We start from the raw sequence: 144,179 nt of genomic DNA on the forward strand, positions 1-144,179 counted from the left end.
TAACACTCCCCAGGGCCCTGCCATTCTCTCAGTATGTCCTGGTGTGGTTTAACTTCCCAAAGTGCATCACTTCATACTTGTCTGAGTTAAATTCTGTCAGCCATTCCCTTGCCTATTTTCACAGTTGATCTAGATCCTGTTGTAACCTTAGGCGACCTTCTTCACTGTCCACTATATCACCAATTTTGGTGTCATCTGCAAACCTACTATCAATGTCACATACATTCTCTTCCAAGTCATTTATATGATGAACAACAAAGGACCCAGCACCAATCCCTGGGGTACACCACAAGTTACAGGTCTCCAATCCGGAAAACAACCCTCCCTGTGCCCCCCCCCCCCCCCCCCGTACCATCCTCTGCCTTGTACTATCGTCCATTTTGTATCCAATTGCTATTGCACCCTGGATCCCATGTATTCTAATCTTCTGAACCAGCCTACCATGAAGGACCTTGTCAAGAGTCCATGCAGACAACGTCCACCTCCCTACCCCTGTCAATCCTCATGGTCACCTCCTCAAAAAATTCAATCAATCTTGTGAAACGTGATCTCCCACACACAAAGTCACGCTGACCATCCCGATTCAGTCCCTGTCTTTCCAAATGCAACTAAGTCCTGTCCCACAGCACCCCTTTCAGGAACTTTCCCTCCACTGATCTAACGCTCACTGACCTGTAGTTCCCTGACTTATCATTGCAGCCCTTCTTAAATAAAGACACAACATTAGCCACCCTCCATTCTTCTGGTACCTCACTTGTGGCTAATGAAGGTGCAAAAATCTCTGCCAGGGCCCCAGCAAATGCCTCCCATGCTTCCCACAACGTCTTAGGATACAACAGAAGTCCCAGGGATTTATCCACCTCTCTGCATTTCAAAGCAACCAACACCTCCTCTTCGTAATGTCGATGTGCTTTAGGATATCACTTTTCTCTTTCCTGAGCTCATTAGCTTCCATGTCCTTCTTCAAAGCAAATACAGACGAGATGCATTCATATTGGACTCCTGTAGCTTCATGGATAGATTACCACACTAATCTTTATGGGGACCTACTCTTTCCCTAGTTACCTTTTTGGTCTTAATACACTTACAGAATCTTCTAGGATTCTCCTTTATCTTATCTGTCAGCGATATCTCATATCCCCTTTTTGCCCTCCTAATGTTCTTCTTAAGTTTACTCCAGCATCCCCTATTCTCCTCCAGGGATTCACTTGATCCCATCTGCCTAATCCTGACATCTGCCTCCTTCTTTTTCCTGACCAGTGACTCAATATCCCCCGTCAACCAGGGTTCCCTAATCCTGCCAGTCTTGCTTTTCACTGCAACAGGAACATGCTGGCCCTGAATTCTTCTTATCTCACTCTTAAAAGCCTCCCTTTGGCCAGACATCTCTTTACCTACCATCAGCCTCTCCCAATCAATCTTTGCACATTCCTGTCCAATTTCGGACTTTAGCTTGTGGACCAGAATCTTAAAACTAATAGAACTATGGTCACTGGTCCCAAAGTTCTCCCTCACTAACACATCATCCCAGCCTCATTCCCTTAGGAGATCAAATGTAGTCCCTTCTCTTTCATGGTCATCTACACTTTGCATTAGAAAACTTTCCTGGACACACTTAACAAATTCTGCCCTATCTTATCCCTTAGCCAATGGCAGTCCCAGTTAATATTAGGGACATTAAAATCACCTATTATTAACAACCCTATTATTTCTACACCTATCTGTGATTTCCAAACATATTTGCTCCCCTAATTCCCACTTACTATTGGGGAACCTAAAGTACAATTCCATCAAAGTGATACTATTTTTTAAAATTTCTAATTTCTACCCATATAGCCTCACTGGACGTCTCCCCGAGATATCGTCTCTAAGTACTGCTCTGATGTTTTCCCTAATCAGTAGTGCAAGTCCCCCTCCTCTCTTACCCTCCACCTCTATCATGCTGGAAGCATCTGTACCCGAATATTGAGCTACCAGTTCTGTCCATCCCTCAATCACATTTCCATAATAGCTATAATACCATAATCAGATGTGTAGATGGGTGGTTTTCAAATTCTCACAATTAAGGTTCCAACACACCATGAATGAAACAGCAATAAATTCCTTGCATTAGTTTTGCAGTCCTTTGCTACATGAGGTTTGTGATTGACAAACATTGGTGGGTTGTGAACCCATTCAATGGCAGAAAAATGGATGATACAATGTCCGACACATATTGCATTATTATTGCATCTTGACTTCTTTAAGCCATATCTGCATCAAGTTTACTTAATGTTGTTCTCATTTGAATCATGGGTTAATAGATGGGAGGTGGATGTGTATCTTGAAATCTAATAGTAAGTATCTTCTTGCTTCTTTACATCAGTGATATGACAATTACCTATCTGAGCTTCTTGTTGTGCCTCCTTTCTTTCTCACTTTTCTTGTGTTGGTTCAATTCTCTTTTTCCCCAGCTCTGTTTATATCAATTAACTAATGATGCTGAAATATCCAGCCATGTTTATCGTTTCCTCAAACTGACTATTCACATGCTTTCCTTGCTATTTGAGATTACCCAAAACTCTGCTGCCCTCATCCCAAAGCACACCAATCCCCATTCACTATCTCCTCAGTGGCTCCTAATCTAGCAGTGTTTACAGTATATTATTGGCATTTTTGTTTTTAAATCCCACATGGCCTTGGGTCTCTCTGTAATCTACTCCAGTTCTACAGCTCTCTGAGGTCTGTGGGACTTCTCCAGTTATGGTTTTTTGCACATCTCTTTATTTTATGCACAGGTACTTTAATGTAATCTCATTATGTTTAGATTTGTTTGAGAAGCCAGGTGTTACAGCAGACAAAGACAGTCCTTGTGCTTTCAACAATTAATGTGTATTGTTAAGAATCTACATTTCCAACTATAGCGTCCTTGTTTTTTTATAATCATGTTAGCATTAGTGTACACATTTAAATTGAGGTTTGATAATTTATGTTGCACATCTATTGTTTTTACATTATATATATGTACAAAGCAAGTAGAAAAACTAAACAAAAGTTGAAGATTTCTTTTATCTCTGGTCTTCACTATTGTAAAGCACTCTAGATCTAACCAGTCTTCCATCTCTATTAGCTCAAGCTCATCCAACATTCTTCCCTCTGCTTCCTTACAGTGTACTCTCAGGCTGTAATCCCTGTGCTCACTGTTCTAAATTGGCTCCCAATCCATCAAAGCCTGAATTTTAAAATTCTCAGTTTTGTTTTCAAATTCCTTCTTGGCTTCATCCTTCACTTTCTCAGTATACACCCGCAAATCTATTACTTTCCAGCTTTGGCCACTGCTGCATTCCCTATTCTCTCCATCCCTCCGTGTCTTCAACTGTCTAAGCCCTGGAATTCCCTCTTTAAGCCTCTCTATATCCCCTGTTAAGATGCTCCTTGAAATCTACCCCTTCAGTGAGGCTCCTGTGAAATGGAAGTATTACCATGCCACATAAATGCAAATTATTTTAACTGTTACAAGGGATGTCATTATCCCAGGGATAGTTGAAGCAGTTTTTCGAAAATATACCGTTAATTTCACATTTTATATCTTTCTTTAGTTATAATTTACTGTTTACAGATGGGAAATAATAGTGTAATAAATTAGGTGACATTATTTTGCATGCATTTTGAATAAGCAACATATAAATTGCTTTACTGTTTTCTCACCTGCCCATCAACATGAACGATAATAAAACATTTTCTACAATATTATTTTGAGACGCGGCTATTATAAAAATGACCTTAATTTTGTTAAAATACGTACGTCTACCTGCAACAAATATAAATTGCACAGGGAACCGAATAAATATGGTCGCCGCATTTTGTGTATTTTTAAAGAGCCACAGAGAATTAACACTTTCTGTTGTTTTGACGCCCACTGCCTTTGAGTCTTAGTCTTTTCAGTAAATTATCACCCACTGCAGTACGCCTCCAATTTTCGTTGATAAAGGGGAAAAAAAAGCATTTTCTCCTTTGACTTAGGCGACTGAACCATTAAATAAAGGGGTATGAATCGGTGCGCAAATTCAACTTATTAAATTCTTTGGGGTTCGGTGGGAGAATAGTGTTGGGCAGGTAGTGAATGCAGTTGCAAAGCCAGTAATTTAGAAGTGAACTATTTGTTTTTTTTAATCCGCCAGGCGGGGCTGGAGGTGCTGAGAGGCGTGTTCCTCCCTGTGCTGGTTTTGCGGGTTGTGAGTGAGTGTGTTGTGTGTGGAGCAGCAGCTCACAGTCTCCCTCAGTGTCGCTGCTGTGCCGGAATACATCGCTGCGATACATTGTCTCCGGCTCACCCCGATCCGGGCCACGTTCCATTCTCCCCGCGCCACACGGCAGCCGGCTCCGGGGCGCAGCCTTCCTTCCTCCCGGTAAGTAGTCTTTTCCTTTCAAAAAAAATAATTGTAACCGAGCAATATCGCTGTTTCAGCTTAACTGGATGTCTGAAGCCCTGGTCCTGGAGCTCAGCTGTGGCTCGGCTTCCTCAGTGCACACGCTGTGTGGGGGAAACGGAGAGATAGCGAAGCGAACCTGAAGTACTTTCTGTCATTTATTTTTTTTTAAATTGCTTCTCTCTTTCCCCACCCCCCTCCAAGTTCATAAAGGCTGGAAAAGCCGTTCGCTATGCACGATATCGCCTGTCGCTCTTTTGTGTGAATGAAGTGGAAAGGTCATGAGTGGAGTAAGGGGGAAAAAAGGAAGTTGTGAATCATGTCTGGGAAGGTCATGAGTGGAGTAAGGGGGGAAAAAGGGAAGTTGTGAATCATGTCCACCCGGCATTTGTTTGTGAAAACGTTTAACTCATAAGCGCTGCTGCGAAGTGTTGTAAAAGGTGAGCGAGCAGCACTCTCGGTTCGGCATTGTTCGTTGGGAAAGCCAGGCTGCTGGTTTCACACTGGGCTAAAAACAAGGGTAACTGTTCAAAAAAAAAACCGCGTAGAGAAGGTCGGTTTGAGGAGAGGCGGGGGCATCGAGCAGGGTGTCTGCTTTCTTCAAATTCAAATGAATGTAACTGACCGTGTGTGTGTGCAATATTTGAATCCACCTCAACTTGGGTAGTTGGATGTGGCTGAGCAGGAACATTTTGCACCTAAAACAGTGCAAGATTTCGTGGCAATATATTTTTAACAAACATTGGTTCTGTTACGTAGCTTCACAAATTAAACACTTGAGAAATGGAAGGGGAGCCTTGGTGGGTTTTTAGAGACGAGAATCCTTGCTGCTCAGCTCCTTGATCATTTCTGACGATTCTTGATTACATGAAGGCCAATAAGCATCCTGTAGAGGAAAATTATTTTATATTGGTCATTTTGAAATCGACCTAGATATAGTAGAAGGCTTTCTTATACCTTTCAGGGCAAGTAACCCATGTAGTTTCCTGGAGCTTTGGGCCATGATGTTGGGATGATAGCATTAGGAAATTAGGTCAGTTCTAAAGAATAGTGGAAAAATATAAATGTAATCCAATAAATCACTTAAGGTGATGTTTATGACATCTTATTTTCACAAAGTGACAGGAGGGGCCCACACGTGTAAGCTTGCACTGGTGGACCTGAATGATTTAATGGAGGAGCACTGGAAATGGGTGGATACCGTTGCTGTGGGAGTAATGGAAAGAGTAACAAAAACGTGCAACATCTTGAAGCATTTTGGACAAGTTACATTCCTGAAGCAATAAGAAATCTGTGGTACATATGGAAAGGCCATCTGTACTTGGCATAGGATTCTTGAATTATAACAGAACCAAGAAAAACTTAATTCATTGTTAAATTATCTCTAACCTTGATAAGAGAGTCTTAGTCAATGTACTTTGTCAGTAATAATGTATGTTTATAAATTATGATGTACCCAGTTAGCTCAACTGCAATTTACAGTTAGGGATTTCCTGTGCACTGCAGTGAGAATTCAGAATAAGATGATATTGAGTTGATGGCATTTTTTTTAATGCCAATTAGATATTGTTGAGTAGATCTTTCATATTTTATATTGTTGCTTATTAAAGTTGTAGCAACTGGTATTTCTATTTGCAGCGTGCATATTGGAGTAGTTGAATGCAGTGGATGCAGCAAAGTCACATGGGCACTGACACATCTCAACTGTAGCTCTGAAAATCTCTACGACACAACTAACTGCACACCTACCAAGCTATTCAATACAGCTTAAAAAATGTATCCAACAGTGTGGAAGTTTGCTGAGGTGTATCCCAGTCACATCTAACCCACCTGATTGACACCCAAACAACCTTCTTCTAAGTATTAGTAAAACAATAGATGCAGTAGCAGTTCTATTGACTAGCTCCATAACCGTATCAATTTGGGTTCAAATACAGCCATTGGTTTTCTGTCATTATTATTTTGATTCAGACTTGGATGCAAGAGTTAAATGGTAGAGGGAAGATGACAGTAGCTGCCTTAGCTTCAAAGCTATATGTGGGGGAAAATGGCGTCAAGAAGTCTTTATAAAACTGCGGTCATGTGGAACAGGTCAAAGGTGAATTGCTGGAGAGCCACATATGATGCACAGGAAATGGCTATGATCATCCAGAAAACTGGAGATAACCCAATGATGTAGGTAGGGAATTAGTCAAGAGGTAAGAGATTCAACAAAAAATGGAGGTATTTACGCTAGTAAGCAAGTTAGTTGCATCCCGCAGATATCAGGCCTTGTGCTATGGCTTTCAGGGATAGTGAACCATATTGTTGACATCAGTTAAGGTGATATTATAAATAGTGTGGATATAATTGCAAAGATGCATTGATGGTTTTGGTGAGTGGGCAGTATTGGTGAATGGAGATTAATATAGGGAAATGAAAGGATTCAAAAGGTGAACCAGTTTTTCTAAATGGCAAGAAGTCAGTAGATTAACAAAGATTTAGGCATTCAGTGTGTTTAAAAAAAAGATAGAGTTGAGTAGAATGTTATCCTTTATCTCAAAGAATACAAAGGTGTGAAATTATCTTAATTATATAAAGTTGTGGTAGGTCTTGTTTAAAGTACTGCATTATCTCTGGGTAGAGCTCCCGAGGAGATATTGACCTTGGAGTGGGTGCAGCACAGGTTCACCAGAATGGCAACTGAAGCTAAATTGAAGATGGATTGCATGGACTAGGTTTCTATTCTCTTCAATGTAGAAGATTACCATAAACAGCTTTATTACATTAATTAAATGATTCAGTGGAGTAAGAAGAGATGAACTGTTTCCTGATGGTTCAAAACAAGGGGGCTTATCATTAGAATTACAACTAGGCGATTACAGGTGATGGCAGAGAGCATTTTGACATTGTAAGGGTTAATGGAAATTGGAAATTCTGACCCCTCCCCACCCCCCCCCCAACACCACCACCCCAAAAAGTGTTGACCAGCTCCATTGAAAATTCAAATATTATTCATGTGATAAGTGTGGAATTTTGTGTGTACATGTGTAGATGGAATTAGTACTTTTTAAGAAAATGTATTAATAATCGAATGAATGAATTGCTAAAGGGATTGAGTGATCTTCCTGCTCTTGAGGCCTGTCATTAAGTCAACATTTTTAATGGAAGTTTCCTTTAACCAAGCCACTTTCCCCAGCTTCATCAATGTCAGTTTCTTCCAAATAAGGACAGGAATAAAGCTGTTCACTGATTCTTGTGGTGTTCAACTTCATTCATCTGCACCATCTAATTGCCAGAAAATCACCCCTTTGAACGAGGGAAAACCCACCCCTCTCATCACCTTCAATGGCTTCTTCCTTGTTTAGTTCCCCAACATTAGAACCTTGTGAATCTCGAGTGACCAGAAGCTGAATTAGATTGTCGTATCAACACTGTGCTGCAAGTGAAGGGTAAAAGCTGTGTTAAGTGGCTCTTCCTTCTCCACGTCCCCTGCCTCATTTCCCCATAAAATGACAATCATTTGCCATAAATGTGATGGAAAACTTGCCAGATGCCTGAAAGCTTCACAAACCCAACAGCGTGAAGCACAGAGTGGTTTACCATCTCCAATTTGAAAACTGTCGTAGCTTGAAAATATATGTTGCTGTTATTTCAGAGTTAAGGGGTCAGTACATATTGTGGAATTTCCTGCCCTGCATCAGTGTAGGATCCCTATCACTACAAGGGCTGCAGTATTTTGAGAAGACCCATCTGACTTTCTCGGCTCTACCAGTGAACAAATTAAAGCAAGTATGTAACCAGATGCCTTTGAACATAGAACAGTACAGCACAGGAACAGGCCTCTTGGCCCATGATGTTGTGCTGATCATATTAAGGTAATGATGCCTAATTAAACTAATCCCTTCTGCCTGCACATGGTCCATATCCCTCCATTCTCTGCATATTCATGTGCCTATCTAAGAGCCTCTACCACGACCTTTGGCATTGCAGTCCAGGCACCCACCATTCTCTGTTGGGGGGGGGGGGGGGGAGGGAGAGGGAGGAGGAGGAACTTGCCCCACACATCTCCTTTGAACTTTCCCCCCACATCTCCTTTGAACTTTCCCCCCTCACCTTAAATGCATACCCTCTAGTATTAGACATTTCAACCCTGGGGAGAAAGATACTGACTGTCTACTCTATCTATGCCTCTCATAATTTTATAAACTTATCAGAATCATGTTTATTATCACCGACATATGTTGTGAAATTTGTTGTTTTGTGGCAGCAGTACAGTGCAAGACATAAAAATTACTGCAAGTTACCAAAAAAAATGAAATAGTGCAAAAGAGGAATAATGAGGTAGTGTTCATTGGATAATTGACCATTCAGAAATCTTATGGTGGAGGGGAAGAAGCTGTTCCTAAAACATTGAGTGTGGGTCATCAGGCTCCTGTACCTCCACGCTAATGATAGTAATGAGAAGAGGGCATGTCCCGGATGGTGAGGGTCCTTAATGATGGATGCTGCCGCCTTGAGGAACCGCCTCGTGAAGACGTCCTTGATGGTGGGGATGGTTGTGCCCATGATGGAGCTGGCTGAGTCTACAACACTCTGCAGCCTCTTTTGATCCTGCACATTGGAGCCTCCATACCATGCTGTGATGCAACCAGTCAGAATGCTGTCCACCATACAACTATAGAAATTTGCAAGAATCTTTGGTGACATACCAAATCTGCTCAAACTCCAAATGAAGTAGAGCCGCTGGTGTGTCTTCTTCATGACTGCATCAATATGTTGGGTCCAGGATATTCTATCAGGTCTCCCCTCAGCCTCTGGTTTTGGTTTAAGGATAGGAAGGAAAGGTGCTATTTTTTAAAAAAATACTTGGGTGAATAGTTAACAGGGCATAAATTTGGTGAGTACTAGTACTTTGATAATTAAAGAATGCCTCATTGGTTTATTTTTGCTAGTATTCATTAACTCAATTACATTATTATAGAAAAGATTGTCGTTTGCTCCTTAGGTTTCATGCTAGTATATTAATGCCATTGTAGTTAAAAGATTACATTCAGTGGTAAAACATGTTTTGGGTTTAGAGCCACAGATTGCTAAACCTTTTCCCCTGAAATATAGTAATACCCCTGTGAAACGTAAAGATTATTGCATGATGTGGAAATGATGATTTTATAACTGGATAGCTATGGATTTGACCAATGGTGAAGTGTATACTTGATGCAATGTGCAAGTCTCAGCAGGCATCACTGAAGGTGGGGGAGGAGCATTGGCATTGAGTATCAACAGGCTAACGACCTACACTGCATCATATTTTCCAACCTGCAAGGTGAGATCACAATCAGTAACAAAATTTGACTTCTGGTTATTTAGATAGTCATCTCTATTAAATTTGCATGACTTCTGGCTGGACTGCTTGGTCATCTGATATGTTTCTAAGGAGGGAGGGTGGTAGGAAAGTCATTCACTGAAATTAGTAAACTTGTACCGTCCATGGATTTGGTAGTTTTGTTTTAAAACTTGAATTTTCTAATCTTCTGAATCAGAAACTGATCCAGGTGTGAAAAGAAAAAAAATTGGTAAAAGCTGTAAATGAATTTTGATTCTGCTTGTGTGGTTTGGCTGGTGTTGGGTACATCTGTATATGTCATAATCATAGCGAGATGTGGCATGGAAATGAGCCCTTTGGCCCATCGAGTTTCTGCTGACCATCAACCACTTATTTTACACTAATCCTACATTAATCCCAGTCTTAAATTCTCCCCACATTCTCATCAACTACCCTGCCTCCACCCCACTGATTCAACCACTCACCTACACACTAGGGGCAATTTACAGTGGCCAGTTAAGCTACCAACCCGTACATTTGTGGGATGTGGGAGGAAACCTGAGTACCCAAAGGAAACCCACACAGTTACAGGGAGAACATGCAAAGTCTGTACAGACAGTACCTGAGGTCAGGATTGAACCCAACTCTCTAGCATTGTGAGGTACCAGCTCTATTAGCTACACCACAGTGCCTATCCCACTGTCTTGTGATTTACTGCTGAGGTGTATTGCAGATTCAGATCTGCCATGGTACATAAATGTTGGAATATGCAGTATCATAAATTGAGTACTGTCACTTTTCTATCTTGTTTTTAATTATGTGCAAGTATTATGCTGCCAATTGTGAGATTCTAACACTCAATTGCCTACAAGAAGGCTAATAGTAAATTTTAATGTTCTGACATTTACTTATTTTCTATTATTTTGGAGCAGGTATGAATACATAATGATGCTATTTTATTAACCCCTCTGTAAAGCAAATCAGACCATTTTCTGCTTTTAAAGATTTTCTTTTATTAGAATGGACACTTATTTCTTTGTGAGAATGAGTGGAAAATGATTGCCCTAGCTGATCAGTCAAGCTGTAGATGATGATAAGCATTTCGGGCCAGCCATGTACAAACTAACTATTAAAGGTTGAAGTGACAAGTTTCACTCTAAACGTCACGTTCTGGACTATTTGGTAACCTTGATGATCTGCACCCAAACATCCACTGACCCTGAACAGCAGATGGGCCAAGTACAGATGCCTCACTTGCCTTGATGGCGGCATGGTAGTGTAGCAGTTAGCGTAACGCTGTTACAGCGCCAGCGACCTGTGTTCAATTCCCCCTGCTGTCTGTAAGGAGTTTGTACATTCTCCCTGTGTGTCTGCGTTGGTTTCCTCCCGGTGCTCTGGTTTCCTCCCACATTTCAAAGACGTACAGGTTAGGTGTTGTGGACATTGCTACGTTGGCAATGGAAGAGTGGCGACACTTGCGGGCTGCCCCCCCCCCCCCCCCAGGCACATTCTCAGTAACGCTAAAAAGAAGCATTTCACTCTGTTTTGATGTACATGTGACTAATAAATAAACATCTTACCTTTTTGGATTTCTAATCTGATACTGTGCTCAATTCGACTTTTATTTTGAGTATAGGTTGCAAGCCACACATTGCAGTTACATTCTGTTTAACTTGATTTGATAGAAATAATGAACATAAACTACATTGAAATAGTTAAGGCCCAAGTTTCTTGAAAGCTATTAGTTAAAATCCGTATATTTTTGCGGATGGTTATTGAGCAGTCAGTCAGCTGGAAATGTTTCTGGATTTGTTTCCATTTTGAAGATGTTGAATTGTAAAACTGTTTTGGTATTGGGCAATCCTGTCCATTCTTCAAAAATGGGCTCACCTTCAGAAACACTTTTCTGTTTTGTACAAGTAGAATTTTTTGATTTGCTTTATTGCTTGATCATGTAATAGTAAAAAAAATTCAAATGCAAGAATATCTCTTAACAGTCATAAAAAGAAGCTAAGTAAATCAGATTACACCTTGGCCTTGCACAAATTTGAATAGAGCTGAGCAGCTTGAAATTTAATCAATCAAATTCCATCAGAATGCAGTGGCTGAGCAGTGGGAGAACAGATCTGAAGGGGAATCGGCCACTGAACTGTTGAGTCTTTAGTCTACAATTTCCAGACCAACTTGTGACCAGTTATGTTCCAGTGCTTTGATACCAGTTGCTGATAAGAAATGGTTCTGTGCAGTGTACACTATTCGAGTTGGTAGTATTTAACTTTGCAAAATCTCATCAGTAAATTTTCAAAACATTGCTGGTGCTTCATCAGCATTAATAGAACACTACTTTTCTGATGAGTGGACATTGTAAATATCATAAATATGAACATCCCATTTTTGATCCTTCATGCAATGATATGCTTATCACTAATCTTTGGTTAAAATATTGCTGCTATAGGCCTTAAGTATGCAATAATGTATTCCAGTATTTATTTCTGAGTCAGCCAAAGAATATTCAGTGTTCAATTCTCACTAAAAGGGAGGAAAAAAGAGATTGTATGGTAATCATTTGCACAAGCTTTTAGAGTGAAATTGAATCTGAAATCCTCTCTACATCACAGGAAAGAAGGATGCATATCTGGAATGTCTAATAGGATTACTATGGTGCAAATGTTAGGAAATAAGTTGTTTAATTTACTTCTGCTGTTTGAGTTCCCTTGGTATTCTCTCCACTGTTTGAAAAGAGCAAAATTTCTGTTTGGCTATCTGCCACCTGCAGCCACCAGGTCCTTGTCACTTCAAGTGGGTTCCACAACAAAAATGCTTGCTCCAAACTGATTAGCAAGGATAGAACATTACAGCACAGTACAGGCCCTTTGGCCCACGATGTTGTGCCAACATTTTATCCTGCTCTAATATCTATCTAACCTTTCCCACCCACATAGCCTTCCATTTCTCTATCATTCATGTGGCTGTCTAAGAGTCTCTTAAACATCCTTAATGTATCTGCCCCCACAACCTCTGCTGACAGTGCGTTCCATGCACCCACCACTCTCTGTGTTGAAAAAAACTTACCTCTGATGTCCCTCTTGTACCTTCCTCCAATCACCTTAAAATTATGTCCCTTTGTGTTAGCCATTTTCATCCTGGGAACAAGGTCTCTGACTGGATGTGAGCTTCAAAGAAATACGTTCCATAAAACATTTTAAAATAAATAGGAGCAGGAGTAAGTCATTCAGCCCTTTGAGCTGCTCTGCCATTCAATATGGTTCATGGCTGATTCCAAATGATCATTCTCTCCCCTTATCACTCGATGCCTTGTTTATACAGAAATTTGTCTATCTCCTTCCAGGACTTGGCCTCCACAGCCCTTTTTGTTGTAGATACTTCCACAGGTTCACCAGCCTCTAAGTAAAGAAATTTCTCATCTCAATTCTACATCTCTGCTCTGTAACCTGAGACCATGACCCCTTCTTCTAGATCCAGAGCAAACATCTTCCCAGGCCCAGTGTGTTTAGCCTTGTCAATTCAGTAGTGAATACAAAGTTAGTTAATTTAATCTTTTCTCACAGTGCAGTCTCACCATCCCAGGAATTATTTTGGTGAATGCTTAATGCACTCCCTAAATGGTAGGTATATCTTTTGGCTAAGGAGGCCAAAACTGTATGCAGTATTCCAGATGTGATCTTACCAAGGTCCTGTATAATTGTAAGGCATCCTTGTTCCTGTGCTCAAATCCTCTTGCTGTGCAGGCCAGCATACCATTTGTTTTCAGTGACTGATGTGCCAGAACACCCAAGTGTCTTTATATATCAACAATTGCCAATCTAATATTTACATAAAAGACCATCCTTCTGTTTTTCCTACCAAAGTGGAAAATTTCACATTTTACCACATAATCCTGAAACTTTATCAAAGGCCTTCTAAAAGCCATATAGAAAATATCCACTTTTTCTTCCTTATCCAGTCACCAATTACATCCTTAAAAAAAACTCCAATAGCTTTGTCGCAGCATTTCCCTCCCAGAAACCCATGTTGACTTTGTCCAATCCCGTCGATATTTTCCAAGTGCCCTGTAATCCCATACTTTATAATTGGCTCTTGCGGTTTCCCAACTATTGATACAAACCAGTCTGCAGTTTCTTGTTTTCTCTCTTCCTTTTTTAAATTGTATAGTCCTGTGTGCCATTCTCCTGTTTTCAGGATCTATTCCATAATCCATGGAATTCTGGAAAACGTTGACCAGTGCTTCCACTATTTCCGGGCCTTTGACAGCTGGTGAAACCAACTCAACCTGATGTCAAAGAGTTTGAATGTCACAAACCTTCAAAAACTTGCAAAGAAAATGTAGGAATATTTACAAATGCTATTTATAATTTTTTTAAAGATATATTTTAAAGGAGAGGAAGGGATTCTGCCAGAGTTCCAAGCTAAAAGAGGTCATTTCTGTGCACATTTGCTGTTTTTTTTAAAAGCAGTTGTTTCAAACCAATCAGTATCCATTGTTATTTTAAGTGGAGAGTCTCTAAAATGGTCGTCTCGGTCAGAGAGCTGATGGAATAACTGGCTGCCTGATTTTTCCACAAAATCATTTGGAATTGTATTGTGTGGATTTCTTCAGAAATTGTATTGAGGACTTGGCAAGGAAGATCTGTCCTTTAGGCTCTTTTGTATGCAGTTTTATTTATACAGTTGATTTTTACTTGGGTAAAAGATGCCCACAATATCATTAACATTCTCTTTCACAATTTTTCTCAGTGAATGTCTTTTCTGCATGTCTCTCTTGCTTGCAATTTGATACAAAGCTAAAAATCAGAGATACTGAAAGTTGTACTATGTTTCAAGATAACTGCAAGATCTTCGTCTTTTAAAAAGCAAATGTACTGGTTGGTTCAGTCTTGACTTATAAGATGACACTGAAGGTTTGAACTACGTCACACTTTTGTTTCTTTGTCCCAACAAAGGCCTTCTTACAACCCAGTAAGCTCCTTATGGTTTCTTTCTAGTTTATGTGCCCTCTTACTGTATGCAGTGGGGTTCTTGAATACATGTGCATCTACAGACATACATCTATATGCATGTGGATGTTGACTCCCAAGTCTGCAGGTGTTGTCAAGGGACAATGTGTGCATGAGAAGGAGATATTGAAGGTTTGACTTTAGATTTCCAGGGGTTTCCATATTTGGATGATTAAAAGACTATCCACCGTTCTGGGGTATTAACAGAGCTGTTGGAAGGGATGGTGTGGTCAACCATGTCAGAAGCTACTGAGAGGTTGAGGAGAGGTTTTAGCCTAAGCTGTATCACACAGTATGGTTAGTACACGTACATGTTGTCTATGTGCTAAATACAGTCAGCTGTGAGGGCTATAAGCTCTAGAATTCCCTCCTAACCTTGCTGCTTTTTAACCTAATCCTTTTAAGTCGCAAGTATTAAATATAGTCTTAACTAGTCATCTGATTCAATATCCTTGAATCACGTGTAGTTCCTGTGAAGCACCTTGAGATGTTACATTATGATAAAGATGCTAAGTAAATACTGATTCAAAAACTAAATGACAATTAACAAATGCATGCATTCATTCCCACACACCTCTCGATGATATGATCAATTTAAGATCAATTCTATAATGTTTTTAAAATGCTTCTTCTTAATGGTATGTTCGGTGGAGCTATATCCATACAGCTATGTACTGAAAAGAGCAAAGTATTACAACTGTTTTAAGATACCAGAAGGAGTTTGATAAGTATCCACAGAAGAAGTTTGTGTGCAGAATGAAAACAAATGGGATTAGAGGTAATACACTGGCATGGATTGAGAATTGGTTGAAGGACAGGAAAAGATAGGAAAAATGGATCTTTTTCCATGTAATAGGCAATTATTATTGGGGTGCCACAGGGAATAGTGCACCCCGAGTATTCACTGCATATATCAATGATTTATTTGGCCCAACTCATCCATGCCAACCATGGTGCCCACTTAAGCTAGTCCCATTTATCCATATTTGACCCATATCCCTCTAAACCTTTCCTATCCATGTACATATCCAAATATAATTTAAATGTCATTGTGCCTGCCTCAACTAATTTCTCTGGCAGCTTGTTCCCTATATGCACCACCCTCTGTGTGAAGAAGTTGCCCCTCGGGTCCCTTTTAAATCTTTCCCCTCTCACCTTAAACTTCTATATGAGGGAACTAAATGTAACTTCTCCAAGTTTGCAGAAAGTTCAGAACAGCAGAGGAGTGGCGTGTGAGCTGTGAGGAAGATGTAAAGAAACTCCAGTGTAATTTTAAGCAAGTTAGGTGAGTAGGCAAATGTATGGCGGATGCAGATTAATGTAAGGTTTATAGAACAATGAGAGTTATACAGCGGGAAACGGATCTTTCAGTCCAGGTCGTCCATGCCGACCAAGTTATTGACCTGAACTAGTCCCATTTGCCTGCATTTGGCCCATATCCCTCTCGGTCTGTCTTATCCATGTACCTGTCCAAATGTCTTTTAAATGCTGTAATTGCCTGTACCGTTTCCTCTGGCAGCTTGTTCCATATACCCATTACACTCTATGTGGAAAAACTTGCCCCTTAGCTCCCCTTTAAATCTTTCCTCTCTTGCCTTAAACCAATGAACTCTAGTTTTAGACTCTCCTACTCTTGGGGGGGAGGGGGGAGAAAGACTGTGACCATTCATCTTATCTATGCCCCTCATAATTTTATAAACCTCAATGAGATCAGTTCTTAGCCTCCTGTGCTCCAGAGAAGATGGCCCCAGCCTATCCAGGCTCTTGTAGTTCAAGCCCTCCAGTCCTGGTAACATCCTTGGTGAATTTTTTCTGCACGCTTTGCAATTTAATGACATCCTTGGTGCTCATCAGTGCAGTATCACCCTCCCATGCAGCCATCAAAGCAGCTCTTCCAAATTTCCTCTGCTATGCCGTATCAGTGGCTTCCAACATGCGTCGAATTTGCATCATTATTTGCTTGATTCTAAAAATAGGAAGACTTTATCTAAATGGTGATAGAATTGGAAAAGAGAAGGTGCAATTAGACCTGGATATCCTTGTACACCAGTGACTGAAAGTAAGCATTCGGGTGTAGCAAGCAATTAGAAAGGCAAATGGTATGTTGGCTTTAGTGCAAGAGGATTTGAGTACAGAAGCAAGGATTTATTGCTGTGGTTGTATAGAGCATTGGTGAGATCCCATCTGTAGTTTTGTGTGCAGTTTTGGTCCACTTAACTGAGAAGGATGCTCTTGTCATGGAGGGAATGCAGAGAAGGTTTAGTGGATTGATTCCTGGTGTGGCAGGTCTGGTATTTGAGGAGGGTTTATGTTGGTTAGGCTTGTTTCTACTAGAGTGTAGAAGAATTGGAGGGATCTCACAGAAATGTATAAAATTATAACAGGACTAGATACGGGAAGGGGGATCCTAATAGCTGGAAAGCCCAAAGTCAGGTGTCACAGCCTCTGGTTATAGCAATTACCATTTAGAACTGAGATCAGGAGAAGTCTCTTCTGTTAGAAGGTGGTGAACCTGTTGAATTTTCTACAATAGAGGGAATGGAGACCAAATTAGTAAAAAAATATTAAAGGAGGAGGATGTATTTCTTAGTGCTAAATGGTTCAAGGGCTATGGGGGAAAGGTGGGAATAATCAGCCATGATTGCGTAGAATAATCGACCAGGTTTGATTGGCCTTATCCTATCCCTATTTTATATGTTTTAAGCAAAACTGGGATCAAAAAGGCTAAAATTCTTACTGCTCTGAACTTTCCACTCGGCTGTTTGGTTCACCAGTAGCCTCCCACTAAACTCCTACCTGGAGTGGTTCCCCAGTGTAAACTTCCTGATTTTTAAACCACCTCTGAACTGATTTGCAAGGCCCTGCAGCAAATGGCAATACCACTGAAAGGCTTCTGGTTAAACTGCAGCTCCAGAATGAACCATAAAGAGCTTGAATGTAAATAGATTCAAGAACTACTAGAAATTCAAAACAAAAATGTACTATTATTTTTAAAAAATTAAATCACTAAAGCACCAGAAAACACTCTGTGCATTAAAGTCATCAAATTAGTAGTAGTAAATTATCTTGTGCTACTTTCTTGTAGTTACTTCAGCTGGCGCAGAAATAGCAGGCAGATTCCCCAATGTAAAATCTGCTGAAGTTTGCATTCTGCTGCTGGATTCCAATGTAGAAAGCAGATTTCAACTGAGTGTACATTGGGGACTTTGGGGTCTGTGTGTTGCTTGTGCTGTAGTCCTAAACCTCCTCACCAATATGGACAGAAGTCAGTTCTTCTTCGTGAATTACATCTTTTTTAGCATAAATTTTGAAGACCATCATTTTTAAAAGAAACGTATATTCTTGCTTTGTTACAATCTGTTCAGGAAATGAAAAGTAAAAGGCTCTGTCTGCTTTGTGTTTTTCTAACTCCTTGAATCATGCGATTGAAAATGAACTGTTTTCCAGAACTGTGGAGTAATATCTTTTCAGTCAAGTGATCAGGATGATTAAGTTTCTAAGACATGCACGTCATTCCACTAATTATAAATGTGGTCTTATCAGAATTTTAACAAATTAATTTTGTTGGGAAACCATTGCCGATCAAGGACTTTTAATTTAAATATAAATGAAAAAGAATCACTCTGATAAGTGCATTTTAATTGTAGCTGGAGGTGGTGGGGGAGGGGAGTGTAAGAGAGTATAGAGGTGGGCCATTCAGCCCCTGTGCCTGGTCTACCATTCAACTAGATCATGTTTTACTTCTGTCACTTTTGCATTTAAATAATGATCCTTTTCAAAATACTTTTTTGGATGAGGAATCTGTTATTTCAATAATCTAATCAAGAGTTTATGGTTATGCTGTAGATGTAAATATTATGCATAATTTATTATTTTCAAATATTGGACAAACTAATTTGGACTTCTTACCCAGAAAACCATCTTTCCTCCAAGCTGGCTTTGACTTAACCCAAGATAGCACAATTATACTAAAAGCCATTTTAAAAACTACGGTTTACTTGTATTTTTAAGGGATGAGGTCTTTTTGCCATTCCAGAGCTTTGAGAGAAAGTTTGATCCTGCTCAGCATCTTAAGTACTGCCGAAATTTTGTGTGTGGGAATTTTAGAGCTGGAATTTGTTTCCAGTGAGTGAATGATGTTCCAACTGGGGATAAATATACTTTTAACATGAGGTATGCAATGAACTATATGCATGCTTCCTCCCTAAAACTGGTCAAATCCAATTATAACTAAACTCTGTCAATGTAATCCACTTCCATGTGCACAGACCCTTGATCACTTTCTAACCAAATAGCAATCTCACAGAGGCCACAGACCAGCTGCTGTTGGGAAATAATAAGTGCACCTGGGTTGTACACTTGTAGGTTTGGGGGCAGTGGAGGTTTGATGCTGTACATCTTAACCAGCAAGATTTCACTTCCCAGCACTGATACCCTCTCAAAACCACAAAAGTTGAAAATATTTTTTCTTTTAATATTGCCAGAAATAATTCTTCAAGATAAAAATCATTAAAATGTTTTTTTAAAAAATGTTCAGGTCAAGCAGTGGTATTGGGGAAAGAAACCAGGTTGTCTTTTTTTTGATAATTAGCTTTTCATAAGATTGTTAATACCCTTTTGTTTTATAAAAGGTGGCATTTCCTGCATACCCAGTTTTTTCCAGGATTCCTGCAGATAACACCATGAGGCTCTTGAATTTAGTCAGACTGCAGTATCCAAGTCTTAAATATATTTGTCATCATCCTCATGTAAACCTTTGATTCTTAAAGGTTTATTAATATTCATGATTTCATTGAATGAGGTATTGTTCTGAATTCCCCAGCAATGTTTGAATTGATCGATTATTCCTCTTAGACTTTGAGTCTGTAATTTCCACAAATTTCTCACCACTGGGAATTTCCTCACCTTGTGCCTGGGTCTGTGGCCAGGCAATTGGTAGTGATTCATTGCAATGGTTAGTTTGTAAATCCAATGTGCTTTGTATTGTTCTACTCCCAGGATGGCAGAAGGTGAAAGAGGGCAAAGACCTTGTTTATGTGCTGCAGTTCCTTTGTTTTCCTATGACTTAGCAGTTACATTTTGTCACTTTAATGATGCAGTTTTATTGTTAGTTCAGGTTGACCTGAAGCAGTTTGGGTGGTTATTCACAGAAAACAGAATGCATTAAAGTTGACTGATGTAAAACTCCTGGAAAGGTCACTGTTTGCGGTTTATGCCAACTATAGCAAAACTTTCACTTGGAAGGATACTGCTCATCTATACTTCTGGGATGATTAAGATTAAATAATATTTTTGTTGCCACTTCCGAACATTATGGCTTTTTGTATAGGGGAATTCTGCTCATGTTAAGACATGCATACACAGAACTTCATTGTCACTGGACTTCACTATGGGTCAGACTAAAGTCAATCTAACATAATTCCAGCCTGTCAACTGCTCATTGTAACTGGCAAGTACCATTCTTTGGTTGTTCATTACAATGTAACTGCAACTCAATAGTGAAGCCATCGAAATTAATTTGATATTGGCTCCCAAATTGCTGAGAGTGATTTCGGCATCTGAAACTTTTTGAGGGAACAATGTTGGAAAAGCTTCAGTAAACATACTGTGCCTGGTTTTGGTCTCTGTACTGTAAAATATAATGAAACTGAACATTTTGCTATGACAGATGTCATTTATAAAATTGTTTGATTTTGGAACTGAAATGATCTTCACTCTCCAGACCATAATATCATAATTGTTGGTACCTTTTAGCTTGGTATATAGTTCTCAGAAAGCATATTGTACTTTTTTTTTTGCTTCCCAGGACCTTCAAATACAAATGTGCATATGTAAAAAAAAATGCCAAGTGTGAGGCTGTTGTATATTTAATTTTAATTAATCATTGCCTATATTTGGAATGTTAGTTTTTTTTGTCTATAATTGCACATCATGTTTTGGCTTTCCCTCTTCTTGATGTAGTCGGCTGCTACTAAAATATTACACAAAAATAGGTGCGATAGGCATTTAAAGATACTATTTAGATGCCTGTCAGAATATCATTTTGCTTGAATGAAGTGAAGCTTTTAATAATTATTTTTCTTAAATAACATTTTGCAAGCATGTGCAGTCAACCCACAACTATGCTGATATGACCCATTGTAGTCAGATTTGAACATAACGTTATTTAGATCATGTCTGCAGCATTTCCAGTAAGCTTTGTAGTTAAATGCTTGTAAGACAGACTGGTATATGTCACAAGACTGTATTGTTCATACACTTCCATGTTTGAGAATCTGGGAAGCAAAAGAGGTCCAATTACAGACTGTTTTCCCAGAATGGCATGTACAGAGCAAAGGAACAGATTAGATGATAATGATGCTGTAGGGGACTTATAACCAGAAGTTTGCCTGCTTCAGCCTTGGTGGTCTGTTCATTTTCTTGCCATGATTGGACCAGCCATTAAGCTTTGTGAAAGATGGAGAAAAGGTTGATGTAATCTGCTGAATGTTATTTTTCATGTGGAATATTACAAATAGGAAACAGCTAAAATCATATTTGTTCAGTTACTGGGGTATAGCAGCAAAGTGGTTATGTCACTGTATTAAATTATATGTATATTTTTAGTTAAGTAAGGTCAGAATGTTATTGAGGTAAGTAGAACTATTTTGTGGCAACAAGAGCAGGCTTTAATGGTGCTATGCAAATACAGATTAGAGAGCAACTTCCAGCAGGTGTATGCACACTGAAGTCAGGAGGTTGCTGTCCAAGTTGCCCCCTCCAGAAGATTGGGTAGTCCTTCTATTCCAGACTTAGGGGTCCTGAAATGACTGAGGCTAATGTGGGAACCACAGATAGGGCAGGAGGTGCCTGATGGTTTATGTGGGTGGGGAGTTCATGAGGGCTTCTTTGTGTTCCCAGTGCGGGGCCTGAGGTTCTCAAATGCCACCTTCATTTCTAGTGATCATGGATTCCCAGTAGTCAGTGGGGTGTTACATTTTTTTTTCCCCAAAGTGCCTTTGTGCACATCCTTGAATCTTTTCTGTGTCCACACGGAAATCTTTCCATGACAGAACTTGGAATAGAGCATCTATTTCAGAATTCTAGGATCAAGCAATATGGCTGTCCCAGGGTAGCCATCAGAATGTAACTAGGGCCTCCATGCTGGGGATGTTGGCCTGGGAAAGGACACTGACATTGATTTGGTTATCTTTCTAGTAAGTCTGGATTTTATAGAGACGGTTTTGACTGTATCTTTCAAGTACCCTGAGGTAGCTGCTGTAAATGGTCCAGGTCTCATCAGCATCTAGGAGGACAGGAATCATTGCTGGCTGACAAACCGTGAGTTTTGTGCCGGGTCTGTGGTCTTGGTCTTCAAATACCCTTTTCCTCAACATACCAAAGGCTGTACTAACACAGTGATGAAATTCATTACCATCCTTATTGATGCCTACCTTTGCTGAGAGATGGCTCCTGAGAGCTGGAAATGGTTCTTGTTTTCTAAAGTCTTGCCCATTAATCTTTATCGTCAGAAGGTAGTGTGGAGCAGCAGCGGCAGAATTTTGGAGGACCTTCTGCCTCACAGATGTTGACTGTAAGACCTGTAATTTCATTTTTCAGTGAGCGAGGTGACAATGGCTTGGAGCTTGTGTCCAAGTGTGTGTAAACAGATGTGGCCTGCATACTGCCACTCAACCACTGAGGTGGGGGTGAGGCGGGTTCTGGAGTGCATTTGCTGTAGTTTGAGCAGTTTCCTAGTGGTTCTGAGGATTAGCTCCACTTGCACAGGAAATTTGTTGGAGGCCAGTTACAACATGGTGGTGAGAAATATCTAAGTAAGGTTTTGGGCAATGATGTAGCCTTGTTTCATTGAGATTTGCTCAGTTGTAGACCCATTTGTTAGGATCTGGGCTTGCATGCTTTGTGAAGGAAGTGCGTGATGGAGGCAATATTTATTGGGCAGCCGAATTTGAAGAGAATGCTCCACAGTCCCTTTTGCTGCACTTGACCAGTGATTGTCCTGTGGCTATCTTCTCTACACCAATGTCAACCAAGTCTTGAGGATTGGCTGCATTCTCAATGTGGTCAAGCCGTCTTCCTCCTACCACCAGGGCAAGCCGATGGACTGTAGGTAGGGGTTCAGACAATGATGGTTCCTATTTGAGAGTTGGCTTTAGCTTCTATTGAAGTGACGAAGTTTTTCTGAAAGCTGGATTGGTTTAAATAAGAATTTTAAATTCTCCAGTGCTGTACTTAATGCTATTTATTAGTGATATTTGAAATTTGGTCCATAGCATGTGGGCAGTGTAAAATTCCTAAGCACTTACCAGTGACAGGCACATTGAGGAGAGGGGAAGGATTAGAAGAGCTTACAATGGATAAGAGAATCCACAAAGACGGGCAAATTAAAACACTTAGTTTCTTGTGGCAGGTACCCCTGAGTATGATTACACTGCAGACACAGTAACATTCAAGTAAAACATTCCTGTCATGTGTGGAATATGCAGGCATCCATGTGGTCCCTCCCTTGGACGATGATGTAATCCAGCAGATACCAGTGCTTGGATCAAGAGGTGTTACCATAATGGCTTGGGGTTGTCCCTCTAAAATGGGGTGTTTGTTACAATAAGACTGTGTTCCAGGCATTCTCTCAAGAGAAGGCACCCTGCTGGAGTTGGCTTTCCCACTCCACTTTCCTTGTCTGTCACATCTTGCCAGAGCCTGCATTTTTCCCATATTAGCATTGAAGTCGCCCAAAAAGATCAGTTTTTCGTCCTAGAGGATGAGTAGAAAGAGGTTGGAGTAGAAGATCTCCTCCTTGACCATAGCTGAGGCATGTAGCATTGTTTCCTTGTTGGAATGAGCCAAAGAATCAAAAGGCATTCGTTGATTCCACAGGAATTGCAGCTGAGACATCACACTAGCTTGTTCTTGATGGTGAAGTTCACTCTGAAGACTGTTTATCCGGTTTGCTCCTCCAGAAGGTGGTCACATTGCCTTGTTCTTTAAACTGACCTTCAGGCTATTGTGTCTTACTTGGTGTAGCAAGGTTGATGCCAAAGCTTCTGATTTTCTGAGCTATGATATCAGGGCAACATTCAGATCAGTTGCTGTTGGGATTGTTCATGAAAAGTCCTGCTGTTTCAGGTCATAAACTTCATCTTGTGGAGTGGAAATTGTCTGCATGTACAACCAATACCCTGCTGTTGAACTGCCTGGAATGACACGATGTTCTGATGCTAGTCTGATGTACACTAAATTTGCTGCTGCAAAATGGAAATGCTCTGCAGTCAGACAGCATATGTACGGAGAGAAATGCAATCAACATGTCGTATCAAGGATCTTTCATTGAATGTAATGAAGGGTTCTGGACCCAAAAGGTCTTTGTTTTGCTCCCTCCACTGATGTTGCTTAGTGCTTTGGGTTTGTTTTGGATTTTGGCATCTGCAGTTTTCTGCTTCAATTGCTAGAAAATAGTTTTATATTGATGTCATATTAATTACTTAATACATCTGTAGGCATTGAAAATTATTTCTTTACATGTGGGTGTCTTTCATTTCAATTATAAATGACTTTTTATTTAAATTTGTTTTTCTTTCTCTCAATCTGTTTGTTTCTCACTTTTTTTTGTACATGACTTGGCATTGAATGATCTAGTCTACGTGACATTTCCTGGTTCAAACTTTGTAGGTCCAATCTTTGATTTAATTTGTTGAAGTTCTTGCCCTGCACACACTTTCCCCAATTGCCTGTACAGGGTGGTGTGCTGAAATGGCTTTCTGATCGCTGAAGCCTCCGACTGGAGAATTCCACACTAAGTCTGTAGGCCAATGCAAGTGCAATGAATGACTAATACTATTCGTTTGCTGCTTGACCAGATTTTTCATTGTTGATCTTGCATTGCTTTTTTTTGGGTTCTCGCGTTAAAATGTAAAAACAAGTGACACTGGTACAGGCTCGATTCAGCAAATGAGAGATGGTGATTCTGAATATTATTATTTTTCTACCTGTAATTGGCATGAAACTTAGGCTTACAGAAAGCAGAGTAACTGACAAGTGAGCAGTGTTTTGTGCACGTTTGCATCTCCATGGAGCTCACACTAACACAACAGTGAAGGCAGCCATTCAGCCCATTACGCCTGTACTGGCTCTTTGATCAAGATATCATTTAGTCCCTTAACAACACAGAAAGAAAGCTGACATTTAGCCCTGCGACTTTTTTTTTCTTTTTCAGCTATACATCCGCTTTTATTCCAGATAACTGCAGACTGAAGTATTTTTTTCTCCTCCTCTTACCACCTCATTGTTTTGCCTCCTATCTTTTAAACTTTCTCTGGATACGGAACCGCTCGCGAGTGCAAACAGTTTCTCCTCATAATTTTGAAGAAATCAGCTAAATGTGGTCATCACCACAGCATCTATTGTTCAAGTCTCCCCTCCCCCTTTCCTTTGTGCTCTATGGGAAAGCATTTCACTTCTGCTTAGCAACAATTGCTAACAGCCGAGCTGTGACAAGACCTATGATTGGAAGAATAACAAGCATGAAAGAGCATCGTGATGATCAGTGGCTTCGTGTATGTTGTTGCTGCTGACTGGTAGCTTCCCTTAAATTGTTTATTTAACAGGAGGCCAAATATAATCATATAAATGTGTGAATTTGAGCACATAAGAAATGTAATTTGTGTTATAGGACAAAGAAGATTCCAGCCACTGTAATATTGGTGTATATACAATACTCAAATTCAACTCTACTAAATTGGCTTTGATGTGATTTGATATAAATGTCAGTTGTTGATTGTCAGCCAAATTCCTAAAGTAGATTTCGAGGAAGGTATCAACGCTCAAACGCACATTGCAACAGGAGTTTTCAGGCAAATCAGTAACTTCGTCAATGGTTAAGTAGATTTTGGAAAGGGAATGTCTATTTGCTGTTATGCCATTGTACTGTGTCACCCATGTATGCCTTGAAGGTACAGTACTTTTGTGGGCAGTTTGCTCACATTTGTCTAATTTTAATCTGATTGTCAATGAATTGTGAAGGTTTTGTGACATTAATATTTAAGCCATTTGTATTCTAGTGGTTGATGCAGAATCACATAACTCACTCACAGACAGGCACTGCAGTTTTTTGCATCTGTTCCTTGGCACTAGTTCTTCAGCTTGAGCTATCAAATCCTATGTCATGATATTCTGTTATTTTCTTCTCTAAATACTTAGCCAATACTTATCATTTATATAAATAATGAATTTGAATGTGAATGCAGAAGGCTTGATCAGTAAGTTTGTGAATGACGTGAAATTAAGAGGTGATGTTGATAGTGAAGTAGATGACAGAGGGATCTTGATCAGTTAGGGAAGTGGGTCGAGGAGTGATAAATGGATTTCAATACAGATAAGTGTGAAGTGATGCATTTTGGAAAGTCAAACCAGCGTAGGACTTGTACTCCGAATGGTAGGGTACAATGGAGTGTAATGGAACAGATGGACCTAGGAGGACAAGTGCAGAGTTCGTTGAAAGTGGCATAACAGGTAGACGGTGGTGAAAAAGGCATTTAACACACTGGCCTTCAGCAGTCATGGCATCGAGTATGGGAGCTGGGACATTATGTTGCAGTTGCACAAGTTGTTAGTGAGGTGGTACAGCTTTGGTCGCCCTATTATAGAAGAGATGTGCTTAAACTGGAAAGAGTGCAGAGATTTACAAGGATGTTGCCAGGACTAGAAGGCCTTAATTATAGGGAGAGGTTGGCCAGGCTAGATCTTTATTTCTTGGAACATAGGAGAATGAGGGGCGATCTTATAGAAATGTTTACAATTATGAGAGGCATGGATGGAAACCAGTTTTTTCCCCAGGGTAGGGGAGTCTAAAACTAGGGGTCATAGATTTAAGGTGAAAGGGGAAAGATTTAAAAGGGACCTGAGGGGCAACTTTTTCCACACAGAGGGTGGTAATTTAAATGAAATGAGCAGCCAGAGGAAGTGGCTGAGGAAAATACGATAGTATTATTTAAGAAGCACGTGGATAAGTAGGTGGAGGGTCGGGGTTTGGAGGAATATGGGCCAAACGCAGGAAATTGGGTGGGACTAACTGGGTGGGCACAGTGGTCAGCATGGACTCTTTGGGCCAAAGGGCCTGTATCTGTGCTGTATTGCTCTGACTCAAATGCCCTTTTAAGTAACCTTGAATAGCTTGTTATGGTGGAGCATTTAATGATCTAATAACTCCATGAAAATGCCTGAATTTTCCCCTTCATTTTTTGTGATAATCCTGAAAGTAAATTTGTTATTAATTCAGCAACTGTTAAACATTCTATAACACTTCATTCAACCTGTTATCCCTGTTACCATTTTTGTGGTGTGCGTGCCATGCCATTTTTGTTCTTTTCTGACAATAATTGCCCAGAATGTACTGTACAGGCGACTCAGTGTTGTGACGGTTTGGGTAATGGAAATTTGCCCTTGCAGAATTCCCAAACAGCTGCCCAAAAAATTTTGAATCGCGGAATGAAATTCGCTCTTGCAAAATTTATGTGGGGAGATAAGAATGTAACTGGACTATTTTCTTAACTCTTGTTTCTTGATGCATGCACAGAAGACGCAGCTTCGCATTACGGAAAATTGCTATACTGACCCCCCCCCCGTAACACGGGAGTCGCTTGTAACTGAAATGACCAATGCATCTTCTTTTATTAATTCCTCTGTAGCTACATCCCTAATTCTCTTTTCCATTAATCTTGTAAGGGTCTTACTGTTCAGCAATTGCTTTTTCCCTTTTGCCCCAGATGACTGGCCTATGTCTTCCTATCATCTGTTACCTGTCTCCCTTTCCAGCAATCTTTCCAAACTCCTGTGTTCTTTGCCATGGTTTCTACACCTCATAATTTGATGTCTTTAGCAAACTTTTGATATTGGTACTCCTTTATCTGCAAATCAATAACATGAATAGAAAGCATTCAAAAACTCAATCCTTGGACACACGGCTACCAATCTGTTGCATATTGATTTACTTTGTCTCCAGTGGGCTTTTCCATCTCTATGGACACATGCTCTTCAATATTGGAGCCATGGTATTTAAAAACAAATATTACATAGTAGTTTCTGAAAATGCTAGTTTTATAACATCTACTAAATTCATCTTTTGTATGTAGCATATGATATCCTAACAGCTGAAGCACATTAGGCAAAAGAACTTGTTCTTTAACAAATCTCTACTGAATGCACTCTTGTTACTGTGGTTCTGTAGGGGACACTTGTTTCTGGGTCGGATGCATTCAGGTTCAAATTTTATGTGAGTGATTTTTGAGGGTGGCAACCCGAGGATGTACTAAGGAAATGTTGCGCTGTCAGATATCCCATTTTGCAGTTTGGATGTTAAAGTAAGGCTTTGTTCTTTTCAATGGCGATTAAAAAGCCTATGGCGCTGTTTAAAAGCAGTCTGAGGGTGTTATACCTAATATCCAGGCCAATATTTATCTCTCAACCAGCATCACTGAAAGAGATTACCTGGTCATTATAGAGTCATAGAGCATGGATGCAGGCCCTTCGGCCCAACCAGTCCATGCTGACCACTGTGCCCAACCAGCTAGTCCCAATTTCCTGCATTCGTCCCATATCCCTCCAAGCCCCGTCCCTCCACGTACCTATCCAAGTGCTTCTTAAATGATACTATTGTACTTGTCTCAACCCTTTCCTCTGGCTGCTCGTTCTCACCATCCTCTGTGTGGAAAAAGTTGCCCCTAGGGTCCCTTTTAAGTCTTTCCCCCCTCACCCTAAATCTACACCACCTAGTTTGGGACTCCCCTACCCTGGGGAAAACACTGTTATCATCCTCTCATAATTTTAAATATTTCTATAAGGTTGGCCCTCATTCTCCTATCTTCCAAGGAATAAAGACCTAGCATGGCCAACCTTTCCCTGTAACTCAGGTCCTCCAGTCCTAGCAACATCCTTTTAATCTTTTCTGCACTCTTTCCAGTTTAATCACGTCTTTGTTACAGTATGGTGACCAAAACTGTATACGGTACTCCAAGTGTGGCCTCACTAACGACTTGTACAACTGCAACATAATGTCCCAACTCCCATATTCGATGCCCTGACTGATGAAGGCCAGTTTGCTAAATGGCTTTTTCACCACTGTCTACCGTGATGCCATTTTCAATGAACTCGGCACTTGGACTTGTAGGTCCCTCTGTTCCATTACACTCCATTGTGCCCTACCATTTATAGTACAAGTCCTACGCTGGTTTGAGTTTCCAAAATGCATCACCTCATACTCATCTGTATTGAAATTCATTTACCACTCCTCAGCCCACTTCCCTAACTGATCAAGATCCCCCTGTAATCTACAATAATCTTCTTCACTATCAACAACACCTCCTAATTTCACGTCATCCATAAATTTACTGATCAAGCCTTGTGCATTCACATCCAAATCATTTGTACAAATAACAAGGGTCCCAACACTGACCCCTGTGGCACACCACTAGTCACCGGCCTCCATTCCAAGAAACAACCTTCAACCACCACCCTCTGCTTCCTACCTACGAGCCAATTTTGAATCCACCTAACTAGCTCTCCCTGGATTCCATGGGACCTAACCTTCCAGACCAGCCTACCATGCGGGACCTTGTCGAAGGCCTTTAGTGAGTCCAAATAGACAACATCCACTGTCCTACCCTCATCTACCTTTCTGGATACCTCGTTTCTAAAAAAAAACTCTTAAAAGGTTCATCAAGCACAACTTTCCATGCACAAAGCCATACTGACTCCTCCTAATCAGACTCTGTCTATCCAAATGCTGGTAGATCCTGTCCCTCAGAATTCTCTCCAGTAACTTCCCCACTACTGATGTCAGGCTGACCAGCCTGTGATTCCCTGGCTTGTCCTTGCTACCCTTCTTAAACAATGGAACAACATGAGCCACCTTCCAGACTTCAGGAACTTCACCAGTGGCGAATGATGAAGAAAATATCTCTGCAAGGGTCTCTGTAATTTTTTCTCCAGCCTCCCACAAAGTCCGAGGATGCACTTGGTCAGGCCCTGGGCATTTATCCACCTTTAGTGTGCCGTAAGGCTGCAAATACTTCCTCCCTGGTAAAATGAATTTCCTGCAATACATCTGTACTAGTTTCCCTTATCTCTTGAGCTCTCATCAATTGTTAATGGGAGTTTGCATGTCAGTAGCTGCCACATTTTTGACATACTTGCATGCAAAGAATTTCATTAAAGCATACCCCCACATTATGGAGGGATTGCATTCCTAGAAAACCATCTGTATTGTGATTTTGCCATAATGCAAACCCTTGACAGACATTGACAAAATTTGTTGTGTCTTTCAATTTTGGTGTTTATTTAGTTTTTTTTTGTCATATAAATTCCTTGAGAGCTAATTTTTAATCCGAATCTCAAATATTTTGGTAGTGATTTGTGAATTCCTTAAGGGTAAATTTCCATTACGTGAACTGCTGTAACACAAGGGTGCACTGTATCTGTAAGAGTTTTGGGTATTCAGAGGTAGTTGTGGTTGCAAACCTAAAGACTGAAGATGCTGGAAACCTAAAATAAGAACAAAAAATGCTGGAGATACTCAGCACATCAGGCAGCAGCTATGGAGAGAAACCAAGTGAATGTTTCAGTTTAATAATCAGAAAAATTCGCACTATATAATACAAGCCCCTCATTTCTTTATAAAAACCATAATTTCTAAATGTCCTGTCATTTCTTCCTATGTTTTGAACACATGCAGTTTACTTATTACAATAGAGGAGGCTATTCAGCCTGTCATTTCCATGCTGGCCCTCAACAGTGCAACCTCAAGTTCCATTCTTCTCCTTATTTTCCTGTAGTTCTTCATTTACTTTTTTTCTCACACTCTCATAAATTCCCCTTTGATTCTTTTGCCATTTATTTATACTAGGGGTAATTTTCAGTAGCCAATTTATCTACCTAAAATGTAATCTAGGCAAGTGTAACTGGCCAGTGATTCTCTCCATCATCATGCCACAAATCCCAACTGCCCTCTACACCAATATATAATAGATGGTAATTATATTTTAGTTAATATTATTAATATTACCACTTATCTCCTCCAGTCCTTAGTGTGAAGTGTATATCCCATTTACATATACTTCCAACATCATCCAATAAACCATTGAATGTGTTACGTTAGTATTGTCTTTTACTGCATCTCTGGGAACTACTACTTTCCTATTGTTATATAATTTATATTGACACTGAATTGCAAGAAATCCTACTTCTTTTGACCAGACTTTTGTTTTAAAAACTCTTGCTATGTCTCTATTTGTTGACTGGTAATGAGAGTTTTTTTTTCATTTTTGCTTAACTACATATGTTTTTGTCTCATAATCTAATTTCTTTGTGATTTTTGGGTGATCATTAACCTAAAAGCAACTTCAAAAATTTTTTTTTACTTCTAGTCAAAATGCCCACTGTCTTAAAACGTTAGCCCATCTTAGCCTGCTATTTAAATTGATTTGTTTTCTAATCAATTCATATAATTAGATCCACTATCATCTGTATGAAAATAAGTTTTCTATCCCAATACTTTGAAATTGACCACCTTTTCTACCTTTTCAATCTGAATTTGTATTTGTTTTACCAAAATGTTCTACTTATTTCTCTTTTTTTTGTTGGACATGCAAGAAATTTGTTAAGAACATTTGGGGGTGCATTTTAAGGACTTGTGTCTCTCAGCCCATTTTGAATACTGCAAACCTCTTTAATTCCTTTCCTGTCTTTGGTTGATTTTGCAGAATTTATGAGTATTTATAGGCTCATTGCATTTCATGGCACAGAACCAACCCATTTGGCCCATGGTGCTGATATTAGCTCACAAAGGAATGTCAATTTTCCCCTGTTCCTCCTGCATAGCTCTTTGAAAAATAAATGTTATACACTTTAAAATCAGGTAAAAGTCTGCATCCACTGTTGCTGCTGGTGCTATATTATTCTCCACCAGCTCATTTGTCGATAAAACTTACCTAAACTTTCCTTTTGTTGTGACATTTTTAAACATTTCCTCTTTTATGACCAACCATTTGAATCTCCCCAGCTTACTTCCTCACGGTGATGTTTTGATTCTTCTTTAGGCAGTTCCTCAGAAAAGGGCAAACTACTTCCACCTGAGCAGAAAAACTGCTGGAGGAACGCAGCAGGTCAGGCAGCATCTGTGGAGGGAAATAGGCAGTCAACGTTTCAGATCATGCCCCTTTATTTGGACTGTCCGTTTTCCTCCACAGATCCTGTCTGACTTGCTGAGTTCCTCCAGCAGCTCATCTAGATTCCAGCAACAACAGTCTCTTGCCTCTCTATTTCCACTTGATTTTTTTTTTGGTTTCTGAGGTGGTGAATGTGGGAAGTGTTGACCGGGCAGGTGGTGGTGAATGCTCCTTTTCCACTTTGGGTAGCCATCAGCCAGAAATTCCCAGCAGTTGGTGAGGATATTCTGTTTCTTCAAAGAGGCTTTGAGAATATCCTTGAGTCTTTTCCTTTGTCCCCTGACAGCTCAGAATACCGGGCTTGTTGAAAGAGTCTGGTGTTGGGCCTGTGAATGATATGGCCTGCCCAGTGTAGTTGAATAAGGGCATCTAGGGCCTCAATTCTGGGATCTGGACCTCGTAGAAGATGCCTTCATTGGTTCACTATATCCTTCCAGTAAATTTGGAGGCTTCTGCAGAGATGGTATTGGTGATATTTTTCGAGTACCTTGAGGTGCCTGCTGTAGGTAGTTCATATCTTGAAAATGTATAGGTGGGTAGGGATCACTGCTTCCCAGTAGATCATGAATGCTTTGCCAGGTGTGGTTTCTTGATCTTAAAATGCACTATTCCTCAGTCAGCCAACGACAATGCTGACAGATTGATGGAATTCGCCATCACCTTCATCAGTGTCCTGCTTTGCTGAGAGGTGGTTCCCATGTCAGGTGGCAGTGCGGTGCAGTAGGACGAATTGATAGAAGACTTTATCTTGGCTTGCTAAAGCCTTTGATATCACCAATCGGGGGGACTGGACATCCTCTTCAAATTCGGCTGTCCACAGGAACTTGTTTCCTCCTTGCACTTGCTCCATTCCATGATATTAACCAACTGGTCTATCACTGAACCATTTTCAGTGAATACCAGTGTCAAGCAAAGCTGCATTTATTGCCTCAATCAACACTTAGTCATAAAGCATGGAAACAGGTCCTTAGGCCCAACTGGTCCATGCCAACCAAGATTCCTACTAACCTCGTCCCATTTGCCCACATTTGGCCCATATCCCTCTAAACCTTTCCTATCCCTGTACTTCTAGCACCTTTTAAATGTTGTTAAGTGTGTCTGCCTCAAGCACTTCCTCTGGCAGCTGATTCCATATACTGACCACCCTCTGCATGGAAAAAGTTGCCCCTCAAGTTCCTATTAAATCTCTCTCTCATCTTAAACCTCTGTCCTCTGGTTCTTGATTTCCCCAACCCTGGGAAAGAGACTGCACATTGACCCTATCTATGCCCCCCTTCATGATTTTATACACCTCTAAGATCACTGCTCTTTCTCCTACACTCCACTGGGGGGGGGGGGAGGGGGGAGTCCCAACCTGCTCAACCTCTCTCCATAATTCAGTCCTTCAAGTCCCGGCAAAATCCTCGTAAATTTCCTCTGTACTCTTTCCGGCTTAATGGTATCTTTCCTAAAGCATACTTTTCAATCTTTCTTGCTACAATGTTGCATCTTGCCTCCAACAAACTTCCTGTGGGAGCTAACTTTCAGAACTAATGGGAAGCTGTCCAACCAACAGTGACTACATTCCAGAACTAAGGTTACACAAATCTCAGTTGTAGAGCTCAAGAATGCAGCATACATGGAGGTCTAGTTCAGGTCATTGTCAATACTTTCACTTATTGTATATGAGAATTTGGGCCATACACTCAATGTCCACAAGATATTTTGATATCATCTAAAGGAGAAATACAAAATTTGGAAGAAGTTTTCATGAAGTCCATGATATGCATAATTCTATCTTGGCACATTAAGGTGGGAAAACTACAATTGACCTTTAGAACAGCAAGATTAAGATACCTAATGAAAAGGACCTTTTTCTCCAATTAAATCTTTCAGATCTTCCATCATCATGAGTCACCCTGCATCATCTTCCTACAGTTAGAAGCACAAAACTGGATATATCTATAGCTGAACCAAAGATTTGTATTAATTTGTATTAGGTCCCATGTGCTTTTTTTTCCTGTCACTTTTTAATATTTGTCTATTGTAAGGCGCACTGCTCTGCTGCTCCTATTAAAGTTTTTAGTTAATGTTCTGTGGTAAATATTCTGTATTGTTGCCCTCCACTCTATAAGCAGCTTTCATGTTCTCTTCCCCTGCCCCCCCCCCCCCCCCCCTTATGTGCAAAGCTTACAAGTAAATGCTCAGTTCCAATGGGAAAACAAGATCATTAGGAGGGAACAGGATAACTCTTAGCGACCAACTTTCCGACAGAACTACAGTGTTGGGACATCTATCTGTGCCAAATTAAGAATGTGTTCAAAAGACAAAAGGTTGGTGTTTGCTTTGGGAAATTATTTTTGGCATTCCTTCAATTTATAATTTCTTAATACTTGAGATAAAATTAGCTCTGAACCTCACTTTACCTAGTGAAACCCATTGCATGCAGAACACAGTAATCATTTGTAGTTCAAAAATATGGTGTGCAGAATGTTTTCTTCTCAATAATGTGAATGTCGGCTTATTTTAATTGCGGTTTTCTCATTATACAAATCAGTCAAAATTCGATGTATTTTTTTTGTCAAATATCAGTATGCCTCAACAATATCATGAAACTAGCTACTAGCACACGGGAAGCAGCAATTAGAGTGACTCCTCTTTCTGGGAGCTCCTCATTGTACCTCTGGGTACAATTAGGCAGAACATGAGATCCAAATGACCACAAACTCTGCTAGGAGCTGCTGTGTTTTATTCCAGATGTCAGAAATGTTGTTTCATATCTTATCATATTTTATCAAACTTTGGTTGGAGTTGTTATTATTTGATCAGGGCTACGTGTTTGAGAAGCAAAGGATATCTCTGGCCTTCCTGGGTCATTACTTGTTCAAATAGTTATCAGTAGTTACAAAGTGAAAATTCATGGTGCTGAAATTGACCTCTGCTGGAAAAGGCATGCTAAACTCATGATGTATTACAGATCAACGTGTGTTTTGTGTGCAGTCTCCCCACTGGAACATTTTGTGTGCAAAGAAAAATGATTATGCACAATTGAATGGGTCTTGCACACTTTGTGCACAGGAAGACCCTCTTCCCCACTGTAGAATGAGGGGAGGACCTCTGTGGGTTGGTGTGTTGTGTGGCCTGCGAGATTATGGATTTGGAGTTACAGGATCAGTGATGGGAAGGAAATTAGGACCATGGGTCAGGGCTTGCAGGGTGATGGAAGGATAATTAGGGATTAGGTGCAGGGGGTGTGCAATCAAAATAGTGAAGGGTGCAGTGCTGGGGTACTCAAAGGGCATCTACAATGGTCAATAAGTACATAACAGGAACTTAACTGTAGATAATTCCAAGCATTGGGTTCATGTCATTGGACCTGATCAGCTGGGTAATCTTGAAGTTTTGCTAATAACCCTTAACTTCATTGTGAAGACTTGTTTCCAGAAGAGTGGATCATGATGTGCAGACCGATTTTGCAGAAATAATATTCAAACATATTTTTGTCTGGGGTGTCTCCCTGTGTAAGTGCACCATATGCAAAGAGAATCTGGAAGCAATTTGATGACCTTTGTACAACATTGCTTTCTGAGAATTCTGTTATGTAGCACACATGAATGTTACATTATGCAATAAATTTTAGGCCCATATCTGTTGCTGGAGGCAATTACTGTCAACTGTTTTATTCTGAAACCACCAAGACATTAATTGAAATGAATTTTTTCTTGATTAGTATATGCCAGAGGATTGGTTATTGTCCAGATGGCAACATAAATGCCATCAGTTTACATCATGAATTTTTAAGAACACTGCTTGATGAGGGGATTTCTAGCAGCTGCCATTTTTTTTATTTTAATGTGAAGGAAATCTTGGGCTCACTCCAATTTATTTTCTCTTTGGAAAGTATGACTTTGGTGAGAACATGACTGCAAAGTCTGCTTAAAACATATTGGTGTACAAATGATTAAACAAACTGGCAAGTATCACTGGTTTGGGCTGGAAAAATGTTGGTGCACCCATTCAGTGCAGATTTATCAACAATGCTCGATGTCTTCCGAAGGCTGGGTGGCAGTTGATGGCACAAATTAATGGGGGCCTCTGTACTGAATTGTAGATTGGAAAGGCAGGTCCTTTCTAAGGTAAACAAATAATGGTGTTGGGGTGAATAGTTGTTCCTGGATTATTTGTGTGTGGATAACGAGTACATGTTGGGACTGCTCAACTACCTTTCCTTCCACTGTTTTACCTGCATATCCAGGTGTTCAGCTATTTGAGATCTACAATGAAGCAGCAAAGGCAATTGGCTCCTAGTTTTAAACTTATGTGTGGATGATGGGGAAAAGTTGTCTTCCCTGAGCTGGCCAGCTAACCCCCATTTTAAATGGCTAGCTGGAACATATGGAAGTCTTGGGGCTGCCTAAAATAAAAGCAACGCAGGGTCTCTGTTGCCATTTTAAGTCAGTTGTGCTTTCAGTAAAGGACCCTTGGTTCAAAAGTAATATTTGAAAGTGCACTTGCCTGCAGACTTATTGCTGGGATTTGTGAGCTGTTGTTATTAGTGGATTTCCAAGGCTGGTATACCTTGGAAATTGCTTCTTATTTTCATTTGGACATCAATCATCTCATCATTTGTTTTAAAGAAACTTCCCAGAGGTTTTAAGTTTTCAGTCTTGAAATCCCATTAAATATCTAGAATTTTCAAATCATATAAGAGAAAAAAAAATCAAGGCAGGGCTCTTCTAATTTTGTTCTGGTCCCCAAAAGTTTAATCACCTTTTGTTTTTTGCTTTAGTAGCTTTTACGACATACACCACTCAGAACATGCAGAGAAATAACAGAGCTTTGATGATAAATCCAGTAAAATGTCTTCATAACAGGAAACCTGGACTTTTCCGGTACATGACCCTGCCTTTTATCAAGTTGTTTTTAGAATGATAGAAATGGGTTTTGACTTGCTCTTGCTGTTCATATCAAAATTGTTTACACCAGACCTCATTGTAAAAGTATAGACATTTGTAATTAAAGCTGTTCTAGTTTCCTGGGTTGATAGTTATCATGAAGTCCTGTCTTTGTTGATGTTAGAGCTATTTAGACTCTTGTAAATTTGAAGAATTATTGAGAAACATCTTAATCTTCAGGCAAGTTATCCCTATAGGCACCAATCACACCATCTGGAAATATCATCCTGATACAAAAGTTTTATGGTTCATCAATTATGTAGCAATCTTATAACTTTGAAGTCTGTTACTTTATCAGCAGTATTGTATGAACAAGGTCTGTTTATTTTCATTTACTCTCTAACTAAACTAAAGAATAAAAAGACGTTCAGTATATTTCACTGCTCAACAGAAAGAGGAACTGTATACGCCATAACGCCAATTGACATTTTGTGATTACAAATAAATTTGGGAAATTATTTTAAAATGACCTTTATTCTTGCTATATGAACAAAACAATTGGAGGCCTTTCCAGAAGATTCAATCAACCATACTAAAATAGTCCTGGGGCTTTCCTGTGGAGTCTGTACCTCTCTCACTCCAAAAGAAAGTGCTGCACTTCTCAGCCTTTTGGGAAAGGAGATGAGGAACAGGGAAAGTTGTGGTGCTTTTGTATTTAGAGGTCTTTGTGACTCAGTGTTGATCTCGTAGCTTACTTTTATGTTCAAGTTCTGATTCTAAATGATAGTGCTGTTTGTAAAGTTGCGTCTCCAGGAAGGTATTGAAAGAAGTAATCATTGTCACTAATGCTTCAAGTTTATCATGAAGATTAGAAGTTGATTATACAATATTGAATACTTTTATAATGAGGTCTAGTGTAAACAGTTTTGATATGAACAGCAAGAGCAAGTCAAAAACCTGTGTGCCGGGTTATATGTTTTAAGGGAGCTTGATAACTAATAATTAGAGCTACAAGTGGGGGAAAAAAAAGTGAGGTATAATCAATTATCTTGGTTAGATTGATGATTAAAAAAAAAACAACAAATGATCAAAACCTGAATCAAAAACACAAAATGCTGGAAACACTCATCAGGTCAGGCAGTCTCTACAGAAGAAGAAACAGTTAACATTTCAGCTACAAAACCCTTTGTAAGAACAGGGGAAAGACAAATTAATTTTAAGTTGCAAAGTGGACAGGGGAGTAGAAGATAGATTGTCTCAGCTGCTGACAACGATCAAATATGATTGAGAAAATGTAAAATGTTAACGGAATAAATAATAGAAAAGAACAGCTATAAAATCCTTTAATTTTTTTTGCCCTCAAAGCTGGTAATTCCAACCAGTCACACTGTTCAATTTGTTGACATTTGAACTGTGTGCAAATACTAGCTTTGTCTTTTCCAAAGTAAAATTGTATTTCATGCACAACTAGATGAGGCTCTTCTCACCAACTTTCCCAGTTCTTGCATTTACATATATGTGTTATCCAGGGTGCTGTCACTCACATCCTCGACGGTACCAAGGCCTGCCCACCCTTATTTTTCCTTATTAAGCAGTACATGTTTATTTAATGGCATGTGGATGCCCCTGGCAAGGCCAGAATCTAGTATCCATGTGAAATGGCTCGCATCACTACTTTTGGTAGTAGCTATTAGTACTCGTGAGTTTAAGGTGGCGGCTGAGTGAGATGTTCCCACAAGATGAATTCATTTTCATCCTGGAAAACTTACTGGGACTCATCAACCCACTGGGAGACTATGATCCACTGACATTGAGCAGCACCAGGTGGACTGCTGAAGGTTGTCCCAAAGTTTTTCTGGGAGAGGTTTTTTGTTTTGGCAGGGGAGGTGGTGAATCTGGGTAGGCTGCAATTTGATTGGTCAGATACTGAAGAATTGGGGTTAGAAAGCCAGGGACTGGAAGGTGAAAAGATCTAAGAAGGCAATGGGTGAGTGATGGGGAATGGAACCAAGAGAGGTGTGGGTGCTTCTCTTCCCCCAAGCAGGTTGGAAGCAGTAGTGGGCTTGCCATTCCTGTGTCTATCTTGCTTCCCCTACCTTGCTGCCCACAGCGGTGCTCCTGGGGTCCATCACAGTACTTGCCTGCTGACCCAAGGCTGCCTTCCTGCATCCTAGCCCAAGCTAACCTGTTGCTAAGGGGACACTGCTCAGTGATTTATAGCATGGGGTTCATCGGGGGAGAGGACAGGCATGGTGGAGGAAAGGCTACTGTCTTCCCAGTGCAAGGAAAGAGGAAGAGGCGGGGTGGCAGGTTGCCAGTGGGGAGATTGGTGGTTTGGAGGTGAGGTTGGATGGAGTGGAATTGTGGGAGGCTGGGTGGAGTTCAGGGAGCGACGAGTGACTCTGAAGGAGAAGAGATTCAGGGATGGAAAGGATTGAAGGCTAGAAGGGCAGAGGGAAAGGTGGGGAGGCATCAGATCAGCAGCAGTGTGCGATGGCATCTGTGCCTGGGCCCATGTGTGTGTGCTCCAATGCATGTATCCACTTGTAAATTGATGTCCATATAATGTAGTGTGGTCTCCAGTCATCCTAGACCTCTTTGCCACTGGATTAAGACCCTGCTTTGTCAAGGCTATGTGGTAAGAGGTGTGCAGTGGCTATCCTGTGTTAAAAGAAGTTATGCATGGGCAACTTCCACTCATTGTGCAGTCCAAACACCTGAGTGCCTACCCACTGAGCCAAGAACAGAGTGGGTCTTCACCCATTAGAACATACTTGGACTTCTCAATTGTAACACAGTCCTTAACTCCATCCCACAGCACATTATCCCTGGTCCAGCTTTGCCACTGCTCCTGACTTCAAGGAAGTCAAAAGGACCCAATGCCAATTGAAAAACATGGCCTCGGGAGCAGGCGAGAACCCTGCTGAAGTTCTAAAAGTTGGCCGAGAGGAACTTTGATCACAAACCTATCACCTCATCTCCCACATCTGGGAAGAGAAGGACATGCCATAATCATGACCATCTTTGTGAAAGGAGATAAATCCAACTGTAGTAACTATAGAGGGGTCTCCTTGCTGTCTACCATTGGGAAAGTTGTCATCATTACTGCCTCTTCAGTGGAAAGAACTTTTCCCCAAATTGAAGTATGGATTCTGACCATCAGACAATAGACATGATCTTCAGTGTGACAGATTACTTCTTAGTATGACAGAGGGAAGCCATTCAGCCCATCAAGTCTATGCCAGCTCTCAGCAGAGCATCCCATCAATCGCATTCTACCTCTTTTTTTTAATCCCCTGCACAACTGCTCAACTAGTTCTCTCCCACATTCCCATGATTTTCTCTTTGATTCTTTTGCCACTTACCACTAAGAATAATTTAACCGTCCAGCATGACCTTAATGTGGGAGGAAATCAGAGCACCTTGAGGTCACGGAGAATGTAAAAACTCCTCCCAAAAAGTATCCAAGGTCAGAATGGAACCCAGGCTCTTGGACCTTGGAGGCACCCGTGCTAACTGCTGTGCTACCATGCTGCCAAGGAACACACAGGGAACTGCATTGTACGTGGCCTATTTTGACCTCGTATAAGCTTTCTACTTCATCAATCAAGAAGAATTGTGGAGTAAGTATTCTTAAGTTTGGCTGCCAACAGAAATTTGTCTCAATGTTATACCTGTTACATCTAATCAATCATTCCTTTGTTACCTCTATGATTCTGCTGCATGTATGTTGCTGCTGTATCTGGTTAAACAATATTTGTGGTTGCACATTGTGTGTAAAACCATTGCATTGTGAATAAGGTGCCTTGTAAATGCACGTTCTTTCACTCCGAGTTTCTTTCCCTCCATAGTGTTGCATTTCCCTACCTCTGGGAACTCTTCCAACTCCACATCCCTCTGTGCAAGTCTTCTGTTTCCCCAGCACTAGCCTTTATCTTTTACTTGCTCTTTAGCCAATTTCCTCCAGCATTCTTTCTCACACTGTGATACCTGGGTCGCATCTTCAAAATGCTCTGCATCCATTCATTCTTCTCGTGCCTTTGTCTCCTGTTGACCTTTCACCCTTTCACTAGCTAATATTTTCTCGCTGTCCCTAGCCATGTAAGGTGCATGAACACTTCTTTTGTGAATACTGTAGGAAAATGTTGAAACATGGCTAGAAATACAGTTAACATACAATAGTGTTTTAGAAAGGGAAACCATTAACAATAGTATTGTAGGCTTACGACAGAGTTAGAGACCCAAGGTTTGAGACCGTCTGGTGAAAATGCTAGATGGAAAAATTTGATTGTGCAAGAGGATGCATCGAAGGATTTCTTCCCTTTCTTGGAAACCACAGTGCACAGAGTAGACTATGACTACATTGGTATTGGTTTATTATTGTCACTTGTACCAAGGTACAGTGAAAAACTTGTCTTGCATACTGTTCGTACAGATCAATTCATTACATGTGCATTGGGGTAGTACGGGGTAAAACAACAACAGAATACAGAGTAAATTGTCACAGCTACAGGGGAGTGCAGTGCAGGTAGACAGTAAGGCGCAAGGCCATAACAAGGTAGATTGTGAGGTCAAGAGTCCATTTCATCGTATAAGGGAACCGTTCGATAGTCTTATCATCGTGGGATGGAAGCTGTCCTTGAGCCTGGTGGTATGTGCCCTCGGGCTCCTGTGTCTTCTGCCTGATGGGAGAGGGGAGAAGAGAGAATAACCCAGGTGGGTGGGGTCTTTGATTATGCTGGCTGATTCACCAAGGCAGCGAGAGATAAAGACAGAGTCCATGGAGGGGAGGCTGGTTTCCGTGATGCGCTGGGCTGCGTCCACAACTCTCTACAGTTTCTTGCAGTCTCAGGCAGAGCACTTACCATACCAAGCCATGATGCATCCAGATAGGATGCTTTCTATGATGCATCGATAAAAGTTGTTGAGTGTCAAAGGGGACATGCCAAATTTCTTTAGCCTCCTGAGGAAGTAGAGGCGCTGTTGAGCTTTCTTGGCCGTGGTGTCTACGTGGTTGGACCAGGACAGGCTATTGGTGATGTTCACTCCTAGGAACTTGAAGTTCTCAACCCTCTTGATCTCAGCACCATTGATGTAGACAGGTGTATGTTTGCTGCCCCCTTTCCTGAAGTCAATGACCAGCTTTTTTGTTTTGCTGACATTGCGGGAAAGGTTGTTGTCATGACACCATGTCACTAAGCTCTCTATCTCCTTCCTGTACTCCGACTCATTGTTATTTGATATACAGCCTATTACAGTGGTATCATCTACAAACTTGTAGACTACATGTCATCTTACAGCCTGTTAGAAAAGTACTGGGAAGATCCACTTTTGTAAAGAAATGATGCATGCATTTGAGAATTTGTGTTTTATTCAGGTGCGCAGTGTCTGTGATTCAGAATGAACGTGTAAGTATAGCAAAGAAGGAGTGAGTGAGTAGGAAAACTAAGCTCATCTCGTCTATCATTTTAAAGAGTTTAGTGATTAAAATTCTTGGCTATGATGTATGAACTTATTTTGCATTTGCTGAACGAGGATTTGTGTTCCAGTGAAGAGCAGAGAACGATTCTGACGGCGCATGGCTTCTTCTACAAGTCTGGTCTGTGGTGAATGACCAGTTGGTCACTGAAGCACTGATAGTTAGAGCACCTCCCAGGGTGGTTATGCATCACCATCAGCAAGTTCAGCAAGGATTAAAAATCCACAGGGGATGAAACTGGAAGAGGAATTAGGTTTTGGATAGAGTTATGTGAATAACTGAAGAGCAGGGATTGGGGAAAGAAAAATAAATCAATAAGGAAAGAACTTGCATCTTTAGAAGAGCTGAGAAATTTGCAGTAGGAGCTGGATCAAAAAATGATTTTGTTGTACACCATCTCATCATTCCAGTTATTTAAGATGACAGTTACAAGTTTGATGTAATAAAAGGTAAAAAGTGTATAGAATATATGCAATGTCAATGTAAAGTATTAAGTGGCATCATTTTGATTAGCAGGATGGTTCTCCCTAGACAGTTTGTCATATTATACTTCAGCCAATGTCTGAATGCAAACTTTATCGCTGAATTCTTTATGGGATGTTGCTCTGTGTAAGTTGGCTTCTGGTTTTCCTGCAGTGGAACAGTAACATTCAAAAGTAAAATATTTTGAGGTGCTGTAAAATGCTATTTTATTGGTACTGTAGTGACTTATGACATTATATTGAAATGTTTATTTTCATTTAGTATTTTTAAAAATGATATTCTCACTGAAGAGAGGACTCTGAGGATCAAAAGTGAAAGAACATCGAAACCCATCTTTGTATATTTTTCATCCTGCATGTGGTTGAATGGACAAGAAGTAGAATAACATGTGGCTGGACAAATGGTGCAATAGTGCAGAGGAAGGACCTTGGATTCCTGAAATACTGGGACCAGTACTGGAACAGGAGACATCTTTAAAAAATGGACAGGCTGGGCCTTTTAATAGACTTGCTGCCAATGCCATGGTAGTACGGTTAACTATTGTTGTTGGAGAAGGTTTAACACCTTTTGTTAGGAGCACGGTCACCAGGATGAATTGTTGAACAGACGTTATGTGCACAGGGGATTGGGAGATGGGACCAGAGTAAAGACAAGAACAAGAGGTTAAGAGACAAATACCACATAAGCCTCTCATGGTTAGGAGTGCCTACAGAAATTCTTTCATTGTGGTAAATAGCACTTGAGCTACAGGCACAAATAACAAAATTATATAGTGGCAAGAAGAGGCTATTCCATTAATCTCACTCCTGTGTTTTTGCATCTTAAACTCATATTTTATTTCAATTATTAATCCAATTATTTTTCTGAAAGTTAGCATTGAATCAATTTCCTTTGCCCTCTCAGAAAGTACACCACAGATCGCAATTCATTGAATAAAGAAATGTCTGTATTACCTCAGATTCATTTGCCAATTGGCTTAAATCCATTCCCTGGCTGCTGTCAGTTTCTGCCAAAGAAAATAGATTCTTCTTATCTATCTAAAATCTTAATGAATTTTGAACGCCATTATTAAATTATCCCTGATACCATTATGATGCACCACCTCTACCCTGAATGCTAAGACACGTCACACCAGGAAAAGGGAAGGAAAATGAGTAAGGTCAGGAAGGTTGTTTTCCGTTGAATGGATCTACAATTATTAAGTTCTCTATTTTCATTTGTTCATTGTACAGTAAGTAGATTTACAGAAAATGGTAGAGCTTCTCTGGGAACTGACATCTTCAAGGACATTTCAGAGCACAATGATCTCAAGTAACCTTCCTGTCTAGCTTGGGAATTATGACAGCAAACTCATTTACAAGGTGTGCAAATTTGTCTTTTAATGATCAGGGAGCTAACTAAATTCCTGAAGCCAGAGATGTTGAACGCGCTTTAATGTAATTTAGCATTATGCAAGTATCAAGCTGTATTGATTGACCATCAGCCTGGATCTAATCTGAGTTTATTTCCATGTATCAGCCCACCAACAATTGGTAATTCCATCATCTTTTTTTGGTTGAAGGTTAACAGTACAGTATCCTCAGATTTCTCTTAGAATCCAACGTTTTGAAAATGACGTAGCAATTATTGTGCTCTATATCAGCGGGTTATTCAATAATGTTCAGACAACTGTTTGGAGCTCTCATTGGGAATCTGCTGAATATTCTGAATGCACGCTTGATCAGTTGGGATTTTTGTCTTGTGTTTCATGGCACACAGTTTTGAAAGTTTTGTTGCTCTAGAGATTTGCGGTGCTTACCCCAGAGACTTAGCTGTCCATTTTATTCATTCTGTTGCTGCTGAGGCTTTTATTCATTTGATCATGTCCATACGGTATACTGGACAACTGCACACACTTTAAATTGGGAGAATACCTTGAACAAATATTTTCACAGCAAGGTGAAGGTAGGGCTTACTTCCTCTCTGAAATGTTTTGACTTTGTTGTGACTGCCTTGATGCACAAGGTATACCTGAACGGCAAATAAATTAAGATTAGTAGCCTATGGCACTTGTCCAATTCATCAGTGGTATTTTTTCCCTTCTCAACATGTTGGGGTTACTGTTGTTTTATGAGAAGGGAGCTTTGAATTGACCCAATTATAAGAGGGTATAGGTTGGAATGAGTGCAAGTCTGGCACTCTTTATAATTCTGGAGCAAGTAGGAGTGGTAGGTGGAGCTTGTTAGGCACATGACCACAATGATATCCAACCAAGGAGATGCATTTCCACTAAACCAGCCAGGACTGAGACAGTTTCTAAAAGATAGGAAGCTATAATTTGAAGAAATACAAAGACCTTACTAAGTAGGTAACAAAGATTACCCTCCTCTGCAGACAGATTTTCCTGCCAACTGTCTTGTTGATTGTTCTGTAATTGTCATAAACCTTTCCAAATTAATGACTTTTTATAGAAAATAGCATGTTATGACATAATCTACATCTCAATATGAGAAGTTATGTACAGTGGGTGGTACTTTGTATGTGCTTAAAAGAAAAACAATACTGTCCCTCTTGTATTTTCCCATAAAGAAAAGCCAGACTTGTTGCGTGTTTCCTTACCGTAAAGCTGAACAAATAATTCTGTGGTGGAAGTAACTACTCCATTGAAAATGTTGATGGTTTCTATCAGTTTCCACTACATGTTATAAAGGATGCTGAAGTCAGTTTGTTAATTCGCATATTGAAAAATATTTATCTTGGGTTTTCATAATAAAACTGGTGAGCGTAAAAATGTTGAACGTAACTTAATTTGCTTTTTTATTGGAAGTAGAAAATGGAGTGCCAGTGTGTGTGGAAATGGAAATTATTTTGCTGGATTTTTGACTGATAAATTGTACATAACCTGCCAGGAGTAAAGAAATCTGAAATTTGAAAGGGATAAACTTTACAACTATAGGTCAGTTCCCTGAATATCTGTGTAAATGATAGTCTGGCACAAAGCTAATTAATATTTGAAAATAATGAGGTGGTAAATGAGAGTTCCTGTCAGTTTATTAGTGTTTGTTGAAGAAACTGAGAGGATTGTTGAGGGTGGTGGATTTGACGTTCCAAATATGGACTTGCACAAGGTGATTTTTTTTTCAAAGTTTTAATTGCAAATTTTGAAGCCTATAGGTTGAAAACAATAAAGGCTGCATGGATATAAAATTAGCTAAAGGACAGTAGGTGGAGAGAGTAGTGAATGGTTATTTTTAAAAGAAAATTCATGTGTAGTGGTATTTCTCAAGGGCTCTTTTTGATGTGTATCGATGACCTTTATTGGGGCATAATTTCAAAGCAAATGACATGAAACGTGGAAAATGATAAGGCTAGTTGCAAACTGATAAAGTGCAAAGGCATGTGAGGTATGAAATTTAATGCAGAAAATTATGAAGTGACGTTTCTTGTCAGGAAGGACAAGGAAAGACGATGTGGTACAATTTTAAACTGTTTTCAGAAGAGTGAGACCTGCATGGGGGAGAGGAGATTTCTGGTGATAGAATTTCATGGAAGGTGAAAAGCACCTTAACAAGCTTTCCCTTTGTGCTGCACACTGCACCCCCCCACCCCCACTTCCCTGCAAATTAAATTGTGTTTTCTCTCTTTTGCAGCTTTGACAAAGGCCATTGCCTTAAAGCATTAGCAATGCTTGTGCTCCAACTGCAGTATTCTGTTTGATTCTGCGCACATTTCAGGAAGAATGTATAGGCCTGGGAGATTTACAGAATGATGTTAGGAAAAAATTTATTTTGACTTTATGCAGAAACTTGGATTGTTCTGCTTGCAGCAGAGAAGAGGAAATGTGATTGTGTCCAAAATCACTAAACCTTACTGATAATAGTAAGTAAGGAATACTATTTCCAGAGGTAGCATGGTCAATAACAAAGGTGATTGACAAGAGAACCAACAATAATTTGAATATCTGTTTAATACAGCACATTATGACCTGAAAGAGTGGTGGAACCAAATAAAATGGTAACATTCAAGAGGGAATAGGATAAGTATTTGAAGTGAAGGATTATATGACTTTGCAGAAATGGAGGGTGAGTGTGATTAATCGGCTGGCTTACCCTACAAATGGTGGAGCCACAGTCGATCAAATGCTATCCTTTTGTGCGACATTGTTCTATGGTTCTAAGTACTAATTAGCAACAGGGAAGTTGGGTGTTTAGATCTCATTAAGGTAACTTGTAAAATTGAGTGTTAGAAATTTGACTATAACAGCTGCCAAATTGATTTTAAAACCCAACTGATTTTTAATTTCCTTCAAGTATATCCAGTCTAGACTTTGCTGTCCAGTCTTGACCCCTCTGGTTGACCTCTAGTTCCTGAAGGGGAGTCAGGATACTGACTAATGCTGATTGCCAGTGTTGCCCACATTCCAAGTATAGATAAATTGCTAGGACAGCTTAATCAATATTTGAAGAGAAAAACACTAATTTAAATTTTGAATAGAAATCCCCTCTTGGATTTTAGATTAGTGTTTCTCTTGTTTTGACTTGTCTAAATAAAGGCTGTTTTAATCATTGAAAATCCAATTTAACCTTCCATTTCCAACGTCTCTTGTGTCTCTAATATTTCAAAGTTTTCCAATGACGCAAAACTGGTAAGATTATGAGGGATATGCAAAGAGGCTTCAAGGTGACCTAGGCAGATTCAGCAAGTGGGCAAAAACATGACATGCAGTATAGCATGGATACATGTGACGTTATGGACTTTGCTAGACAAAACAGAAAGGCAGAGGAGTATTTAAATAGTGTTAGATGGGAAGTATTGATACACAAAGAGAATTGAGTGGTCTTGTACACTAGTTACTGAAAGCAAGCATAAAATGTAGCAAGCAGTTAAGGAGGCAAATAGTACATTGGCCTTCATGGCAAGGGGATTTGAGTACAAGAGCAAGGATGTCTTCCTACAGAACTTTGTTTGGTATTAGAGAATTATAAAGTGATATAGCACAGAAACTGGCCGTTAGGTCGACCGTCCACATCAACCATTGGCCACCTATTTACACTAATCTCATTTTATTCTCCCCACGTTCCCATCAACACTGCCCAGATTCTACCACTCGTATACACATTATGGGCAATTTACAGTGGCCAACTAACCTACCAACCCACATGTCTTTGGGATGTTGAAGGAAACTGGAGTGCCCAGAGGAATCCACGTGGTCGAGGGGAGAACTTGCAAACCACACACCACATACAGTGCCCTATGTGCAGTTTTGGTCTCTGTATCAGAGAAAAGTTTTTCTTCCCATAGAAGGAGCACAAAGGTTCACCAGACTGGTGAAATGCTGTATGAGGAGAGATTGGGTCAACTAGGTTTGTATTTATTTGGATTTAGAAGAATGAGAGAGAATCTACTTGGAAATGACATGGGTATACAAACTCTGTGGAGATGAGGTTCCCCTAGGAGCAAGGCCTCTTTAAAAAGAGGACGCCACTGTCTTAGACTACAGGGTAAAATGTTTGGGACTGTGATGAGGAGAAATCTGTTTGGAGCTGGTGGATCTGTGGAATTCACTGCTGCAGAGTTGTAAAGACCAAGTTGCTGAATATATTTCAGAAAGTGATAAATCTGTAGACTTAAAATGCACCAAGAAGTATGAAGGAGTTGAGATAGATGAGTCTTGATCATATTGAATGACTGAACAGATTCAAAAGGCTGACAGTCCTACTCCTACTTGTTATGTTGTTCCTGAATTGTTTACATGTACCTCATTAATTCTAAATCCTATTACATGTGATGGGCTTTGATTGGAGCCAATTAATTGGCTTGAGGTGGCTGTTTATTCACATGTTGCAGTTCACCTTGGCAGTTGAATCATCCTCATGGCAAATGTGTATTCATAAATCTGAGATCTTCCTGATCTGCAGCTTTTCTATTACCTTGGGTAAATTTAAGTGATAAATGAGAGAAGTCATTTCATCATTCAAATTGAGTTTAAGGCATGTGCATGCAATTTATTTTTATCACTTTTGATATTGGCTTAATTGAGCTACCACTTTGGTAATTGGTACTAATTTGTGATTCCATTCTTAAGCCAATTATGCACATTTGTCCATATATTTTCCTCGTATTAATGAAAAGATTTTATTCCTTAAATATTATTTCATAAAGTTTTCATATGTGCATAATATTGCTTACATTTTTCACCCTCTGCAAATTGCAGAGATGCTATTTAAGTATTTGTTCAATTTTATTCATTTCAAACCTAAAGTATTTTGAACTTATAATTGGCTTTTAAAATATTAATGGTAATTATTTAATCTGCAGTATGGGTACAGTATAGAAGGAGGCCATCTATACTGTAAGAACAGTGCACTCGGTCGCACTTCGCTGCTGGCTACCAACAGCCCTGTCATTTTTTTTTGTTCTTTCAGATAATTATCCATATTTGAATCTACCTCTGCCACAATCTCTTACAGTGGGTTACAGAGTCTACCATTCAGTTTTTTTTAAATTCCTCTTACCATGGTACCCTGCTCAGTGCCAGCTGGCAGACTGCATATTCATTATTGCACTCTTGGTTCTCCAGTCTGAACACTCAATATGTACCCCCTATACTCTAGCCCAAGCTGTGCACTATTGTGTCAGGAACCTGGTATAAATTGAGCTCAGTGTGGAGATGCTCCTTATGAGGGTTGGTGTTGGATCGGCAGGGCTGAGTGATGAGGTAACTCGGTGTTGAGATGTGGAATTCTGGGTGGCTTGAGGACAACATTGGAGCAGCGTATTGACAGGTTACTCAGATCCTATAGTGATTCCCATCATGGCAACGGGGAGGGCAGGAGTTTGTTCCAGATTCCCAGCACAGTCAGTAATGCATCTCTCTATTTCATACTGTAAGGACCCCTTTTGGCACCAATTCCATTAGTGATCTCTTTCTGGGTAAAATTTCCTGAGCACTAAGTGAGGTACCAGTGTGTGAGTTTTGTTTCTTCTACAGCGATCTTCTTGTGTCCCTAATTTGTGGCTCCCTACACCAGTGGGAGCAATTTACTTCAATCTGTTTATACCCTTCCTGAGTTTAAATACCTCTGTCAGATCCCCTCACAACCTTCTCTCTTCCAAGGAGAACAACCCCAGCTCCACCAGTTCAAATAATGTGTTTCTGCTATGCCCATTCTGTGTACAACCCAGAGACATGAGACTCCAGATGCTGCAATCTGGAGCAAAATAACAAACTGCTGGAGGAACTCAATCAGATTTATTATCACTGACTTGTATGATGTGAAATTTGTTGTTTTGCGGCACCAGTACAGTGCAAAGGCATAAAATTCCTATAAATTAAAAGAAAATAGTGCAAAAAAAAGGAATAACGAGGTAGTGTTCATGACCATTCAGAAATCTGATGGTGGAAGGGAGGAAGCTGTTTCTGAGTCAGAGTGTGGGTCCTCAGGTTCCTGTACCTCCTCTCCGATGGTAGATACAAGAAGCAGGCACATCCCGGATAGTGAGGGTCCTTGGTAATGGATGCTGCCTTCTTGAGGCATTGCCTCTTGAAGGTGTGCTTGATGGTGGGGAGGGTTGTGCCTGCGATGTAGCTGGCTGTCTATAACCCTCTTTCGATCCTGTACATTGGAGGCTTCATACCAGGCTGTGCTGCAACCAGTCAGAATGTTCTCCACCATACATCGGTAGAAATTTGTAAGAGTCTTTGACATACTGAATCTCCTCAAACTCCTAACAAAGTATAACTGCTGGTGTGCCTTCATCATGATTACATCAATATGTTGGGCCCAGGATAGATTGTCTAAGATGTTGATGCCTGGGAACTTGAAGCTGCTCACCTTTTCCACCACTGACCCCTCAATGAAGACCGGTGTGTGTTCTCCTGACTTCCCCCTCCTGAAGTCCACAATCAATTCCTTGGTCTTGCTGACGTTGAGTGCCAGGTTGTTGTGACACCACTCAACCAACCGATCTATCTCACTTCTGTACACCTCTTGTCGCCATCTGAGATTCTATCAACAACAGTGGTGTCATCGGTGAACTTGTAGATGGCCTTTGAGCTGTGCTTAGCCACATGATCATAAGTGTAGAGAGAATAGAGCAGTGGGCTAAGCTCACATCCTTGAACTGTGCCTGTGTTGATTGTCATTGAGGAAGTCGGTTATTACCAATCTGCACTGACTGTGGTCTCCCAATAAGGAAGTCAAGGATCCAGTTGCAGAGAGAGGTACAGAGGCACAGGTTTTGCAGCAGGTCGGGCAGCAACTGTGGAGGGAAATGGACAGCTGACACTGTGGGTCAAGATCAGGCCCAGTCCAGATGAAGGTTGTTGACCCAAGGGTTCTTGACCCGAGGAACAGCCTATGTTACCTGGTTTAACAGGTAGTGTATATGCTGAAGTCATCAAATTTTCAAGCATAATTGAGCATTTGCTGCAAACAAGTTGGGCATGTAGACGAATGAAGTGCTTGGTTCATTGTCTTGTCCACCTGCAGAAAAATGAAAGCCTAGCATTTTACAGTGGAGTCTGTGTGTGTGTGTGTGTGTGTGTGTGTGAAAGAGAGAGAAAATTGCAATAATATCACCTGCTTTTATCTTTGATTCACATTAACTTGTAGATTAGATTAGTAGTGTAATTAGATTAGTCCATTTAAAATGAGTCTTTGGTTTCAGCATGGTAGAGAGTATATGCAAGCTATTGTGCACTTCTTTCTTCCACAAGTGGCTGATGTCAGCTTTGGGCAGAATGAGAGCTTTGCATAACAATTACAGTCGCTGCATGGACAGAATAGTCAGAGTTGCACTTGTAGTCGATATGGCAACACATGCATGGGATCAAAGCACGTTAAGCAGTGTACTCCAAAATTGTTAAATTAGAATGAGGTTAATCCATAGACTAGCAACTGCACTGTTTTGTGCATGTTTCAGTGAACATATTTGTACATAAAAATGTATAGTGTTAATCATGGCAGCTATTTAATTTAATATTGCAGGGTGTAATATAATTTGCACTCCAGAGGGACATAGCAGCAGATGTGACCTATTATTATTATGGCAGGAATTAGTTTAAAGTAGGCTTATTCTGATGACTAGAACACAAAAATGTATTGGTGTGCTTGCTGCTTATACTTCAATGTGCAAACAATGCTTCTGAATGCCTTTGTTTTATTTGCGTCACACATGTAAACATGTCAATGATTGGCTGTCTCTCTCCTTGCATTTTGCAAAGAGATTCTAGGATTGTTTAACTACAAGGTCTCAATGTGGTGGTAGATCTAAGTACATAACAAATGGAAGCAGGAGTAGGCCATTCAGTCCCTTGCGTCTGCTTTACCATTCAGTAAGCGCATTGTTAATCTTTTATCTCCAAGCCCCTATCCTAGCACTAGCTGCAAATATCTTTTTTGCTTTAATATCTAAAAATGTATTGATCTCTCTGAAGATGCTCAGAGACTGAACCTCCAGAACTCTCTTGGGTAGAGACTTCCAGAGATACACTTGGAAAATTAAGTTCACATTATGAGAGATGGTCTTTGACACCCTGCCTGCTACGCCACCACCTGTTTATTTTTATCTATGTCACCAGATGACTATTTTCATTTGAGTTCTGAGTCACTTCCATTTATATATTCAGCTTCTATCTGGTAACGTTTTGTTTCTTTACACATTGTACTTTGCCATCATTCATTTAAAATGCATATTTGGTGTTATGAATTTGTGTTGATAAATTTCTCCTCCTCCCTGACCTGAAAAGCACATTTTATTTGAGACTGTGATGCTGGTTATAGACACCCCAGCCAGGGAGACATTAGTTCTGCATCTGCCCTGTCAAACCTCTTATGTATTGTTTGTAGTATTGTTAGTCCTGTAGAAAATGCAAGTTATTCGGAGTAAAAACATTGTTAAATGTTGATATTTGAACAATTTTGTAACTTGTATTCAGCAAATTACATGGGACCCTTTCAAAGGCACTGGTTTAAGAGCTCTGCATTTAGAAGTAGCAATAAAAACTTAGCATTTCATTGGTGTTGAAAGCATTGATTGGCATGCTAGATAGTATTTACATTTTAATAGAAAAACAGTAGACAAAGTGTATATTTTTAACTTTTTCACAATTTGTTTTTTTTAAATAGTGTAGGTACACTTTTTCTTGTAAGTGTCTTTGAGACTCCATCTTAAGTGGTCTGAAAGCCACATAACAAATTTATTACAGTGACATCACGTTGTGTATTTGGTAAATTTTTATTCATTTGTTTATAAACTTGATCAAAGGAATGAAGTGAGTGCTGCAGTAGTTTGGATAAATAACATAGGATCTGGTTTCAAATGGAAACCAGAGCATGCGGAAGGGTCCTGTGTGAAACAGGTTGGAACAGTTGTAATGGTATTCCCATTGGTCTTCACAGTACAATAGTTCCTGCAAATCAGCACTTGGTTCCCAGCTTTACTAAAGTATCATCAAATCACTGATGTAAGAAATAAGAAAATGTTACAATAATGCAGCAAGGAAATTTTTCTTGAGGCAGGAGACTGGTTGAGGAAGTTCTATCTCTGTCTGCCATGGTTGACGTAAGAATACTTGATGTTGATACTGGCCACAAGGTACTGACAGAATAAAGCTTCCAGTTAAATTTTTAAAAAAGCTATCAGGATTCCTTTACTTCAGTATTCTTAATTATAAACCGATTAAAATTGCCAACTACCCCCCCCCCCAGGTTAAAATGTACTGTACCAAATTCAGTACAATTGCTCTATGATACTGCTGATTATTGATGGGATTTTTACATTAACATTGTAATTTTTTTAAATTTAGTTTTATACAGTGGTACAAGAGAATTATCTATAAAATATGGGGCTTTGACAAGCTGAAGTATTACTTATGGTATCACTAGAAAAGACTTGTGAAGAAAGTTTTACTGATGTGAACTTCTGATAAGAAGCTACTCTGTAAAACTCTGTAAACAGGTAAAACTCTGATAATCTGATGTCTGATTATTTGGAAATCCCAATGGTTCAGCGTCTGGCTCACCAGCTAATATTTGCCATCACATTGATTTAAGCAAATTCCTGTTCCCTGATTCCCTCGTTCCCTCCCGACTCACCAGGGCTCCGGTTCCTATGCACTTTTTCCACTGACCAGGCCCTGGTTCCCTCATTCCACTTCTGCTCTTTGGGGCCCCAGTTCCTACACTCTTCTGACTCATCAGGTCTTAACCTGGCTTACTAGAAAATTTATTATGATTCTTTGTAACATATTTTATTAGAAAGATGTGAATTAAATGTGTGTTAAGAGAGATAACATCCAATAGTCCAGAAAGTCTGCTAGTCCGGCACCACCAAAGTCCCAGGTGTCAGATAATCAGTTTTACTGTACTTAATAACTAATTTAAAAATAGCTGAAAAGGTGATGTATTTCCAACTCATGATGTACGTTTTAATCCCCATTGATTTGAACACATTGACTTTTTGTCACTGGTCTAAATGGGATGCATTCAAATAATCAGCAGATATGTGTATATGTTTTCCATAAAGCAGCATGTCAATATGTGCTACATTTGAGTATTGCGGTGAAGAGTCTGTGGCTGCCACGTTGCCTCCTCCGTCACCTCAGAATCCACAGAGCTAGAATGGAAACAAATTATCCTCAATCCAGAGGGTCTGCCCAAGAAGAAGCAGCAGCAGTAGTTTTAATCAAATTGCCCGTACAGCTTTACTCACTGGGATATGCTGCTTTAACATCCTTGGCACTTGGCAAACTGATAAGTTTTATGTGACATGAGATGATCATTAATCTCTTGTTTTTAATTTATCTCACCAAATATATAAATGAATGCATCTAGCTGTATATTGTCAATTGTTCCTGTTCCTTCCATCTGTGTATTCAGCCTCTATCTTGGACTTCTTGTTTTAATATTGATATTTTTCTGCCATCTTCATTTTAAAATGTATACTTTGTTTGGGATTTATGTTCATTTCATAAATTGCTGGTTAATTTCCCATAGCACTGCACATGAACAGATGGAGGTAACTATTGTTTTCAGGTGTGGCAGGGAAAAAGAGCGTTTAGTCAGCGAGGCAAAATCACTTAAGGCAGCAAAGCCTGCAGGGAAGTTACTGAGACCCACATCAACATTTTGAAGAAGTGTCCATGGGCATGGAGTGCACAGGCCTGTCATTCTCACAGAAGGTGATTATGATGAAGTTATCATTTTGTATTTTAAAGGTTCACTTTATTGCAGTTTGTATGAATAACCCAGAATTACCCACAAAGACCTGGTGACGTTCTTTTCCCTCTATGGGGCACTGCTGTATCACATAGCAACAGCACCAGCCAATCAGATTGAAGATTGCAGACAGCATGCCCGAAAGTTACAAGCTTACTTCTTAACAATTTGAAGCAAAATAAAGATTGGGGCATATACATGGATTAAGGTCAATGTTTTAATGCAACCACTTTTTTATTTTAAAAGTATATACAGTATTTTTTTTTGTTTTAAAAACCCTGGATCTTTGAAATAGGGAATCTATTATTTACAAAGTAGCAACAAGGTATTTTGAATATCAAAATACAATTAAGCAGAATCACTGAGATTTTATGAAAGAAAAATTTGTGTTTAACAAATTTATTACTGATCTTTGGAGATGTAATGAGCAGGGTAAATAAAGAGAACCAGTAGATGTGGGCTATTTAGTTTTCCAGAAAGTATTTAATAAGGTATCATGTAAAAGTTTCCTACACAAGGTAAGAGCTTATACCATTTAGGTAATACATTAGCAGGGTGAGAACATTGTCAAACTGACAAAAGAGATGAAACAAATCAATCATTTACATATTGGCAAGCCTCATCTAACGGACTTCCAAAAGGATGGATGCTGGGCCCTCAGTTCTGTATTAGTGCCTTAAATGAAGGGACTGAGTGCATTGTAGCAATATTTCCTGACCATAAAAAGATAACTGTGCAAGCAAATTGTGAGGAGGGCACAAAGAGTCTGAAGGGGATGTAGATAGTGAAACATTTGGGAAAAACTTTAACTGACAGATTCAAATCTGCAGTCTGATGTTGCCGGGATTCAAGTGACTGAGTTATGGAGAGAGGTTTCTTCCATTGGAGCATAGAAGAGTGAGGGGTGATCTTACAGAGGTGCATAAAATCATGAGGAGCATGGACAGGGTCAATGCACACAGTCTTTTTTTTCCCAGGGTTAGGGAATGAAGAACTAGAGAGCATAAGTTTAAGATGAGAGAGGGGAGCTTCAAGAAAGGGGCAACTTTTTCACCCAGAGCGTGATCAGTATATGGGATGAGCTGCCAGAGGAAGTGGTTAAGGCAGGTACATTAACAACATTTAAAAGACACTTGGATAGGTACATTGGATAGGAAAGGTTTGGAGGGATATGGGCCAAACACTGGCAAATGGGACTAGCTGAGATGGGAATCTTGGTCGGCATGGGCTGAACAGTCAGTTTCCGTGCTGTACGACTAAATAACATTGGGAGGAAAAATAGAAAATTCTGTTTTGAGATCACAAAAAGCAGTCTTACCAGGGGATTGTGTCTGTCCATACATAAATCAAAGTTCAAAGTACTCCAGGTAATTAGAAAAACAAACTTTTGGTGCAAGGACAAGAACTTGGACAGTCAGGGGTGTCTTGCTACAAGTGGAAAACTTGTTCTTGAGATCACCCCTGGAGTTCTGCATGCATTTGATCTCCTTGAGGAGAGGTAAACTTGCATTGAAAGCTGTTCACATTCACTAAATTGATTCATGGGATGAAGGGGTTGTGAGGAAGTGAGTGGGTTGGACATCTATTTATTGGAGATGAGGTGATGTAATTGAAACATGCATGACTAAGGGGACTAGATGCTGAGATGTTTTTCCAGGGAGTATCTAGAACTGGGAGCATGGTTTCAGAATAAGAGATCATCCACCTAAGATGGGGAGAGAGGCAGTTGTGAATCTTTGGAATTTTCTACCCCAGAAAACTGAGGAAACTGAATCATTCGACATACTCAAGAGTGAGAAAGACATTTGGACTGCAGAGGAGTTGAAGTTTTTGAAGAACAGGCAGGAAAATAAGACCAAGGTCAGATCGACTATGCTCTTATTGCATAGTTGATCATGCTCTGGGGCAACCTCCATTTCTTACATCAAAAATGTTTCTTTCAGAGCCAGGAACTTGGTTCAGTAACTATATTTTTACAGTACACCATTTACAAGCTTAATTAAAGCTCATTCAGGAAGGTTTTGCAGTTTTTTGGGGATAGGATTTATTTGCATTGGGAAAAGCATAGATGCAGATAGCCAGCATGGTTTCGTGTGGGGGATGTCCTGTTTCACAAATTTGATTGAGTTTTTTGAGGAAATGACAAAGATGATTGAGGGTAGGACAGTGGTTGTTATGTACATAACTTCAGTAAAACATTTGACAAGTTCATCACGGTAGGCTGGCCCATTAGATTAAGTCACATGAATCCACAGTAAGTTGATCCAAAATTGGCTTGGCCAAGGTAATGGTAGAGAGTTGTTTTTGTGACTGGAGGTCTATGACCAGTGGTGTTTTGCACGGATCAGTGCCAAGTCCTCTGATTTGGATGAAAATGTGGGTGGTCTGATTAGTAAGTTTGCAGTTGACGCAAAAATTGGTGGAGTTGTGGACAGCGAGGAAGGTTGTCAAAGAATACAGCAGGATGTAGATCAGTTGGAAATTTGAGCAGAGGAATGACAGATGAAGTTAAATCCAGGCAAATGTCAGACATTGCATTTTGGAACGTGAAAGGACAGACACATGAACAGGCAGGGAATAGAGGGATACGAACCATGTGCTGGCAGTGGGGATTAGTTTAATTTGCCATTATGGACGGCACAGACATTGGGCAGAAGGGCAAATTAAACTAATCCCTACTGCCAGCCTTTTCCTGTGCTGTTCTTTTCTGTTTCCAGTAGTGTATTTGTATGCACATGACTAGCCCTGAACCCAGATTTTTGACATCCCAGTCAATTAAAAATATGTGCTGCTTCCTGCAGAAGTGCAGAATATTTTTAAAGGATTTTGCATTGTCTGCGGTACTGGTAACTTGCACTCGTACTGGTCTGTCTTCTACATTTAATTAGCCCGCTAGCCCCACTTTGCATTCATTCACTTGGGGGTTGTATCTCTATGCTGTTGGCATCTGTGAAACTACATCCTAGAATGTCTTGCGTATGAGGTATTTGGAGAAATCTGTAGTAACAGTGAGTATAGTTTGTGCAATCATCTTTGATTTCTTGGGTTTCCTTTAGAAATTGCATCAAGTAGCTCATGGTTTCTCACTGCTTTGCTTCAGTGAGTGAAATAAAAATGAAGAAGTCCAATTTATCATTAACCACTGGGCATGGGTGCCTTGGGCCATAATCAGAATTTATTGTGCAGTGCAGAGATCTTTAATTGCTTGGTTGAAAAGGAAACATTGCTGATTTTCAGGAGGACAACATTGACTTGGGTGAATAAAAAGAAGAAATGAGGAAGACCTTATTCAAAAAAAAGTATGTGCTTTTTGAAATAACAGGCACCTGTGCTGTTCATATAGGTGTCTATTGATCTCTATTTGAATAAACTGAAAGGTGTTGTGAAGAACTTTTTGTGATCCGAAGTATCAGCTTAAACTGAAGACATTTTTGGCAGCAGGTTGCTTACATTGTTACATAATGTCCTATCATGGGACTTCAGATAGATTGAGAGGGGAGGGGAATAACCAAGGGTAATTAATAATAATTGAGCAATTTTCCGACTGCTACGACAGAGCATTAAGTTTGAGACAGCACTTGGACAAAGGATTTCCTTTAAGGTTTTTAATTGCTTTAGTTCTTCATTTATTAGTTTGATTTTAGTATTTGAGTATTTCTGTTTGTCAGAAACCTTGTGCTCTGACAGTGGGCTCATTCAGGTGCATGGCTTAAATAGTTATCAGGATTTTAATTTTACACCATCTTTGTGAACAACCCTTTGTTTTTAATCAAACTCTTTCCTGAGGGGATTTAAGAGCAGAAGCCCCTTCACAGCACAGAACCTCACCACTGAGGTCTGAGTTGGGGCTGTGTATTATTTTTTCATGTAGGCTGGCGGCAAGTGTGACTGGCTTCCCACAGACTGCAAATTCTGGGTCATTATCTGGGTTGGCGAATCTATATTTGGAGCACGTAGAATTAACATTGGGGAAGAATGAAGGAAGCGATTTGAGATTTGTTTTTACACAGGCCATTAGGATGCAGTATGTCTGAACTGAAACGTTTGTGAACAAAGAATGCATAATTTTAAAGTAATGTATAAATATTTCAAAGTGGAATAAAAATACATGTGAATGGAACCAAATGAAAACTGCTTTTGTGGTTGGCCCAGGCAAAATGGCCCAAATGTGCACTGGAAGATGCAATGGTGCTCGATAAATTACCAATGTCACCAGCTTTGCTTGGATTAATTTTTTTTTGGTAACGTGATCCACGTAAGTGGATCCACGTACTGCTTTATGTTGTGAAATTCTTGGCTATGTTGAATTAACTTTGACTCTTGAGTTTAGACCATGGAGCCATTCTATCACTAATGAGACCATTTCCTCATTTGTAAGGAACTGTTTTAATTATCCTTCTCTAACATTACCCAGCATTCTCTTCCTTGTTTGGGGCTCTCAGCAAGATGCTTGCAAATTAATTTGAGGGTGACTGCAATAAAGCACACTTATGGTTTGAAGTTGGTATGGAACTAGTCAGGAGGTAGATACTTCACCTATATGATGACATGTGTTTTTGAGAACCTATGTAATTTAAATGTTATAATTGATCGGTAATCATCATTTGTAAGTTGCTGGAAATTTGATAGACCTTGCTCATTTTAGAGATTGGTTTCAGTGGGTGGACTTCACATTTATGGAGAATAAATATTATACATCTTGATCATATTGTGTATAATAACTTTTCTTACCTGACCCATACCTGCTCACAAGCCTTGTCAACAATAATCTTAAAATGTGTGCATCTTGGATTTTTCTTCCTTCCTCTTGACTTTTTTTTTCTCCCACAGTCTGAGAATTCAGCAGTAAGAAAGAGCTGATCACCATGGTTTCTATCAAATTCAGACTCCGTACTGAACAATATGCCACATGAAGTAACAACCTTAACGTGTGTCTGCCAATCTCCAAAGCACATGCTTTGAGATACAGCATTAAAGAGCCCCATGTTAAAGCTAATTCAGTTTTTCCTTGATAATATCTTAAATATTGTGAAAGAGTCTCCTCCTAAGTGCCCAAATATTCTGCAGTCTGCAATTGCAAGCTAATGTCCAGGATTGCTTTTAGTCTGCTTCCTGTTGTTTGACAACTGGTTTTACCATTTGTTATTTAGGCAGACTTGGTCCTATCTGGTTGGATGAAATATTGCTGTTAGGTTCTACTTCTGGTAGAACTGGTCAGTATTCCAGAATCATTTTGGTTTGCAGGATAACCCTTGTTTTGTGACTCCTACTGCAAACCCTATTCTTCCTTTTCTCCCTCCACTTGCATCTGCCTATTAGTGTAAGGAGCTTGGGCATTTTCCTTGCTTAAGAGAGTCCATTCAGTTGCCTTTGCAGATTCCACACTGCCTTGGCTCTGAACAATCTCTCATTTATGTCCCATCTATTTTTGTGCTTTCTCCATGTTCATCTTGCCTATGAGAGTCATCTTCTGCCTTTAACAAGTTCCGCCAGCTGTCTTCCTTTGACTTTCTTTTACTTGATATGGTCAAGGATTCTGCCTCTTCAGGTATTGCCTTAGACCTTTCTAGTGTCATTACCAGTCTAACCCCTCTATCTCCACCAATGTTCCCGGCCACATTGCCAGACACAGTTGATGTTCCTGAACACACCCAATCAGGAGCCTGCCCCTGCCCCAGAGCCAAGATTTCTCTTACTGAAGCCGTGTAACATCCCAAGGTATTGTCATCTGGCAAACTATAATTGTTCATTCTTCTCAACCTGTCTGCACTCTTTAATTGTCCTCTAGAATTCCTCAAAGATCTATATTTTCCCCTCCTCACCCTCTAAGTACTGCTTCTCATCAAAATCATCCAAAAAATCTAACTCCAGGTTCATAGAGCCGACTATGGTCAGTACAAAGTGTCTCAGCACAGCGTCTCTTGGCCCTTCTACTGCCTTGATTTGTTACACCACTGACCTAATGTATAGTATCAAACAAGCAGAAATTTACTCAAATTAAGTAGGGAAGACTGAAGCCATTCTCTTGGTTTGCGTCAGAAATTTCACTACCAGACACTGTATCCATTCCTCCCTCTGGCATCTGTCTGAGGCTGAAGCAAATCATTCTTTTGATCCTTGTTTGACCATGTTTTGAACTTGTGACCCATTTCCTCTCCATTACAAAATGTGCCTACTTCTACCTCTAACACTTAATGTGCCGCCCTGCCCTGTCGACCGCAGTCCTCATTCAGTACTTGACTCTGGACTAACCCAGTGCTTTCCAGCCAGTCTTCCACGTACACCTTCTACCAATTTGAACATCCAAAACTCAGCTACCAGTAGTTCTAACTTGCACCAAATCCTACACACACATCTCCCTTGAGCTAGCAAATTAACGTGGGCCAATAGCAAAACAATACCTTGATTTTAAACTTGTACTGATTTTCAAATCCTACGTGGCCTCAACGTTCCCCGTCTCCCTAATTTCCAGCTCTACGGCCCTCTCTGGATCTCTGCATTCCTCTCATCTATTGCACATCTGTTTTAAATTGTTCTTCATTGGGGACTGGGTTGGTATCTGCCAAGATCTGAATCCTTGGAATACCCTGCTTATACATTTGCTCTTTGCTCTTGCCACCTTTTTAAAACTTAATTTTGTCTCTGATTCAAGTTTTTACGTATCTGATTAAATCCCTTTGCTCAAAATGAGTTCGGTTTGATAAAGTTCTTATAATGCCCTGGGATATTTTAGAACATTATAAGCAGTTGAGGTGCATATAGGGACAAAAGTGTTTTAGTATAGTTGTATTATATTCATTGTTTTGTTTTTGACTTTCTTTAGGGTCTCAGCCACTGCAGTGATATATTCAAGGTGAAGTGCCCCTACCCGTCATCTTTCTGTTACCGTGGTTGTGGTAAGTTACGCCTTTTGACAGTATTTTCTGAACAACATTATTTTATCCCTGCAATTCGTGCTGACTGCCAACTGAATACAGGCACACCCTTCTTGGTCTGGTATTGTAAGTATTTCCTCATGTAATTTTCCTCCCACTCCCTTCTACGCGCATACCAAAATTATAACTGACACTAGCTAGGAGGTGACATCAATGACTAATACTCAAATGTTTTTTAGAATTTTTCTTCTCTGCTTTCAACAATTACAGTTTAGTATACTTGAAGATATAAAGTTTAACCTTGCTGAAACAACAAGGTTCCGCCATGCTTTCGTGTCAGGAGGCCTTAAAAAAAAAAGGTCACAAACCAGCACCAGAGTCTTTTAATTTCAGCCTTTGTAAAGATGACAGTCCTATTTGCAAGCTGATTGCATGCATGAAAATGGATACGGGAAATGATTGTTAACATTATGTGCCGCAATCAAGAGTTTGTGGGAAAAAATATGTTCAATATTTAGATTTGTATTCAAATACCCAGTTAAATTATTCTACAGGCATATAGATGAAGTATTGCCTGCTTTATATTTAAATGTATTTGGAACTAGTCATGTTAATTAGAATGAAACTTTTTTTTTATGTGATGAAATGTAACATGGAAAGCTTGTATGTGTGCACCATTGGCCAGAGGATCTCATGGCAAAGACTCAGGCCAACATTTTATCCCATAGCCAGGACCAGAATAGATTATTAGTCATTTATTTCAGCATTGTTTGTGGTACCTTGCTGTGTAAAAATTGCTGACCTGCTTTCCTACAGTGCAGACATGACTATACATCAAAAATGAAGTATTTCATTGGCTGCCTTTTGGGACCTTGAGGTTGTTTACATTCTAGCTCTGAGAATCTCATCTGTTGTCGTGGGAAAGAACAACAATTATATCCATTTGTATTCTATCTATATTCATGTAGTAAATTGTACCAATATGCTTTACAGGGTGTAATTAAGCAGAATTTGACATAGTTCCTAAAAAAGAATCATTAATGCAAGTGAAGAACACAAGTGTCCCAGAGCAGAAAGAGCTGGTAGGTATAAGGACCAAATTCCCTTAGTGCACAGGTGATTGAAAGGCAGGGCTGGAAAAAGAAGTTGAGTACACAAAGCCAGAATGGGAGCGTAAGACTGGGGTTGTGGAACTGGAGAACATAGTCAAGAAAGGAGGGAACTTTTGGCTAGGGATGAATTTGATGAGGATTTTAAATTAATGGTTGCTTGACAGGATTTTGGTACAAGTCATGCAAAAGGCAGTTGTCCTGTCCACCATCCATCGGGAACACAGAGATTTAAGTGAGTTAGTGCATTATCTTTTAGATCTTGCCATATTATCTTTTAGGTCTTGCTATATTCTGTATGAAGCCTCAAGTTGTGACACTGTATAAAGGTAAACGTTTCATTTTAATTAGTAGTATGACTGGAGACATTGAACTTGGTGATTACCGCGAGGACACATTGTGGTGGGCTACCAGATACTGAAGGACTTAAAGAGCTTTGTATATTATAGCCAATCTAACTTGAATCTGCAATATTTCAATAATTGATAAAACTTGTGTTCCAAACTGAAAGTTTGAACTGGAATGCTACTTTGTTGATGTATATTTCCAACTATTTCCCCAGAAGTAAAAGGTTTTTTTTCAACTGCCTCATCTTTAGGTGGACACCAACATGCCTCTAAGATCCTTAAATGGATCTGCATTAGCGTTCCAATCATGGGAAATGTCAGGAATGGGCACAGATGTTGTTCTTTCTCAGGCCAGGCTGCATTTTATCTTGGATACTTCTGTCAGATGGATGCAGAGATGTTGGGTGTACGCAAGATCAAGGTCTAATGACCACTATAACACAATACTAAATTACTTTTATTCTGAGAGACGTAGTATTGATGTTCATCTAAAGATGTGAGATTTGAAACACAAACCTCCAGCTCCTGGGCAATTACAAAGAGGCAGCATTACAAAGCAAGATTTCACTTGTGGGAGAGGAATTGGAACATATCACTGTAATATTTTAATGATCAGTAAGGTTGAGTAGAGATTAAAATTGACTATAATGCATCTTCTTTTGCTTTGAGGCTAATTAAGACATCTGTAAGGGAAACTGTTGTATTCATGGGGTTTTTATGTACAGCTGGAACTAAATTGGGCAATTCTGTTAGACAAGTTTGCAGATGATTGCTGGGACTTGGATATTTAAAGCAATTAACTAAATGTGTCATCAATTACACTTTGCTTTATGTTTTGTACTGAGTGATCGATTCCTTGTCCAGGCACATATGTTTCCTGGGTAGTGCTGTTTTTGGTGCCTATTTGTTCTGCATTGAGCTTTGCAGTGTAAAAATTGCAATATATTAAAAAAAACATTATGGATAGTGCTACTTGGCACTATTGCATGCAAACCTTTTTGTAGGAATTATGTTAAAAGAAAAACTTACTTAGTATGATAAGTAACTGCTTATAAAATCACGTTACTGGAATATAACCTTTAATAAATTAAAAAAAAACAAACAGCTCATGGAGCCTAATTGCTAGAATGTACTTTCTACCAATACAATTAACAGGATGCAAGTCTGAGTCTCTACCCCTCCTCAATTTTCCTCAATCAAGAGGACTTTGGGCAGACCTTCATTATAATTTTGTGAGCTAACATTCATAGGTGGCTCATGGGTGGTACTTTGATCATTGAGAAGGTCCCAGCCAGCAGGTCACATGTAGGAAATTGTACATGTAACACCCTTGGTTTTTAGTCCACTGTTTTTAATTTGATCTCCACTTGCAATGCACAAAGGGACCTGAAAGCAATGATACTTGAGGCAGGGCATAATTAGACAGGGGCATGCAAAAGTGATTAAGTCCCCAGTTAAGTTCATCCTGTATATTTTTCCACTAAATCCCTGTCTAAGTGAATGTGTCATGTTGTCATTACACCTTCCTGCCAGTATTGAATATTATCTCATTGAAGCATTTTAAAGGAACATAATTTGATTCTAAACTTTATTTGTACAGCATGGTAACAGGGCTTTCTGGCCCAACAAGCCCGTGCCGCTCAATTACACCCATGATAACTACCATCCCATACGTCTTTAGAATGGGAGAAAACCGGAGCACCCAGAGGAAACTCACGGGGAGAATGTACACACTCCTTACAGACAGCAGCGTGAATTGAACCCCGATTGCTGGTTCTGAAGTAGCGTTACGCGAACAGCCACACTAGTCATCTTAGAAAATAAAATGTGTTGGATGCTGTCTTTTAATGTGGAAATTATTAAAACTGTTCTTGTGGACAGTGATATCTTGAGATAACAGCTTTTCCTATTCTAATTCATAATTTTTGTATTCTTTTAAGCCCAGTGAATTGCATCATACATACCTGAAACTAATTGGCATGCTGTATTAATATGGTTAATATGAAGCTTTCTGAACCCAATTTACTTTATTGTTTAAAAGACAAAAATTACACGATTGAAGACGGTTACTGATTTTTTTTTAAGGACTATATGTGCTACCTCCCATGAAACCAATTGGAAACACTCCTGCAGAAGGTGTGATGTGTCTGTTATGGTACCCTGCAAAATTGCTTAGATGTTCCAGATGTTATATTTGATCCAAAAAGCAGGGAGGCTTAGAGCAATTTTGTAAAGATACTGCTGAAATGATGGTGCAATCACTTCTGGCTTAAAAACTATCCATATTTTAAAAACTTAAATCTATTTTTACAAATATTTTGATCATTTGAGGCCAGGCATTTATCACCACCTTGGGAAGACCTGATTTTCAGATCGCAGAAGGATGGAATTTACAGATTGCTAGGTCTGTGGTATAGTAGACACTTAGAATGATCCCCTGTGCATTCAGTTGTCATGGAAACAGATTTTTGATTTCAAAGCCATTGGACTAGTTTCAAGCTCTTTAACACCTAGCTTTGAAATTTTCTAGATCTGTGAGCATTTGGGTAATCAATATATTTATTGATGAAGCTTTAATGTACTTTTCCTTCAGTTTGCATTTTACAGTTCAGCAAGAACAAATTTGGCTGCAGGATGAAAACCAGTTTTGAAAAGGAAATTTTGCACTTGCTGAGTAATTTCTATGAATAGCTGTGGCAAGATAATTGTTGCTTGTCCTCCTATGCTGGGAAAGCTGAGAACCTACAGATTAGTTGTTTTTTTTCCCCTTAGTGCAATAAAGATTGTCCATTACTGAAGAGATTTCTATCGCTTAGTGGAGAGCAATTTTAATGCATCTGTCAAGAGGTCCTCCAATGCATTGTGATTTCTAGTCTCTATTTTTCAGCTGTTGGGCTTAAACACTTAAAGGCGCATCATTTCGATAACAGAACCAAGGAAAGTGTTTTTTTTGCCTACTATTTCCTATCTCATTCCCCCCCCCCCCCCCATTAAAGCTGCTAAAAATGAAATTTGAAGCAGACAAGTAGTAAGGACAGACATCTTTTTGCATCTTAATTTTGTGTATGAATTGTACTGTGAAAATGACAAGAGATTTGGACTTGTTTTAATTTTTAGTGCTTCTGATGGAACAGTTAAGTAAAAGGAATGCCAAGTACATCTTTCTCCTAATGTTAAGATTTCCACAGCTTAATTTTTAGTATAGCAATGGATTTAGTTTACTAAGTGAGTGGAGAGGCAATAAAAATCATATGCAATAATGCAGGAAATGTTGGAAAAAATGTTAGAAAAATAACATAGCAAAATTGAACTTTTTTTTAGATTCCCTTTTTGATGTTTACTGGAAATGAAGTTGTAATGTAGATACAGTATTTTAATTTTCTGTTGGGAAATTTTTTGTTTCTCACCGATTTAATATATATTTAGAAAAAACAGGGTAGAGGTTGGAGCTCAAGGTTTTTTTATTGAGCTATAGAACAAATTTATTCTGAAATACATTTAGTACTATTTGGGAAGTAAAAGTTACAATGCCATCCTACAGAAACATAGCTTAAAAATAATTACTTGTGCAGTGACATATTAGTAAATGGAACTTGAGTAGTAATGAATTCAATTCCATTAAAAACACAAACTGCCGATTCCAGGAAAGGCTAGGTTTTTGTGTACTATAATTATTATGGGCACTTATGTATGCCCTTTGCTTCTCAAAATGAAGTAACTGTCAGTTCACTGTGTTGGAGATGATCTGCATGTACTGACCTTGAGTTGTGATTGTTTATTTCTTAAACCACCTTTTTTCCCTCTTTGTTTTCTTTTTCAAAGGTGGTTTAAACATAATTTTGACATCCCTTCCTGGTCCCATTTGTGTAGCCTGGAAGCCTTTCTTGCAACCATTATCTCCTTCCTTAGCACAAGTACTTACAAGAAGTTCATATGTATAAAAGGAAACTTTTCCATATCATGCCTGGAGCACTACACCATAGGAATGACAGCTCAATAGTACCACAAGCTTTGGGATTTTGCCATTAATGAAGAGTGCCAACTAGAGCACTTTCTACATTTGGTGAATAATAAGTTTGAGGGTTATTTTTTCCCTCTTCAGATTTCTGAATCCTTACCAGGCCTCATGAAGCAAATGAATCTAGTTCTGGGTTTTTTTTTAAAAATAATGGATTTTGTCTCCACTGAAATAGGGAATTACAAGGACTTGAAAGTGTATCATACTAATTCATCAAGTGGTCTTTTTTTTTCATTACCTCCTGGGCTGTAGTTGTTTCATTTCTAATTACCAAGGGTCTGTACTGTGTCTGGCTAAAGGGAGAACTCACAGCAGCTCAGTCCGTGCTTGGAAATGCTATGAGCTTCTGTTGGACCTTGGTTGTTCAGAAACGTTAAGTGGTAAAATAAACTCACCTACTAACATCCTAAAGCTCTTCCACGATCTTCAGGGCACAGTTTGGGAGTGTGAAGTACTCCGTGTTTGGATGAGTGTAGCTCCAACAATACTCAAGTGGCACAACATCATCTAGGGGAAAGCAGCCCACTCAATGAAAAGCCCATCCACCATTTTAAACATTCATTCCCAACACTAAGATGTGCAGTGTGTACCATTTACGAAAAACCACTGCCTGTACTTGCCTGGGCTACTCTAGCAGCATTTCCCAAACTTGTGACCTCTCCCATATAGAGGGACACATCACGTGGAACCAAGTCTGGATCTTGTTACCCAACAGCATTATGGGAATACTTTCACCAGAACAATTGCAGCAGTTCAAGAAGGTGGTTCTCAAGGGCAATTAAGATTTGTCAATAAATGTTGTCTTCGCTAGTAATACCCACATCGTAAAGTGTTTAAATAAAAAAAAAAGCTCTATCGTCTTATTAAACATGAAAATCTGCAAAAGTGACCAATTTAAGTAGATTAGAGGATTCAGTGGTACATTTTCCTCCGGCGAGCATCAGTTCAACAGAATCACAGTTCTATCACCCACAGGGAAGTGCACCAGCTATAGCAAAATGATAAATGAAGAATTAGTTTTGTTCAGTTTGAGAAGAAATGCTTCAATTTTGATTGCAAGAACGTACTGTGAAACACTTATTTGAAGTTATTTCAGAAATAATGGCTTAGATTTTTCTGAGTAGGGACTGCCACCTGCATCTTCTGCTCACTGCCCCACACTTAGTTGATTTAGATCCATAAGGCTGAAAATGCTGGCTGAGAGCATCCTGGATACAGTCAGTGAGGCCCCTGCCCCCCCCCACCAACATGGCCTTGCGCAGCATAATTGGGTCAGCTGGGTAGAGCTGAAAACTCCCCGGCCATAACAAAGCTTGTGCCAGATGGCAGAGCCGGGCCCACTTCTTTCCTAGCGGTAAAAGCTATCAATAATTGTAATTCATTATCTGTGAGGGTATTATTAAATAACGTTACATATTTGAGGTCTGAATGTCTCTGCATAGGGAAGTATTCAGAAGCTATTACAAATAATTACTTTTAACCCAACTAAAAGTGCAAACATTTAAATAAACCTTCAAGTGCAAATAGTTCATTTTTTTAAACAAGTGTTGAAGTATGCAATAGACCTAAATCTTGCCTTTCTTCCTTGCAACTTTAAAAACTCCACTGAATGAAATGGGTTTGTAGATGCTACACCAGGTCTGGGCAAGACCTGTGAGGAGGCTCCCTTGATTTAGATGTGATTTTTAGTTTTGCTCTGCCTATGGACTCCATCTGAAATCCAGTGTGTTGACTTGTAGAATAGATGTATTCACTGTCAACAACCTATCAATACATTTGGGTCTTCTGTGTTAAAGTCTGAATTTGCATCTTTTTAGAACATTAATAATTTGAAGATTTAAAAAAATTCTTTCCTATCTGTGGTCTAGTTATTATAAAATTGATTTTGTTTTTATACCAATATCCTTTCAAAGAAAATTAACTTGCCTTTGATATACGGTTCTGCACAATGGGGTCTTCTGTACACGCTGAATGTATAGTACAGAACGTGTACCTCTGCTTCTGAGGCAAGTCCAGTGTGCTCTTTTCAGAAAAGAGCTGATGGGCAATCCTGCTGGCCCTTCACGCCTTGGGTTGGGCAGCAAACTGTCAGCTGCAAACAGGCCTTAGGTGGTGTAGTCAAAATCTTGCTATCCTAGCATCCGTGACAGGACAGAAATCAGCAAGGGTGGTAATCTTGCTTACTTTTAAAGACTGTAAAGGATTTTGGCTTTTAAATGTCTCTGGTGCTTGGAGTCTTTTAACAACTCGTAAAATTCAAGTAGATTTTAAAAACACACTTTAAAATAAAATTAAGCAATGAGAAAAATTACTTTACACTCTGTCTCTGATCTGCAGGCTTCAAATCCACATTGAAATCAGTAGAGTTACATGTGATGCTACACCAGGTCTGACTAGGGGTAGTTCCAGCAAGATTGGGCTCTGCTCATGGATGTCATTTGGAGTCCAGCAATAAGGCATTTTGACCAATGAAGCACCATCTGTCACTCAGGAAGTCTTGGACTTCTGCATGTGCCATCGAATGTGGACGTCCAAGACGAACTGAAGTTTCAGCACTGAAAGCTTATGGTTCCACTTGGATCTGCTGACTGCACCAAGCCGCTATGTTGTTTGTTCAGTTGTTTTCAGGAAGCTACTGCAAATGCAGAAATGTTTTTTTTCTTGTATGGTTCACAAACTAACCTGCAAAAAAAAACAAAGGAATGGTACTCTGTGTGGGTGGATTCAGTGACCTTGGAAGATCCTGGTCATGTGCTGTGTGGAAAGATAATCAATTGCTATTTGTAACATTTTCATAATCAGCTCTTTTCTGAAAAGAGCACAAGACTTTTTTGCATTTTGTGCTTTGAGAGTTGAGAAACTCCTTAAAGCTTTTATTAGTTACCACTGAAGAATGTGGACAACCTGCCAGTTCATCAAATGGTGATATCAGTGCACTTGCTGTATTTTAGCAGTAAGTTTAAAATGGTTGTAGAACTTTGGGGGGCAGTTTAATGTAAAGGAATACAGTTGATGTATTTCTAGTTCCAGAAAAATGTAAGTTATTTTCATATTTCCAATTTTGCAATTTGATAGAAATTGAAAGTGACTTAATTTAGTGTTTATAAATGGCAAGTTCCATGAAACTTTAGTAACCTTGCAATTATGCTGCCGATTTCAGCATTTTAATTATGGTTAAAAAAAAATGAGTGTCTAATTTGTGTACAAAATTGTTTCATTCTGAAAGGAAATCTTTTGATTTTTAACTTAAATTCAGGTGCATTCCTCATGATTTTCAGCTTTCTACATTAATTTAAAATGCAATTGGCTATCTTACTGATCTGTACTAATGGGTGGCAAGGCTCCATACTTGCAGCATGGTCTCATAAAACCATCCCTCTTGTGTATATTGTCTACTAAGCAAGCTAGATTTTTAAAATCCAACTCAGTGTAATGTTCCTTACATTTAAAGTTGGTTGAGAGCATCATGAAGTACTTTTGCTGGCCTATAGAGAAAACTAATTTATTAATTTGTCATTCTAAATTGTGTTTAAATGCAGAATAGAAGGCAAGTAAACTAATTTAATTAATCTGAATATAATTTAAACATCTGTGTTTAGTTATAATTGTGGTTCTATTGTTTCAATCCTGTGGTTATCCCTTGTGTAAATTGTACTCTTGTGGCTGCGAGTACTTTTTCTGCGTTTTTTTTTGTTCCCTTAATTCGCACCCCGCCTCCTTATTTTGTTTACATGATGTGGACATTTTGGATTTGTTGACATTTATTACCCATCCCTGATTGCCCCTTAAGTGGATAGGTAGGATCTGGAGTTGCATATACATATACGTCAGACTGGATAAGATGGCATATTTCCTTCTCTGCAGGTCATTAATGAACTAGAATTATTTTTACAACAACCAGTAGTTTCATGGTTGCCATAATTGAGACTTTTTTTTTCTAATTCCTTGTTTATTTAATCACTTTAATTTGAATTTAGTTTCACCAGCAGTTTTGGTGGGATTCAAACTTTCTATTTGGACCCTTGGTCCAGAGCTCTAGTCAGTAATTTTAATAACATCTTCTGCAGAACAGCAAGATTTGTGAAGTCTGGGAAGTTTCATTTTCTGCATAAAGAAATTCCTTTTTTGATTCTTATTATTATAAATGGTGGATTCTTATCTTGAAACAAAACTACCTGCCTCCAAACCTTGCTGCCATGGGCATCTACTCTGTCGGTCCCTTTCAGAATCTTGCTTGTCTCTGAGATTATAATTTGTTCTTCTAAACTTTTTGTAAATTATAGGTCAGTCTTGCTCAATATGTCCTCCCAACAAACCGACCCAGAAGTCAACCTAATGAATTTCTATGACGCTGACTTCAGGATAAGTATTCAATAGGTACAGAAACCAAACAGCACGTGATATTCCAAATGAAATCTTGATGAACCCCCATAAAATTTCAGGTATACCGCCTTGCATTGTGCTCCAGTCCCCTTGCAAGAAAGACCAACATACAATTTGCCTTCCTAATTGCTTAATGTACCCACATGCTTCTTTTTGCCTTATGGACTAACATGAAGATCCTGCTGAACACTCATGTTTACTGGTCTCCCTCCTTTTTATTTAAATAAGTATCATTTTTCTTTCTTTCTAACAAAGTCTATTACCTCAAATGTTCACCGCATGAACTTCGTATGCTATCTTACCCGTGCTTAACTCACCTAAATCATAGTCATAGAATCGTACAGCACAAACCGGGTCCTTCAACCCACTATTGTCCATGCTGACCATCAACCACCCATTTTAAATTAATTAGTTGACTCCCATTTTTTTTATTCTCTCAACGTTCTCACCAGCTGCCTCCCAGATTCTGCCACTCACCCACACACCAGGGGTAATTTACTGTGGCCAATTAACATAACAATCTGCAAGCCTTTGGGATGTGGGAGGAAACCTGCATGGTCACAGGGAGAATGTACAAACTCTACACAGATAGGATCCAAGGTCAGGATTGAACCTGGGTCTCTGGTACCATGAGGCAGTGGCTCTGCTGCGCCACTACTGCCCTAAAACAATAAGAGAATTTCTCTTTAATTCTGATGTTCATGCAGTCCTCCATGTAGAGCTTCTCTTGTACAGTATAGCCCAAACACTTCAATCTGAAGGGATATCTCTCTGCATTATATTTTGTATTAGCCTTGTGGTCCAATCCCACTGACAGCCTTGCAGTTTACATTATAACCCATAAGGAAATCAAACTAGCTCATTGCCCGCTGTTTCTTGATCTCTGCCTGGATCAGACTCTCGTCCTCTTTTTGTAAAGTGAGGATTTTTTCATCCAGCTTCTTTTTCTCCTCCTCGAAGTGATTGACTCGATCTTCACGCTCCTGCGGAAGGTACTGAATGGCTTCATCCTTCACTGCTGTCAGCTCAACACACAGCCGTTCCTCCTCTTTCTGAATATCCATTGCATAAACTCACTGTGCCCTCTCGCAGCTCACTTTCCCACCTTGCTCTGTAGCATCATAAAACCTGGATGTATTGTACTCTTTTCCACTTAGACAAGATTTTAAATTTTGATTAGCTGATGAGCCGTAACCAATTCCTATGGCACCCCACTAAGTCTGCTAATCTTAAAATCACTCTTTGCAATCTTTTTAATCAATCCTCCATCTGTGCTCTATGAGCACTTAGTTTACATAACAAGCTTTTATGTGGTACCTTATCAAATACTTTTTGCATATTCTCTGCTTTCTTGCTTTATTTTACCTGCTTGATGTGTACTTGGTTAGATTCGTCAAATACTTCTGTCTTCACAAAATTATGTTGACCCTGGTAATTATTTTGGTTTCTTAAGCAGAGGGAACTTCACTTAGCTAGATTTGTGATTTTGATCTGGGGATTTCTCCCCAACCCCAAGCACTGATATCATTGTTGAGCATAACGATAAGCAACGAGAATGCCTGAAAATGCAGAACACTAAATTGGAAGGAATGCAAGTGAATTGCTGCTTCATCTGGAAGGACTGTTTTAGTTTGAAATTTGGCACATGCAAAATCCATTGCATCTTTAAATATTAAGCATAAATGGGTGATGTTTATAATGCCTCCAAGACACCTTCCATGAAAGAAATACTAGTGTCAATCTTACATGTCATAATTAGATTAGAGAGTCTTTCCTTTTTTTATAGGGTATAGCTTAGTAGTTTGACACTAGACCAGCAATCCCCAGGTTGTGAATGCAAATAACAAGTGCATTTCTAAAAGATGTGCAAGAAGAAGATGAATGCTGGAATTTCTCTAATTTTTACCATCTTCAAAGACTTGCCACTATCAAACATGCCTGTCCCTCTCCTCTCTTTACAACAATACCTGGTTTTCTCTCCTGTAGCTCCCTGGTTTTCTCTTCTGTTTCCTTTAACAACTGCTTCCCCTCTCCACAATTTCCCATGCAAAAGCTGCTCTTTAACCTCTTCCCTTACCATTATCCAGCAACTAAAACAGTCCTTCCAGATGAAGCAGCAATTCACTTGCATTCTTTCCAATTTAGTGTCCTGCATTCATTGCTCCCGATGTGGTCTCCTCTTCATTGGAGAAATCCGATGCAGATTGGGTAGCTGTTTGGTAGAATAAACACCTTTGACTCCCAATTGCTTGTTTAATTCTCTGCCTCATTCTTGCTCTGACTTCTGTCCTTGGCCTCCTTATGCTTTTGTAACAAAGCCCAATTATAAGCTCGAGGAATAGCATTCATCGTCCACCTAGGCATTTTACAGCTCTTGGAACTTTATTGAATTCAGCAATTTCAGGTAATTGGCCTTTCTGCATATCATAGCCCTGTAACATTAACTCAGTTTTTCTCTCCCACAGTTACTTCCTAACTAGCTGAGTACTTCCAGCAACTCCTGTATTCTTATTCCAGCATTTTTTTTTTCTCTTCTCTCATCATTCAATGCCCTCCATTTATAAAGCCACCGGGTGGATCAGCTGTGATTAGTAAGCTTTTATCATCATAGAGTCATACAGACCGCTATGTCTATGCCAATTATCACATACCTTTCCATAGTAATCCCATTTGCCTGCATTTGATCAACAGCATTATATGCCTTGGTCTTCCAACTGTTTGTCCAGATGGTACTTAAATGTTATGAGAGTACCTGCCTCCACCATCTATTCGGGCAATGTGTTCCAGCTTCCAGCCATGCTTGGATGTGATAAAGTTCTCCTTCACGTTCCCTCTAACACTCTAAACCCTTACTCCTAAACCTATGCTCTCTAGTTTTAGATACATCAGCATTTGTGTGATTTGGGCTCCATCCCATTACAGGCATTGCCTTTGTTCTCCACACCCTTCCCCCTTCTCTGCAACTTGTTTTCTCTCTTCCAATTCTGATGAAGGGTCATCAACATGAACCATTAATTTTGTTTCTCTCTCCCTGTAGATGCTGCCTGATCTGTTCAATGTCTCCAATATTTTGTACTTTTTCAGATTTGTAGCATCTGCAATTTCTTGCTTTTGGAGTATTGTCCAGTTCTTGTCATCACATTAGTCTATAAAAGCTTTGGAGGATGTAGAAAAGATTTAGGGTCACCCTGAGGAGGAGGGACAATTATATTTATGCAGTCTAGAACCTTGAATTGTTCTCCTTAAAGTGCAGAAGACTGACAGTTGATTTGAGAGAGGTATTCAGAATTATGATGGGTCTAGACAGTGAGGAATAAAAAATTGCCATTGTTGGATGGTTCAAAAACCAGAAGGCATTGACCTCTAACTTGAGGGAAAAACTTTTTCAAGCAACAAGTAACCTTGATCTGGAGTTTGCTACCGGAAAGGCTCGTGAAAGCAGATCAGTTATCATTTTTAAAAATGAATGTGACAGATATTTGAGTGGGCATGATTCCAGGTCTGCAGGGAAGGAAGAGCTGGGGATGGGACTGGCTGCTCTTACAAGGAGTTGAGCTAAAGTGCTAAAGGAGTTCTAAATACCACCATGATCTTAAAATCATTTGTTTGATTAATGTCTTCAGGCAAGATCCTGCCACCAATACCTGGTGAAGCTTTCATGTGGCTTCAGTATCTGTGTTTGGCTCTTAATATCTTTCAGCAGTTAGGTATAGGCAATAAATATTTCCTCACCAATAGCCTGTACAAGCTGTAGACTCCAGATTAATTAACTGTGAAGTTATTTAACCTTGTCAGTCTTTAGCTCAAGACTGGCATAAGTGGAGATGCTGAACAAAGTCAAAAGTGAACTGAAGCTGAAGAACATTTAAGTAATAGCACATTCCATTTGAGGGAAGATAATCTCAGACTATTTTGGTTATAATAAGCTAGGGTTAAAATTTGTGCTTGTTCCTAAGTGTCTCCAACAGTGAGGGCTAAACCTGCCATTAACCAAATCTGTACTGTATACATGCTGTTAATGGAGTGTAATGAGTGAACATAAAACTATCTTGTCTTTTGATATTATCCAGTATAACTCAAAATACAGATTTCCCATTTCTGTTCCTGATCTTGCTAATAAATAGAAAGATCACCATGAACTGGTTGAATTAGCAGGCAGCTTAAGAATACATTACACTATTAGATAATCTAAATTTTTAGTGTATTAATGAATATTGAGGCTTCTGTTGAGAACTTCAAAGGTGAACTCTTAGCCTTACAGAACCTCACTTTCATAGTAAGTGGATTTCCACTTAAGTAGGTGAATGAGGTCATTATGATAAAATTCATTTGTCCGATCATGAAATGTGGGTAGAATACTGGGAGTAGGGTGCATTAATGTGGGAACTGGAAATAAAATAAAACTGCAGATGTTGAAATCTCAAAGTGTTCAGCAGGTGAGGCAACATCCATGGAGAGAGGAACATTTTTTTGGGCAATGAAAGATCATCAACCCTGGAATGTTAACTCTGTTGCTCCACAGATGCTAACTGTCCTGCTGAGTATTCCAAAGAAATTCTATTTTTATTGCATTTATATGGCACAGTTTTAATGTAAAACATCCCAAGAATCTTCACAACATTGTTACCAAATATATTTTCCATGGAGCCACAAAGGTAGACATTAGACCAGACAACTGAAAGATTAGTCAAGGAGACAGGATTTAAGGAATACTTGAAAGGCAGTGGGTGAAGTGGAATTCCAGCTGAAAGTGCAGCTGGATTGATTGAAGTTGGGGATACTTTGGAAGCGAAAATTGAAGGAGTGCTAAGGAACAAGCCTTGAAGGGATTTGATAACAATGTTCAAAATAATATTGTAGCAGATCAGAAAACATTGGTGAACTGGATGGTGCAAGTTAGATCGAGAATTTTGGATGAGTTCAAATATATGTAGAGTGAATCTGTTCAGGAGACCATAGGAATAAGTTCAGATTTAGCAATGACATTGATGAAAGTTTTGGCTGAAGTTGAGCTGAGGCACAAGTGAAGTCAGGTAACATTATGGAGCTGAGGCACAAGTGAAGTCAGGTAACATTCTTGATGTAACAAATGTTTGGTGTGGAGCTCATTTTGGCATGAAATATTTCAAGTTGCCAAGAAGGGGATGGAATTACATATCAAGAATGGAGTTTGTTATGGTGACTAAATACAGTGGATTTGCTCTTTCCACTACTTAAATGGAGAAGCCAAGATATCGGAGCTGGATGTGTAATCATTGTGGATAGTTCTTTGTCTATGTATGGACAGATAAGAATGGAAGCAAGCGAGAGCCCACTCCTCCATTTGGACTCTGGGGAATGATGATTTCAGCAGCAATTCTCCATGACTACTGACAAATAGCGATGCATGAGGTGGCAATGAATAGGGTTGGAACACTTGATGTGGAAGATTTAGGAAGAGCTGACAGATTGTACTATGAGCTCGGGACATGAGTGGAATTGAAGGTTTAAATCAGAGGGCGAAAGATTACTTCGTGCACAGGCAGAGGAAGGAAAATGATATCTTAATGATAAAATAACTTTTTGGAATTTGGTGCTGTGAGAGAATAATTGAAAATGAGACAGGATGGGTGGAACAACATGAGGTCTCAAAAGAGGTGGTAGTGCCAGAGGAGAGGGGCAACAGACCAGATGGATTTTAGATGAGGCAAGTGATGAAGGACCTGCATAAAGTGAAATAGTGCTATTATTTCCACAGCCAGGTTTCCATCAAAGCAGTCTTGTACAGTAGAGTCATGGATGGCAAGTTTTGTTTATGATTGGTCAATCTGCTGGAAGGTACAGAGAGAGGCATTTATTTTTCATCCTCTGTGGTCTTGCAGTTGGTGGTTAGTGCTGAGAGAAATGGAAAGTAGCTAGGCACCAGAGTTTAGGCTTGGTGGGAAGGTTGGGAGAGGGATGGGTCAGATTGTAAAGAGTCAGCAACATTTGCCTCAAATGCACCCTTCAGAAGATGCTGAGTGATGACAGTTGACCAGGGTAAGCCAATGGGTGCTGATGAATTGCAGTATGGATTTGGAAGAAATGAGTACGTGAAATGTGAAAGAAGGCATGCAGTAGGAGGGAGGAGCTCAGGAGAGGTTATGAGAAGTAGATGCGAGGGGAAATAAAGAATTGATATCGCAGGTCCAGCACAAAAGATAAGAAGCCTGTGACTGGACACGAACCCTGGTTACATGATCATTTGTGTATCTTCTAAGGAGACTGACTAATGTCTCTCTTACATTGAAAAGTTAATTAAACCTAATGAGGGTCAGACTTGAGGGGATTTTTCTTGAAATGTCTGCTGGAGGTAGTCCAGATCTCAAAAGCAGACAGCAGGGGAGGAATTGCTTCTGCTCGATAGACTTAGTTTTGTGTCAGGTTTGAGGACTTGATGTTCAAATACCCTTTTCCACAATCGACCAAAGGCTGTGGTGCTGCATTGAAGGTAGTGGTGAATGTTATTGTTGATAACTGCCTTTGCTGGGAGGTGGCTCCTGTGATGGGAGAAGTGGTCCACGTTTTCCATGGACTTGCTATGAACCATTAGTGTTGGAGGGCACGTGTGGTGCAGGTTAATAGAGGACCTTTGTGTTATGGAAGTTAAGTGCAAGGCCCATCCTCTCTGGTTCTGTGAACAAGTCAGTGATGTTTTGGATTCTGCCCTTGAGCATACATATTGTGTACATGCTGCCGCTCATTTATCGTGATTCTGGAGTGAGGTTGATGTAGGTTGAACAGTTTCCCATTAGATGTGAAGATTAGCTCCACTCTATGGGAAGATTGTTGAAGGTGAAGTGAAACCTGGCGGCAAGAAAGATTGAGAAAAGTTGTCAATGCTGTCTCCACAAAATCCTCTAAATTTATAGGAAGATGAGAGAACCAATGTCAGCATCCTCTCCCAGGCCAATATCCACAAGTATTGAGGCACTCAGCTGGCTTCATTAGGCAGACCATGTCGCTTATGAGTTCAACACCAAACTCCCAAAATGGACACTCTGTTCCAAGCACTGTCCTAGGATTAGATTACCAGGTGGACAGAGAAGAAGATTTGAGAATGTGCTCAAAGCTTCCTTAAAGAGATGCACCATCCCCACTGACTCCTGGGAACCTCTGGCTCATGTCACTCACAGTGGGGAAGGAACATTTGAAATGATATTGAGAACCTTGAAGCCATGCAATAGGAGAGTAGAGAAACCATGCATAGATGAAAGGAGGACACCATGCTGCCTGCCACCCTGCCAGCCATCTCTTGCCCTGCCTGTGGAAGGGATTGTGTTGTCATGTTGACCGCATTAGCCACCTCAGACCTACAAAAGTGGAGTGAAAACTAATTGTCTATAATCTTGAGAGAATGCTGAAGAAGGAGATTTGATGTGTGAGCTCATTCTTTGAGGCAAGCACCCATACTCCACGTAAGCCCTATGTGTTTTGGCTCTCTGTAAGCTAATCAAGGCAAGTGGATTCTTAACAGGGTCAGTATTTGGTTGATGCCAGTTTGAATTTGGCAATTTGTGTCCAGCTAAAATTTGAATGAAAAGAGAAAAAAACAACAAAATTTGTAATAGCATGAAGCTTCATTTTTTCTATAGCTAAATTAAATAATGGCCCCAGGTTTAGTTGGATTTCACTTAGATGCTTGGTTTGATAAACCTGTATAAACATCACAATTACGTTGAAAATGAATATCATTACAGATCATGTTGGCAGCTTCTGTGGGCACAGAAAGATCTGAAACTTGATTAAAGCCACATCTGCCAGATTTATAAGATATTATTTTGAAAAAGGTGGCAAGACTACTTTGATCTTTGTGATCAGATGGTGGTTTTAAGTAAAGAAACTCTGTGCTTTCAATTTATATTTATGCCTTTGAAGATTACTACATCTTTTAATTAACTCAACATGCTCAGTTATAAATCCAGAATAGATTGTTTGAATATATATTACAGAAATACCAGTCTTTTCTCTTGATGCATATCCACGCAAAGATACGTAACATCATAATTCTGTGGGGGAAAATCACCAGTAGCTTCGTTTCTGTATGAAAACAGTCCTAACAGCTGGATGATTCTGTTACCATTGCATGGCTTATGGGCTGCTACAGTCTACCTTTAACAGAGCAGTACTGTTTGCTCCTTGCCTGGAGATACCAGATCACACCAGCTCCTAGTTTTAAAGTTTGTGTTGGCTGCCATGAATCCTTTGCACTGATGACACTTCGCTCTCGGATGACTTTTTCAGTTATAACGTTTTCCAGATCACAAGAGCTCAAATTAAAATTCAATTGCAGGAACTTTGAACCTTGGCTTCTTCCTGGATTAGAAAAACATAATTCAGTGCTTGAAGCAAGCAAGAAAAACTAGCAGTATTTAAATTTCTCATGCTAAAGCTTCCCTTCATTAATTCTTAAAAGTGTCCATGTAATACCAAATCATACAGTTGGAAAACATTTTTTTTTAAATTCAGTGTCAATTGTGGCTTATTGGAAGGACCCTCGTACTTGAGTTGGTAAGTTATTTTCCCGAGACTCTAGCCCATAAACTAGGCCAACTTTTCAATGCTGCACTGGAGGAGAGAAGCACTATCAGAGGTGCTGTCTGTTAAGTGAGAATGACTGGCTGCTTTCTCAAGTGGATGTCGAAGATTTCATGTTGATCATGGGAAAAGGGGAGAGGAGTTCCTCCTGGTATCTAAGCCAATATTTACTTATCCCACATTAGACTAACTAAAGAGGGACTTAAATGCCTCTTGGAAAAGCAAATGGTCATATTACATTCAAAAGGTTGATGTACCATAACATAAATACTTCAACATATTTTACTGCTCTCCATGAGTGGTGCAATGTGACTAAAAGTTTAATTTGTCAAAGTATGACTCACAACTCTCATGCATGAGTTTATGAACAAAAGTATGATTTATTAAATGGAGAGTATCTCCATCAGTGAAGATTGACTTGAATGGAGCAATTGTATGCATTGCAGTTTGTCATGTGTTGGATAACTTTCAGTGAGTTTTATCATATTGTTACAAATGTAGGATTAGCATTACAATTCTCAGAACAGACTTGTTGAGTTGCCTCATTGTGGACTTTTAATTAAAAGATAATATCAAAACTCATTTTGGCTGTATGTCGCACAATGAAAATTTTAATTAAATTCAAGTATGGAATAAACATTCACTTCATCTTTTGTTATATTTTTGGCTCTTTGATCTTGGATTAATATCCACATGCTTTATATCCCTGTTAAATCAGAATTTAAAGCAATGCAGCAGGATTTATTAATGTAGCTTGCCTTGGTAATAATGTACCCACTTTCTACTTTTCCCCATAATCCTCACTCTTCCAAATCAAGATTTGTATAATCCATTTTGCATTTTGCCCTGAAGCCAGTGAGCAAATATTGTGAAATACAAACAGAAAACACTGGAAATGCTGAGCAGTCAGGCAACATCTATGGAAAATTGACTTTCTCTTTCCACAACTGCTGCCTGACCTGCTGAATGTTTCCTGTATTTTCTGCTTTTAGTTGACTTGCAGCATCTGCAGTGTTTTTTTGATGCTCATGAGCTAACAACATGATTCCTCCAGCACTAGTGAAATCACACATGGACATAATGAAGATCCAAATTTCTTGTGGCAGGCTTTAAAGAATCTTGAAGGGAAATGTGTTGAGGTTGACTTGTAACTAAGGCCCTGAATTAGATAGCTTGGAGTAGGGTACTAGTAGTGGGAAAGAAATGAAACAAAGAAATTTAGCTCAAACATCTATAGCTGGCCCTATAGACATAGACACTTTCTATACTGTTAGCTTCAAACCATCAGAAACTACGCTGCAGGCTGTAGCTATTAACTATTTTCAATACTGCCATAGTTAAGCTGTGTCAGCAGTGGTGGTCAGTTACTTATTGATTTGCCACTTGTGGCACAGCATTTTTATTACAATAAAGTCTCAGGATTCTTTCAATTTGCCAATCTCAACTAATATTGGTAACAAGTAGTAGAATATCTGGACTTCTGTGCTGGCAAGCTTGTTGGGGAAACATTATAACCAAGTCGGAATATCTTCACCTGCCATCCACACACCTAATAAGAGTGATTGGGTGGCAGTTGGAATCAGGACTTGTTTTATTTTGAGTGTTCAGCCTTTCTCCTAATTCTTGAGAGGAGAGGGCAGGTTTTAGAAAGCAGATTGCTCCTCCCATGGATTTGAAATTAGCTTCCTATATTAGGAGAGGAGCAGCTGATCATCAGTTTAACACTATCTTCTAATTGGAGTATCTAGCACTGTACATAATGTATGATGCCCACCAGATTCTTCTGCTGAAGGAGGGGACTTTCACTGCATCAAATCACTTGGTATCATTCTGAAAGTGATAGAAAATCAGGGAAGGTGCTTGTTCAAATACCTTGTTGGAAAGTGAAAGATAAGAAAACTTACAATTAACCACAATTAAGTATTCAACGTGCATTTTTATTTGAAAAAGATAAACTGATGAATGATGGGATGTGCATTAAGCAGCCTTTTCTAGGTTTTACTAACCAGTATTGTACCAGATGATGCAAATTTCCAATCTATCTGAAATTCAAATTGTCCAGGCAGAACATGACCTTTTGGCAGCTTTATCCTCTTGTCTCAAACACATCTGAAATTGGAATTGTTAATTACTGCTGGATAACGGTGCAATAAAAGCATTGAAATTTTTATATTGAGGCCATTTGCCTCCTCTTGTTAGTAGTGAATTGACACTGCTCCGCTTTGTGACTTTCCCTTTACATGCTTATGTATCTTTTTAAAGCAATTATCCGGTACCTGTGAGTGTTGTATTTATTTATCATTGATTACCAGTTGTGGCACAGTATCTTTATTCCAATAACTCTTCGTATGATACATTCTTGGGATTCTTTTAATTTGCAGGCCTTCTGTTTATCTTGAGATTGTGATTTATCTGATGAAAATTGTAAGTTTATCTTGTTCCTTCCTTTAATCATTTTGAGCACTGCCAAATTACTCTTCAATTATTGCATTTGGTACAAAGGCTAGATGACATAACCTTATGACATTAACCCTGACCTTTCAACATTGGCCTGATTGTAATAATTCTGCATTACATTTAAGGTTTATTGAAAGCCTTCCTAAAGGGATGTATACAAGTTGAACAAGGTGTTCTAAATTTTGCTAATAGGTGATTGCACATCAATGAAATCTCTGTGATTTGGCCTTGCTTGATTTAATTAGAACAAAATCCTTGCATCATGGACTAATTTATAGATTTATCAATGTAGCTTGGTTCATTAGAGAATTATTTTGGACCTACATTCTGTACTTGGATAAGGAAAGATAGCTTTCATTTTAATTCTGTATTTTCTCATACAGTTCCAAAATAAGAATTCTCCCTGTGTTTAAAAAGGAGTGTAAAATATTGAACATAATTCAAAAATGATTTCAAAATTAGGCTGGGCTAGCGGATCACATATGCAAATAAGTGAGAAGCAAATTTAAAACAAACATGAACTTTACTCAAATAGGTGTTAAATATTTGAAATTATGCCAGACTTTGGAAGTAGAAGCAAAGACTTTCAATCCAACTGAATGCTAAATAGAAACTATACTAGAAGGTTGAAAAGATGTGCCTCTTCCCGTCTATAGCTATTTGTTTACGTTGCAGGCAAACTGAATCACTTTGGGATATGCAAATATGTATGGAAGAAAGATAAAATTAATTAACCTCGGTACATGTAGTATTTTATTCTTTAGATTATTTAATGAATATGAAGTATTTAGAAGTGTATTAACTCTTCAAATGAGAGATTGAATTTGCCAACCATGAGGATAATTTGACGCTTGATTTTGATTTAATTTGCTATTATGTTGTATTGGTGACATTTAACAATTCTAAGTTGCTTCCTTGTGTGCACTATCGATTGGATATGATCTGAAAAGAGGAAGTCTAAGGAAACTGCGAACCATCTATGCCCCCAGAGCTGTATTTCAGCTAGTTGCTGTACAGTAGTGTCAGCGACCTTATGTGGATTAGCTGTCATCTGAGCTGAAGGTAAAAATGTAGGACTAGTGAAATCTAATATATGAGGTGGGTAGGGTGGAATTGGGCCTTTTTAGTAAAAGTGTTTCAAAAGTCGATTTGTTTATCTAATTCCACTCCATTGCAATGTTAGTAATATTCATAAATTAACTTCAATAAAACTAACTGCAGTGAATAACAGGTCAGTTTATTTGATCAGATTATTCAAACTTTTTTTGCAGCCACCTAATTAAGATATTACTGACCAAACTTATTAGCAAAAGAAAACTAAACTAATTTAGAATGAAATGGTTTTCAGCACTGAGCTTGAGAGTCAAATAGTGTCTCAAGAAAGAATAATTTATACACAAAATTGTTTATATACCAAGGCATCATTGCTGGAACTTCCATCTATGGAAAGACTTCATTTCTCTTCCACCATCCCCTTCGTGGTGCAGTTTTACAGTAGAGTATAAAATATCCAACATTTTTGTTTTTGAAATTAATTTGGCAAATCCAGTATAATGGACAAAATTGATATCCTGCATTGCAATGTTCACAAGTAAAACGTAGCTTAAAGCTGAAATGCTGAATAGAGAGTTTATCCATTATCAATTCTAGCATGACAAATGAAGAAGAATCCCTTGCATTTTCTTTTGGAAGTTACTGCTCTCAGGGGAGGGGGAGTTGGGGGGTGGGGAGGTACAAAGATGAGAAAGCGATCATTCAGTACGGGGAAGGAAAAGACCCATTTCAACTGGTGGAGAGGTGGGGAAGGGTTGTATGTAAAAGCATTTTCAGACAGTGTTTTAAAAGGCATATCGTCCTCTGATGGCTGCTGTGTTTTAGGAAGAATACCCAATTACCTTGAAACAAACCAGGATGACCATGTTAGATTATCTCAGCAGTAGCATTGTTGCAGTGGGGTTCAGTGCCTTATTTTTGGAACAGTGAGATTGGCTTGTTTCCAATTTCTGAAGGCTGAGTTTGAAATTCGCACTGTGTATGGGGATTTCCAGCTGTTGTGGCCATACTTGGTTGATGTAAAATGTATGTGTAATGCTCGAGTCCTACAGGAGTGTGGCAAACTCAGTAAATGGGTACCCAACAAATGGATAGGAAAGACTAATATTAATAGTGACCTTTTGTTTAAAGTTGTGGCTGTTTAAAAATGTGAACAGAAGTCTGGTGTGATATGGTGGTATTGCTGTTTGCTGCTGTGAGGTTCGAGTGGAACTAAATCATTGTTGATTAAAATTTTTAATGACAAAGCATAATGAGGAAATCAGCAAGCAAGAGAATGGAATTTGTGTTTGTTACAGATACAGGTAATTTTCATTTCTCATCTACTATGCTTCCAGTTATTTGTCTATTTATATGTTTGCAGATGTTTTATGTTGTGGTGAAAAAAGTGTAAAGATTATCCATGAATCCACTTGATATGCAGATTGGCATACAATATTGTTATAAGCACACTAATGCATTTGACATTCAAAGGTGTTAGTGATTTCATTGCAGATCATGTCACTGGCAGCAGGTTTGAGTATAATGCACATCATAGCAATGTATGTTTTGACTTCTGTAATATATTTTCAATGCATTTATAAATGTAGTTTTTTGATATTTATCACACAGCATAGATCATCCTCTTGTGACGTCCAACTAAATGAGCGTGAACCTTGAGAGTGACTGAGAAGTGGACGAGATGTACATTTTTTTCAGGATTTCTAATGTCCTCTGAATATTAAGATCTGTGAGAAGTAAGATGTGTAAGCACTTTTAAAAAGCCCAAACCTAGGCTTTGCATGCAATACAAGTTAAACATTGATCTTGGGCCTATTGGTTTCATTACATTTATGCAGTGAGATTGTTCTGCCTTTGAACTTGTTTAAAATGCATTCTCTTATGCAGACTGCTGCTGCATTTTTAGCCTTTCTCCACACCCTCTCTAGACTAACAGGAAACCAACAATTCATGGCAGTTAAGCTGGCTGGAGCCAAGCCATTTAGCATGTCAGTCTAAAAATAAGTTTATATTTGATGGAGAAAAGTGAAATGGGATTGTTAGCAATAATTGGGAGAATAGTTGAAAGTATGTCAATTTTAATTATATTGCACAGACCATTTGGATACCATGACCTAGACTAATCTCTTAAGATCCAACCCTGCTTGGCATTGCAACCTGTCAGTATGGTATGTGAAATGTACTGGACTCTATGCTCACTAGCCAAGAGAATTACATCATTTGATGCTTTCAAAGTCTCACTTTAACAGTGACTGCATAACCTGAGCAGTCCCATTACCACCAGCACCAATATGCTTCTGCAGAGAAACCTCCAGCTCAGATGCCCTTACTGTTGCAGAGAACTGGATCCCATGTGGATGTGACCAGCTATATACTAGACTATAAGACGTAGGAGCAGAATTAGGCCATTCAGCCCGTCAAGTCTGCTCCACCTTTTGATCATGACTAATTTATTTTTCCCTCTCATACCCATTCTCCTGCCTTCTCCCTGTAACCTTTGACACCCTTACTAATGAAGAACCCATCAACCTCTGCTTTAAATATACCCAAAGACCTGGCCTCCACAGCCGTCTGTGGCAATGAATTCCACAGATTCAACACCCTCTGGCTAAAGAAATTCCTCCTCATCCCTGTTCTAAAGGGATATCCTTCTATTCTGAGGCTGTGCCCTCTGGTCCTAGACCTTCCCACTACTGGAAACATCCACTCTATGTCCACTCTATCCAGGCCTTTCAATATTCGGTCAGTTTCAATGAGATCCCCCCCCCCCCCCCCCCCCCCCCCCGATCCCTTGATCCTTCTAAACTCCAGCAGTACAGGCCCAGAGCCCTTCAGCGTTCCTTGTACATTAACCCTTTCATCCCTGGGAACATTCTTGCAAACCACCTCTGGACCCTTTCCAATGCCAGCAATATCAATACTAAAAGACTTGAGCCAAGAAGAGGTGGGTGGGAGGATGGGTGTGGGTTGAGGTTGGAGGTGTGGTGACAGTGGCAAAACGAGCAGAGATGCAATAGTTGGGCAGAGTGTTTTGTGGAGGTGATTGAGGGTCTTGCAGGGAGAAGAAACAAGTGAGTTAGTTTTGCAGGATGTGGAGTGGTAGTTAATCATTTTTCAGTATCTGCATGTCGCAGGCAAGGCCAACATTTATTACTGAATCCTAATGGCCCTAGAGAAGCTGGAGGTGAGCTACAGCCCTGAACCACTGCAATTTTTGTTTTGGTGAAGGTACGCTCACAGTACTGCTGGGTATGGTGATTCAAGATTTAGACCCAGCAACAATGAAGTAAGAATAATATATTTCCAAGTCAGGATGATGTGAGATTTTGGGGATGGGGTGGAACCTGCCAGTTGTGGTGTTCCCATGCAGCTTGAAGCCTTTGTCCTTCATGATGGTAGATGTCGCAGGTTTGGAAGGTGCCTTCAGAGCAGCTTAGATGAGTAACTGTAATTCACTTTGTAACACAACAGCCACTGCGCTGGTTCTGGGGTAACTGAATGTTACAAGACAGTGTAGAGGCTATCAGTCAAACAAACTTTTCCCTGGATGGTCAAGCCTCTTGAGAATTGTTGGGAGTTGCATTCATTCAGGTAAGTGGAAAGTACTCCATCACAGTCCTGATGTGTCTTGTAGATGGTGGAAAGGTGTTAGGGTATCAGGAGTGAATCACTTATTACAGGTTACCTAGCCTCTGACAAGCTCTTGTAGCCACAAGGTTTATGCGGCTGATCTACCTGTGTTTCTAGTCGATGGTAACCCCCAGGATATTAATAGTGTAGGGGTAAATAGTTAGATACTCCTGTTGCCATTGCCTAGCACTTTTCTGGCACACCTGTTACTTCCCGCTTACAAGTCAATAGCTGAATGTTCTAAGCCCTACTGAGGAAAGAGGGAGAAAGGTTTGCAATAGGATCAGCAGATTGGGATTTGGTCAGATGGAGAACATAAGAGAATGGCATGGGAAGGCTGTGGAGACCACTGTTTCCTGGAGCAACAGCAACAATGTGATCAGGTTGGACTTGCACCAAGAGGGGAACAGTCAATAATGGGCAATGTAATGTGGGAATTTGCTCTGGATAAACAGTGAGACATTGTTTTTACTGACATGTGAATGGGAACCAAAGTGATGGGAGACTGAGGATTCTCAGCAGAAGAGCAAATGAAGAAGAATGTTATCAAACTGAGGGCTATTCGTCCATGAGATGTTACACTGCAAGTTGTTAATGAGGTACAGGCTAGAATTTATTTTAAAAGGGAATGGGATAACTGTTGAAAGAGAAAAATAAAGGATTGTGAGAGGAAAGGATTTATAAGAGATGATTTCGGTGCAGGTACTTTTGGAATGTTGCTTTTATATTGCCACTGTTTTAATATGTGGATTTTGGGAAACTACCACATTGGTGTTCACCTGACTCGGTCTGGATCTTTCATCCTGGCAGCACAATTGTAGTCTTGTCTGTAAATCTGAAGGGGAGAAAAATTAACACAGGTATTTACTGTAGAAATATTTGGAACCTAGTGCGACTGTGCTGAAATCTAAAATTTGCACAAAATGACCTTGTCTGATGTATATAGGAGTTGAGGGCCAAAATAATCTGAAGTAAAATTGAGCTAGCCCATTCACTGGTGTTTTAACTCTGCATTCAAACGTAACCCTAAGAATTATGCTCTATTTAAATTAATGTAGTTTCCAGTTTTATAAGTAACCTTCAGTTACAGGTTCTGAGTTGAGAGCTGCCTGGAATTCACAGTGTTACATCATTTCCAGTTCTTGATAAATATTGAGCACTATATTACAATCACGGCATTGGTTGTCAAAATTCATATTGTAAGCAGTGGTTTTGTTCTAGCTGTATGTAAAACCTTTACGCTATTGTGTCACAACCATGATATACTTGGGCAAAGCACTTGGTGCATAAATGTGCTGTAGTAAAAGTTTATTATTGCTATTTAAAAAAATTGTAAAAGCATGCCACTAATATTTTATAAAAATGTTTGATATAAATCAAAAAACAGTGTAAAGTGACACTTTTGAGGTTTGACAATATTTGCCAAATTGAATTGCAACTTAGATCAATGACTTTAGACCACATTTGGACTACCTCGTAATAATGCACAACAAAAAAAAAACGTCCAGAAGTTGCTTTATAACTGGTCCATTAGTCAAGCGTCTTGTTTTAACTATAATTTCTGCCAATCATTCATGGAACAGTTGCAATTATTAGGCGTTATGTTTAGGAGTTTTTTTTATCATGGTTTAACCAATAATGGGAAACAAAGCGTCAAATAAATGATGTAACATTGTGATCCTAAAGCAGTCCCCAGTTAACAATTACCTTTTTGCAATAATATTGCACACTGACATCTACATTGACTTCCTAGTACAACTGTCAATTAAAAAAAGTGAAAAATTGCACTCTACATTCCATTCGTAAAGAGCGCAGTTGCTAATAATTTATTGATAATTAGTTAGTATGTAAAGAAGCAAAAATATCCATGCATTGCAAGAAATTGCAAATTCTGGTGCTGGAAAGCAACCAGTAAGTTCAAGCTTTAGCTTTTCACATTCTTTCATTTCTATGTAAACTAGATTCATTTTAGTAACAATATCAGATTAGACGACTTACTGCTGCTGGAAAGGTTTATCACTGCAAATATTCCATTTAGGACATGCCTTCCCTTTTGAGGTTCATTATCCAATATGACCAGTTTAAAAATGTAGTTCATAAGTATGGCTTTGCTTTGGTCACTTAGTGTTTCAAACAGATTTATATTTGTACCTCTTGACTAATAATTCATCTCTCCTTCATCTCTTTACAATGATGAAAAGGGAAAGTAGATTTAGGTTGCAGTCAGCACATGAACTCTCTCTGAAACAATTATACATTTTTTAGATATCCACTCATAATATTCATGTTTAGCATCTTGTAAAACAAAATCCTTCAAGTCGTGAGACTTGCTTAATGTTTGAGGAAGTGGATGATTACATTCACTGAACATTAGTTTGCAGGCTGTGTGCAGAGATTTGCACATGTTTGTGAGCATGCTCTCTCCTGTATTGGTAAAGATTAAACTGTCCAGTCAATGGTATGAGAAGCACGACATAGCTAGAGCCTTGAGCTTTCAATATCCAGTAACCTTTGAATCAAAGTGTTTTCAGTTTCACTAATTTTCATCAGGTAAATCTGCCAGTTCCAATTCAAACTTATTTTCTCTGAAGTTCATCATTTTAACAGTTCCCTTTTAATAAGCTTTGGGCAAATGAAGATCTTATTTTTGTCATCACAGCACCTTCAGACAGGTTAAGTGTGAAGCATGAAATAAAAATCAAATTATATTAGTAGGTTTTAGTCCCTTGAGGCAAGATCATTCTGCAATGCAAATAGATATTTAGAAATAATATTTCTTTTATGCTGGATTGGTTACTGGAACAAAACAAATCTGCACTTGCTGCACTGGGTCAGTGCTTTGCATGGAGTTTACTTATATTAGCAAGACTATTTTCTGTTAGGTTCTGTTTATAGAGCTATTTTGAAGATGGTTCAATCAACAATACTCTTTTACTTTGTTTAACTTTGAGGAATGTTGTTTAATTTTATTGTAGTTACATTCCATTGTCTTTGAAGCCATGAAGGTAAATGTAACACAATAGGTGGAATCTAATTTAAACAAGATCAGTGTCAGTGCTAAGTTATTACTCATTTAATGCTTGTTTTGTATGTGGTTTTCCTTAGTTTACAGAAAATCTATTTAAAGGTTTGGAAAAAAATATGCAAGACCCCTTGGATTTGCCAAAACCGAATACTAACATTGGCAAGGATTTTCAGTATTTTTGAGCTGTTGCTCTAGCTGCTTCAGTTTTGCACGTAGAAATGTGGTTGCAAAATAAAATTGCAAATTCCCTAGATGTTCTACTTGGGTGACTAGATCTTGGCAACATTTGGTACTTCCAGCTGATTTGTTATTTCCATTGGTGAGCTCCAGCAGTCATCAGTGCTTACAGCTGCTCCTTTTCTGATGAAATCAACTTGCTTAGTAACTTCTTAAAACTTACTTTGCTGTTAGTTTGCAATACACAGCTCTCCTTCCTATTGCTTGATAATTTGTAGCAAATGTTCAATTTTCATTTGCATTGCATTTATATTCCACAAGAAAAATGCTTAACCTTACACTTCATCTGCAAACTATTTTAGTACGACCATTGTAACTTTCAAACAGGAATATTTGTGGAGCAAATCGTTAATCAAAATGTCAATGTGCTTGTTTTGATTACTACCTGTATTAGAAATGTGGTTGCAGGGAAGAAATTGGCACTGGCTGTGTTGAAATACATTTACCCTGCTGCTCCTATCTTTGTTCTTCTCTGCTCCAGTTGTAGAGTCACAATGATCCTTGCTGGAGTTCCAGTAACTTTTAACAAAGTAATTGTAATTAGATTGTTGCTATCTGAACTGCTACTAATGCTATCCCTCAAGATCGGAGATGACTTGCATTCACTCTGGTTTAGAGTGTAGTGACATTTTGCAACAATAGCGTTGGTGGTATTTACCAAGGAGATTAATCTCTGCTTCTCCACTCCATCCATATGACTAAAATGCTTCATCCCTGGAATCATTTTAGTAAATCTCCAATGCACCTTCTCTAAGCCCTTGTATCGTTCCTAAAGCAAGGCACCCAGAACTGGACACAGCACTCCATCTGTGGCTGAACCGATGTTTAATGCACAAATACTCCCAGTTATGTTTTTTTTTTGCATCTCTTTTAGAATTGTGCCCTCCAGTTTATTTTGCCACTTCTCATTCCTCCTATCAGAGTGCAATACTTCACATTTAGCATTAAGTCTCAACTGTGCATTCCACTGACATGCCTGTGTCTCCCTGATGTTGATTACTATCTTCCTCACAGTTTCCTTCACTTACAAATTTTGTCAACTGCAAACTAGGAAGTTGTTGTCTCTGCTCCCAGCCAAGTCATTAATATATATTAAGAAAAACAGTGGTGTTAGTAACTTCAACCCCAACTCTCTATCCCACCAAACATTCCTCTTAAGTCCAGTCTCTGTTAGACTGCTTGTTCAACAGACAGGAATGAATAAGCCGACATTTCCACAAATTAAATGTTGAAAAGACCAAAACCTTTTATCCATCATCAGTTAAGAACTTTTTTCCTAGCCACTGACTCTACCCTTCTCATCATTGTCTGAAATTGAGCCATACTATTTACAAACTTCAGGCAAGCATCCATGTCATCAACAAAACCACCTATTTCCATCTCTGACTTGCCTTCCTCAGTTCATCTGTTGAGACCATCATCCATACTTTTTTTTGCCCTTTTAGATGAGAATTCCAACATGCATATGGGTAACCTCTGTCATTCTATTCTGTGAATTTAAGGCCATTAACACTCTGCCCATATTCTAACCCTAATAATCTCGCCTATCGCCACTGTGTTTGCCGACCTATGTCGGCTCACACAAGCAATGCTTCAATTTTAAATTTCTCACTTTTGCATTTAAAACCCTACAATGCCTATTTTCAGATCCTGGAGATTTATCTCCTTTTCATTTCCTTGAATTTTTAAAAGGTAATTATTAATTATTTAATTAATTATTAGTGAGATTAATGTTTCTTTTAACCCATTCATTATAGATCTGTATTTCTCCATTATTTCCAAGAAATTTTCTATGTCACCTTCCCTGAAGAGATGCACAATATTTAACTTCTCTGCATTTCCTTATTCCCAAATAAAGTTTCTCCTGCCTTAGTCGGTAAAGGACCCACATTAGCTTTTGCTAATCTTCTTTATATATACCTAGAGAAGCTTTACAGTCTGTGTTTTTCTTGTAGTCTACTTTCCCTACTTTGATTCACCCTTGCTGAATTCTGAATTTGTCCCAGTCATCGGACCTGTTGCTTTTTTAAATAACGTTAAAGGCCTTATGATTTAGTACTATCTTTAACTACTTTTAAATGCTACAGTTAGACAACTTTCCCGTTGGATTTTTTTTGCCTACTGTAAATTTTGTATTCTTTAAAAAGTAGTCATTGCATGTTTGCTATCATACTGTTTAATGTGGCTTCCCAATCTACCACAGACAACTTGTTCCTCATGCTTTTGTTGTTTGCTTTATTCAAATTTTGGAACCTTGTTTCAGATTGAACTAAGTAACTTCCAGTGTTTATGTAAAACTATCATATTGTGATCACTATTCCCTAAAAGCCCCTTAACCGGTGAATACTGGGCTTCAGTGAGGAGGGCAAGCAACACTAGGGTAAGGTTTATCTACTACTTCCTAAGCTAGTCAAACTTTTTCCTCAAAGCTTTTAGATATGGCAGGTGAGCTCAGACTTGTTTCATGCTCCTGCACAATGTGGGAACTCAGGGAGGCTGCCAGAGTCCTTGATGACTACATGTGCAGGAAATGTGTCCAGCTGCGACTCCTGACTGACCGCATGACAGCACTGGAGCTGCGCATGGACTCACTTAGGAGCATTTGAGTTGCTGAGAATATTGTAGATAACATGTTTAGTGAGTTGGTCACACTGCAGTTTAAGGGCCTAAGGAAAGATGAGGAATGAGCGACCAACAGGCAGAACAGTAGCAAGAAGGTAATGCAGGAGTTCCCTGCGGTCATCTCCATCCAAAACATATACCACTTTGGATACTGTTGGAGATGGCTCATCAGGGGAAGGCAGCAGCAGCCAAGATCATGGCACTGTGAGTGGCTCTGCTGCACAGGAGGGCAGGAAAAAGAGTGGCAGAGCTGTAGTGGTAGGGGATTCCTTGTTAAGGGGAATAGACAGGAGTTTCTGTGGCCCCAAATGGGACTCCTGGTTGGTGTGTTGCCTCCCAGGTGCAAGGGTCAGGGATGTCTCAGAGTGGCTGCAGGGCATTCTGAAAGGGGAGGGTGAACAGCCAGTTGTCGTGGTGCATGCAGGTACCAACGATACAGGAAAAGGGCAGGATGAGGTCCTACAAGCTGAATTTTGCGAACTAGGAGATAAATTAGTTCCCAAAGATAATTTAAGAGGAAGGACCTCAAAACAATATCAGAATTGCTACCTGTGTCACGTGTTAGTCAGAGTAGGAAAAGTAGTTAGGATGAACATGTGGCCTGAGCAGTGGTGCAAGGAGAGTTTCAGATTCCTGGGCCATTAGAACCAGTTCTGGAGGAGGTGGGACCAGTACAAACCAGATGGTCTACACTTGGACAGGACTGGGATTAATGTCCTAGGGGGATTGTTTGCGAGTGCTGTTGGGGAGGGTTTAAACTAACATGGCAGGGGGATGGAAATCCATGCAAAAAGAGGGAAGCAATGCAGAGACCAAAGCAAAAGTTAGAAAAGAGAAAAGTAGGAGTAGAGTACAGAAAAGTCAAATGCAAAGGACACACAAATGCAAAGATTACTAGATTCTAAAAGGACAGTGAGTGTAAGGGCACTTTGTCTGAATGCCTATAGCATTCAAAACAAGGTCAGTGAACTTGTGGCACAAATCAGTACAAAGAGGTATGATTTAGTGGCCATTACAGCAACATGGCTACAGGGTGGAGATGATTGGGAATTAAATATCCAGGGGTATTAGGTGATACGGAAGGATAGGCAGGAAGGTAAGGGAGGTGGGGTAGCGCTCTTAATTAAGGATGAGATCAGGGCGAGAGTGAGAGACTATACAAGATGTAAGGAGCAGAATGTTGAATCCATCTAGGTAGAGATTAGGAATGGTAAAGGGAAAAAATCACTGGTGGGACTTGTGTGAAAGCCACCAGATAATAACGTTACAGTGGCACATATCTGATGCATGTAAGAATGGAACAGCAGTTGTCATGGGGGACTTTAACTTCCACATAGATTGGGTGAATCAAGTTGGTCGAGGGAGCTTAGAGGAGGACTTCCTAGAATGCATCTGTGATAGCTTTCTGGAACAGCACATTACTGAACCTACAAGGGAACATGCTATCTTAGATCTGGTCCTGTGCAATGATACAGGTAAAATTAACAATCTTGTAGTTAGGGACCTCTTGGCAAGAGTGATCACAGTATGATTGAATTTCTCATACAAATGGAGGGTGCAATAGTTTGATCTAAAACCAGAGTATTATGCCTAAACAAGAGAGATGACAAAGGGATGAGTGGGGAGTTGGCTAGCGTAGATTGGGAACACAAGCTATGTGGTGGGACAGTTGAGGAACAGTGGAACACTTTCAAAGAGATTTTTCACAGTGCTCAACAAAAGTATATTCCAGTTAAAAGCAAGAGCAGTAGAGGTGGGGAGAGCCAGCCTTGGGTAACTAAGGAAATAAAAGAAGGCATCAAACTAAAAGCTCATGCATGCAAAGTCGCCAAGAGCAGTGGGAAACTGGAAGATTGGGAAAACTTTAAAAAGCAACAAAGAACCTCTAAGCAAGCAATAAGGAAAGGGAAGGTAGATTATGAAAGTAAACTAGCACAAACTATAAAAACAGATGGTAAAAATTTCTATAATTATATAGAGTGAACGTAGGTCCCTTTAGAATATGAGGGGAAATTAATATTGGGTCATGCTGAAATGGCCAAGGTTTTGAATAACTATTTTGTCTGTCTTCACGGTAGAGGACCCATCTGACATGCCAAAGAAAGAGATTATGGATGCAGTAGGAGGTAAGGACCTCGATACAGTCGCTATCACTAAAGAGGTGAGCAAACTAGTGGGCCTAAAGGTAGATAAGTCCCCTGGTCCTGATGGGATGCATCCCAGGGTACAGAAGGAAATGAAAAAAGTTATAGTAGAGGCATTAGAGAGAATTTACCAAAATTCTCTGGACTCTGAGCAGGTCCCAGCAGACTGGAAGAAAGCGAATGTCATGCCACTGTTGAAATAAGGATGTAGGCAAAAGGCAGGTAACTGCAGGCCAGTTAGCTTAACATCTGTTGTTGGGAAAATTCTTGAAGCTATCATGAAGGAAGAAATAGTGAGACATCTGGATAGAAATGATTCCATCAGTCAGACACAGCATGAATTCAGGAAGGGCAGATCCTGTTTGACAAACTTACTGGAGTTCTTTGAGGATATAATGAGCACAGTGGATAGAGGGGAACAGGTGGATGTTGTATACTTGGATTTCCAGAAGGTGTTCTATAAGGTGCCACGTAAAAGACTTATCCATAAGATAAGGATGCATTGAGTTGGGGGTAATGTACTGGCATGGATAGAGGATTGGTTAACCAATAGAAGGCAGAGAGTTGGGACAAATGGGTGTTTCTCTGGTTGGCAATCAGTGGTGAGCGGAGTGCCGCAGGGGTCAGTGCTGGGCCCACAATGGTTCACGATATACATCGATATGGAAGAACGGACCAAGTGTAGCGTATCTAAGTTTGGTGATGACACTAAATTGAGTAGAAAAACAAATTATGCAGAGGATGTGGAAAGTCTGAAGAGAGATATAGATAGGTTAAGTGAGTGGGCAAGGGTCTGGCAGATTGTACAATGTTGCTAAATACAAGGTCATCCACTTTGGAAGGAAAAATAGAAGATCAGGTGAACTGGTGAAAGATTGCAGCATGCTGTTGTGCAAAGGGACTTAGGAGTGCTTGTGCATGAGGTTGGTTTGCAGGTGCAACAGGTTATCAAGAAGGCAAATGGAATGTTGTCCTTCATTACTAGAGGGATTGAATTTAAGAGCAGGGAGGTTGTGCTGCAAGTGTACAGGGTACTGGTGAGGCCACATCTGGGATACTGTGTGCAGTTTTAGTCTCCTTTGAGAAAAGATGTACTGGCTTTGGGGGCGGTACAGAGGAGGTTCACCAGGTTGATTCCAGAGATAGGGGGTTAGCCTATGAGGAGAGACTGAGTTGCCTGGGACTATACTCACTGGAATTCAGAAGAATGAGAGGGAATCTTATAGAAATGTATAAAATTATGAAAGGGATATATAAGATAGAGGCAGGAAGGTTGTTTCCACTGGTAGGCGAGACTAGAACTAGGGAACGTAGCCTCAAGATTTGGGGGAGTAGATTTAGGATGGAGATGAGGAGGAACTGTTTTTCCCAGAGAGTAGCGAATCTACAGAATTCTCTGCCCAGGGGAGCAGTAGAGACTACCTCATTAAATATACTTAAGACACAGAAAGGTTTTTGCATAGTAGGGGAATTGAGGGTTATGGGGAAAAGGCAGGTAGGTGGAACTGAGTCCACAAGCAGATCAACCATGATCTTAATGAATGGCAGAGCAGGCTCGATGGGCCATTTGGTCTACTCCTGCTCCTATTTCTTATGTTCTTCTAACTGCCAGATTATAAAGCAACCCTTTTCATTACACAATCTGATTATGAGATAGCCTTTTGCCTTATCAATTCCTCAACATACTAATTTAGAAAACCATATGTTATACATTCCATAAATTCATCCTCCTCATTGTTACTGCTAATTTGTTTTGCATAGTCTATATGTAGATTAAAATTCCATGATTGATGCATTAACCTTGTCAAAAGTACAAATCAGAAAATTAAAAGGTACAATGCCCTGCATCTCCTCCAGAGTTTGGGGAGCAATGTTCAACTCTCATTGATGTTTTCTGTCCATTACTGTTTCTTAGATCCATCCAAATTGATCCTACTTCTTGATTCTCTGAGCTACGTTCCTTCCTCTTTGCTGCCTTTATCCCATTCTTTAAAAATTTGCATTGAACCATCACACTTCATCTGGGTTAGAGGAAGATTGCAAGCAAGACATAGACAGTGTTTGTTTTCATTTTGAAGACTGCCTGGATCACGTATTATCTCATACATGTGATGAGAGGATTTGTGCTTTGACCCTCGGGGAAATAGTATTTCACATGTGACTGGTTTTGAATAGGCTGCTTCATTTCAGCACCAAGTCCATAAGGGTATTTTACTTGACCTTTTCATAAATGTATCTGTGAAAAAGTGCAGTCCTGATTATTAATGCTTATTATTTTCAAATGTTCTGCAGTGTGTTCTCATAAGCATTATTCACACCCAAAGGTGCAGTCGCGTGTTTTTAATCACTGCTGTAGCTAAAAGTTAATAAATTGTAATGCAATAACCTTGGCTATTGTACAAGGACTTTGTAAGTTTTACATCGATTTTACTGTGCCCTATTTACGTACAACAGGAACAGATACAAGGAGCTTGTACAGTATTTGCTCAGAATGAATGTGTATCTATTTTATAGGTTTGTTTAATTTGGGATTTTCTGTTTCTGTTGTGTTTCCTGCACAGATTGATAAAGTCAAAGTTGTTTGTTCTGTTGAATTCTCTAAATGTATTACATGGTTAGGGAATTTTCTCAGTATCAACACACAGTCAATGTTTAAATTAATATTTGCTGTTAGACTGAAGAAAGAATATGTATTTATACAGCATCTTTATTGCCCTTGGGGCATCCCAAAGTGGTTGCAGTCAATGTGAACTTTTTGAAGTGTACTTTATTGTAATTTTTGCTCACATGACTAAATTTTCATCCATTAAGGTAGAAAAAACTGACAGTGTTGTCTGCTGTTGATAATGCCAATTTACAGATGAATTTTAGCCAGAGTGCTAGAAGGACTCCGAAAATATATTCTGGACCTAACCAGTGATAGTTGTCAAATTCAAGCTTTTTTTTGTGGAGGAGGTGGGGTGGTGAGAGGTAGATGGCTTAGTTTTCCAGCTGTGATAACCAAGTACTCAGTCAAGAAAAGAGTCGGGAATAAGGCAAATTTTCCTAATTTGGAAGGTGTCAAAGAACAGACATCTCCATTGTAATTTACTAATGGAAGCAACTTCAGCAAAACTGGAAATAAAGATTGAACATGGCACATTAAAACAGGCTGCAAAGAAATATCATATTTTTTTTAAAAGCCATGTTACTGTATATTCTTCAAGTAGTTAAGTTACTGGAATAGTAGCAACTAGAGTTCTGCGTCATTGTGTTGGAATCCCACCTAAGCAGTTGGGAAATGTAATTATTCAAATAAGTCTGGAATTTTTTTTTAAAAAAAGCTAATAACAGAAATAGTGAAAACACAAGATTGTTGTGAACACCTATTTGATCATTAATATCCATCAGGGAAGGAAATTTGCCATCTTTACCTGGGCTGGCCTTTGTTGGCTCTCAACCCATTAGTGTGATTGACTCTTAGTTGCCCCTGAACATAGGAAGCAATTAGAGATGTAGAACAAATGCTGGTATCCTCTGAACAAATAACAAGAGAGTCACTTTGAACAATGTTATCAACTAAAAGAAACACTTGCCTTTTTGCTGAGCCTTTTGGTTTTCCTGTGTCGATCCAAGGAGAAAGAAGTGCATCAGCTAAATAACGGAAACAAGAATATTTTGGAAAGGGGGTAGAAAAAATATCCAATACAAAGCAGTACACATTCATAACTTTTCCACAGTATTTTTCATAGCATGATGATCAGGCAGGACACATTTAGTTCAGGACAGATTTGTTTTTTAATTTTTTTTCTTTTTTTTCCTTCATTTATTTGTCAGCTTCCATTTTAGTTTTCTTTTCAATCATGACTGAATTTATGTACAATTTAGCTTCCAATCAACTGAAAAAATGTTTTCCCTTTGCATTGGGGTTTCTGCTTTCCTTTTTAAAGGTGATATATTGTCCAAATTTTTCTTTTGAACAAACTCTATCAAGTGAGAAGGAGTTTTAATAGGTGGTGCATTTCCTAGTTTCATTGTGTGGAGTGGGCCTTAGAAGCTGTGAGGTATTCTGAAGTAAAAGTAGGGAAATGAACAATGTCAGGCAAGAGTTGGCTAAGTGATTAATTGAGGAGGTGGTTGAAAGCTAGTAGAGCTGGCAAACAAGGAATTGGTAGGGCATTGAGACATGGTTGAGAAGGTAGTGGGCAACATTTGAAAGGCCTTTAAGTTGAAGGGGAAGAGCACCCAGGCAGTTTGGAAGGATACCAGAAAGGCAATTGTAGGCAGAGAGCATAGGGAAGTGAGCAGGAGAGCTGAATGGAAATGGACAGTAGGGTAGATGATGAGGTTGATCATGTAGCCGCGGGGAGGGTTGGTATGTTACGGCCAAGAGGAAACACAAAAAGGAAATGGGGATTAAATACATGGAAAATTGCCACTGTGAGAGGAAATGATTGGCAATTATTTCAGTGTTAGCTGATAAAGGTAATGATAAAAGCTTAATGTTCTTAGTATTGCAGGATATTCAGTTACATTTATATCCTGCTTAGCACTGCCCTGCTAAGGATGTGATGGAAGCTGCTCTCTCCCCCTCAATTGAGCACACAGAAATCTCCAGGCTGGGGAGAGTTGGGCAGTTAAGGGGACTGAGGGGGGGGGGGGGGGGGGGGGGGGGGGGGGGGGAAGAGGGTTATGAGTAGTCAGATTTAGCTTCAGATGCCAAGAAAGGAATGCAGTTGGTAGCTGGGGAATGGAGTTTATAGGCAAGGAATGCAGATTGCCTTTGCCTCTGAAATATTTAATTGGAAGGACATTTTTGTTCATCTGATTTGAATGCTGGGCACAAGTTGGTGTTGAGATAGAGCTGGGTGTCGTTTGTGCATACTTTGGAAATGTTATTGTTTTGGATAATGTTTCTCTAGGGTAAAGGTGGAAATGACTTTGGATTTGAGCAAGGAGAAGTGACCAGCAATTAGCCCTGAGGAACCATAATAGAGTTAAGGTCTTGATTGGAGGAGCCAGTTTTTTTTTTGAGGAGATGGATGATGACAGTAGCAAATATGAAAGAGAATTGGGTAGAAAAAGTAAGGAGACCTTTAATGATATTTGCTAAGGGGAATTGGGATGCTCAGCAGTTTATTGGAAATGGGGTTGAGGGAGCAGAAAATGGAGACACGAGAGAGAGAGTGCAGATGCTGGAAATCTGGAGCAACAAACAAAATGCTGACACTTGGGGTTGAGACCCTTCATCGGGACTGAAAGATAGAGGAATCCAGTCCTGTTGAAGGGTCTCAACCTGAAACATCGACTGTTCATTTCCCTCCATAGATGCTGACTGACCCACTGAGTTCCTCCCAGCATTTTGTTGCTTGAGGGAGCAGAATGCAGATCTCAGGAGCAGCATAAGCTGGAAGGTGATGTGGATAAAGAAACTGGCACAAGTTCTGGCTTGGGCTGGCAAGAATCTTTTAAGTTTAGCCCTATACACTAGCTCTTGAATTTGGACAGAAATTTCTAGCTCTACCCATACCACTTCCACCCCTTCTTGCCTCAAATTTGTAATAATTCCCATTGTATTACGATTGGTTCCATTTTCAGACGTCTAGTCCAGAAATGAAGCACATTGCAATGTGTATCAACCTTCAAATGAGGCTAAACTATGTCTTCTGTCTGCTTGCTGAGGTCTGTGTAAAAGGTCACTTCATTACTCAAAGAGCAGGAAGTTCTTCCAGTTTCCTCGTTAATATCATTCCTTCAATGAGGTTAACTGATCATGCATTTATTTGACATTCTGTGGGACCTAGCTATACCCTGTTTGGCTGTGGTATTTCTTATATTACAGCAACTGCTTCAGCATAGTTCATTGCTGGTCTGGCACTTTGGAACAAATTGAGAGCACACCATGATGCTGTACAACTCCAAATCTTTGTTTTTTAAGTACCAGTAACCAACCATGTAATCTTTCAAAAGTATTCTCAGTGACCTTTGCTATATCTCTGAATTAATTCACTATATTTTGTTAAGCTTCTAAAATTGTTACCAAAAAGGGGATCAAAAACTCCAGGAATTCATTGATTTGAGGTTCTTTCTTAAAAAAAATAAAAAGACAAATGAACTGGTTGATTCCGAAGCTATAAATAGTGCAAAAATTATTCATTATTTGTCAGTGAAGATGTTCACACACACAAAGCTGTTAATTGGGGTTCTGCCTGTCCTGAAAAGACCATTGCTGTAAATAATCACTTCCATATGACATAATTAATGGATTACATATATAATTGACTTAGAAAAACCACTTCCTAGAAGCGCTCCTTATCTCTTTCAAAGGAACTTGGTGGTCAGATATCAAAGGCACTGTTTGCAATTTAGCACAATTGAGGGAATAATTTCTTGACCAAGATTTATAAACATTTATTATTGTTCTGGGTTAGTATTTATCTGCACGGTGATCCTGTTTACAATTTGTCCTTTTTCTGAACAGGATGTATCTGGACAATTTTCCACGTACTCTGGTAGATGCCAGTGTTGCAACTTTACTGGAATAGCCTGGTTCCTGCTGCAGCTAGTTCCAGAGCAGATGTCTTCAGTACTACAGCTTTGATGATGGGTGGTGCATAGCCTTTGCTGTATCCAATGCTCTTAGCTATGATATCACATGGATTGCATTGAATAAGCTTAAGACTGGCTTCTGTGCTGGTGGACATCTTGAGCAGAAGCTAAGGTCGACCATCCACGACATTTCTTGATGAACACACATGCTTTAACCTCATCCTAAACACTTGTATGCTGGGCCCTGCCATTCTTGAGGATGGGGGTGCTTTTGAAAGTGTTGCCTCCTATGGCTTATTTAATTGCCCTCCACCATTTGTTACAAGATGTAGTGGGTCTCAAGAGTTTTGATCTTTTGGTTGTGAGATGGCAAAACTCTGTCAATTGTATGTTGTTTTTGCAGTTTAGCTTGCATGTAGCCCTGTGTTGCAGCATCACAAGGTTAACATCTCATTTTTTGGATGTGCCTGGTGCTGCTCTCAGCATGCCTTTCTGTTCAAGTGAGCAATATGCCAGGCCATGCAGTTATAGATTGTCAAAGTGTCATACAGCATGGAAACAGGCTCTTTGGCCCACTAAGTCTGTGCTGGCCATCAAGCTCCCATACACTGAACCTCTGCTAATTTCATTTTTTTTCTTCTCGTAGATTATATCATTCACCTATATGCTAGAGACAATTTATAATGGCCAATTAACCAGCCAACCTGCATATGTTTGAAATGTGGGAGGAAACCAGACCGCTGAGAGAGAACTTGCTTGGTCTTGAGGAGAACGTGCAAATTGCACACAGCACCAGAGGTCAGGATTGAATCCAAGCTGCTGCAGCTATGAGGCAGCAGCTCTACCAGCTGTGCCATTGCTTTGGTGTGCATTGCAGTTGATAGCCTACAACACTTCATGGATGCCCAATTTTGTCTTTCGAGGTATGAAAACTTAAACCTTGTACTCCTCGAGCTTCACCAGTGTGAAATTACACTCTGTGGCAGGGTCTGTTCCATCAATATTACCAGTAGTGGGTGGAGTTTCAGGATTAGTTTGTTTTCAGACCAACAGCCACAGTTCACCAGTTTGTGTATTGATAATCCTCACTTAAGAACAGTGAGACTACCAGCTCAAGGATCTTTGCATTTATGCCTTGACATTTATTGGCTCTTACACCTTTTCAAAAGATGATCTAAAGATCTTTGGATTTGATAGTGAGAATGTTCTAATTGTTAACTGTTGGTTAGTTGTTTTTTTAGTTTGAGTTTTGGTTTGATCAAAGAATGAATGAGCTTGAAATCTTATAACTGTTTCAAAACCTCAGATGTTCCAAAGTGCTATGCAACTAATTAAGTACTTTTTGAAGTACAGTTACTTCATAATGTTGGAAATGAGGCGGTCCCACAAGCAGCATTGAGATAGATACCAGTTAATCTGCTTTTGGTATTGCAAAAGCAAAATGAGATTTTTACTACCTGCAGCCATCAAAATAGAAAATGCCAGAAATTCTCAGCAGGTCTAGCAGCATCTGTGGAGAGAAGCTGTGATTATTTCAGGTCTTTGTCCTTATACCAGTTTTGAGTAGCGCCATGGGATCTGAGTGGAAGATGGAATCCTGCTTTAATATGTCATCTGAAAGATGGTATCTTGGCCAGTGCAGTACTGGGGGAGTACAGTGTTTGTGGTCAAATATCCAGGTATCTTTGTGACCCCCATCAAAAATACTACCACTGAGTCAATACAAAAACAAAGAAAATAACAGTTTTGAAAAGGTTCATGGATATTATCCCTTAAAACAAGAAAACATTCCAAAAGAGGCAGGATCTGGAGAGATTAAATAACCTTTGTAATAGATGGGGAGGTTTGGTTCCCCGTGCAGCAGCATCAATTTACTCATTTTTCATTCTGCTCTGTCAGTGGTCAGGAATGTCAGCTGAATCTATGTGGTGATATCTGTGTGTGCTTGGGGAGAAAAAAGAAGGCAATAACCTTTTATTTGTAGTTACTGAAGTAATAAGTGGCAGGTTGTAAAAGTTGTGCTTGTATGGATCATTTAAATCTTTAATTGTAATATCTATGGGTGTTTTGATCAGAGTGAACTACTATGACTTTAGTTTCTATTCATAAAAGAGTTGGACTAAGGTTTTTCATAGAACATAGAACAGTACATGCCCTTCGGCCCACAATGTTGTGCTGTCCTATATAAGCCTACTGCGTGATCAATCTAACCCTTCCCTCCTATACAGCCCAAAACCCTCCATTTTTCTTGCATCCACGTGCCTATCTAAGAGTCTTTTAAATGTCCCTATTGTATCAGCCTTTACCACCACCCCGGCAGTTCATTCCAGGCACCCACCACTCAGTGTGTGGGGCGGGGGGGAGGGGGGGAAACCTACCTTTGACATCTCCTCCATTCACCTTAAACTGATGTCCTCTGGTATTGGCCATTGCTGCCCTGGGGAAAAGGTGCTTGCTGTCCACCTTATCTATGCCTCTCATAATCTTATACACCTCTGTCAAATCACCTCATCCTCTGTCGCTCCTTGCAATAAATCATCTGCACACAAATAATGAAGTATCTCTGATCATGTTTCAACAACATTTAGTCTCAAGCTGATAAGTGGAAAGCATATTCACTCTGTACAAATGCCCATCATTATATTCCGCCCCATCAGTGTCTGGAATCAGCTTTGATCAGAAACTCAGAGGGACCTGCCATACATACACATTGTGGCTACAAGAACCAGTTGGGAACTGGGCCCTACAATGAAGAGCTCTACAAAGTCACTTCATCTGCAAGCATAAATAAGATTGTGATGGAATACTCTCCACGTGCCTGGATGTGTGCAGCTCCCAACAATGCTTAAGTAATTTAGCATCAATATTTACTCCTATTAGCAGAATAGTGTGGCAGCAGTGTGTAACAATATCCACTGCCACACCATTGTAACCTCAATTTCCGCACATACACTTGTACAAAGTAAACTTGGAGATGAAGCTTTAGGTGCATTTCCTCTCCGTCGGAATGCCACCAGCTTGTACCTCCATAATGTTGTCTCTTTCTGATTTGCCACCACGTGACTTCTGTTCCTTTCTTTGCTTTGCTCTAATCCAACTATGGTGTCCTCCAGCCATTCTTGCCACAGCCTATGGTTGCCCAGTTCTCACTCCTAACCCATCTTCCCCTCCCTTTTATCCAGCACTATATTATGAGTTGTCTTGACTTGACTAATTTATATAACTGACTAATCATCTGTGTCGCTCCATTTTCGCAAAGATTCACTGAAAGTCAGACTGTCTCTTTGCATTTCCCTCACCACAGCTTGCATTCCTTCATTACTTTAACATCTTTTAATCTTTCTGTACCAACCCCTTACCCCCCATCTCCATCACCTTGTACTTCCTCTCCACTTTAAATTATTGTATTTTGTTTTAGCGGGGAATTCTCCAGATTTGGCCTGGAAGCTCCAGTGAAGTATAAAATTTACTGGATGTTTGGGCACTTGGCTCAAGATTTGGGCCTGCAAATTAGAACTGTACTTTCCAAACCACCAAGATGGACGAAGCCTTCTAGTACATCGACAAGTTCCCTTACAAGTCGCACAACGTGCTTTCTTGGCAATTTATTTCCATTTCTTCACTGCTGCTGGACAGGTAAAATCACCACAGAGACTACAGTGAATCAATGCAGTGGCCAATCAGGAAGTGGCAACATTATGGAGGTACAAGTTGATGCCTGTCCAAATACTGGCAAACCTGTATAGGAAGAGTCTTGTGAGAAGATAAGTTTTAAAACAACATGCCAGAAATGTGCAACTCAAAATCTAAGCCTAAAAGTCTTTTCCTAGACCCCATATAGAAACTAGGTAAAAGTTGTGCAGTGTTACACAAAGTCTTGGAATTAATATAGATAATCCTTTATCCATCCTTTCCTTACACTTGACCCCACTTGCAGCAAAGCATCTGCTTTTTAACTGGAATTTCTAATTTTTTTTCCAAACTGTTCTGATTTTTCATTAAGAATGAATTGCAATGAAATTAAGCAATGACAGTAATAAAATTAACAAGGCATCACCCAATGATAGGATGACAAGGACTGGAAAAGGCCAAAATGGCTTCTCAAGTTAACCTCCAGCTGTGATCCAGTGGACTCGGTGGAATAAATAAATGTTTTTTAAGCCAGGAGCAGAGTTGCATGTCTCTCTCCCAACGCTCAATTAAAATTCTCATGAGTTTACATCAGTTTCTGCATCATTTGCTGCATTTATGACGCAGATGAAGTACCAGCTCAGAGATTTCTTAACTAAATTTTAGTTACAAATAAAATTGTTACTTTCCAAAAACTGTAGATGAGATTCTCAAGGATGTTGCCAGGAATTGTAGCTATGAGGAATGATTGAGTTGCTTTCTTTGAGCACACAGAAGTTAAGTTGTATAAAATTATGAGAGGTTCAAAAGTGAATAGGATGAACCAATCTCATTAGCTGATGGGTCAAAAATGTTTGGGGGAATGGTAGAAAGATTATCAGGAGAATGAGACTTTTGTTCACCGCCAGACTGGTAGAGGTCCAGACCTCTCTGCCTGAAAGGGTGGTAAGAGACAGAAAGGCTCACCACATTTCAGCAATGCCTGATATGTACGTAGAGAAACGTAATCTGGTAGGTGGCTCTTTCAATCAGCACGGTCATGATGGACTGAATGGCCTCTTATGTAATTTTTCTCTGACACAATTATGAGCCCACACCTGTTTTCTCAAAGGTATTTCTTCAGACCTGCCTTTTAACATGTTTATGTCAGGGTTTTTGCACGAACAATGGAAATTTAGCCAATATATAGGTAGTGCTAATATTGCCTACAGAATAATCCCAATGCAAAATCAATGCCTTTAGGGTGGAGGTCTGACGTAAGGGAGAATGACATAGATGGGAATTGATCTTGACTTTCAAGTTAAAAGTTTACTTTTTGAAACTGTTCAGTTTAAATTTTGTGGCTTTAATAAAACTTGCGCTTATCACTCTTCTATATCCGTATAATATCATTTAAGAGTACTGAATAGGAGTGGAACCCAGCTGAGTTTTTCTTCTCACTCACTCCCAAACTTTCCTGCTGTTGGGTTGCAATGAAAATGGATAATATTTCAATTTCAGAAAATTAAATATCGTATTTCTACAGAAAGGTGACGACTAAATGAAAGCGTTTTTTAAAGCCACAAAATTTGAAGCGTATTGAAGAAGCAAGCTTTGAACCTCTTAATCTTAAGAAAAGTTCCCATCTACCTCATTCAGTAGAGTAATTTTTTTGGGGCTTGCAGCATCTCTGTTGTTTAGTCTGTTACTGTTTCCATTTGGAGGAAAACTTATTCAGCCTCCTAAAACTGCTAAAGGATTGTCATAGCAAGAAAAGTTGTGGCTTAAACTCAGATCATTAAATAAAAAGTTATGCAATTATAGTTGTAGGTGTTTTAAAACAAAATAGTCTAAAATGTGATCCTGGGTGTTAGTTGCATTAGGTTAAAAGCACAAATGGGAAAAATATCAAAATCTATAATAAAAGACTGGTTTGAGTAAGTGACCATATTGTAATTCCTATCTATTTGGATATGTAATTGTTCATTGCTGCTGTAAAAACCTTGTGGTGTTCTACAGAAGAATCAATGCCCTTCAAAGTAATTTATTGTGCAAAAAATACTTAGACATTTCTCAAATGTAATAACGATCAATAGAAATTAATGCCTTCTATGTTGTACACATTAAGGTTTCCATTTCATTTTGCTGCCTTTTGGATTTCAAATTACAGCTTTTAAAATTATAAAAATTGGAATGTATTCTCCCATCCCTGACCCTTTAGCAGAAAAGCTCCAGAAATTGCTGCTTACGTGCTTTTTCTGCAGCTTTTAACATTTGAAGTTACAGCAATCGAGTGGGAGAAGTCGTGTGGAATGCAATCACAGCAAAATTTTCAGGATTAGGTGTCTCTTGCATAGAGTTGCACATTCTAATTCTGTTTAGTTTCTGGGGAAACTGATCAGGCAAGCCATGAAGGGAGCATTGAGTGATGCTGCTCTTGGATATATTGTAAATTTATGTTCAGTTTTACAATGCTTTGGTTTGTTAAAGTGGTGAAGCACTTTCATATAGGTACAGCAAATGTAAGGGTATGTGCATTGGTACAGGAATGTTACGTAAGATGAAAGATCATTCATCATTTAAAAGCTGAGTGCCGATTTTAAAAAAAAAGAGTTTGTGCCTGTTCCAGTTGGAGCACAACTAGTGCATAGCCGTGTCGATCTGTTAATACTTCCTTTGGTTACTGACCAAAAGTTTATTGAGTCTTCAATGGGCCACTCCCGTTTAAAGCAGTTTTATTTACTTAATTTTTATGACACACGCTTACATTCATTATTATATCAACAAAGATGTAACATACTCCATAAGTAATTTCTCTTTATATCGGTTCGTATTTAGTTTGCACATGCAGCAGGGTATTGCCTGTGATCCAGCAGGAACACTGCTCTTTGTGTAGCTCTTTTTATTTATACTGTGCTAGAAAACTACCAAAAATTAATAAGTTCAAGAGAAATTCAGCATTGACCATTACCAAGCTGACAGCCCCTTAACTTTCAATTGTCTATACTTTGTGAACTTAAGGTAAGGGAAAAAGAGCAACACAGAAATTGTAGGGAGGTCTTTTGAGAGTGGATCTTCAGTCAACAAGCTGAACTTTCCTCCACTGCTGGATTTTTAGTTCTACAACTGGGAGTATTCATACATTGGGTACAATGAGGAACAACCACATCATTTATGGCGCTGGTGATGGGTTGTTCGTCATTACAACACTGGATTCACACTCCTGGACCAATATTGTTCTATAAAATTCAGTATGTTGCCACCTCCCAATAGACCACATGGTCAAATTTTAATTCAACCCCTACGTCAGTGGATCGTAATTGGGAAAAATAATTTCCAAGATTTTACTTCCTCGCCATCGAGGTGCAGAGCAGTACTGAAAGCTAAAGGGGCACAAGTCTGAAGGCTAGAGGGCATATTTGTGTTCCTCGTCAACAGTTTTGCTGGGCTACAATTGATGCGAAATGGCTCTAATTGCCTAATAAGCCAAGCCCCTCCTTTTGGAATTTTAAATTTGCTGAAAATAAGGTTTTGGGCACAACATAGCTGATGCATTGCCCTAAGTAGATATAGATTAGATATTTATTTATTAGTCACATGTATATCAAAACACACAGTGAAATGCGACTTTTGTGTTACTGAGAATGTGCTGGGGGCAGCCCGCAAGTGTCACCACTCCTCCGGCGCCAACATAGCATGCCCACAACTTCCTAATCCATATGTCTTTGGAATGTGGGAGGAATTCAGAGCACCTGGAGGAACCCCACGCAGACACGGGGAGAAAGTACAAATTCCTTACAGTCAGTCACGGAATTGAACCTGGGTCGCTGGCACTATAATAGCATTACACTAACTGCTACACTGCCACGCACTTGCACAGTTATTGACAGTTTTCTCAGTCCTAAAACTAAACATCCAGGTTCTCACACTTCGGGAGGAAAATCCTCAAGTACAAGAAGGACTAGAGTAAGTCCAAATATCGCATGTACTGAACTGAGGTGATGCTTCACGTTCCCTGACAAAATTTAAAATGTTTACACTGAAGATTAAGCAGAGGACTCCAAGTACAGTTGGAACCCAGGCGCCAGCATTATTCATCTGTTTCTGTGGAAGGATGAAAATGGGGGGAAAAAAACCAACTGCAGAATTGAGGCAGCGTTTTGTGCAGAGTGAGGGAAGAGAACCTACCAAAGGAGTGGGAGAATCACGAGCAAATACAACTCCCCTCCATTGACCCCATTTCATCTTTTAAACAGATACAAAAATGCCTCATTCAAGCATTGTGAAATGTTCTCTGTAAATAATCGTAACAAAATTTTCAGCCCTGTTCATAAACTAGGCTCCAAAACATAAATCACCTTCTGTTTGTTGGAGTTCCAACATGGGAGGACCAGTGTATTGCCTCACTCAATTATACAACCGCAGTAAAACTCCAATAACCTGCTATCCAACTGGTCGGAATTCCTGATGCTCCCTTCTGATTCCCTGAGGCTTCACTTCCTTACAGGTTTTCTGGAAAAATGATGATCCTGTATAACATTTGAATAAAGTTAATTAGAAGTGTGTTGGGGTATTAATAGTAATAACATCCAGTAGTCCGAAAATCTGTTCATCTGGCACCACCAAAGTCCCTAGTGTTACTGTTCTGTCTTGCACATGTGCAAAATCACAGAATCCTACATTTGGCAGCAAATTGCCACCTTTTGTATGTGCATACTATGTGGTAGGTTCACGTTTACAATAAAATAACAGAACCTAATGGCATTCCAAGGCAAAAATTACAAACCTTTTATTTTTGAAAGCTGCTACTCAAATGCAAGCTGAAAGAATGGTGACTGTCAGCATGAAATACTTATGTCTAGCATGTGAGCCTCATTTAGAGGTCAGCTGAGCCATATTCCCCCACCCCCATCCTTTCCTCTCACATTCTTTATTTGATACATGATTTTTCAGTTATTTTCTCATATTAGCAGCAGGAGTTTAGACTGTCTAACAGAAATGTTTGATGATTGCAGTATAGTGTGCTATTTAATATTAAGTTTTGTCTGATTCTACTGTAATTGTGGCTATTGAAATTGAATGCTACATTTCTATCATCATCTTTCTATGGGGAAGAACTTGATTGCATTATCAATCTACATCGGCTTTTACGTTGGTGCCGGAAGCGTGGTGACACTTGCGGGCTGCCCCCAGAGCACTCTACACACAAAAAAAAATGCATTTCACTGTGTGTTTCGATGTGCATGTGATGAATAAAGATATCTTAACTTAAGATAGCATTTGTTTGACTGGGATGGTCCTGATTCTTGCCCTGTCTCCACCATCAAGGATCTTTGTTTTAAACTATATGAGGGGTTTGGGGAGGCTGACTAGTAATCAAAGTGCGAGTTTTAATGGTTGTCAAAGCTCACTTCTTGAAATAGAGTCAAGCAAAAGCAAGCAATTGTAAGTCTCTTCTTTAAAAAGTAAACTACAGAAATATTTTTGGCCCATCGTGCTTGTGCCATTCTTGCCATCAGTTCAATATGGCACAGCTAGGAACCAGAAGATTGTTGGTTCAAGTCCCACACTAGATATTTGAGTGCATAAATAATCTCAGCTGGTGTTGTAGTGCTGAAGCAAAGGAGTTCTGCACTGTTAGGGATACACCTATCTTAGGTTGAGATATGGGGCCAATTATGCTGAAGTCCAGCCAGCTATGGACACGCACACAGACACCACATCGTGCACACAATGTCCATGAGCAGTGACTTGGCCTTTGGTAGAGCTTGAGATCCTTGGAAAACCATTCATATTAAGTAAAAATATTAGTAATTATTTGCAAGAAAAACATTTTTACTTCTGATAAATTATTTAAAATATTAAGTAAATGTAAAGAAAAACACTTGCCTCTACTTGCTCTTTGATTCAGACTGGTGACTGGTGTAGAGCTGGGAAGCCATATATGAAATGTATCCATTTGTACATTGTTCCTGGATTCAGTGGCAAGCCCAACAGTGGAGGGGGATGTTGGTTCACCAGCATCTGAGTTCTGCCATCCTCCTGACTTCCACATTGCAATGTTCAAATGCAGAAGTCAAGGACATGTTGATCTGCACAATGCAGTTAGCTGGCAGGTCGCAACGTTCAGTTCTGTATAATTGGGCTAGTAACCGAAGCACTATTTAATCTCTGAAGTAAAATAATCTGGAACTCAGTTTTGAAGGACAGCAGTAGAATTATCCCAAGTGCACTGGCCAATATTTATCCCATAACCAAGATCACAGAAACAAATCATTTTGCTACGATCATATTGCTGTTTATGGGAGCTTGCTGTGTGCAAATTAGCTGCCACAAATTCCTTCATTATAGCAGTAGCTACACATAAAGTACTTCATCGATTGAAAAGCCCTTTGGGATGTGTAAATATAAGCTATTTTTCTTAGGGGGTGTTAAAACTAGTCTGATTACCCATTCTCTGTTCATAGCTCCTCCAACTAACTCTACTTGAAATCTATATCATTGTTCATAAAATACTAGGTATTCTCTACAATCATACCCTTTGGAAATGCATATCCCATTCCCTCTGAAGATATTTCTTCATTCTTTTAGACCTACAGCTTGACTTGCATTGTTATCTATCCAGTAAAACAATTTTAAAATTCTCCTGTTGTTTTCCTATCCCTTACTGACTGTGTTCCTTGCCAACTCCAATTCTGGCCAGTGCATATTAGATTTTACTTATGGCACCATTGACGCATCTGCCTTCATGTGCGTGGTCCCTATTCTCTCTTCCAGTCTATTTCTTCCCTCTAAGACTATCTCTTAAAATTGACTTTTTGTTCATCGAACCTAATATTTTATTTTATGACTTGTATGCGTATTTTTGGCAGCACTTTAGTGAAGCTTGTTTTACTGCATTAAAGGTGGTATTTAAATACCACATTGGTGCAGAACTAATATCAGATCATCTGAGTATTGCTTAAGTTTTTGATCATTGAGGGAAAATGTTTTATTAAAAACATAGATGGTAGATGTGGAACTGATAAAATAGACAGTTATGATCTAGATTGAATGGAGCAGAGAGCCACATTTATGTTTTCTCTGCTGAAGGTGTATTAATTACTTGAGATCAGTAGATGTTTTATTAATGAGTCATTTAATGTGAAGTAAACACAGATGGTGACTTTTTCAGAGATATTCTCTCTTACTCCTGACCATGCTGTGGCTGGACAAGACAATCTAGCTTGAGCTGATGCTTGTAAGATTTAAAAGTGTGGGAACACTTCCCATCAGGGACTTCTGGTGTTTTTCAATGTTTTTTTTTGCTTGTGGACTTAGTCAGTTCCATAGTTACCCACTTCTCCATTGAATTGAAATAGCAGCAGTGTTGCAATCTAAAGGAAGAAAAAAAATTCGGTGGGTGGCACCTTTACAAGTTCCATGCAACTACCAAGACCTATAAAAGGTCATTTATAGTTTCAAGGATGAAATTAACCAGGTATACCAGCTAGCATAGGTCTACTAGATTTTGGTCCTTAGAGGTATTAGAGCAGTTAGCTTGCTTCCGGTATGGTTCCTGAGTTTTTTCCCCCAGTGTAACTGAGTCAAAAACCACAGATTTGATCTGCAGTCTATGCTGCAATTAACACATCCGAACTGGAGTGGCAGTAGACTATATGCTTGGTTTGGCACTCCTGGGTTAGAGAAAAGGTAATATGTATCTTTGCTTTGATAAATCTCTCCCCTGAAGTGGAATCTCTTGCCAAAACTTAGTCTAGGTTTTATGAGTTCTGTCATAACAGTACACAAGCGAACAAGAGATTTAAAAGGGCTGGTACCCAAAATTACGGTAGAACAAGATTGCTCAATGTATTGGCTATTAAAAATTTTAAAACATTTCAGCATTGAAGCAAATAATTCACTTGCTCCACCTTGATGGGATGAAGCTATTAACTGTGTGGAGCCCCTTCGTCCATTTTTATAAATGCAAATAATTTTAATTGATGTTTGGTGACATACCCAATAGTTTGTACTTGAAAAGATCCTACTGCCAATATCCTCGAACAATATTTTCATGCATGCCAACTACAAAAAATTAAATAGCATCATAAAGCTGATAGTATAAACAAGTGTGATGATTGAAATACATAAACACCTTAAGTGGCCCACTTTTCAAGGTGTTTAAGTACATGTATATAAACTGAATTTCAAATTTTGTTGCTTTGAAACTCAGTGGCTTTACCCAAATGTGGGCTAGAGGTGCGAGGCTGCACTAGAGGATATGGGGGTCAAATCAGTCTAATCACATGAGGAAGAGGAACACAAATCTGCTTTGCATCAAGGGAGCCTGGATCTAGGGAAGATCCAATAATTGATTATTTATTCCCATAGCTTCCAGTTCTTTTAAGGATTGCAGAGCTGCACAGGAAAGAAAGATGGGCGAAAAACACTTTAACATCTTTTCCTGAGGCTTGGAACACAATGGAATAATGCAGTGTCTGTTCTATATACTGCCAGACTGAAACCCAGCTTTTCCACTTCTGTGCTCACTTTTGACCCTCCCAAGAATCCCAATGTGCACATAACGACAATGTAATTCATGGTTTGCCTTAGTAGGATGTCCTTCTGAATAGAAACCACATCTTGAACACTTAGCAAATATATTCTTCAAACAGATTCCTGTTCAAAGTTAACTAACCCCATGATCATTGCCAATCTATATCCAACCCACATACAACAGCAGTCACACTAGTAATTGGCATTTCATTTCTGTGTACATTGCACTGGTTCTTGTGAAACAAGTGGGATAAGCAGCATTTCTTACTCTCATGCCAATTGATATGATTGCTCTTTGAAGTGTAATTCTCCCCAACGGCTTGAAGTAGCTGGGCATTATTGGATGCTATTTCATCAGAAAACTTGAATGTGCTGTTGTGCCTGTTGCAGGTCTTGTGCATGCACAGATAATGTTCCTGCAGCTCCCTGGGCAGCAGTTAAAGAGCTCAGCCCTCGTTAGCAATACTTAATTGCTGTGGACCTGATGTAGGATCTGTCGGTGTGAAGCATGGACATTGTATTGCATTTCAATTTTTGCCAATTACCTGATTTCCCTTCTGAAATTGTAATTTTGACTTGTATCCATAACCTGTTTAAAACAAAAATGGATGTGTAGTTACATCAGACCTTTTGGTGTTAACAGCACAAACGATAATGAACATTGCGTTAATGTAAAGGGAGAACTGGGGCTTGCTGAACATGCAGCAGACAGATGTGTATAAATTAGTTCTTTGAAAAGACTGGTTAAAAACATCTGAAAATGGTATCTGCTGGTCATCCCTAGCTATTGGATCGTTTGTTTGTTCTTGTGTGCAAAAGTGTGAACCCTAGATAACATGCTACTCCCTGGGATCAGATGGTAGATGGTTTATCTATCGCTCAGTATCACAATACATTTACAGCGCAGAAAGAGGCCATTTAGTTCATCGTGCATTCTGGCACTTTATAGAATGGTCCTGCCATTCCCATTGGCCCTGCAAATCATTTTTTTCTCAAATCCCTATCCAATTCCTTTTATTTTTAAAGCCTGAATTAACTGTGCTTCCACCACCTTACAGTGAATGTTCGAGGTTATAACCACTCTCAGCAAAAGTAAGGTTTTCTCCTATTTCCTCTATCATTTGTCTATCATTTTTAATCCCATTCCCCAGTGCTTGAACCATCTGCTAATAGAAACCATTTTTCCTTTTTAGCCCAATGAAGTACACCACTGTCTAATCACCACCACATCTTTTAGTGTTCCAAGAGTAACCGAAACCTCTCCAGTCCAACCTTGTAGCTGAAATCCCTCATCCTTGGAACTATTCTAGTTCATTGCTGCATGTTCCAGAACATTTGTATCCTTTCTAAAATGTGGTGACCAGAATTGGACACAATGTTCTATCGTCTTAATTATGGCTAAAACGAGAGCCATTCACTCCAATTATCATGGTACTGTCCCAACCTTTGACAGAAATCTGCACTTTCACTCTGAAGTGATCATAAAATGTAGAAGTTGCACAATGATGTGTACCTCATGCTGATTGGTGCCCCTTCTACCCAGAAGGGCCAAGCCTGCCTTTACAGCCCACGTAAAATGATTGCAGCCAGTGGAGAAAACAGTCACAAAGCCTATAATTTGCTGGGCACGAATAATGAATTTTTACAATCAGAACATGTGTAGGGAAAGTGAATTGGTGAATTTATTTGGTACTTTTTTTCTTATTTTCTTTAATGCACGCGAGGCACCAAACTGAGATTATTGATTTTTGAAACTAAATTTCCAATTGCATTGGTTTGGTGAATACAGTTTCATTGGTTGTATTGCTGCATTACAAAATTACCCCAAATTCATCCTAGGCCTTGAACTGGTAATTTGCACTGTATGAGCACCAACTAAGTTGATATAGTTTGCTGTTGCTCTGTAGAGACTGGCATTTTTGTGCTTTATTGTCTTGACCAACTGTTCTATGATATCAGCAGAGCAGTAGTTCCTGCTTCTATAGGAATGTTATGCCAGGTTCAAATGGTCACCATGTTTTTCAGGTAGATGGTTATTTTGGGGTTGACTTGCCCCTCCATTGCTCAACTATGGCCTGAATTCTGTTTAAAAAGCTGACAGTTCCACATAGCTTTATCAATTTTCACCTCTGTAGTTATGCAGAAGTTTGGGGTTCTAGCTGCTTGTCACCAACAGTGCTTCAATACTGAATGACTTGAAGCTAGTGGTTCAGTGTGAACTTTCACAGTTTCCCAGATTTGCCTGTTGAGTCTGCAACAGGTCAGAGCTACTTCAGTGACTCTATCAGTACAGCTAATGTACATTTTTTAACTTAATTTTTTTGAATGATTATGGTATTTTGAGATTCTTTTAAAAGGATGTTTAATTTTTATTAATCTGTGTGTTTGTGAATGTTGGAGACCATTACAAAAGTTCAAACTGTTTGTCAGTTGGTACGACCTGGAAGTCACAGCTTAACTGATGTCAGAGCACTTCTGTCTAATTGGAAAGCACTGTGCAGAGCCTTGGCGACCCAAGTTCAAGTTGGCTTCCTTTCAGAAGTTTATACCACAGAGCCCACCTCTGGTGAGAATGGGTAGATAAATGCAAGCAGTGAACACCTTAGCAGAAATACAGGACAACAGGCTTTTCACTGTGTAGTAGTAAAACCTCTAGTATAAACTAAGCTGGCAAGGTAGATGGGCTCTTTATATGTGAGTTGTCACATGGTCCTCTGGACTCAAAAGAAGCTAAAGAGGAATGTGGTATCCTGGAATACGATATCCTAAAATAAGTGATACTAATGTAAAGGCATGTAATGACACTAACTTAAAATATCCAACTAACAAGTATATATTTTCTGCTTTTTGAAGGAGGAGTTAATTATGTCATTTTTGATATAATTTGATGATACCAGAGTAACATTACCTGTGGTTAATAGTGTGACATATAGACATAATAACACTGCTTTCCTGCTCCTCAGGCACCTAAGCTGCTAAACCTTAAACTGGCAAGGTTCAATATTGCAGAAGGTGAATGCGATCATGCAGAGCTCAAATTTAAACCAAATCAATTTGACACTCCTTATCCCAACTCAATGTACGCACATACAACAGACATGACTCAATGGTTCATGTTGAAAAGTAGGAATCCACCCTTGCTCCTTTTTCCCAGTATCACTCGCCCATTATAATGTTCGCTATTATTTTCAATGATGTTATCTCTAATAATGAATTGGTATAAAATGTTGATGTTGCTATAAAATGTTAAAATAATTGTTGGCATTTATGCCTAGGCAATTATTTTAAAATGTCACCATTCACATATCTGATTTAGAATCAATCAGGAAACTTTTAATGTTCATGCCTGTTTCTTTGCTGGACTCCATACCAGCCATTTACTGCAGACTTTGCAGTTTTTCTGGTGTTTTTTTTCATTTAGTTACTGTGGACTCACTGTGATGTCACCCTGTCATACTAACACATGGTTGGTTATTCTGTGTTTCAGATCACTGCCTGGAGTTGTGTATAAAAGAACAGACAAGTCTCCCACGTCTCTCAGTCAGCTTATAAAATAGAATCAGCAGAGCAGATTAATACCGACTTGTGTCTAGTGGCCCTTTGTACAAAGACTGGCTTTAAAGAGAACATAGTGTTATTTAATGAGCTATAAGATGAGGCCCCGCTGGTGATACTTGCAGCATAAGACTCTTCCTACCTCCAGACTGCTTGATGTACACGATTCAACACAGTGCAGTTGGAGTTGCTGAACTCGGATTCCAAGACGGCTGCTGGAGAAAGGCCATCGAACATGCCTACAGAAATGCTACAAGCAGATAGCATGGTCAAACCTGTTGGTTCGACAACCACCTTCACTTCAGCCGTTCCCCTTCGTATACTGAACAAAGGGCCTGACTATTTTCGAAGGCAGGCGGAACCCAACCCTAAAAGACTCAGTGCTGTTGAACGGCTCGAAGCTGATAAAGCGAAATATGTGAAGAGCCAAGAAGTCATTAATGCCAAGCAGGAGCCAGTGAAACCAGCTGTGCTGGCAAAGCCACCAGTCTGCCCAGCAGTCAGGCGGGCAGCGGGTACCCCTTTGCAGAAGCTGTCTAATAATCACAAGGCAGACAGCAGTGCTAAAAGAGAGAACATAAATCTGGAAATCCTGAAGAATATAATCAATAGTTCAGAAAGTTCCACCTCGGGCTCAGTACATAAACACAGCACACGGAACTGGCCCCAGCACAGACCTGCCTCCACAGAAATTAGCCGGCGCACGTTTGCGGAATCTATTCGGGTGTACAGTAATCAAGGCCAGAATAGTCCACAAGGAGGCAATCTGAATGTAACAAAAAGATTGTTTGAAGACCAAGTTAGTGATTCAGCCCTGCATATTTCTCGCAGTTCAGCAGATGTGAGAAGAGTTGTGGAAGGGAGGCCTCTAAAACCAATACCCAGCAGCAGTTCTGCCCCTCCTGTTCTACCCAAGCCTAATATTTCAACCTGTAATGCCCCCAAGTCACCACCACAAACCACCCCGGACTTGACAACCAACCCAAGCAGGCGGCCTTCACTCCACCGCTCCAAGTCTGACCTCAGTGATCGATATGCTCGTGCCAATGCAGACGTAGAGCGATTCTTTAACTACTGTGGACTGGATCCTGAAGAACTTGAAAACCTTGGAATGGAAAATTTCACAAGGGCAAATTCGGACATAATCTCCCTGAACTTTCGTAGTGCAAGCATGATCAGCTCGGACTGTGAGCAGTCACGACGGAGCAATGATGACCTGACGGATGATGAAGAAACAAATGATCGTGTCCCTTATGGTATTTCGGCAGTGGAAAGGAATGCTAGGGTTATTAAATGGTTATATAGTTGCAAACAAGCTAAGGAATCCCAGAAAATATCTCATGTTTAAGGACATAAATTATGGTTGATTCATTTTCTTTTGTTTTTTTTTGTCTGTGAATCTTTTTAGTTGTGAAGTCTACTGGAACATTTCTTGCAGATCTCAGTTCCACTGTGATGTTAGTTGTGTATGTTCTCATTGCATGCTTATCAATCTAAGCTCAGAAGTGGCCTCTATTTCAAAACATATGAAGACACGGACATGGATGTTTCAACTGTATTAGATATGTAACTATATATGTATCAACCAATAAGAGCACGAGGTACTATGTACACATTTTATCGTACATTTCAATTATATGAGGAAAAAATGGCCTTGTTGCAGATTTTCTATTCATAAATATAATCTGGATAGAAAAGATAATTCTATCTGTCTGAAACATTGCAATGGCAGTCACATTTAACTCGCCTCAATCTGGAAAAGCATGTTACAGCCCATATAACCTCTAATGGTAGTGACTTGTCTATAAAGCTGTCCAGTTTAATGCAACAGCATGGTACAGCTCTAACAATCCATGTCTTCCAAAGCTGCTTCAACTGCCCTTCTAATTGTCTGCTGTAATGTGCTGAGAAGTGAAAAGTACAGCGGGTGACCTCGTTAAATAGTTCATTGTTGCTTTTCAATATACTGCAGTGCTGCACTTCATTTCATAAAGAGACTGATGTCTCAACTGTTGAGAAACCAGATTTTTTGTATTAAAAATGCTGTAAAGGTTTGTATATACTTCAAAGCTGTTATCAGATCTGTAAAGAAGAGTCTGCTATAATAATAAATAGTTTCCAGTTCATTCATCATCTTTCTCGATTTTAGCCTTTTTCATTCATAATTGTTTTAGTTTTAACGTGAGCATTTCAGAAAAAAAGTTTACAAGTTGTGACTTTTGCTGTTATTTTCCTCAATGAATGATTTAACATATGCAGGCAAATGTGCAATGATAGCCTTTGTTATTTAGCAAAATGTCACATGAATTATATGGTATTCAACCCCAGAATTATATTCTGCTCTTAGCAATCATACTCGCCACCATAATAATATCTCTTTAAAGACTATTGTAAGGTTCAGAAATGTTGCATTGTAACCTTTTAAATCTGTAGCATTGTCCTATTCAGCAGCAAAACATAATGCCAATTTGCAGCTGTACTCTCATTGTTCAGGCTGTGCAGGCATGGGGTAGCAACCTTTAACCTATTTGCTGTATTTTTGAAACTTGTATCTTTAAAGTTTTTTTTCATTTAAAAGCCTTCACAAGTCTTATGCATGGGGTTATCTCTCCTGCATGTTGCTGCACTCGCAAAAAAAAGGCTGTGCTACACTACACTAAAACTCTGTTTCTCATTAGAGCTATAGTAAATTACAAAGCAGTGATAAATGAAGCATTATGGGAATAAAGGCAGCAACATCTGTCTTGTAATAATGCCCAAGTTAAACAGTGAATGCCAGAAATCTGAAGTTAAAACTGAAATTGCAGGCTAGGCAGTGGTCAATTGGTGAAAGATGGTGAACATCTCTGGAAAACTGGTAAATGTTCTCAACGTGAAGCATTCATTTATATTTTTAGATATTATTCAGTTGGGAACCTTTGGCGGTTCTACAGAAACATTAACCTCACTTTCCCTTTCAGATGCTGACTGGATGTCCATTGTGCATTTTCTGTTTTTCATGTAGCATTTTCATTGTGCTATTCTTCATATAAATCTATTATTAGATTGCCAGTTTGTATCTTTTGTTGGTAAAACTTGTAACTTTTTGGCTTTTGTATTTGTTATAAAATATAATCAAACCTTTCTACTTGAAATTTGTAAAGCAAAAATTAATGACCATTTACCTGTGCACTCTTTTTCTGCATCTGTATTGTAATCTCCTCATATGCTGTCTTTAAGCACAATTAAGTTTGTGGAATTTGGGAATGATACTACTGACCATGTCTCTAAACAACTGTGGAGAAACAAATTAATGGTTAACAATTGTAAGCTCGGTGCTTTCTTTTTACTAGCTTTTTAATAATAAAACGTGAATGTGTTTCTGCACCTTAGGCTGCAAGTAACTATGATTTCAGTTTAGCTAACAATGTTAATAACCCAGAGCAAAGTTTCACCTTTTCATTTGTCAGCTATATTTTCTTGGGTACCCAGAATTTATCTCCCATTTTCTACTGAAATAGCAACTATCTATAACTATGATTCCGGCATTAATGATTGTCTCCTGGAAAAATACACTATTTCACCTCTGCCTGAAAGCAATTTAAATGGAATATGCATCATCAATAAATCATGTTTCATTTTTCTTCAATCGGTGGTGATCAGCCCATGTGATAAGACTAGTTTCCTTTTAGTTTTTGATTTTTGGTTTTATGTGTCTCTTTTTGTAAATTACATCTGCAGAACATCTAACTTCTGCCTATCCTCTATCATTTTGCTAATGAGCAACAGGTAGGGAAGGGGGCTAACATAGCATTGCAGTTTATGTAAAAAAAAAATGGATCTAAAAATAGGTAGATCCTGAAAATTAGTATTAGGATGCATTAAACAATAGCAGCAGCATAGTTTATATATTGTCATCAGAAAGGATAACTGTCCCTTATTTGGGAAGTGTGATATGTGCCAAGTTTGAATGCAAATCATTCAGGAATGGTATGCACAATGTGTGTATAAATAATGAACATCTTTTACTGACAGCTATCAAAATCATTTCAAAATTAACATTTCTGACATATGTGATCAAGACATCAAACAGATCCTTTTAATACTTTACTGCTTTTTTTTCTTGGTCAATAAATTGTTGCAATACATCTGAACTTCATAACTTGTGAATATCTTTCATCTTGAAGCTGAGAGGAAACAAAGTTGTGAGATGATGTAAAAATAGTTGAAGTAATAGATTTAAACAGTAATTGCATTTGTATTTGGATAAAAATGTAATGAAGTGACCCCTAGAATTGATGTCAGTGCACTGATTGGTTTTCAATTTTTATGGTGGTTGGAAATACCAGATGCTTATCCCAATAAGAAAGAGTGCCTGCTGAAATAATATAATATGCTCAGAAGCGCAAATGTACTCAAACTTTATATTAAAAAAACATTAGTACTAAGCATAGTTAAATAATAAATTGCTAAAAAAGCATTGTAACTAATAGGCATCAGAGAATTCAAAAGAAGGCAGGGCATATAGTATGCCATAAAATAGAATGGCAATGCTGTCATTTGGAAGCAGGATTATAATAAGCAAAGAATGTTTTGATTTAAAATCTTGCAGAAGTTCCCAATTTTTTTGAGAGTAATTGAGTAGTACCCTCTAGGCTAAATGCAATTTCCAAGTTGCTTGTCTGGCATGATACGTTACCTTCACTGCGGTATGATTCAACACAACAGACGGTTCCATAAATATTGAAGGTGGACACATACTGGGATATGGGACAACACTCTTAGGCTGCACTATTTTCACAATGAATACTTAACAGGTCCCTAAGGAAATAATGCAATATGGGACTATAGCCTTAAGGGAGATGCTTGCCAAAGAAGTGACCATGAATGCTTAAGTTTAGGAAGCAAAGGGCAAGACAAGTTACAAGTACAAAAAACAGTTTAGAAACTACAATAAACAGCAAAAAAACAAATTATTTTTGCAATTCAGACATCTGTGAAAAGAAGAGGTTAATCAGGAGCAATGTTAGTCCCTGGAATAATCAAACTTGTTGAATAATCAATCTCAATATTTACAAGAGAGGAAATAGGATGTTGGACAAGTCCAAGGAAACTATTATTGAATCAAGACAAGGATCATCAAAATTAACATAAGCCATGTTTATTATAAAATTATAACCTTGTAATCAAAAATTTAATGGGCCAGATCATGCTGGGGTGGAGGATGATACCTTTCACCCAAAGTATATTCAAGATGTGCAGAGTGCCTGTCTTGATGTCCCTCCTCTTCCCAGAGTTGAACACTGATCTGACTGGCTACTGGGGGATTAGGCTTTGTCAGCTGTAAAAGGTAATATTGATTTTTTTTAATGGTTTTTAAGATACTCAATATCAGAAATATTTAAAGAAAACTTTTTTTAAATTGACATTTGCTTAATTTAAAACAATAAAACATTATTTTAAAATGTCTTGCCATTTTGCCTCCTGATCTTTTGCCCTACAGCCCCCATTAAAATAGAAGTGTACTCTGATTCTGTTCCAGTTCTGAATTGGCATTCTGATAAAGGCCATCAACCTCTTTTTCTCTCCCCAGATGCCACCTGATCTTTTGAGCATTTTCTGTTTTATCTTTCACCTAGTGTAATGCTGCAAGATCTCAACAAGTCTAGGTTCAACCCCTGGACTCCAAGGGGAGTCTGGAGATGGAGCTCATTGACAGATTCCAAGTCTGCCAGTATGTCCCAGCCTACCACTTTTGACTGCATGTGTATAAATCCAGGACTTGCTGCAAATTAAGTAGGTAAACACCAGCACTGCTGATCTAAGAAGCAGTAAGATCTGGCCCAAGCTATTTAAGACGTACAGGTTAGGAAGTTGTGGGCATGCTATGTTAGCACCGGAAGCGTGGCGACACTTACGGGCTGCCCCCAGAACACTACGCAAAAGATACATTTCACTGTATGTTTCGATATACATGTGACTAATAAAGAGATCTTATTTATGAACTCTCCAATATGAATTTTCCTGGGACTTGTCCAACATTTTATTCATCTTCCCTATTGTAAATATTGAGATTGATTCTTCAGCAAGTCCATTATTTCATTATTTTCATTTACAATATCAAATGAGTTTTGCAGGGATCCTTTTTGGAGTCTAGTACCCCCTTGTTCTTCATTATCCTTTTGTACCTAATTATAATGTGGTTAGTCTTCCAATTATTCTATAAATATAAATTATTTGCAACATCAAACTGTGTCAAGAACTGGGGATACTCAGTTGGTCATGCAACATCTGCAGAGAGATGTAACCTGTCAAACTTTTTTTTGACGAAAATTTTTAAGCTATTCTGGGTGCAGTTTTCTTTTCAAATAAAGCTCATCTTTGACACATGCCTACATCTTCCACTCTGTTGGGAGAATCAAAGTTACCTATGATTATCACTTTGTGGTTATTGGATCTCTGCTCTGACAGGATATTTCCCACTGCCATTTGCTTTATTTGGTGGATGCCATTCAGTGATAGTTTTACCATACAAATTGGATGAGTTTAATGTATTCTACCACGTTGTAAATATAAGTTGTTGCTAAGATGGAATCTCACCACCACTCACCATCTCTGTGCCTGACAAGGTTATAAGGCAAAATTGTTAAGTTCCCAGTTCTTCCACATTTGGGCCACATCTTTTACAGCTGTTTCCCTCATTTTCTCCTAAATTTGTAGGAAGTTGTTTTCTTTTCCCCTCAAGTTTTGGTATCCTGTTGCCTTATTTCTTTACCTAATGGCATGTCTCTTTCCCTTGAAAAAATATTCTATTGCTTCATTTCAGCTACCCATTTCTACTATGCCAATAGTTTTATTAATCCTGCTGTCCCTCTCATCTCAAAGCTGCACATCCCTGCGGTAACCTTCCCTGTTCTCCGTTTACTTTCCACATGAAGACATTGCTGTTTCACTCCAGCTGAAAGTTAACTGCATAGAAATTGGACTTGATTCATTGAGATGTACTAAAAAGTTGTGTTGAAAGCTAGCACCAATTTGGGTCTTCCCTGAAAAGCTGAGAGAGTGGTTGTAAAGGCCACTGAAATTGTGCTATAGTTATTCCTTTATCAACTGAAGTATTCATTATGGGAACTGCAGAGATTAGCTGCTATATCTTTATTGATATGCGTGGAAGGTTGTCAGATCTGAAAGTACAGCTCAACAAAATGCTGCAATAGAAGTGGAGAGTGCAGAGGGAGGGGATGGCAGAGCAGGTTTAAACATGGCCCCATCTTCCCCATGATGCGTTCCCCTCATGGCTTCCCATGTTGTGAGTGCCCTGCATACCACTGCAAGGTGTGGGCTGATTAGTAAAGCTGGGGTTGTGACATGGTCCACTGCAAACAATAATGGAGCAAAGAGAAATGACTTGTACAAATATTTCGACCATCGAAATAAGGTGTCAGATGTCGTGAGCAAAACATCACATCAGAATGGAGACATTTTGACTTGTCTCACTAGTGATTTCAGCACACTGTGCTGTTCTTGTGACTGTTACAGGGCATTCGTTCTAACCAGGGGAGTCCTGCTTCAATCGCAAGGGGATCAAAGGTGCCCTGATGTTGCAGCTGTATCTGATACTCTAGTCCGGCCTCAGATTCAAATCAGGTTGGGTATCAGCAATTACAAAAGTTTGGGTCAGGTTTAGAATGGCTGTGGTCAGCTTGGGTTTTAACTTTACCCATGCAGATTTCTACAGCTTGGAGGTTAGCTGGCACAGACATTGGCCAGTAGTGCCCAGTTGGAAGTGATCACAAATGCAATTTAATCCATGGAAAATCAATTTTGGTTCACATGGTGCTGAAATTCAAGTACTAGGAGATCCAACTTCTACACTAATATTTAATACTCTTGAACAGACTGCAATAAAGATGCACTATTCCTGCACCGATAGAATTAACATGCTTTCCTTGTGTAGTCCAACACCCTCCAGCTCCCTGACTCCTCCATGTGCCCCATTATCGAGAAACATCCTCTTCTGAGTTGTTATAATTATCCACCCTGTATTTCTCTAGCACTGCACCCATCACTTCCAGTAACTTTGGCATCCACTGCATGTGGGTTTTGTCTCCTGCTAATTAGTGAATATTATTCCTGCACACCAAACACCCCTTCATTGTCTCTCCACCCAGCTGACGTTGGCAGAAATAGTCATTGGAGATTAGCTGCTCCAAAGACTCGACCTTAAGGACCTGGAGTAAATCTGCCGAAAACTGGATACATGAATGATCCATGATGGTTCAGCTAGCAAAACTTAAGCTATTGCCACGGGCAAATGCGGGCATCATGCAATTGACAGCAAGCTGAACGATAAGCCTGCTTGAATCCATTAAAATTGCTTATAACCTGCAGGCTTCCTACATTGCTTGAGACTCCTGTTTCTGAATCCAATGAAGTAAAAACAGAAAATGCTGGGAACACTCAGTAGGTCAGGCACCACCTGGCTAAAGAGAAACAGAGTTAACATTTCAGATCCAAGACCCTTTGTCAGAATTGGGAAAGAAAGATTTTAAAAAGTTAGCTCAATGATGCTGGTTCAGTTGTTGAGTGATATAATAGCAGGCACTGACTGTGAATGAAATCTAGAAGCATGTAGTACCCTTACTGAATATGAGATGAGGTTGGATATTTGGTGGGAAAGGAAGAGGTTGTCTAGAAAAACCTTTCTAATTAATTTCGTTGTCAGTAGGATATTTAGAGTTCTCAGTGAAATCACTCAAGATACACAAATCACTCAGGCTGAATATGTTTTTCTTGGCTTCATGATGATATAAAGAAACGTGTGTTTACTTGTAGTTGATGGATGAATGAAATAAAAACATGGTTTCATCAATTCTTTTGGGTGAACCATCTTGTGATTTGCTATTTTTCATCTGTCAGGAGTGTCACTATGATGAACAACTGGAAAAGAAACTGCTCCAATGTAGGCATTACACATCATAGCTCATAACTGTGATTTGGCTTCCTAGATATGCCTTTGGCTGTTGCATGATACATCTTGGAAAGAAACAAATCAGTTTGGCTTTTGCTGCCCTTTTATACTAGTACAGGAAATAGCTCTATTACCTTAACAAAATGAGACTCTTTGGATTGCTGGCAAAATCTAACTCGGACTATACATCAGGTTCACATTGTTTTAAAATCCTGCAATAATCTTGCTCAAGTTTTTTGTTTGAGTCTTTCCTTGGGAAATTTTAACCTGCTGAAAAGTAACTACATATTTTGTAAAATGAGACTAGATACTAAAAGAAAACTGCCCAAATGATTGTAAGACAAGGTGCAATCAATTCTCTTATGTTATTTCCTTCTCTCATTTGTATTAAAGTTGCTGCATGAGGTGAGTGTTTCATTGAAAGCATTCGAGGTGATCTTGTTTCACAGGCACAGCCATTTTACTGCTTATGGTAGCAGTTATGCCTCTGGGTGGTGCTGTGATAGAGCTTTTCCAACGTCAAAGGTGTCACATCTCATTAGTCACGCACCTGCTAAATACAGCATTCTGCAAATGTAGCAATGATCGAGCTGGGTAGCTTTACACGGTATTTCAATTTTTAAAAAAAAACTATGAGCTTAATATCAGCAAAGCATTTCTCAACTTTCCAGATCTAAACTTGCTTCATTCCACAGATGACGATCTGAGTTGCCTCTCTGTGCCAAGGTAACTTCCTGAACTCATCCCCTTTGTCTTAACTAATCCAGAATCCCTTTCTTCATACTTCCATCCTGTTACCCTATCCCTGCTATTCTCTTCTGCTTCCCCTCTTTCCCTCTATCCCATCCTCCCACTCACTCTTGCTACATTTCATACTTCTGTTTTGTACCTATTCTCACACGCCAACACCTTCTCCCAACCTTCTTTTGTTTATTCCTTCCCCATTTCCCTTCTTCCCCTTCTTTCTCTCCTCTTCACCCCCTCCACAGTCATTCTTTGCCTTCCTTTGCTTTTCACCCTTTCCCTTTTTATTTTCATTCTCTTGCCACCTGCCTTCCTTTACCTTTTCCTTTCTACATCCAATTGTCGTCCTTTGAAATTCATTTCCTTTGCCTCCCCTTTCTCAACACCCTTTTTTTTCTTCCTGTTCTTTCATCTCCCCCCCCCCCCCCCCCCCTTCCCCTCGACTCTTTCTCTGCTTGGCTTGAATGCAGCTTTTGATTTTATGTACTTCCGCAAGAGAAAAACTAGTTTTTGAATGAAGAAAGGTGTACTCCAGCTTATTTCCTGTACAGCTTTGCATGTTCTGCCCATTCATTAGTCTTCAAATAATTTCATCAATGGTTTCTTTCAAATTTATTTGATTTTGGGTTTTAAGAGTATAGGAAAGAAAAAGAATGCTCTACCTTTTAATGTTTCTAAATTTCTAAAAGTATGTTAAGCATGTGAGTCATCAAAATTAAATATACATTTATTGTTCTATTTTCAAACGAGTTAAGACTGTCGACTGTGAAAATCAAAAATCTCACACTGGAAATCTGAAATAAAAACACAAAATGCTGGAAATACTCAGCGGGTCAGACAGCATCTGTGGAAAAAGAAACAGTAAATGTTTGGATCTTTCAACAAATGCTGCTGGCATTTCCAGCATTTTCTGCTTTTATTTTGGGTGTGAGCTGTAGTCCAGCTATAGCTTTTGTATCTCTAAAATATTCCATGCTGCGGTATAAAGAGGAGCAGTGTGGTCAACTGTATCTTGGCTACTATTTATTTCTAACCAGCATCACTAAGACACATTATTGGACCATTACTTCGTGGGTCCTTGCCCAGGGGAAACTGGCTGCTGCAATTCTTGCAGCAGAACAGCAGTTTTCCTTAAACAGTAAACCATTAGATGTCGAGGGCTTTTGGGATTTTTTAAAAATGTTGTGAAAGGCACAATGTAAATGCAAGCCTTCTGATTGCAATCTGACCAAGTAAAATGTAAAGCAGGATGATATGTAAAATAATGTTCAGATGATGAGAAAAGAAACTGGGGAAATGTGGCTGAAACTGAATTAACTTAATTGCCACTGATAATGTTGTGGGGATAAAGGTTCAAGAGAAAGCTATTTTACCAGGGCTTGGTAAATATAGTAAGCTGTTTAACTGAACCACATTGAATTGAAATTTATCTTGGGAAGTATTGTTTCCCCATACCATGTTTGCATCTTCACTGAAAACCGAATGGTTGTGACAGCACTTGTAGTCTGCCTGAGGAGGAGCACAGGACACACTTCTTTTGCACACTCTTCTAGCATTTAAGTTTGCTTATCAAGAAAATTCAATGAAAGTGCCTTATTGTAGTATCTGCAGCATTGTTTATGGGCTTTGTAGACATTAATATTTCTAATAAAAATTCATTATTTGATTCACTTGACTTTCCCTCTCAAACCATTGAATGAGCTGTCACTTCCCAATCTTTTTTCTGGAACTTTTTATTTGCATCATTTCATCAGGTTCCTTTGCCCTCATCTCCAACTCCCATTGTATCAGAAAGGCTCCTGACAAACTCATAAGTGATATCCTGTGACAGTGTCAATGATAAGCCATCCTCTCTCATCAACCATGATGTGTCTGCAGCCTGTGACGTGGCCAACCACACTATCCTCCTCCAGTCTCTCCATTGCCATTCAGTTGTGCTTGACTGCACTATTGCCCCTTTCCATTCTGTTGGAAAGGATCATCTGCAGTAAGTTCTCTTTCCACTCCTCACCATTACCTCCTATGCTCCCTACTATTACTTACCAAACTAAAATTCAGCATCAGTTTCCACAGCATACTGATGCCCAGATCTACCTCACCAACACCTTTCTCAAGCCATCCCCATAGCATCCAGAAACAATTCTGTCTCTTAATTGTTAGGCTGCTGGTACAAGATTCATTATTGGATAAGCAGAAATTTTGTTTATTGCTTTGGTCTTGTCAATGATTATAATTTTCAACCCCCCGAAAAACTTCCCTAGCTATCAACTTGATATCTCTCTCTATCTCTCTGGCTAGCAACTAAGGCTGAACCAGTCTGTTAAAAATGGTATCATATTTGACTAGGAATACTTTGAACCAATTATCAGAGTCATACCAAAATCTTCCGTTTCTACCACAGTAAAGATCATCTATCCATGTCCCTGCCTCAGCTCAGCTGCTGCTGAAACCCTTGCCCATGCCTTTAATCTTGACTATTTCAATACACTCCAGCCTTTTGTTCATCAGCACACTTGAGGTCACCTAAAACTATACCACCCTGACCTAACTCTAACCAAGTCTTTCTCACCCATCTCCCTGCTGCTTATGAGTCACATTGGTTCCTAGTTAAACAATGCCTTGATTTTAACGTCCTCATTTTTGTTTTCAGATCCCACCATAATTTTGCCCTTCCCCTGATTTTGATATCTCCACCTTTGGTGGCAGTGGCATATCTAGCAGGGCCCTAAATTTTCAAATGTCCTCCCTCTCATTTATAATGCTTGTTAACACCTACTCCTTCTTTCAAACATTTGATAGTCTGCTGAAACATCTGCTTGTGTATCTCTAGTTTATCAAAATGGGAAACGTACTGTAATGCTCCATTTATAGTCCTGCCATCAAAAATGTTCAACTTGTACATAAATTGCAACAGGCATAAATTACCTGGATTAGTTGAAATATTTTATGATAGAGGAGCACAGATGGTCAATAATTTGCAGTGATTCACCATTCACAAATTGCTGGATGGATTACCCACTGATAATAGTTTAGGCATCAAGTATCTTCACAGCAAATTCTTGAGAAATGTGTGTACAATTAAAATTCAGCCTTTCTAACCCTAAATAATGGAATAGGAAGCACACTTAAGATCACAGTCAGTAAGAGAACATTACAGGCTAGTATTAGAATGCACATTTCTCCCCCTTTTAATATTCTTGTCCACAAAAACACCATAAATGATAGATCGTCATCATTTGAAATAAGAACAAAGTTCTGCAAATATACAGTTGGCTGACAGCAACTGAAAGAAAGAGAAGTTAACATTTTTGTTACAATCCTTCATCGGAACTGTGGTAATTTCCATGGTTTCTGTCAATTGGCTCCATGTGTAAGGAAACAATATGCAGCTTTAAGGATAACATTTGTCGTTTTTTTTCCTCTGGCCTATTTAGTGCCTTGTTTCTAATTGATACCAGACTATCAGAAAAGTATCTGGGGAAAGAGCAGCAGCGGTTTAAAAAAAGTTTTTTAAAAAATCACCAAAGGAATTGCAGCCATTATATTTGTCCTTTAAGCAACAGAATCAAAATAAATGGGCCAGAACCTCTGCTACAGGGAAATAGCCATACTTGTCACTGACCTTGGTTAGTTGACAACAAACTTTTCCACGTCCACTAAGGTCAACTTGCTGTCTGAAGGGGAGTAGAGAGGCCTTGCATGGTGATAGGGCTTTGTGTGATGAAATGCTATCACAAGCACCCAAAAAAAATAGCCAATAAAAATCTTCGGAGCCGCATACCCTCATTTTAACCTGCTGTCAGACTATTAAGGACAATAGGATGTTCAAGAGGTTTCACAATTTGTATAAAAATAATAGGTAATTGGTTTGTTATTGCCACATGTATTGAGATACAGTGAAAAATTTTGTTTACATGCCATCTATACAGATGATTTCAAAAATAAGTACATCAAGCAGTAACAATTCAGAATATAGTGTTACAGTTACAGAGAAAGTGCAGTGCAGGTAAACAATAGGTGCAAGGACCACGATGAGGTAGATTGAGTGATCAAGAGTTCATCTTATCAATAGAAGAGGTCCATTCAAGAATCTCATAACAGTGGGATAGAAGCCTGGTGATGCATGGTTTCAAGCTTTGTATTTTCTGCCCGATGGAAGGGGGAGAAGAGAGCATGACCGGGGTGGGAAGGGTCCTTGATTATGTTGGCTGCTTTCCCGAGGCAGCAGGAGTGTAAACAGAGCCTGTGGAGGGGAGGCTGGTTTTCATGACAGACTGAGCTATATCCACAACTCTCTGCATTTTCTTGCGGTCTTTGGCAGAGCAGTTACCATACCAAGCTGTGATGCATCTGGATAGGATGCATTCTATGGTGCATCTATAAAAGTTGGTGAGGGTCAACTGGGACATGCTAAATTTCCTTAGCTTTCTGAGGAAGTATTTAAAAAGATTAAATACTTCAAAAATTAAATACTGGAAAGTATTTAATTACTTCGAAAACATAATTAAAGAACTGCAGGCTCTGGAGATATGAAATAAATTTTTAAATTAAATTTTAAATTTTTTAAATTTTTTAAAATTTTATTTACAGTGTGGTAACAGGCCCTTTTGGCCCAATGAGTCCGCGCTGCCCATTTTAAACCCCCAAATTAACTTACTCGTACGTCTTTGGAATGTGGGAGGAAACCGGAGCACCCGGAGGAAACCCACGCAGACACGGGAGAACGTACAAACTCCTTACAGACAGTGACGGGAATCGAACCCCAATCGCTGGCACTGTAATAACATCGCGCTAACCGCTACGCTACCGTAACATTACTCTGTACATTAAACCTGTTTCCCTCTCTCCACAGATACCGCCTGACATGCTCAGTACTGTTTCAAAAATGCATAAGTGACCTAATTCTCACCTCCATCTTTCATACCTGTTCCTCTTCACTGAAAGGGATAGACGTGGCTTTCCTGTGCCAGGTATAACCTGGTACCAGTTTAATAGGCAAATCCTCAATATAAGTGCTGAAAATATTGAATTCTTCACAGCTAACATGAATTTACCATCTTAGAGCACAGACGACGAAACCCCACTGAAAAGCAGTCAAAAATTTCGGGATTCCTGAACTTTGTGGCACTTGTATGGAGAAAATATCAGCACACATTTCCACTGCACCAATTGTTAAGACCTAAAGATTGTCCCACTTGACTGCCAAATCATAAAAGTGCTGATATAAAAACATTGCCCTCAGATGGGAAACTCTAGACCCTTTTAGGTGTAGGTTTCTGGATCATTTTAATGTTAATGTTCATATAGTTCATTTTGAAAATGCTGGTAGAAAAGGCAGGGGCCCAGATTTTGTTGGGTTTTCCCAGCAGTTCTTCATGGAACTCCTGGCAATTCTCTCTGCTGTTTGGCATTCCTGTCCAAATGTGGGAAAGTCCCAAGTACTTCCCTCGGGCTCAGTCATTTTGGAGTCTCTCCACAGATATCATCTGACCTGCTGAGTATTTCCAGCATGTTCTATTCTTATCATGCTAAGGAATCTACTCTTGGATGTTGTGTTGTGTTAGACCATTCCATGAGCTCATTCATTTACATGGGGATGAAGAAATAAGGTAAGTTACATTTATTAAATTTTATCTATGTTTAATTTAATGTTTAATTAAGTAGCTTAAAGTGTTTTAGTTGATTATGTATTTTATTTAGAAGCCTGATGTTTTAATTCTTTCAATATCTCTATTTTTGAAATATAGCTTAAGTCAGAGACTTAAAAAGTTTTGACAGTCAGCAAAGAAAAGGGCAGGATTTTGCTGTCTGTCCCAGGCCTCCTGAGGAATTTGGTTGCCAGCTCTTGTTCTGGGCTGACAATGTGACTCTTTTACATTGTTCAAGGATTTGCCCTTGAAATACCTCAGCCAGCAAGATATTAGTCTTCGTATCTGAAGAAAGATTTTAAAAAAAAAACAAAGTGCTGGAAGTACTCAGCAGTTCAGGCAGTATTCTGTGGAGAGGCAAACATGTTTAGCACTTTGGGTAAATGACCCCCTGGAGGAATGAAAAATGTGGGCAATGGGCCTACTCAGGAAATCTAAGCCATTCCCTTCTGACTTACCTTTAATTTATACCATATCTATACATTTACACTCCTAGGACCTGCATGGTATTGTGACCAATGTTTATCTAAAGAGCACAACTTAATAAAAACAAATTAGTGAATATTATTTTCAGCTATTGGATTAACATGAGCTTCACAATAAATAACATTGCCTTGTCAAATATCAGATCGTTTCCCTTATAAACAAAAGCATGCATTCATAAAACAACTATAATATAAAAATCATCTGTCTGGAAACAGAAGTAGGCATCAAATAGAGGTGGGTGGGGTGATATCAAAACTTTGATGAAATGATCAATACTGAGAAACTTTTGAAAAGAAGAGACAAAAGGACTTGTGAAGGAAATACAGAGGTGTGGTCTTTAGCGATTGAGAAAGGGAAATTACACAAAAGTTATATGATCAAAGGACAGGGAAGGACTATAAAGCTGGAGGAGTCTCGCAAGATAGAACTGGACTGCGCATTTGAACATTTAAGATGAGTTTGCATGTAGCAGTTTTGAAAATGGAGAATTATGACAGGTCAATGAAGGTAGGGATGATAAACGAGTAGGATTTAATGTGTGATAAGATACATGGGCAGCTGTGCTTTTTGACAAGTTGAAATCTGTGGATGATAGAAGATGGGATGCCAGTGTTGCTTAAAGGGATGGGAACTTTGGTAGGACTCTGGGCGCAGTGGCAATATGTGAAATGGTAAAATTGTACAATTAAAAGCAATTAAAGGTGGTAAATGGGTAGATTTATTAAAGCCAACTTGCCCGGTGATGAAGATCTAGCTAAAATACTTTGGGGGTGAGAGTTGGATGTAAACTACCCTTTCTCCATTGGTCTCAAAGCAAATATGGTCTCCCCTTCCTTACTCGTCCTGTACTCTTACCTCCCGACCCCGTGTGGTATACGGTAAAATTACTTTTGAGGGGAAGTCTTTAGGGGAACCAAAGCTCTAATTTGATCATCAACCTATAAGGGCAGCTTCCTGAGGAAAATTGGTATAAATATGACGAATTGTGAAAAGGCTTGTTATTCCTCCACAGACTAGGCTACTGTCTTCAATTGATCCCTGTGTCTGATGTTGCAAGTTAATTATGGATGATGTTTGATACCACATACTTTATTTTCTACTGTGTTGCGCATTTTTTTTCTAAGTCTCTAAGCAGGCTTAATAAAATGATCCCCTACCAGTGGAAGCTTAAAACACCAGCCTATATAGGCTGCATAAAAGCTCCCAAAGGCAGGCTCCATGACATCTAAAGTACATCTACACTGCAATGAGTCTGCCTTTGAATTCATAGTAGTCCTGGTGGTTTTGATACCAGGCAAGCAACCAAAAGATAAGAACTCAAGCTCCATCATTGCAAAAGAAAATTAAGTTGAATAAATCTGGTGTTATAAGCTAAAACTATCCAAAGTTCCCAGATAGTTGAAATAAAGGCAAACTCATTCATGCCTACCTGTACTTTGGGAATCTGTTTTGGGTCTGATGATATGTGGTTGGCATAGTGATCACACTTGTGACTAAGCAAGTAATTCTGTTGAACAAAGTTGTACCAGGACAAGATTCGGCCTACACCAAACAGCAAAGTGATATCTATTAGCAAAATTCTTAAATTTCAACATCATTGTAACACGAACCAAATACTAAGGAGGTTGCAAATCTGAAATTAAAATAAAACATACTGGAAATAGTGGGTCAGGTAGTGTCTTTGCAGAATGAAACAGATTTAACATTTCAGTTTCCAGCAGTGCAGCATTCCTTTAGCACTGCACTGGAGTGTCAGTCTGGATTAGGTGCTCAAGTCTTGGCTTGAACACACAAACCTCTGACTCAGAATTGAGAGTTCCATTGAGTTGTGATTCACAGTGTGGTTCAAATTCAATCAGGCTGATTCAGATATTTTAAAACTTGTAATATTTTAAAACTTGTAATATTTTCTATTTCAGTGTTAACATCCCCAGCTAAAGGGGAAAGCCTAGAAATTGTAACTCTCGTGAAGATTCATGCTCAGTTTTGTGTGAGGTGCCCAGCCAACAATATTCTATCATGCAAGGACCCAAGACATCTTGCGCAGACAAAAAGGCCTTGTCTAAGAAAACTACTGCAAAAGCTTTTCCTCCTCAATCTACTGCTATTGTAAATAGTGGAGAGTACAACTGAGTTAGGCAGCAGACTGGGGTTGTGCCAGATGCAAAAATGATCAGACAGAAAGCCTGAGGTGAAGTGGATGGCAGGAGAGGGGCACAGTTGTGGAGGCTGTGAGAGGACTACAAGGGTGGGGGCCAGTTGTGAAGACAATTCAGGAGGGACCGGAAGACGGGGAGGTGGATTAACATGTAGGAGCAAACACAAAGAAAACTACTTGCAGGAGAACTCTCTACAAGACAATGGATTCTTCGGAATTCCCTTTGAATGACACTGAAGTAAACCTCAACCTTGGATATGATCAGATGAATTTAGAGAAGTTGTTTCCACTTGTGCAGGAGATTAAAGCTAAGGCCATAAATGTAAAGAGTAATACATTTAATAACACACTCAAGAGGAACTTGTTTCTCTGGAATTTGTTTAAAACATTAACCTACTCACACAAGGAATAGTCATGGAGTTGTACAGTTCAGAAACAGGCCCTTTGGCCTAACTCGTCCATGCTGACTGAGGTGCCTATCTGTGCTAATCCTATTTTCCTGCATTTGGCCTATATCCCTCTATTACTTTCCTATCCACGTACCTGCTCAAATGCTTTTTTAAATGTTGTCATTATACCTGCCTCTACTACCACCTCTGGCAGCTTGTTCATATACCCACTGCATGGAAAAATGTACCCATCAGATCTCCTTTAAAAATATTTTCCCCCCTCACTTTAAATCTATGCCCTCTAGTTTTAGACTTCCCTACCCTAGGGGAAAAAATTGTGACCAACCACCTTATCTATGCCCCTGGTAAATGTTATAAACCTCTCTATGGTCACCCCTCAGCCTCCTGTGCTCCAGTGTGAACAATCCCAGCCTGTCTAATCTCTCCTTGTAAATAAAACCCTCCATTTCAGGCAACATCCTGGTGGATCTCTTCTGCACTCTTTCTAGTGCTACCACATCCTGTCTCTAGTCAAGATAAATAGCAAAGATGCACTTAGTTGGAACTCAGATGAACACATGCGAGAGAAAGGAATAGAAGTACACTTTTAAGAGGCATAGAAGATACGATCCTAATGCAGGTAAATGGAATTAGTGAAAACCTGCAAAAAGTTTGGCATGGACCTGGTTGACCAAAGGGCCTGTTTCTGTGCTGAATGACTCTATGATAGCAAAAAGTGAACGTGGAATATAAAACTAAGGTATGGATCAGTTGATCTAAAAGACCTGTTTGTTGTACTTCCTGTGTAATTTCTTAAGTAAAGTGTTGCTAAGGGCATCAGCGAGATGTGATGTGAAGAATTTAACAATAAGGATATAAGTTGGCTAGTGCATTTGATTATAGAGTAATAGCATATGATGAGGAATTATTTCAAAAATAATCCTCAGGTTGTGTACCTAGGATACCAACTTCTCTACACTGTAGCTGGCCTCTGAATACTGCTGATATCAGCTGAATAGTGCTAAATAACTTGTCTTTATAGGAATTATCCAAGCATATCATTGTGGAAAATCTGCAATCACACCAAGATGCACTGGAATTCTGCCAAAGCAAAAGTTCCCACTGCAGTCATGCTTTAATTAAACAGTAATATACTCTTAATTTCTCTAGACCTCCAAACTACTTTTTAACTTTGCTGAACCATTCTTAAAGCAATTGCTAAGAAGTGTGAGATAGAATAGAGTGCTTTATTCCCAGGGGGAACCTTCTCCCGTGACAGCATGGATGATGTTTGAAATCTGCTTTATTAAGGAATCACTGGTTCAAGCTTGCATTCAACTACTTCATTCCACAATGTCTCAAAATATCTAGGATCCAAAGACTATTTAGCACTGTACTGATAGTGACATTCCCTATTACTTGAAGACATAATATCATGACACAAGATTCTAATATCATTTTTTAAAATTTCGCCAGGAATTAAATCCTACTGCTGTGAAACTATACATCAGGGGAAACAGAATCCGAAGAAATCTTGCAGCACCAGATTATTTGTGTCTCTGGAAAATTTGAAATGACAACCCACAAAAAGGTTATTCAACATCTTGATCAGTATTCAGTTTAATAACCTCTACCACAATTTTATTTCCAAATTAAATGTCATTTGTCTGCAGTGTAGAAAAGGCTGTTAAAAGAATAGAGTAGGAAAATGGCTGCAGTGATCTTTTGGCTTTTAAGCTGTTTAATATTTTCACTACATTGTTTTTTTCCTTCAACTACTTTTCATATGGTTTTCCCATTTTTGTGGTTTTTACTTCTACAGCAAGTTCTAGTTGCAGCCACAATTTGATGAGCAGCCTAATTTTAGATGGAAAATATCATGCACAGTCATGCTGGACCTGACCCTGTCGAAGGTCTTCTGAAAGTCCAAATATGTCATATCCATTGAGTGACCCTTATCTATTGTATTGTTGCAATTTCAAAAAGCTCTTACAGATTTTTCAATTATGTTGTCCCTTTCATAAATCCATTTTGATACTGTCCAATACTATTATTATTTTCTAAATGCCCTGTTATCTCTTCCTTAATAATAGCATTTTCCCTTCAACTGATGTTGGCCAACTGACTTATGATGCCCTATTTTCTCTCTCCTTCCTGTTTTTTTAAATAGTGGCATTACACTTTCTACCTTCCAAGCTGAGGGAACTGTTATGACTGTGACTGAATCATTTGGAGACTGGAAGCTGGTAGATCTAAAAGGTCTTTATTCAACACGAGCAGATCTTCTGGAGAATCTATTTGTCCTCACCCCACACGCAACAGTTTTTATATTTTTTAAACACAAAGACAACAATAAATGATTAGCTCTATTTTCAATAGCTATAATTACCTATTTAACTTTAATGTTTTGAATGTATACAGGTAACTTTAGCAGAGTTACATATTTACAATGGAGGCACATCCCAACTTGCAGAACCCCTTGAATACTGGTGGCTGGTCCAAAGGGTTCTGAGCACAAAATACCAGACACCCAAAATCATACAGAATCAGCATGTCCCACACCTGATGGCTCATTTTGATGGCTTTTAAGTATCAGTGCAAGTTGAATTGTGAACAGATTTTTTTGAAGACTGATTCACATTTTAATTAATACAAGCTATGCACATAATTCCATAACTCCAGAATGATGTCTAACAGGAACCAATGTAGAATCTATGGAATTTTGGAAGATGACGATCAGTGCATTCAGTATCTCCGTTACCACCTCTTTCAGTACCTTGGGGTACAGGTCATTGGGCCCAGGAGCTTCATTGGCTTTCAGTCCCATTTATTTTTCCAATACTATTCTTAAGCTAATATTCCAGAAATGTCTCTCATCCTTACTGTCCCACTGTACAACCTCTGGAGCTCTGATCTCTGAGTAACTCAGAAACAGCCCTGCTTATGGGCCTATGACCAGGAAGATGCTTTGCAATGAGAGAAGAAAATGATTCCAGCCGATTAAACAACATTCCAAAAATCATCATGAATGTTTCATGATGATATGTCACAATTTGGGATCTTTTTCTGGGGGAAAAAAAAAGCTTAATCATGCCTATGATAATAAAAAATATCTATGCACGGTACAGTGAAATGCATGCTTGCTATAATTTAAACTGCCAGTATATCTGATATTCACATCACTGTTGTGTCAAAGAGGAAGTAAAATACTTCAGAAAACATTTTTCACATCAGTAAACCAAAACTGGTGGAGTGATGCATGAAATGTCAAGGTATAGTTTTGTGAAGAGTCCTGGGAGCTGACTATCACCAAAGGAATTAAATGTCAACCACACTGCAACAGGGCTGAGATCCTGCCAGTCTGGTTTTTGATTCTAGATCCACACTTCCAAATGTCCTCAGAACATTTTGTGATAAGAGGTCTTCCGCTTGAGCAGCTTCTTGGGGTTGAGGATGATTTGTTTCCACTGCAGGTCTATAGGTTCTTGGGTGGCTGATGAGGTGAATGTAAGACTGGCAGAATCTGCCACAAGTGGGGGATGAGGTGCTTGAAGAGACAGGCAGTAGGTGGTTCAGGTGCTCATTAAACTATTTATGCTGCTTCTCTGCATGCTCCTGATGAATGGACTAGAGGTTCTCAATGCCAGAAATTGATGGCGATGGAACACTTTCTCAAAAAGGCTTTGAGAACATCCTTCAATCTTTTCTTCTCTCCACCTGGTGACATAGCTCTGAACAGAGTGTCAGTTTCGAGGGTCTGATATTGTGCGTGCAAAATATGTGGCCTGCTCATTAGAGCAAACTGAGAGTAATTAGGGCCTCAATGCTGGGCAGACGACAATGACATTGGTTCACTTATCCTGCCACTGAATTTGGAGGATTTTACAGACACATCATTGATGGTATCTCTTCAGTGCTTTAAGGTGCCTGTTGTGGGTAATCCACGCTTCTGAGATGTACAAGAGGACAGGAATCACTATAGCCTGGTAGATCGTGAGCTGTGTGCCAGGGTTAAGGTCTTGATCTTCAAACACTCTTTTCTTCAGACAGCTAAAAGCTGTGCTGATGCACTGAAAGCAATGGTGACTTTCATCATTGATGTCTGCTTTCACTAAGGGAGAGCTCCTGAGATGTAGGAGGTGGACAATGTTTTCCAGCATCTCCTCATAAACCTTTGTGGTCAGAGTGTGATGGATATTCACTTTCCAGGCCCCAAAAAGGTTATTGCTAACCTCAGCTTTTTAGCACAGCAGTATGACCTGTCCAAAGGTCAAGAAGTGGTTGCTCATTAAGGTAAAATCCTTTTTGCAAAAACAGCAAGAATTGTCCAAGGCTCAAGATGTTTGTTGTTTGCTAAGTTAAACTTCTAACCAATATTCCCTGCTCAGCCTCTTAACATAAACAAGAGAACAATGGGATCCACATTTACTTAATTAAACACTCCAGTCACCTGGCCTGAAAAACAACATCACATTCCAATGATGTCTACGAAATAAAAAATCAGTATAAACGTTAGAAAGCAGTCAGGGTAGGGGGGAACGACAGAAAGAAGGGGTTACAGAAAGAAGACCTGGAATTCATTCCTCAGCCTTTGGTTTTTGTGATGGACGACTTGTTCATCTGCGACTTGTTGGTATGACATTTTGACCTGTAAGAATTGTACTTGTGTTTGGAAGTCCTTTGTAAGTTACAAGTTGTTGTTAAGAATTACTTATTAGAATTAAACGCATCTCATTTAAAACAAAATAAACTGCATTTAAACTGCTTTGTTAGCTGAAAGTATCTTCTCCTTGGTTGGGAAGGGGGATCCACCACTGGATATAGTGATTATTGACAGCTAGACCTTTCCGTAGAGACTAAAGTAGTGAAGTAAACTAGTTCTTGAAATGTAGGTCGATACGGTGTAATCTCCCTGTAGTGAGGGTACTCATAGATACTTATGCCAGATAGAATTTAAAGTCTTGACTTACGTTTAGAGCTCTCGGACAGTACACTCAATATTATCACAAGGGGACAGTGTTGTACAGTGGGGAGAGGGTGATAAAGAACTTTAGTTTTGTAGATGTTAAGTGTATGGCCCCTTCTCTTGTGTGCTTCAGTGAACAATTCCACAATGGCTTGCACTTGGCCTCTGAATATATGTAAACACAAGCGTCCTCTGCATTCTACAGCCTGATGAGTGATTTTGGAGTAACTTTGGTTCTTGATTGGAAACAAAATAAGTTGAAAAGTTTCCCATTTGTCCTGTAGATTAGCTCTACTCCAACGGGAATTTATTGGAGGTAAGGTGCAGCATAATGACAGGAAAGATTGAGAGAAGTGTTAGGGTGTTGAAATAGCCTTGCTTGACACTAGTCTGTGCAAAGATTGGATCATGATGGAGTGCAAGCCACAATAAGCACTGATATCCCCCTCTCAAGAATTGATTAATACAAATTAGAGTTTTGACATTTTTTGGTAATTCTTTAGTATTTGGACAGAATTGTGATTCAGTGATGTATTTGGCATGTAACTCTTCCCTTTTGCTTATATAATTAAGGATTATGGGGTTAATGATTATGGGCATATCTGAGAATCCCATCAGGATGAACACATTGAACTACGGCTAAACCAAAAAAGATGATTTGTTCTGAGCACATAATGCACTGACCCCTCAGTGAGAGGTCAGAGCCATTGCCACAGCAACAGGGGTAGGCACAATGAGATAAGGGAATGGTGATCACATTAGCCAGACAAGGTTTGAGATTACTTCTTAAGCAAAGGTAATGTTTTCATGTCATTTATAACAAAATGCTGGCTGACAATTGTGTTTCTGAATTGGGCTGGAACAGAAACATTGTGCTAACCACTTACAACCCATGAGCCATATGTTATGGACCATGGATTCAGGCAATACAGCCCATGAAAGGCTTCGAATTAAAATAAACATTGTGGGAATCCAGTGCAGATCATGGGCCAATATTAAAAAAAGAATAAAAAGCAGATGTAGGAAGATGTGGGCCTAATTTTAATAGACCACCAAAGTGAGTCAACATGGAGACCTAAAGCAAAATCACTCAGACATCAGACCTCGTCTCGTACTCAGCAGTGAAGTACCGTGTGCCTATTCTGATGAAGGATCTTTGATCTGAAACAGTAACTCTGTTTCTTTTTGCACAGATGCTGTCTGACCTGCTGAATATTACGAACATTTTCTGTGTTTACATACCGTGCACCTGTCTGGCACTAGTCAACACACATACACAGTGATTGAAACCATGTGCATTATATCTGGAATTCTCTACTTGAGTGTCCTTTGCTGGCTTGCTATCCTTGTTAAATCAATTCCCTACACATGCATCAGCAGAAACTTATCTGCAGACTGATCAAGAAGAATCATGCTGCACCTGACCTACTAATAATCTGATGGCCAACTGAACTCACCACCCATTATGGCATCATTTGCCTTCAGTTGCCCTTTGAACAAGGATTCAGTGAAATGAAGAACAAGCTGCTCTTAACTAATCTCGTATGTTGACCCAAAAGAACTTAACCATGCCAAGAATGGATGCTGCTGAACAGATCTGGGACATTTCAAGCATTAAGTGAAGGCTGCAGGAGCCTTTATTGCTGACCCTTTCTGTAGCTCTGATGAAATAAGGATAATGCTGTTTACTGTCAAAGATTGTCCTCTCACCAAACTCAGGCATAGCCAACAACACTGAACTTAGCAATGAAGAGGCTGCCTCTTGTCAGTTATGTATTATGTAAATAAATACATAACTTTCATTTTACCTCTGCAATTTTCTCTGTTTGAACAAAGGCTATAATGAGGACCAGAGCTTGTGACCCATGTGAAACCCAAACAAAGCACTCTTAAGCAAGTTATTACTTAATTGCTTCATGGTTACACTGCTGACAACACCATGTGGTACTCTGTGAACTGACAGGGTGATAACTGACTGGATAAAAATTGTTCTGCTTTTTGGGGAGTGGAGAAAAAGTGGATCATTTTTCAACTTGGCCAGATGTTGTAAATGCAATAGGCTAGCTCAGCTAGAGGCATGCTACTTCTAGACATCGTGTCTTCAAAAGTTCTGCCCTTCCAGTACTTTCAGTTCTTTCTTGATATAACAAGTGAATTGAATTGACTGAAGATCGACATTTGTGATGGTGGCAATCTCAGGAAGAGGTTGAGTTGGATTGTCCGAGAATCCCGCCAATCTGAACATACTGAATTGTAGCTAAACCACAAAATGTTTGTGTTGTTGCACTGGCTCCTCAACAATATGCCAGAGCCATTGACATCTGGTCTCTGGCTTCATGGTCTACCCGGTGTAGTGAGACCTGGCTTGGGTTTCATTGGCACCTGGCCTGAAGGATTTTCCAGTGGCAAACACTTTGGCATGATCTTTGACACTTGTATGTTGGGTTCTGCGGAATTCCATCAGTCAAATCTCAGGGAAAATTGTTTCTTCGGGTGTCAACTTGATTAGACTCAAGAGTAAGTATCTGGTTTTTGTTGTTGTAATAAGAGCAAAATTACTGCTGTTCAACATGTGTAGGGGCAGAGAATCACCAACAGCAATTTCTGGAGTGTGGACAAACTGTAGAATATAGAAATCCTGAACATGCTCTCAGTGATTCCCTGATCCTGCACAACCTGCCCTGTTTTACTGCATTCTCCATTGTAATCAATGATCTGACAAGAACTTAACAAATCTAGAAACTATGCTCAGTATAAAATACTCTGAAAGTGTATGTGCATTTTTAAAGGCATAATAGGTCAAAAACACTAAAATAGCATAAAACTAATTTTATATGTGGATTATAAAGATTGTGTTTAATATTATAATTGTCTTATACTTTGCTCCAGATTCCAGAGTTTGCAGTCTCTTGTATCTTCTTGTATTATCTTTTTTATTAAATGATTGTTTATGATATTTTAGTTTTTATCTTAATCTTACGGATATCCTCCAATCTTTTCTTTTACATTGTAAAATGTTTAAAATGATTAGTTGAAACTTAGTTTTCTTTTCTAGTTTATAGACTGCAGGAGTTCGTCAAAATGGTTGGCTGCTCAGACAGCTCGATGTTCCTTTGAATTGACTGCAGCTGATGTTGGAAGTGAGGAAGTTCATACCATGGATCTTCATGG

The 144,179-nt window shown here is 39.3% G+C and overlaps 1 protein-coding gene across 1 annotated transcript; it reads left to right on the forward strand.

Annotated features, from left to right (window-relative positions):
* The first annotated feature begins 4,083 nt into the window (after nt 1-4,083).
* Nucleotides 4,084-120,940, forward strand: fam110b (family with sequence similarity 110 member B). Its single transcript, XM_052023291.1, has 3 exons — nt 4,084-4,388; nt 61,805-61,877; nt 117,600-120,940. Exon 3 carries the CDS (start codon nt 117,903-117,905, stop codon nt 119,013-119,015), a length of 1,113 nt encoding a protein of 370 aa, XP_051879251.1. The 5' UTR covers nt 4,084-4,388; nt 61,805-61,877; nt 117,600-117,902; the 3' UTR covers nt 119,016-120,940.
* The last annotated feature ends 23,239 nt before the right edge of the window (nt 120,941-144,179 follow it).

This window comes from Pristis pectinata, chromosome 9, assembly GCF_009764475.1.
Source record: "Pristis pectinata isolate sPriPec2 chromosome 9, sPriPec2.1.pri, whole genome shotgun sequence".
Classification (NCBI taxonomy): Eukaryota; Metazoa; Chordata; class Chondrichthyes; order Rhinopristiformes; family Pristidae; genus Pristis; species Pristis pectinata.

Bases quoted from the DNA above. Each gene is read 5' to 3' on its own strand.
- fam110b (XM_052023291.1), top strand. From the start codon at position 117,903: ATGCCTACAGAAATGCTACAAGCAGATAGCATGGTCAAACCTGTTGGT.